This window comes from Cupressus sempervirens, chromosome 5, assembly GCF_028749045.1.
Source record: "Cupressus sempervirens isolate cs-2001-9-10 chromosome 5, ASM2874904v1, whole genome shotgun sequence".
Taxonomy (NCBI): Eukaryota; Viridiplantae; Streptophyta; class Pinopsida; order Cupressales; family Cupressaceae; genus Cupressus; species Cupressus sempervirens.
Genome location: NC_143122.1, coordinates 122433814 through 122577992, shown reverse-complemented (window position 1 = coordinate 122577992; position 144179 = coordinate 122433814). Strand labels below are relative to the sequence as shown.

Here is a 144179-nt window from a genome sequence, read left to right as displayed (position 1 = left end):
TATGTATATATATACATATACATGTATATATACATATATACATATATATATATATATACACATTTATATTTATATTTATATATATACATACATACATATATATGTATATATATGCATGTATATATATATATATATATATATATATATATATATATATATATATATATATATATATATAATAGGGACCAATTGAATTTTAATCAATGCTATTATTTTACATATATAATTATATAGTATCTAGGAAAGATGCACGTGGATGAAAAGGTGGAACCTTCAAGTACTATTTTATGGTTTCCTAATTTCACTTTAGCCTATGAGTTTTTAAACTAAGGAATATTCTAAAGGATTTTTAATTGAATATAATACTCTTTGTGGAGAACTTTTGACAAAGAGATTTATTTCAACTCTCTATACATTTTCCAGAGAGCGAAATGCATACTCCCGGCACTAATTTTTTTCTTTTGGCTCACTAAGCTATTTTGTCTTCCACTTTGTTTCTAACTGTTTTTTAATCTCCACTACTTTCTACTAATCTTTATGGATTGATTTTATGGCCTCACTCTTCCTAATAACTACTTTTACTAATATCATTTATGAACATGCATATAATTACATTGACCATGAATTCTATTGAGACAATAGAATTTAACTTAGGAAACAAATCATACTATTTAGTTGAAAGACTACTAATTCAATCTCGTAGATTGTCAATTAACAAGAATATTTATGAAATGAAATTGTTCATTTCTTCATAATTGCAATTGAACTAGGAGTACACACAAATAGTTTCAATCTAGATATTAAATCAACTCACTATTTCAAGGATATTTGAATGCAATTTCATTACATTTCAAAACCACTTTTGCAATAAACTCAAATACATTCTTATTTATCTTCAAGAACTATTTAATGCAATGAGCTAACTCTTTTGAAATCACATTATAACTCAACTTATTATATGAAAATAATGTTTTCTTTTCTTTGAAGTACAACTACATTTTAGCACAACAATGATACATTACATATTGAAACTAAAATGCTTTCTTCCACTACAATCTTCGCAACAACGAATTACAAAAAGATGAACAAGGTGGAGAATTCTCCATTACAATGTAACATTGTGCTATATCAAATTTTCTCTTCTTCACAAAGTACCAACATGGAAACCAACTCCAAGCTTTTTCCACTTTACCTTTATGCACACAACTTGCAATTACATATGAACAAAACTATGGAGAGCTCACCTCCCATCCTAGGTCTCCTTGAGATCGCCCCCAAGCTTGGAGAACCAAGGCTAAACATGATACACACACACCAAAACTCACAATGAATAAGCAACACACTTATAACATTTAACACCCTTAACCATGAGCTTCACAATGGATCACAAGTGGACCCATGAACAAAGGGTGAAGGTGGGCCAACCATGGAGGATATTCCAATGACAACATAATCAAATTCATGCCTTCACAAGGCTCGTACTGATCACAAATTTTCCATATAGACATTTCTTCTTATCGGCCCTAAAATGTCTCAAAACATCAATGGCAAGCATGGGCCCATACTCCATTTTTTTTTTCCATCTTCTCCATGAGAAGAGACTCTACAGTATAATTGTGGCACTAAGTAACCCCTTCACCCAAGGCCAAATTTTCCCTCCCAAAAGTGAACAATGTCTTTCACATCGAAGATCAAAACACCCTCAAAATACAAGAAAAAATAGTGAACCAAAATCTCCTGATGCAGGAGCATCTTGCATGGGAAAATTATTGAAAAAAAAAATTCTGGAAAAGAGAGAAAAGTGACGAAAATTAGAGGAGAAATAATTAAAAATTGAAAAAAAAAAAAAAAAAAAAAAAAGAAATTAGTTGTCATTCCATTAATCAAGGTGTGTAGGTGGCATCTTAGAAGCTTGTGGAAAGTTTCTTAAAACTTGCATTTAATATTTGTTGGGTGCTGAGTTGTATTTGGGTGGGAATTTAATATTTATTTAAAGGTAGTTGTATTTACCTTTTATCCCACATTGGTTGTGTTTGTAATGTCTTAGGTTAGAAGTGCCTATTTAAGCAAGGCTTATTATCATTTGTAATCAAGTTCAAGAAATAGAAGCTCAAGTGGAAGCTCAAGGGGAAGCTTGGAGAAGCTCAAAGAGAAGTTTGAAGAGTGGAAGCTCAAGGAGAAGCTTAAGAAGTGGAAGTTTGAGAAGGAGAAACTCGAAAATGAGTAGCTTGGGAAGTAGAAGCTTGGAAAGCTTGGAAAGTTTCAAGGTGTGAAAGAGAAGGAGGAAGTGAAGAGTGAGTTTTCTTGAGTCTGTAGACAGAGCGCCGAATGTGAGGCAGTTTACAGCAGGATTGTGATGGACTTGTGAGTGTGTAGACAGAGCGCTGAATGTGGAGCAGTTTACACTTGGATCTTGGATTATGTTTGTGAGAAGAGCTAGTGACTGCGATTTAGAAACAAAGAGGTTGCTTGGTGGCTTGCAAGCACAAGTTGAGATCTCTGAGGTTTCTACCAGAGTGTGGATCTGGACTAGCTTAGGGCGGTGTGTATCGTCATCAGTGGTATCAGAGCAGGAGTTCCTGAGTGTACAAGCAGATCGCCGAAGTGTGAGGAAGTTTGTACCAGGACTTTGGTTGGGTGAAGTTTATCAGAGCTTGTGGATTGCAAATTTGTTGTCCTAGACTTGTGATATGGTTCCTGATTGTTCGTGCAAGGTGGCAGGTTGTGATCTGACTTGCAAACAATTTGGTTGTCACAAGGAGCGTGGGAAGGATTTGTTGCAGAGGGTTTACGAAGATCTTAGAAGATGGCTCCAAGAGGATTGGACCCTAAGATGATTGTGAAAATCCATGATATAGTGGAGAGGAATTTTTCTAAGATGATTTCTCGGTTGGATGCTAGATTGGCTAATCAAGCTAAGAAGGTCAAGGTGGAAGAGGTTGGTTTTGCTGATCAGTTTGTGGAGCCTGATGCAGAACCTGCAGAGTAACTAGAGGTTGTTGCTAAAGATATTCCTAATGTTGTTGATGTTGGCACAAAGGTTGGTTTTCATGATCAAATGGTTGAGACTGACATGGATATTGTGGAGCACTCGGTTGTGGATGATCTAGTTGATGTTAGTGGTGACTTGAATGTTGCAGAGCCCTTGGTCATGGATGATCCGGTTGTTGGAGGTGAGTTATGTATTGTAGAGCATCTTGTTATGAGCAATGAGGTTTCTGGTGTTGAGAGTTTGGCATGTGTTGATGGAGATCTACATGTGGCTGCTGATGTGGAGTTTGTTATTGCTCATATGGACGCACTAGTTGTTGATGTGAAAGGGAGTTTGCTAATGAAGCATTACATACAGTTTGTTCTTGGGCATGAGCTTGTTGATTGGATGGTTGAGATGTTGGTGTGGCAGATTTGCATGGTGGTTTTGTTGTCCCTGTTGAGGTGGAAGCCTTTGGTGAAGATGAAGATGGTGGTAGATCTTTCTTTTGACGTCAAAGTGTGGGACACACTTTTCTATCTACCGGGGGAGTCTGATGCAGGAGCATCTTGCATGGGAAAATTATTGAAAAAAAAAATTCTGGAAGAGAGAGAAAAGTGACGAAAATTAGAGGAGAAATAATTAAAAATTGAAATAAATAAATAAATAAATAAATTTAAAAAAAAAAAATAAAAAATTAGTTGTCATTCCATTAATCAAGGTGTGTAGGTGGCATCTTAGAAGCTTGTGGAAAGTTTCTTAAAACTTGCATTTAATATTTGTTGGGTGCTGAGTTGTATTTGGGTGGGAATTTAATATTTATTTAAAGGTAGTTGTATTTACCTTTTATCCCACATTGGTTGTGTTTGTAATGTCTTAGGTTAGAAGTGCCTATTTAAGCAAGGCTTATTATCATTTGTAATCAAGTTCAAGAAATAGAAGCTCAAGTGGAAGCTCAAGGGGAAGCTTGGAGAAGCTCAAAGAGAAGTTTGAAGAGTGGAAGCTCAAGGAGAAGCTTAAGAAGTGGAAGTTTGAGAAGGAGAAACTCGAAAAGGAGTAGCTTGGGAAGTAGAAGCTTGGAAAGCTTGGAAAGTTTCAAGGTGTGAAAGAGAAGGAGGAAGTGAAGAGTGAGTTTTCTTGAGTCTATAGACAGAGCGCCGAATGTGAGGCAGTTTACAGCAGGATTGTGATGGACTTGTGAGTGTGTAGACAGAGCGCTGAATGTGGAGCAGTTTACACTTGGATCTTGGATTATGTTTGTGAGAAGAGCTAGTGACTGCGATTTAGAAACAAAGAGGTTGCTTGGTGGCTTGCGAGCACAAGTTGAGATCTCTGAGGTTTCTACCAGAGTGTGGATCTGGACTAGCTTAGGGCGGTGTGTATCGTCATCGTCTCCATACCCAAACCTTAACAAGAAAAAGAACAATATACAAGGAGCAATTCATACAACACATGTTCATAGTCCATTTACATACTAATCACAACAAAATGAAAAGAGTATTCTCTTGGCAAGAGTCACCAACCTTTCTCAAAACAATGGAAATGAATATTTGAGAAGAGTCCCTTTCCTTTCACTTCCAATCTCTGAAAAACCTAATGTCTCTAAAACTACCCACCATCTCAAAGTGGAAATGACATAAGCCCTTTCTCTTACACTATTATCCCCCTCCCATAATTGCAAGTGTGTGGGCAAGGATAAGGTCATATGACTTCTCCATTTTTGCAACTTTTGGAAAATGAGTTATTTTGAGGGACACTGAACTTATCTAGACCTTCTAATTGAGAAAAATAGGCCTCTAACTCATAGTACTACCATATGGGTTCTAAAATTGCACTTAAATGACACCTAGGACCACTTTTTTAGCCCACAAAAGTTACTAAGAAATTTGAATTCAAAATTCAACTTGATGAGAGTTCTCATAAAACTCTTAGAAAGTGGGGTTGACTTAGGCACTCTATTAGGTTTAGTTCAAGGTTAAGTGTCTCTTGCAAAACCCTAATTGACACACCACTTACTCATAAACATTGCAAGTGTCAAGTGGCACCATAAAAGAACATTACACATTACAAGAGACATATATCAAATTTAACACATAGTTTTTCCATTAGGATTTCCCTTTCTACTTCATTTGCCTATATTATATCCTATTGTAAGACCTCTCCTCACATGCACTTATTTAAATATGAATTTCTCTGGTAATTCTCTTTATAGGAGATTAGAATTGGTAGAAGAGTAGTCCCTTTTTCTCCAAGTTGTCCCTTCTTTATATTGTGTTTTCATGTATCTTTTTTTTAATCAATATTTATATCAACTTACATGATCTTATTCATTATCACCTATTCATCCAAATTCTCAAGTACTCCTGCATATCCTAATCTCCTAGTGTGTAATTATCCTACTTATTCATCCCTTTTAGGTTAGAAAATCAAACATATAGAACTATTTAGTACCCAATGCATATTTCGTCTCTTTTTCATGTTCCTACAAAATACCATCTTCTTGAGTGGAGTTGGTTGGTCTTCTTTGTGTTGAGGGAGCTTTGATAAACTTGTCATGCCCAAAAAATAGGGCAAAAACAAACCAACATTTTTTTAAGAAGGTTATAAATAAGTTGTCTACATACTAACATTGAATGAGTTATAGATATGTTAACAGTGTGATAGAGCTTACAAGTTTTCAAGTCTTGAGGTTGCACAATTAGGTTACAATGTGTTTAGGGTTTAAGTTTAAAATTTACATTATCAATCAAGGTGACAGTTGGAAGATAAAGTTAAAGTACATTTAAAGAGTTTCACTTTCATTTCTAGGTCCAAACATACTACTTAATTTCAACTAAACATTTCACTAAAATGCACAAGATGTTTGTGGAGACATAATTTAATAGGTTTGATAATCCATAGATGGCATTGTTATAGGAACATATGGTAGTTAGATTTAAAGTATCCATTTGTTTAAATTTCATAGTAGTTTAGTCATTGAATTTATTATGAAGGGCATGGTTCCACATAATTCTCCCTTGTGATTAAAATGGATTATCCCTGTGACATAATTAGCTTAAAGTATAAGGACACTAGTTTAGGGTTCAAGTGAAAAACATGTATAGGAACATCTATAAGGTTATCCATAAAATCATGATTTAAAAATACACAAATTAGATATCTTTTTGATTAAATAATAATATTAAGTAATGAAGTCCTATTAGAATATAAACGTAATTAGCTTTACTATGATTGCATAAATCAAATCTTAACCAGAAAATCAAATAGACTATATATATACTTATATATGTTAAACTTAATTCATACAACCAAATTCATAAATTTCACTACACTAATATACTTTATTCATTGTCTAAATTATTAACTAATAAAGTAAGAATCATGAACTAACTAACTAAATAACATTATATCTTACTAAATTAATCTACTAACAACCAATTTCAATTCTACTTACTAACCTTTAATGGCTAACTAATTAAACTACTTTATTAATACTTTACTCTAAATTACTAACTAACTAAGACATATTAAAAAAACAAGCCATACCAAATAATGATTCCCCTAACCATAAAATATAAATCTACTAAATTATAAGTACTTACCAAATAATCTAACCCATCATCGCTAACGATAATATTAACCTCCAACACTTACCTATTCACTTATTATTCAAGTCCCACTTTATTAACTATGAAAAATAAATATACTAACCTAAACAACTGACCCACATACAAACAAGTTATTTATGATTAATATAATCTACCCACTAAATATTTTAATTGACTTGTAAATAAATGTATTACTTACTAATTCTACCTATTTACTAACTTAATCCTACTTCTCTATCGTATTGTCTCCTACCAACCTACATGTCCAATTCCCACTTGGCAAGTGGGCTGCCCACTTGGTGGTGCACTTATCCAAGCAAAGGGTGTATACCCCCATGGTATGCAGGACCATGCCATCGTACTTGGAGGAGAGGTATGCATGGGAATGAGGGAGGTGGAGTGTGGGAGAAATTAGGAGTTAGGAAGGGGGGCCGCTAAATTTAAAGGTCTTTTTAACAATGTTGGTAATGTTTTAAATTGAATGTCATTTCAAATTTCACCAAATCAATGTGAGTTTTTCGATAGGATGGCGGGATGGGGTGTGCCCCACTTGGACCACATCTCCATCTCCCACTTGCCCTTTTTTTACTGTTATTTTTTAGTGGGTTTTGGAGGAATATTTGAAAACTTATGCATTTATGTTTCATTGCTTTTCTATGCTCTTATTATACATTTCTTAAACTCTCTATATTTTTTTTTGCGATGAATTAAATCTTATCCCATACATTTTCTAGAGAGATAATTTGTTGTCCCATAAATGTATGAGGTATGCATTTGTTTTTATCTAGTAGTTTCTAATGAGATTTATTTATTTATTATCTCATCATTCCTAATAGGTAGTTTATTAATTTTATCATCTAACAAGGTATTTGACCATTAGTTTTCTATACATATGATTTTGAGCAAACTGCATTAATCTAGTTGGTAAATCTATTTAGTCCATTTGATCTATTAGGAATAATTTCTAAGAATGAAACTTTGAAATGAGATGTTTGTTTCTTCAATAGTGCAAATGTAAATGGATTCAATAATATGATCAAATTACATCATAGATATGAGAATGATTTTAGCTACAACTTTGTATTGAAAGGATCTTCTATATGATATAAGCAATTTGACATAAGTCTATTTTCACTACATCCTTCAAACAACATATCAACTTAATTTTTCTTCCTATTGTGCATTCTATTTACAACCCAATTCACAATCAACTTATTCATTTCACGCATTAAGGAATACAATGGAATAGAAAATTTGGAACTTCATTGTATTATCAATAACTTTAATAATGAAAACAACTAAGCTTTCTTTCATTTCCAATAAAACACAGCAGAGAAATATACAAAAAAATCATAAAAAGCACTTCTATTTCCAACATTAAGATTCATACAAAGCTAGGAGGTTGACATATGGAGTGATATTTTTATCACTCAACTCATTACAATACATGGAAGAATAAAGACAATAAATCAAGAACTCTCATTATTCACAATGACACCAACAAGAGATCAACTTTCCAAGCTTTCTCCAATATTTGAATCCACAAAAAAACCTCCATATGAGAATGAACGATACCATGGAGAGCTCACCTCTGATCCTAGGCCTCAAGGAAGTCACCCACCAAGCTAGGAGAACTAATGCCAAATCGGTCACATTCAAACTCAAACTACAATGCATGAACATCACAAGAAACACCCAACCAAGGATTTCATAGTGGGTTACACCTATGAACCCATGACAAAGGGTGAAGGTGGAACATCCATGAAGGAGATACCACTGACAAACTTACAAAATTATGCCTCCACAAGGCTCAAAATAACACACATATTCCATAATCATGCTCTCCTTATCTCTCCCAAGTAACATCAAAATACATTGGTAAACAAGGGCCCATATACCTTGCCTTTTTCCCTCTTCTCCATGAGAAGAGACTTTACACTTCCATGGAATCAAAACTAACCCCTTCACCCCACAAGGCCACTTATTCTCTATCCAAGGGTGAGTAATACCTTTACACCCATAAACAATCCCTCAAGAAAATACAAGAAATAAGATTGAAATCACCATTTTCCCAACCCTCACAAATACAATACAATAATTTATACAATGCAAAAATGCAAGAACAATAACTTCAAACACAAGCTACTCTATTGCAAGCATGAAGAACATCCGTGGAAAATAAATCACCAACCTTACTCAAATGTGTTGTGGAATAGAAAGTTGAGAAGAGCCCTATCCCTTTGTTGCTCCAATTCTAAACTCTAGTGTCTCTAAAGATAGAGAGTGGGTGAACATCCACTAAGTTCTCCAAGGGCCTCTAAAAAAGCCTCCAAATCCCACCCACCTACAAGCAATAAATTCTTATTTGACCATAAGTCCTTTGGCCATCATACATGTCCCCTACCATTAATGCAAGTTTGGGCAAGACTATGGGTATCAGTAGTGTCATAAGACCACTCCATTTTCACAAATATTGGAAAACAAGAAGTTTGGAGAGTCCCTAAAGTTATTCGGGCTTTATAGTGGTGCTAATTAGGTCCCCAAATTATACCCCTACCACTTGGGCACTTAGATTCCACTTAATTTGGCTCCTATGACCACTTTTTGGCCTCTAAAAGTGACTTGAAATTTGAATTCAAAATTTCTATTTGGTGGAACTTCAAAAAATATCTCTAAATAAAGGGTGATTAAGTTAGGCTCCTAATTAAGTCCAATTTTAGATTAAGGGTTGCATTGCCAACCCTAATTGACATGTCATTTTACACATATACATGACAAATGTCAAGTGACACCATAAAATCATATTACATAACACAATTTACATGTCACTAATAATAGAATGAATTAAGTTCATACATAGAATTGATTATGAATTAAATTATATGACACCAAGGTTCAAATATCTCCATTAGATTCAACCTTGGTTTAAAAATTTGCACATAGGTTTGGTTCTTGGTTCTCTGATTAAATCCATGGTTATTTTTTTCCTACCCACTCAATTTGAATATCAGTAATTCAAGAAAAAATGCATATATATAAACTTAACTTGCATAATCAAATTTAACCCAAAATATTCTAAATTGGATTTTAGTAATCTTTTCTATTTCTACACATTGATTAAATCTAATGAATTTGCATAATTGGATTAACCATTCAACATCTATAATCTAATTTCAATGAGCTTATATTTTCTAAGTAGTATTCATATAAAACACTTATGTAATTCAAAAACTGTGATGAAATCCATTGACTTCAATCTTAAACTTTTAAAAAATAACTCATCAAATCATAATAAATATAATTCTGATTAATTTAGTATTATCAAAATGAACTATTTGAATGTGTATAAACATAATCACCAAGGTATCATATATAACATTTGTACACGATGGAATCGTGTATTCATGAGACCTTAGTGCAGAGTGTTATCAAAGTAACCTTGAACTATTCTAAACCCAAGAAATCACTGTTAAACAAAGACTCCACAAATATCTCATGTTTCTCTAACTACAACTGCTAAGCTTTCTCTCAAACCAACATCTCAGTGATAGTTTTAGAATGGGAGTATGTTATGAATGCAGATCTATCAAAGTATATGCTAGATATATATGAAAATGTAGATTATGTTAAGATAAAAACACTAGAATGTTGGAACCATGTGCATATGTAAGCCTAAATGATATTAAATAACATGAAACAAATACTAAATATCAAAATGACATGAATTCGCTATAATAAAAATGCTAAAAGAGATGATAACTCTAAATGTGCCTATAGTGTAGATTCCTAAAACTTGGGTCCTTTGCTCTTGAATTTCCCTCCTATTTATAGAATTTTAGAAGGGGTTGGGGTAAGGATCAAGATTTTACTTTTGGTTGGAGCATAATGGTGAAACTGTAAATATCTCATGAGGCACCAAGCGAAATAATCCAACAGACTTAGTTTGTGAGGATAAATGAAGATTTTTCAATCCTTTTAAATGTAAAAAGAGGATTTTCACTTTTGTGGTGATAAATGATTCTTATTGATTTATTAAATGTTCCATTTATTTCCAATTTTTGTCTTTTCCTTTTTCCTTTTTTTATTTCATTTTATGATTTTATGAATTGTTTTTCCTCTTTTTCAAGTGATTCAGGTACTTTTTTATTTGATAGGTGATTTGATTGATTAATGACTTGATGTAAAGATTGACTTGAAAGTTTGTTGTTTTCCTTTGATTTTATCCTTAATTTGCATTGTTTGATCAAAATTTGTGTTGTTTTAGGCCTTTTCCAATTTTTAGGTGTCTACAAATGCCCTTCTTTGAGCTAATATGCGAAGCATATTAGTTCAAAGACTATCTTGATTTTATGATTTTAGGTTAAATTATGATGACTAAATATCTTATTGATGGTATTTTTCTAACTCAAGGTTGATATGATTCCTGAATCTTAATAATTTGATGTCTGATTGCTGATGATTAAAGATCCTTTGTTTAAAATAATTTGCTTAGATGCCCAATTTGATTCGATTTTGAAATTTTGGCTCATGTAGAACATTTTTTATATTTGGAAAATTTTTGATGCCCCTATGTGATATGAGTATATTGCCTCCTCAAAAATGAAATTGGAAAATTGGATGTTGAAAAATATGGAGAGTCCAATTTTATTCCTGAAACACTTGATACAAAATTTGAGTGGATGTAGATTTCGTAGGCGATGTTTAAAGAATACTTAGTTCGCATAAATGGGTCAAAAGGTCTTAAAAAGGGCTCATAATGTTTGAACATGTCATAAAATGCCCTCAAGGAGGGTTAAATAGGTCAAAAAGTCCTTTTACCCATTCCATTTTTACACTCCCCCTTTACTTTTGGTGACTAGAGTTCTAAGCTAGCGAGGATGGTGGTCCCATTGGGAGAGCATAGATTCGAGAGGGGTCACAAATATGAGTGTTTGATAGACTACAGTGCCCCATTGAGTTATCTAGATCCTCTATCATTTAAGATTTGTGAAATGTACTTTTTATTTTTGCGCAGATTTGTTGAATGAATGAGTAAATTTAGCATTTTAGAACATTTAATGTTTGTTTTAGTGCTTTTAAATTATTTTAACACATCCAACCAATAGAATAACGCATCCACATAGTGAAATGGTGCATATGAAACCCTAGTTTGACAATGAAATAGTGCATAACTGAAAAGTGTAGTGCATTTGAAGGTTTTTATAGCACTTTTAAAGATTATAGCACATATGAGAAGTCTTGTAGCGCATGTACCGCATCAAGTAGCATATTTGTGAAATAGGGTTTGACGAGTCAAAATAATGGGTGTTTGTCCTATTGAATGTATGTTTTATAGTACATATGTCATTATTCCTAGTGCATTTGAATGTGGTAGTGCATTCGCTTGTTAGGATAGCGCCTATAATGAATGTAATCGCACTTTTGCCTTGTATAGCACATCCAATGATAATAGTAGCATGTTGGCCTAGTGGAAAGGTGCATATGACTATTGTAGCACTTTTTTAGGTAGTAATAGCACATCAAATAAATTTAATAGTGCATTTTCCTTTTGTACCGCAAATGTGTTATAGAAGAACACATATGATTGATAAAGTGGCACCATGGAATCTTGTAGTGTTTTTGATGGCTCAAATAGCGTATAAGGCTAGGTCTAGGTGTGTCAAATAACAAGATGACTGCATATCTAGATGCAAATGTGTGCAACATCCCTCAAAGTGTAAGATAAAACCCTAAGATGATTTTGAATTCACATAACAAGTTAAACAATAGGGATCTGTTGGTCACAGAGTGATGTATAAAATCAATCAGCCGATATTAAATAGGTAGAAAATAGTGTTCCCCTCAGGATATAGAGTAGGAAAAACTAACATGTTCATCGTAGGATATATAGGAGGACAAATGACTGGTCCAAGATAGAACCATTAGCTGAGTAGCTAGATGTTGATATTTGTTTGATGTAGGCTAATCACTTGTGATAAAAATTGATGTCATTTTCTTATTATTTGATGAAACAGGTATGTGGGCACAAAATCATGGTGTAGGGATTGTAGCCATGGCCATTAGAATTGATAGGTAGATTGTTTGCGGAAAAACATTAGGTGATCAACAGATGTGGCTTTACTTATCTGTTACAAATGCCTCAGTTCTAAGTGAACAGAGGTTTATTGACAACTGTGGTCAAGTGATGGCAATCAGACCACAACACCTTCCACATGCCCCTAGGGGAGATGACTATTACTCTTGAGGATGTATATTAGATTTTACAAATCCCTATAGTGGGAGATCTTGTTTATTGTGATCAGAGTGTGGACAAGATAATATTTAGAAATGTGTACGGGGATTATGATATCAATGATGACAATGTACCATGGTTTCAAATGCTACAGTATGAGCCTTTGCCTACAATTTTGGCTAGATTAATAGGAGGGTTTTTGTTACCAGATAGACAAGGACATGATGTCCTATTAGATGGGGCCACCTTATATAGGATATGATTGACCAGCTATGAAGGTTTGCATGGGGCAACTGCATATTGGCCCACTTATATCATGATTTGCACCAAGTTGTGTATTATGATGCCTCATCATTGTCACTAGGTGGTCTTATTACAAATATGGACATGGAAGCATCTTCCCATTACTTGACCAATATGTGTACAATGGCCTTAGGAGATATCGTATATATACCTATTCAAGTATGATCATTTAGTCCCATCTAGCCAAGACATAGAACTGGTAGTGGATGTTGGATGACATTGATGAAGTAGTATGGAGGTCATAAAGGTTTTTTGAGGCATGGGACAAAGATGATGATTAGTTGGTATACTTCTTTTGTCCATGATTTTTGCTTGGCCAAATTCCCTCAGTGATAGAGAGATTTTGCTTCAGGAGGGTAGTGAGACAGTTTGGTTGGCAGCAAGGCATGCCACAGTGATCAACACATTATGTGAAGGTGTAGTCAAAGAGGCTAGTATGGGTGTCGATCTTGGAGTATGAGACCTTTCAGGAAGCATTCATGTAGATGATTGTGACATTGCAGGTTTGAGCATTGAGAGATGGGGAGGTAGATGCTAGGATGGAGAGAGATTGTGCACGATGGTTCTATGAGCATCCATTCCTAAGGCATATAGATCCAACAGAGCCGATACTTAGAATTGAAGAGTAGTTGAGTGGAGGGGAGGATAGGGATCATGAGCAAGAACAAGGGAGAGGCAGAGGTCAATGCCGATCTAGAGGCAGAGTTAGAGGTGGAGCTAGGGTATGAGGAAGGCATGGAGGGTGAGGTTGAGCAGTAGTATCACCATAGTGGTAGATTGTTGTATAGGGCCTAGTGTAGAGATCGAGAGAGGTATGTGGCCAAGGTGGGGTGACGATGAGAGGAGGTATCGATAATGGTACAGGGTCTAGCCAATGGGTAGATGATGTGGATTAGAGTAGGACAGAGTAGACCAAGGCCAAATTGCCAAATGACGTGTAATGTATTAGATGACAGAGGCCTCAGATACAGATCTTGATCCTAGTTGCACAAGGTTTATAGCCATAGGGGCAGCACCAGGTACCACCAAAGAGACCAGTTGGGGCATCAGACATAGAGGCTCATATGAGTTCCATGGAGGCATGGATGAGAAAGTTAACAAGTATAGTACAAGTTTTTATAGTTGTGATGGCATCGAGACCTCCAGTGACACCACCGCTACTAAGGATAAATGGGGTTACTACAAGTCAGATGGTCATCGCTATTTTGATAACACTAGCTATAGAGGTGACAAAGTAGACTCCTTGAGATGGGAGTCAAATCAGACACGTACAGATGGTGCAGGTGGTGAAACATAGGGTTGATCTATGTATCATGTTGTATTGCACTGTTATTGGCTTGTCATATGTATCATTTATGATGACAACCTTTTGATGTTGATGTTGATGATTCAATCTTTTGATATATGACTATTCAAGCTTTTTGATGTTCAGACTTGTGCACTTGTTATATCATGAACTTTATATATCTTATGTTATGGATGGATGCATGTATGTGATGTTGTGATTTTATTTATATGATAGTTGTAGATGTTGATGTAATGTGAATTATTAATGTAATAATGTGATATGTAGATATTGAATGTAGAAATGAAGTAGATAAATGAATTGTACGAATGAAATGTGCTAATGAGATGTTTGAATGAAATGTTTAAAAGAAATAGAATGTAATGAAATGAGATGAAATGTGAGGAAATAAAATGTATAAATAAAAATGAATGTAATGAACTGTATGTAAATGAAATGGGATGTAATGAAATATATGTAAATGAAATGAGATGAAATATATATTAAGAAAATGTCTAAAATGAAATGTGATGAAATGAAAAGTATCAATGAAATGAAATGTGATGATGAAATGAAATATGATGTAATGATGTGATATGAAAAATAAAATAATGGAATAGACGATAATGAAATATGGTGAAATGAAATGCATAAATGAAAGGATATGTGATGAAAAGGCATAAATGAAATGAACGTAAAATGAAATGATAATAATGAAATGGAATCAAAACCAAAAAACAAAATTGAAAAGAGAAAAATGATACTAGTGAAAGGAAAGTGAAAAATGGAAGGAAATGATAAAAACAAAAAGCAAGTGTTTAATGTGTGATATGTGATGAAGATGGAATGTGATGAAAGAAGAAAGTGAAAATGAAAAATGAGAAATGAACTAATGAAGATAAAGATGAAAATGAATAAGAATGAATATGAAATGCAAATGAGGAATTATAATGGATTAAATGAGGATGCAGTGAGAAATGTCGTAAATTCTATTTTAAAAAATGAGGCTATGGGTGAAATGTTGTGAAGAGATGTAACTCAACTTTTGAGATTCGAAAGCCACAAAGGAAACTTGAGATCCCAGTGAGAATGGTGAAATATTGAATACATAGAATATGATGAATAATGGGAGAAAAAGAAGTGTGATAGAAGGGAAAAGTGATCGAAATTGTTTGAGAATCAAAGGTCACATAATACAATAGGTGCAGAGGACATAATGGGATAATGTATGGCGGTGTTGTTGCTATGAGACAAAGTCCAGAATAGTTGAGTGTTAAAAGCTCATGATGATCTTGATGTTATTCACCTTTTGATCTTTGTTTTTGAATTGTGTTGTTGAATAATGTGGTGTAGGCTTTCTTGTGTAATCCTAATTTATGTGCTAACTATTTGTTTTTAAGGTACCCAAGATGAAATGCAAACTAGATGAATGTCGCTAGCTATCACTTTTTGTAAAGAGATGCAAATTAAATGTCATCATTGAGTGCCTAAATAAAAAGTGACACAGTACAACCACCACCTGCTCATCTATGGTGATATGAATATTGTATCACACTAAGAATTACGACCAAAAAAATGTACATGAAAGATATGACAACCTTTAGGAATAAAATTTATGATCATGGTAAATGAAAACAAGCACGTGAACAGACACATGTCAGATAAAGAACCTTACCTAAGATATCATGCAAAACTAGTTGAGGTACACATGGCCTTCCAAATGAGAGGAGGCACTTACAAGTGGACAACAATAATGAGTAAAATTAAAGGATCATTGGAGCAGAGTAGTGAAAAACCAAGAACAAATAAGATATCATGGCTTCATCCTAGTACCTCTGGTTAAGTACATCATTGAGGTACTAAAAGCATGTAACAATAAAAAAAGTAGTATTTGCAAACCAAAATTGTTGATAGTTGTGTGCAATAGTGTCAAGTTTGTTCAATTCTCTGCGGATGCAACTGTTACAGGAGTCTGGTAACAAAGTGTGGCATATGTCAATGGGAATTCAGCAATAGGACCATAAAGACTGTGGTGGAAGATATTTGTCGATGGGGATTGGGATTTGAATGTCAAAGAAGAGTGGAAAATGTACTTGGTACTGATGCGACAGGATGTATAAAGTAAACACGTAACACGGCTAGTGAAGTGTAAGGCATGGTGAGTGACAACCATAAATAGATGATGAATGTGTACACAAAAGCACATTGAAGGAGATAGCGCAACTTCTTAGTTTGTTTGAAAGGTCAGGTAAGTGTGCATTTGAAATCATGTTGGGTTCACTAGATCAATCACAATAGGAGGGTGATGTTAGTGAGGGAGGATGGGTGAGGCAAGGATGAACAAAAAATGCATTTAGCAGACCTCTAGGGAATTGGTGTATCAACCTAAATTGCAAGTGTTAGTTCATGAATGTGACGAATCAAGTCATGTGGGGCTAGCACAAGCACAACCTGAGGGTTTGGGAGTTAGGGTAGAAGAAACTCCTTTGTTAGCATTGATGATATTTTCAAGGAGTGCAATACAATAGGCTTTGCAAGTGGTATTGGGTGATGCACCAATGATGCAGGTGGAGAATAGTCTGCCTGAGGTGACGAAGAGCATGTTTGAAGCAAGGATAGAGACAAGCGAGATGGATTCTCTAGAGAAGACCATGGGAAAATCTCAGAGAGTGGTAGAGGACATCAGTGTGGGTGAGGTGATGAGCACAACAAGCCAGTTGATTAGCCTCAAGATTTTGGGGAAAAAGTCGATGAAAGAGGAGGAGAGTGGATTTAGTGTGGTGGAGCCATAGCTAAAGGCATAGGACGGAGCACAAGCAACAAGTGAAGTGGAGGATTTATGAAAAATGTTGGCCGTAGAGAGAGTTCAGGCAAAAAATATGGAGCAAGAAGTCACATTTTTGTTGGGGTTGATGGGGAAAGCTCATGAGGATGGAGCACATATAGAAGTGACATGGCTCTAGGTGGTGGTAAATTTAGAATGGGCTCAAGTGTGATCGTTGGAAGCAAAACTACAAGTGGATCAGTCACGAGCAGGAGGAAATGATTCGGATCTGCAGGTAGAGCAAGCATGAGTGCAAAGACTATAGGAGTCACTAAGAATGGTGCAAGTGGGTTTGGAAAGTGTGTACAATGAACTAGTGTTATTACAAGCACATTCCAAGTCTTTAAGGGATGCAATTGAAAATTTGAACACCCTATCGTTGCAGTTGCAAGAGCAATTAGCGTTGAGCGAGTCAAAGGTGAGGCAATTACAACAATGATTAGATGAAGCAAATGAGGATGTGGAGCCTATTGGAATTAACAAGTGGGAAGATTTACTTCTGAGGGGGGGGGGGGGGGTGAATTAGAAGTAACTAACTTTAACTTTTTCAAATCCTTTTAATTGATATCATTTACATGCATCTAATATATCTAATAAACATGAAAGTAAAGACATGCATGAAAATAGACAACACACAAATTTGGTAACCCAGAAACCCTCCAAAATGAGAAGGTAAAACTGGGGTGGGGATGACACCCACAAAATATCACTGCAACAATGTGTAACTATTCAAGGTTATAATGTTTGACCACTTCCAATGGTTTGCCCTATGAAAGGCCTATCCTATTAAAGACTTTACACCCTGTAAAAAGTGACCTGGTTAAAGGATTTCACTACCCTACTAAAAGTAGGCCTGGTTAAAGGACTTTAGTACATTTACTTGGAATGCCACCCTATTAAAGGATTTTACAAATGGTTGCTAGGCCAACCTAAGTCCATAGGATTTCCATATCTAATACAATTGCTAGAGAGTATTATAAAGTCTTTGACCTAATAGTTTTGCAATCTTCAATTGCTGATTCCAAATCCTTGTTCTGCTCTTACTGATCTTATCCTTGCTTGATCTAATATGTCACTCTACGAAGTTCAGATTCTTTGTTCTTCAACAACTGGATTCTACTATGTTGCTCTGTTCTTCACTAAGTCTTTTGCCCTTCTGCACTTCACTATATTTCACCCATACATATCCTCTCCTATGTACACATAATGTGGTTTCATTCTCCTTTTAAATATTTTGAAGACTGAGGGTTAGGTATGAATCTATGATCAATATTAAATCTTTATCTCCCACTCATTTCTTGCACTGTTCCTATTGGTTGCATGCCTTCTGCATTTTTCTTATTGGTTGCATGTTGATTACATAGGTAATGCAAAAGATTTGATCTTATCTTCAAGATCCTTCGATATTCATCCCATGTCAGCTCCAAAAATGATTTACATCTGAGTTTGTGAAGGCACAAACTCATGTGTTGATTCTGTGTTACTCGACACGTACTAGTTGTTGATGCTCGACACATATAGAAAAATTGGATCACTCAGCTCCTATAGCACTTATGTTTCACTCGGCATCTATAGTGACTCAACATTTATACTTTGCTCAACATCTATACATCACTTGGCACTTGAACTTTTCTTGGCACCTGAAGTTCACTCGGCACCTATTGAATTTTCTGGCTCGACATACATTGTAGCTTAGCTTCTGTATTATACTCGACATCAACTGAAGAATTGGTTAAGTGTGTTGACACTCAAATGTCAAAACCAATCTAAGACTAACAATTTCCCCCTTGACATGAGTGGCAAAAACACTTAACTAAACATTATAAATCTAATCTCTATGAGTATACTACATATTATGTTCGACATATGTACAAGACTTCAAAAACTTATTCAAAATTTTGTATACCTAAAAATCTTGTGACTCCTTCTGAGTTGATGTGCCATTTCCATTCTCGTAACCAAAATTCTTGTACTGAATATGTCTCATGCTGATATATCTGATACTCTTTGCCTTATCTACCTTTATTTGTATCTGTGTACCCTGTTTCTGAATCTGTTCCTTGTCACATCTTCTTGCAGTTTTGCATCTTTTTGGCTTTATTACTTCCTCAAATGTGAATTTGAATATCTCCCCCTTTGGATATTTTGTATTGCTTCCATCAAAGAATGTATTATTATGTAACCATTCTTATTCACATATCCCCCAAAACATTATATATCCCCATGAGTATATTCTCCCCCTTTTTGACACTTATGTCAAAGGGTCCTAAGGAAAATAGAATATGTACAAGACTTCAAAAACTTATTCAAAATTTTGTATACCTCAAAATCTTGTGACTCCTCCTGAGTTGATGTGCCATTTCCATTCCTGTAACCAAAATTCTTGTGTTGAATATGTCTCATGTTGATATATCTTATACTCTTTGCCTTATCTACCTTTATTTGTATCTGTGTACCCTGTTTCTGAATTTGTTCCCTGTCACATATTCTTGCAATTTTGCATCTTTTTGGCTTTATTACTTCCTCAAATGTGAATTTGAATATCTCCCCCTTTGGATATTCTATATTTCTTCCATCAAAGAATGTATTATTATGTAACCATTATTATTCACATAACCCCCAAAACATTATATCTCCCCATGAGTATATTCTCCCCCTTTTTGACACTTATGTCAAAGGGTCCTAAGGATAAATAGAATATTTTGCCAAAAATGTTTTATTTACCTCCATAATCAAATCATCTTGAGAGAAGCATCCCAATTATCTAAAGCAATCTCCAATGACTTGTGCTAGATGGTTGTCTCTGCTGCAAGATGTACAAGGCCTTCTAGAGTAGAAAGATTAGGAGCTTTCTTTAGAACATTTTTTGCATAGGCCTATTCTTTATGGATTACTTCTAGATGTGGGGTAATGGAAGATTGAATCTGCATCAATTTGGCCATAATATTGGCCTCTTCTGCTATTAATATAGCTAATTCTTTTTGCGTGTGAAGTGTAGCTGCAAAATGCTTCTCACTTTGAGCTAGATCTTTGGGTAGCTGAGTGCTATAAATCTTTAGATTTTGTTCCAAGCTTAGTATCCTTAAGATGAATCACACAACTTAGTGTACAATGACAATACATTCTCAAGTACTTTCTTCACTTTTTCAATCTTCTTTGCCAATTCAACTTGTGAAAGTGTTATTTCACTTGATATTTTCTCATTTACTTTCATCTGAAACTTCTTTTCTAACCATTCTAATAGTTTAACATTAGTTTCTAGGTCCTCATTCTGTACCTGGTCCACAATGTTGGACAATTGCTCCATTATGGGCTGGGTTTCATCAGGTACTTGCAAGTTGAATGCATCAAGAAATATGTCCTTGATTTCCACTAGTGCTTGCTTCTACCTATACTCATTTATGAGTATCTCTTATCTCTTCCTCCTTTCTAGTGCCTCTTGCACTTCATTTATCTATTGTAGGTTCATGGTTCTTGAGTCATAACTGGGTATCATTATTTCTTCATCAAATGCAGGGTCTCCATAGTGAAGTACCCTTGTAACCTTGGTAGAGCTCAAGCCTAGTGATGAAATCTGCAATGGTATTGCATCAGTGCTTGGCTTCTTATTAGGAGTTCCCAAGGTAGGCAAGTTCACCAATGTTTGTATCGCCTCCTGCTCCTTAGGGGTTTTCTCTTCTTCTTTCTCCTCTTCTCTACTGCCTTGATCAATAATGATGATTTGAGGAGGTGCATCTTGACTTTGTGTAGTAGGAACATCTTTCCCTATTTGTTCCTTTGCTTGCTCCTCAGTAGTAGTTGTTGTTGCAACTGTACTATCAACCTTAGCAATTTTGTCTTGTTCTTCTTGCTCTTTGGGTTGATCTATTGTAGCTATGGGAGGTTGTGAAAATTGTTCTTGTGTGCTTTCTTTCTCCCTTGCTATCTTTGATATAGCTTTTTGTAACTCATCAACACTCACCAAAACTGAATTTGTACAAAGTTGTGCTTGCAATGTAGATTGGTGAAGGATCTTTTTGAGATCCTCTGCAGTTAAAGGATTGATGTTCTAACTTGAGGTGTCAGGAACATCCTTTACAATTACTATATCTGTAGATGTTGTGTGTGGAGGACTTGGTGGTGGTAGTTGGGTGCCTTGGACACTCTGTTCAGTCTACTACTCTTCAGTTTTTGCCTCTTCACCATGTGTCTTCTCCACTATCTATTTTTCTATCTCTTTCTCTCCTTCATCTTTGTCTTTCTCTCTTTCTTCCTCTTTCTCATTCTCTTATTCTTCTTCATCATTTTTACCCTCAAATGGGTCTTCCTACCCTTCTTTCATAGTTGTCAAACCATATATTAATTTCCACATCTGTGTGCACTTTTGGACAACATCTTTTATTTGGTTCTGCAAAATTTTGAAGGCTCTGTATTTGGGTGCAAATTTGATCCCATGCTTCTTACTAGCCTTTGTTATTTGACCTTTAGTAAGGTCTAGCATTACATGAGCCAATGTAGACTCTCTTATTTCTTTTTCCATTTTGAGATAGTAATGCCACTTATTCTCAACTAATGAGCTTAGCTCCTTAGGCATTGAGTTATCTAGTTCAAGTGGGGTAGTCTTGAACTTAGCCATCATAGTGTAGATGGATTCTTCCGCTATGTTTTGTTGTTCCTTTGAAAACTTATTGAAATATATGGTCTATAGAACAATTAAATCTGCATTATCTATAATATTATTGCAAATGTTTTCCAATTTAGATGTGGCAGAATGGCTTACCAGTCTAAATTGATCCTCATCAGACTCTATTCTTTCCTCGTCTGATCAGGGGGTGCAACATACCTTCTTCTTTTCTTTTTCTCTGTAGGCCCTTCTTGTTTTGTTGCCTTTTGTTTCCCCTGTTCTTTTGCCCCTTCTGTTGTAGCCCTAGTGTCAGCCCTTGTAGTTAGTTTAGCTGGGCTTGGCTTTGTAGCCTTCTTCTTTCACTTGGGCAGTGCCACTGGCTATTTTTGGGCTTTTCTCTTCTTTGGCTCAGCCTTTGGTGCTTCCTAGATGACACCTTCCTCCTTATCTGCATCTTCTCCCATACCTTGGGTTAAGGCAAGTGGCCCCTGATCTTGTTCTTCTTCATCTTCTTCTTTTACTTCTTCTGTAGCACCTTCCCCAAATTTTGATTTTAGCTTCTTAACAAGCTTATCTTGCTTTTTCAAAGTGGAGGCAGTCTTCAACTCCATATCCACTTTTGATCTCACCACATCATAAGTTCCAAAATGTGGTGCATCCTTGTCTATCTCCTCTGCAAGTAGTGTAGTTATTGCTATTGATGCCTCATCCATGTTTATTTCATACCCAAGAGGTCTTAGCCATCTCACTCTTGGTATGGCAACTTGTATGTATGTATAGTCTATATCTACCAAAAAACATACATCATTTACATGTTTCTCCACTAAGGAAACTAGAATTCTAAGCCTTTGCTTCATTGTCTTCTTAAAGTCCTCAAAATAACTAGTCATCAAGGTCTCAAAATTAGCTCCCATCTACTCTATGTATTCATTGACTTGAGTTATGATTGACCTATCATTTTTCCATGCAACTTTTCAAAAAGAAGGAAATTCATTCTGAACATAAAAGAAAATACATATCAAAATGGCACCAAATTTTCATTGGGCTCCCTTTGTTCTCTTGATTACTGCTAGATTTTCATTTATCTGTTGCAGTTGCAGCTCTGCAAGTTCATAAGTATGATCTTTCTTCACCAGTTTGTATCCTACATCTACTGCAATACAAGGCACACTCTTGAGTCTACTAGATTGGTAGAATTTGTAAGCAATGACCCTAATAGCAAAGTCAACTAGAGGGTCTTGGATAGTGTCAATTGTCATCCCTCTCTTATTCTATTTTGCACCTGTGTTTTTCTCAATTGCCTCCTTAGAATCACTCTTAAGGTTCTTCAACCAATCTAGGATTGGGTATCCTCTCACTCTATGTTCAATTCTCTTTGTGATTTTTATAGGGCCATCCTCCAACTATAAGCTTCCATCATGCATTATGCTCAATACTAGCCTAATTCATTAAGTCTTGAATACTGTAGGGAATTCTAGGGCTCGTGTTAAACCCTTCCTTCCAACAATTTTATACTCTTCCTTCAACACTCCATTTTCACACAATTTTTCATATTCCTCCCTCATTTTCATGTCACTTATGGCTCCAATCTTGCAATTATAGCATTTCCTTACATCTTGAACCATTACAACCTTAGGGGGTTTGATGGATAGGGCTCCAATCGGGTCGTTCTCGTATGCAACCTCTGGGATTGGATGAAAATCGAGTTGTTTGACCTCTTTGGATACTAGTTGGACTTCATATTGTTCCTTCTCCTGAGTTTTTCTAGAACTAGAAGCCATTTTACACAATCTAGGGTTTTAATACAAAGAAAACACAAAATTGCATAGCTCGACATAGTGGTAAATACCTTAAAATTGATGGAATCATGCTCGGAATGTTGTTGAAATCTTCTTATACACTGGATTCTCTGCTTTGGATTTGCTTTGCGCTCTTTCTCATCTTTGCTCTTTGTTCTCGATGAAGAAAAATGATTGAAAATATGATATTATACCCTATTTTCATTGCATTTAATGCTCAATGCGGTTATAATTGTCCACTTGGCTTCTAAAGGATTCTACATTACTCAGCTTCTATTATCTTTTCACCACTCAACTTCTATAGGAGTATTACTTACTTGGCTTCAACTAAATTTTCCTCTTTACTCGGCTTCCTTTATCAGCTCGGCTCTTACTATTTTGACAATCAACTTGGCTTGTACTAGATTTTTACTCGGCATATTAGGACAACTCGGCAACACTTGCAAACTTTTGAAATTTTAACTTTGCATCTTTTTTCATGCTGATCTATTATTTTCTAGGAACTAATGTATGATAAAACTTTAAAAATCAATCCCTTATGCCTTCTCTTGTTTAGTTTGATGAAGTGTGACCACTTGACTTGTTAGGCAAAGTGATCCCTTCATTTGATGTGCTACTCTCATCTTTCTTTTTCCATGTCTTGTTCATTTCTCCTTTGATGTGTTCAACATCTATCTTCTCTTTACCTTTGTCATTCTTCGAGTTGAATGCCTTTGACCTTGTTGGGCAATCCCTACTAATATGACCAGTCTTCAAGCAACTGAAACATGTGGTTTGGCTCAACCATCTACTATAGTTCCCTCTGAAATGTGTCCTTATGCAATTTTCAGGAATGTGTCCATATTCCTGATAGTAATGACAACTATACCTGGTGTTGTAGTCCCAATTGTAGTGATGATCATGGTTACCTTCCCTTTCTGCTTGATTTGATATCCACGTAGACTTTGATATAAACTCAAAAGCTCTATGTCCATACTTCTTGCAATTGTAGTAGTGACCTTCAAATCTTGATGTTCTGATAGTCCTAGTCCTGCAGTCATGTGCTTGATGTCCTTGTTTTTCACAATGATTTGCATTCTTAGGCTTATCATGCTGATGGGCATTTTTTCTCCTACATACATTACAGGTATGTCCCTTTTTACCATAGAAATGACAAGTAGGTTTAGTGTTCTTACCTTTGTTACTCCTTTCTTCTGCAGTCTTGGATGACTCTCCTTGTTCAATGCTAATTTAACCTAGTCCTGAAGTATCATTGCTAGCCCTTGGTGATTTCAATAGCTGCTCAAAGTACTTGATAGCCTCGTTAGATTTGTTGAAGCTTTTTGAAATCTCCTTCTCTCTTTTCAAGTTATTTTGCAGTTGTTCATTTTGCATCTTCAGTGTAGAGATCTCAATGTCCTTGACATTTAGTTCTTGATGTGCATTCATCATCTGACTCAAGGTGTCTAGCTGCATGTTTGAAATTCTTGCTAGCTCAATTGAATTTTCTTCTAGTACATTGGCAAGGTTTCTCTTGTCTTCTTCTAGCATAGCCTTGCCTTCAATGGCTCTTTTCTTCTGTTTTGTCACTTCACAAAGCATCATGGCTTGTGATTTTTGTTCAAGCTTGAGTATTCTGATTTCTTTTGCTTGAGCTCTATTCTTCTAGATCGGGTCTGCTATTGTTGCATCAAACTCTTTGGAATCTCCATTTGAAAATAGATTTGAGGTGTCAATCTCTTTGTACTATGTGTCATTCTCAGCTATGGCAATCTCTTTTCTTCTTTTTAAGGATTTATTTAGTTCTCCTCTAGCTTCTTCCAAAGCATGTAAAGCAAGTTATATGTCAATTGCCTAATTCTCTATGATCTTCCCAACTTTGTAGACTTCCATTTCTAGATCTTTTCTCCAACCTGTAAGGCTCCTTCTTGTGAGAACTTGGCTCTGATACCAATTGTTGGAATTAACAAGTGGGAACATTTCCTTCCGAGAGGAGGGGTGAATCATAAGTAACTAACTTTAACTTTTTCAAATCCTTTTAACTAATATCATTTACATGCATCTAATATATCTAATAAACATGAAAGTAAAGACATGCATGAAAATAGACAACACACAAATTTGGTAACCTAGAAACCCCCCAAAATGAGAAGGTAAAACTGGGGGTGGGGATGACACCCACAAAATATTATTGTAGCAATGTGTAATTGTTCAAGGTTACAATGTTTGACCACTTCCAATGGTCTGCCCTGTGAAAGGCTTGTCCTGTTAAAGACTTTACACCCTATAAAAAGTGACCTGGTTAAAGGATTTCACTACCCTGCTAAAAGTAGGCCTGGTTAAAGGACTTTAGTACATTCATTTGGAATGCCACCCTGTTAAAGGATTTGACAAATGGCTACTAGGCCAACCTAAGTCCATAGGATTTCCATATCTAATACAATTTCTAGAGAGTATTAGAAAGTCTCTGACCTGATAGTTTTGCAATCTTCAATTGCTGATTCCAGATCCTTGTTCTGCTCTTACTGATTTGATCCTTGCTTGATTTGATATGTCACTCTATGAAGTTCTGATACTCTGTTCTTCAACAACTGAATTATGCCATGTTGCTCTATTCTTCACTAAATCTTGTACTCTTCTGCACTTCGCTATATTTCACCCATACATATCCTCTCTTGTGCACACATAATGGTGTTTTGTTCTCCTTTAAAAGATTTCAAAGACTTAGGGTTAGGTATGAATCTACGATTAATATTAAATCTTCATTTCTCGCTCATTTCTTGCACTTTTCCTATTGGTTGCATGCCTTCTGCATTTTTTTTATTGGTTGCATGTTGATTACATAGGTAATGCAAAAGATTCAATCTTATCTTCAAGATCCTTCGAGATTCATCCCATGTTGACTCCAAAAATGGTTTACATCTGAGTTTGTGAAGGCACAAACTCATATGTTGATTCTATATTACTCGGTACATACTAGTTGTTGATGCTTGACACATATAGAAAAACTGGTTCACTCGGCTCCTATAGCAATTCTGTTTCACTCGGCATCTATAGTGACTCAGCATCTATACTTTGCTTGACATCTATACATCGCTCAGTTCTTGAACTTTACTCGACACCTGAAGATCACTCGACACCTATTGAATTTTCTAACTTGGCATACATTGTAGCTCGACTTCTGTATTATACTCGGCACCAACTAAAGAATTGGTTAAGTGTGTTGACACTCAAATGTCAAAACCAATCTGAGACTAACAAAGCCTTGAAGAATGACAACTAATCGGATGCAATAGGAGCGAGATATGGCCCAACGAGCAATCACTATACCGAGTATAAATAAGCTGGTGGAGAATGTGTTTGTGGATATGCAACAGACTGCGAAAGTACACCAAGAAGTCGCCTATTATATGCAGCTTTGTCAATCAATCCCCAATGAGAAGCGATGAGAAACTCAATTTGTAGATAGGGAATTTACACAACTATTAAACGCTAAATTGCACAGTGGGAGATTATTTATTCTAATGGATGTTGTGTGGGTGTGAGGAGGATTGATGCTAGGGGCCTCATCCTTTAGGACTGGCTCTAGGGAAATGCCCCTAACTAGACATCCTATCCTGCCACCTCCCTAGGGGAGGCTAAAATAAATGATATGCTAGATGTTATTTTGAATGTACTATTATCATTGTTGTCATAATAGAATAAAAAAGTGTGTTGTTTTTGTGGCAAGCAAAAAGGTAACTGGCGCTCATGTTAATGAACAATGTGATTGAAAATGTTGGATAAACATTGGCATTTCTATTTTTTTGTATTTTGTGGATATGTTTTGGATGTTTTTGGCATTTTGGGAATATGTGGATGTTTTTTATATTTTCATAAATATTTGAATTTTTTTGTAATTTTATAAATATTTGGATGATTTTGGGAATATTTGGAAGGTTGTTAATATCCATGAAAGTGGGAACAATGGGACATTTAGAGGAAGATTGACCTTCACTTATGTGTGGGAACTGAATGTCAATGTGGGCTCTTAACAAAGGATGAGTACAAACTTGTGTAACATTTGGAGAGTCATGGTGTTCAAGGTGGAAAAAGCAAGAAGTGCTAAACCATGAATTGCAAGGCATAATTTTGTATATATTGATAACTTTTTTAGACAAGCTTTTGAGCCAAAGGTCAGATTTTTCTCTAGGTGTGCTGAGATAGACACTCACAGGGCTTATAAAAAGGTGTTTCGGCCAATGGGAGGCTTTGATGGTTGAAAGAGGCACTAGAGAGGCCTTGAAAAAGTTGTTGGAGCCTGAAAAGGTGAAACAAGGCCTTGAGAAAGGCATTTGGGCCTGAAAAGGTGAAATAGGGCCTTGAAAAAGATGTTAGGGCCTAAAAAGGCACTATGGAGCCCTGAACAAAAGGTGTGTGGTTTTAAAAAGTACGAACAAGGCCTTGAAAAAGGCATGCTATGGGACCCTAAAAAAGGCATCTGGGCCTGAAAGGCGCTAATAAGGCCTTAAAAAGGCATTGGGGGCCGAAAAAAGGTGCTTGAGGACCTTGCGGTCTCTCAAACGTACACTTACTTATTATGAGCCCTTGTTAGATGACAATGAAAGAGTCAACGAATATCTGGGCTTTTTGGGATAGCATTGATATATTTGTTGAAAGGTTGTTGGATCAATTATGGTCTCTACAACATAAATAAGACTAGAAATTCATCGAGAGGTGTTGTTGCCAAAGGCAATAGGGTAATAAAATATGCCATAAAATATTTACATATTTTTCAATCTCGTGGGCCTCACCATTAATTTCATATAAAACCAGTCGAGGTATGCAAACCTGTCCCGAAGGAGCGACAATTATAGACGGACACCATCTCAACATGAAATCAATGGATCATCAGATTGAAAAATACAAAAATAATTTACTCAAATTTGAATAGCCTATTTGGGATGAGGTTGTTATTATTTGGTTAGAGTTGCGGGTTGTTGTTGATATTTTTGAGATGTTTTGACTGTTTTTGATGATTTTAGAATTTTAAAAATGTTTTTGACAAATTTTGACATTTTTCGAGTGTTTTTTTATGGTTTTTAATCATTTTTTAATGTTTTTGACAATTTTGTGATAATTTTTTACTGTTTTTTAATGTTTTTGACAATTTTTGAATTTGCTTGAAGGAAAAGGAGGACATGGGTGAGATTTGTTGGAATATGGAAATGAACGAGGCCTTTTGGAACATATCAAGAATCAAGGAGCCCAAAAGTAGGTTGCGAAGGCTAAAAGTGGACTCAGAGTGCTATATTTGAGACAATGGAGGCAAAAAGGATTTTTGGAGCCTCAAATGGATTTTATGAAAGCTAAAATGGATGTAGGGAACTATGGGCTATGAAAGATATTTGAGATGTGCACTAATTTTCCTGTAATTCATGCTTGTGATATCTTAGAACATAATCAAACTCCATGTTTCCTCTGAATTGCCTATATTCCCTTTGTTTTTGTTTTGCTAGTTGTCTTTGCTACTGTAAATTGTTTCTAATACCAAGAAACCACTAAACTATAACCCACAAGTGTTTCTCAATTGGATATGGGTGAAATTAACTCAATTGTGTTGGGTAGTGTGGTGATATGAAGTGAAAAGATCATAAACAATCAAATTTTGTTTTAGAGAGGGTCGTTTGAGCCATTTCCTTTTGTATTGTGACAATGAAGGACGTGTGTTGTTTAGGGAAGTCCAAAGGTGTTATCTCCCACTCCTTTTAAACCAAAGGTGGTATTTCTCATTCCTTTTATACTTGTTTTTCTTTTTTCTTTTTTGATGTTTTATGGTTTTTTTGGATTTTTTGGTTATTTGATTTTTTGGATTTTTTTTTTAAGTAATGAGGGGCTTCCTCAAAACCTTAGACATAGAACTGCTTGAGATGGATGTTGTTGATGGGTTCTGCTAGTTCTTCTCCATCACAATCTGAAAGTCTGTAAGTACCAGTCCCAAAGGATTTTGTGATAATGTAAGGACCAATCCAATTGGCCTCCCATTTTCCTTTCTTTCCCTAGATGTTTGATTCTTAGGGTTTTCCTAGAGGACTGTCTCTAATTTGAAAGACACAGGGTTTGACCTTTTTGTTGTAGTGTCTGGACAACCTATTCTAATGCACTTTGAGATGCTTGTGCATTGCAAGTTGATGTTCTTCTAAGAGTTCTAGCTGCTCTAAACAAGCCACTCTATAGTCCTCATTTGATAAGATATCACAGAGGGTAACTCTCAAAGATGGGATCTCAACCTCTAAAGGAAGAATGGCTTCACTACCATAGACCAAGGAGAAAGGAGTAACATCTATCTGGCATTTGAACACTTGTCCTATAGGCCCATAAGGTAGGGTTTAGTTATAAATGCTAATCTCTACCAATATCATTGGTAGTCCTCTTGAGAATATTGATGATGTTCTTATTGGTGGCCTCTACTTGGCCATTGCCTTGGGGATAGTAGACTAATGATGAATGGTGTATAATGTGGAATTTCTCACATAACTCATCAACTATTTGATTTTTAAAATACAAGGCATTATCCATTAGGATGGCATGAGGTATGCCAAACTGAAAAATGATATGGTTCAGTATGAATGAAGAGATTTTTTTTTGGTAGAATCTGCGAGTGGTGCTACTTCGACCCACTTGTTGAAATATTCAGTTGTAGTGATGATCCATTTATGTCCGCCAAAGGAAGGTGGGTGGATTGCACCAATCAAATCAAAACCCTATTGATAGAAAGGCCATGGTGTGGCCAAAGGGTTGAGTTCTTGTGCTAGTGTATGAATAAGATTGCCATGGATTTGACACTTTTTACAAGTTTTTACATAGTCAATAGAATCTTTTTCCATGGTTGGCCAGAAATAGCCAATTCTGATGATTTTCTTTTCTAATGTGAATCTACTAAAATGCAACCCACAAATACCTATGTGGACTTCTTGTAGAGTGACCCCAGACTCATCTTTTTCAAGACATCGAAATAAAGTATCATTGAGACCTTTCCTATATAACGTCTCATGCACCAAAGTGTAACACAAGGTTTGTTGGATGAAGTTGTATTTTTAGTTTTGTGAGAGGTTGGAAGGGATAATGTCATCATGGAGATAGGTGGCAATGGAGTCATACCAAGGGGAGTCTAGAGTGTTTAAATGGCAAATAATGTGGGTTTCAGGTCGAGTAAGAGCGGGTTGAACCACCTCTTCCACTAATAACTCATATCGCTCATGCTGATTTGGTAGCTAAAGTAAGGAGGCCAGGTTTGCCATGGCATTCACTACCCTGTTCTTGTCTCTATGATTTTTTTCAAAATCAATATGAATGAAGAAGGTCTTAAGTGTATCAACCTTGTGCTTGTAAGGTAACAATTTATCATCTTTGGTTTGGTACATGTTTGTAACTTGATTGATGACTAGTTGAGAATCCCATAGACTTCAATTGTTGTTAACTTCCATTCTAACAGTAGCTTGAGACCCAAAACCAATGCTTCATATTTTTCCATACTTTTTGTGCATAGGAAGAGTAGTTTATAAGACTTGGGGATGGTGACACCCAAAGGCATGACAAACAATATGCCGACACCTAAACCATGATGTGTTTAGGAACCATCAAAGTAAAACTTCCATGTGACTGATTTTGTCTGGAGATTGTGTGTGTCTAGAAAATCTACTAGGATAGGGTTTGAGATTTCAATGGGTGTGTTTGCTAATTAATTTGCAATAGCTTGTCCTTTTATAGCTTTCCTATCAATGTACTCAATGTCAAACTCACTCAAGATCATTACCCATTTGGCCAATCTACCTGTTAATATTGTCTTGTTGAGAAGATATTGAAGAGGGTCAATTTTAGATATGAGCTTAACTTTGTGTGTCAGAAGATAGTGGTGTAGCTTTTGTGAAGCAAAAACTATGACCAAGCAAGTTTTTTCAATAAAAGTGCAATTTAGCTCATAATTGACCAAGGTGTGAGTGATGTAATAAATAGCTCTTTCTTTGCCTTGTTCATTTTTTTGCGCCAAGAGGAATCCTATTGATTTTTTTGTCACTAAGATATAGAGCAACAAAGGTTTGTGCAGCATCGGAGGCACCATTATAGGTGGATTCATTAGGTAGTTTTGAAGAAGATCATAGGCTATCTGACGCTAACTATCCCATTTGAAAATTATATCCTTGTGGAGGAGATGAATGAAAGGCACACACTTTTATGCTAATTAGGATATGAAGTAGTGAATTAGCTAAAGTCTCCCCTAGAGGGAGCGTAACTAACTCAAGTACTTAAGAGGTGGCATGTTGACAATGGCCTATACCTTCTTGAGATCAACCTCAATTCCTTTAGCTGAGATAATATACCCTAAGAGCTTTTTGGATTTCATGCCAAAGACACATTTCTTAGTGTTTAGCCTAACTTTGAAGGTTTCTAAGAAAGTGAATATCTTATCTAAGATAGGAAGATGATCCTATTGGGTATGAGATTTGGCAAGAAGGTCATCTACATAATCTTCCATAAAAGTGTGCAACATGTCATGGAAAATGATGGTCATGACCCGCTAATAGGTAGCCCCTGCATTGTTGAGCCCAAAAGGCATGACATTCCAACATAATGTACCCCATCCACAAGTAAAGGCTATCTTTTCTTAGTCCTCTAGTATTGATTTGGTTGTATCCTAAAAAACTATTTGTAAGGGAGAACATAGAATGTCCCACTGTTAAGTCCATAATTGTGTCTATATTTGGAAAGGGGAAATCATCTTTAGGACATGCTTTATTGACAACACAAAAGTCAATACAGATCCATATACTGCCATCTTTCTTTGAGATAGGTACAATATTTGATATCCACGATGCATATGCCAATGGCCTAGTGAAGTTGGTACTAAGCAATTTCTCCAATTATGTTTTGACCAATAATGTATACGAGGATGCATTTTCCTAAGTTTTTGTTTAACGGCCTTAGCATTCGAGAAATGTTGAGATGGTGAAGGATTAGATTTGGATCTAACCCTTGCATGTCAATGTAGGACCATGCAAAAATTTTGTCTCTCTTTGAAGAAGCAAATGAATTCACTTCTTTCCTCTGTAGTTAAAGATTGTGCCAAATGAATTATCCTGAGGTCTTGTTCTGTTTCAATGTTAATTTTCTCTGTAGGTTCAATCAAAATGGATGACCTTTCCTTAAATGCTTGGGTAAGGTATGAATCATCTCATCCATGGGTGCCACAATTGGGTTTTCACCATTAGATGTATCATTTCATTTGTTTCAATTTTTTTCTCAAGACTGACCACTAGGCAGATTGGCTCATTGGTTCTTTTATGTGTTCGGCCCTTTCTTGTATGACTGAGATGATTGATATTAGACCTATCCACATGTATTTCTCCTATTCTTTGCAAATGATATGGCTCAACCATGTTAAGGTATACAAAAATATCTTGGTCAATGTCAAAATTTGGGATGTTATGAGGTTTGGTTGTGTCCTAGCTGATAAGCTCAGGATGGATTAAGGATAGTGACTCATAGTATGGATGGGATTCAGTGGGGTTCAAAGACATGACCTCGTTTGATGACTTGTATGTTGTGTCTAGTAAAGTAGAGCTTGTGAGTTGCTCATAATAGTCATCTTTGACCCCTAGAGGAAAGAAGACTGGAAATAAAATTTAAAACTAGAACCCATCATAGGTTCGTCATTCTCATGTGATGTAATGTCATGTGTTTATTTTGTGTTATCTTCTAAACCATTATGATGTGTGGTAACTCTTGATGGTGAAGTACGACCTGAATGAGAAGTGGATCCTTACACTATGGAATTGTTGGGTGCTAGAATGTGAACAAAATCATGCTCTTTATCATGAATAGATTCTTTAGATAATGAGTCAAATTCCCACTTGGTGAAATCATCATCGTCTTCATTATTAGGGGCATCCGTGGATGATTCTCTTGTATGATGTAAATTAGGGAAGGATAGATTCACATTCTTAGTATTGTCTACTTTTTGGTTGTTGACATCCTCTTCTTTGAGTACCTACACCAAGGTGGAGGAGGAGGAATCATCATGTTTGGAACAAGATCTAGAAATGGATTTTTCATTTTCTTGTTCTAGATATCCTACCCCTATTTTTAATTTGTTGGATTTGAACTACACTGCTAGGGGTTCAACAATACCTTTACCTTTCCCTAAAGGACCATCACTCGTATAACCCATCTTCTTCATTAGATCAAAACCTTTTCCAAAGAGGTGAGGGGAGATGTCAATATTTTGTATCCACACACTTGCTTCCTCTACGAAACTTGAAGATACATTACTTTCTTTGACTAAATGGTCATGATAAGGTCTAGCGGTTGAAGATGGTTTTCCATGAGATCTTGGAGATAGGTGGATCAAAAAATGAAACTAAATACTCGCCTGCCCCTCTTCATTGTAACTTACAATTATGATCAAACTCTTTCATCAAGCAATCCATTCTCTCATAATGTGATTGTTTAGATTCTTTTGATGATGATGGTGAAGGAGTGGAAGAACTGGAACAACTTACTTTCTCTTTGCCCTTAGTCGATGTGGATAAGAAGTTGTTGTCTTGACTTGTGGATGTTGAGGTGTCTGCCAATGTGGATTAACTAATGACCCCTGTTAGAATGTTAATCTCTTCTCTATTGTAAGGGATGAGGGAGTTACAGTAATGTGCATAGTTTTGATTACCTGGTATCGTTACCTCTTGGCCCATGTAAGGAAATTTCAAACATTGATGGTAGGTGGAGGGGATAGCTTGCATGTCATAAATCCATGGTCTTCCTAACAAGATATTGTATATCAACTTCAAATCTAGGACTTGACAGACAATTTCTTTTACTATAGGGCAAACCCTTATTGGTAGAATGACCATGCCTTTAGAGGATCTCTCCTTATCATCATATGCTTTAATCATGATTTTATTTTTGGGATCTTCAACATCCTCTATGTACCCTAAGGCTTTTACCAAATTTAGAGTGCAAATGTTTAGACCCGCTCTATCATTGACCAAAGCTCTTTTGACTCTTTTTCTATGAATAAAGACCTCAATGTGTAACAAAGAGTTTTGTGGATGTATGACAGAGATGTCATCTTGGGTTGAGAAGGATACAAAATGGGGGGTGACAAGGTTACTTACCATATTTTGAAATCTATTAAAATCAAGGTTGTTTGGCACTAAAGCTTTGGTGAGGATGTCTTTATGTTCTAGTGATATTTGCACTAGTTCAAAGATGGAAATGTGGGTGGGAGTCTTCAATAATTGGTTGACTAAACTATATTTGGGTATAGTGGAACTTGTGGTTACATGATTTGAACTAGTTATTGGCCCTGGTAGAATGACTTTAGAGGCTTGACCTAAGGTAATAGCATTTAACAACTGCTTCTTGTGTTTATCTTTAATCACAATGACATTTACGACATTGTTGAACCCGAGATCATATTGATCATATTATCATAATTATGAGCATAATTGACATTATCATTGGAATATGTGTTATGGTTGGTTATGGAGGATTCACCCTTTTTGTGGTTCATGAAAGGGTTTTTTAAGGTTGTGTGGTCTTCATTATTATGAAGATTGTTTACTTCGATAGTTCTATTATTAATCAATTTTTATATGGCTCCTATAAGGGCGTCACAGTTGTTGGTTAAATGCCACCTATTTCGGTGGTATTCACAAAAATGTTTGTCACTCCACCACTTAGGTTTAACTTTTGGTTCATAGGGCTTGACTTCTGGTAGGACAATAAGTTCATTTGCTAAAAGCATTTGCAGTGCGCTTTCGTCAGACACCCCGATGGGTGTGTATTCTTTGGGTATGTCATAACATTGGTATCCTCTCGGGGAGGAACGTTGTGTTTTGTCAATAGAATAGATGAGCATTGTCTTATTTGGGTAGGTTTTGTCTAGCATCAATTTTTTTATCGACTAAACAATCATATGAGTTATGTGTCTACGAGGAGTTATTCGAGAAACCTTTGCCATCTTTTGATAGCTTAATGATGTCATTATTTATCAAGGTTTCCTCTACTTTAGCAACATTTTCTAAAGTAGTCTTGAAGTCTTTGGGCCCTTGAAGTTGGGGCCAATAATTTATAGATTTTGAGAGGCTATTGATGAATATGTTTGTTTTCTCCTTGTCTAGGATGTCTCAATGGTATTTAGTGAAAATGTGTCTCCACCTTTGCAAGAAAGCTTTAAATGACTCTCTGGGGATTTTCTTTGTGTTGCACAAATTGATCATAGTAACATATCTTTCAATATTGTATGAATTCTGTGCAATAAAAATTGAGGCCAATTGATCAAAAGACTTAATGTTGGAGGGTAGCTTAGAGAACCACTCCATGGTTTTCACTCCTAAGCTTCTAGGAAAAAATTGCATCAGGTATGTGTATCATGGACAAATTCCATACCTAAAGTATAGAATTGTCTGAGGTGATCTTGAGGATCGGATGTGCCAAAATACTTACCATATTTTGGTAGTTGCACATTCTATGGAAAGGGCGTGAAGGTGATGCTTTCATCAAATGGGAGGGGACATACCTTTTCAAGGCTAAATTCGGCGAGTTGGATCTTCCCTCTTTTCATTCTTTCCATTTCTAGTTGCAAATCTTGGAGTTTTTGAATGACAACTTTCAAGGGTGATTCTTCTTTGTCCCACTTAAGGTTTGTTATGTTAAAGTTAGATGATAATTTGGCACCTTATTGTGCGAATGATAGTAGGTATCGTTCTTTATGGCATTCAAGTATTTTGTCCATTATATCGAAAAGCTCAAGATTTTGTTGGAAATCCTTGATTTTAGTTTCAAGACTTCTTTCATCCCATATGTTAGACGAACCCATTTTGTTAAAGGGCTTTGAGTTCTATTTAGACAAGGGTGATTCATTGGTAGTGGTATTTGATGAAAAGTCAATAGGTGTAAGGCTCAACGATGCTCGTAGATTTGATCTTCATTTTTTCTATTCTAGCACTTGCTCGTATGGGTGATCTTTTAGGCTCTTTCTATTTTGTAGCTACACTAATTTTATGTAGTGGCATGAGATGTGGATGAGACTCCCTTAACTCTTCTACATTTTAGCGGTATAAGGATTACTTTTAGAATGAAGTTCATGGGAATAACAAGCTATATTTTAGCAAGAAAGAGTTTGGTAATGTTGATGATGATAAACTCAATTTCGCAAAGTTGGGTAGGATATGAATGTGTGTGCCCTTTCATTATTGATTTGATATGCAAAGTTGAAGTAATGATAATTATTGGATAAAGATTTGATATCGGGTTGGAAAATGGCTTGCTTCAAAGGTGGTAGTCAATTGCAAAAATCCTTAGTTTCATAGAATGTTGACAAAGAAAATGGGTATTCAAATCTATTGTTAATTTATCTATATTGCGGGTATAAATAGCCTCTATTTTAATATTTCCCTCAAATGCATTGCAGAAAGCTTTAAATGCATTGTTTTAATGCTTGTATACGCTAATTTATGGGGTGTTAGGTGTTGTTCGACAGGATATATGCATTGTTTAAGTCTTCAAATGCATTGTAGTTTCAATCAAATGCACTATTAAAAGAGATAAATGCATCACAAAAAGGGTCAAATGCACTATTTCAAGTATTGAATGTGTTACTTCAATATATTCAACAATGTTTGTATTAGGTTTTGTACCAGTTTGCAGTTACATTTTACGGAAAGATTGTGATCTGAAATTTATTAATGTGTATTATAGCAAACAAATTCAAACACAAGTATAGTAAAAATGACAATGAAATAAATCCTCAGGCACCTAGAAAATGAAAGAAATGACTTCCTAACAAGGCTGGCTAAAGCTGGTGACTATTGGGTTTTAGTCTTTGACCAATAGTGCTCGAAGTTACCTCTTTGGTGACAGAGAGCTTCTCGCCAATGGCAAGGAGGTTTGGCACAATCTCTTGCAAGACTATTAGAGGAAGGCTATTTTTCGAACATGATCGACTTGCATTCAATTGGGAATGCAAGATGGAAAGCGATCCCTCTCACTAGCCCTGCTAAAGAAAATCTCGAGAGGTGGCCCTTTTATAGCTGAATAATCTACCTAGTAAAAAGTAGGAAAAGTAGAAATCAAAAGCATGTTTAGGAGTTTGATCACTCTAAAAGAGTGAGAGCATATCCCTACTACTTTGATCTCCCAAACACAATAGACAAAGATTGTTCAATTATGAGCCTTTACCTACGAAAGATAGGAGGCTCCTACTTAATTCTATGTGTTTTTTCATTCCTAACTTGATTGTTATTGGCCCTTATAGAAGGTTTGGCATTCTGATCAACTTGGTGAGTTGAGAGCATACGTCTACTTTTGAATAGATTAGCAAAATCAAAATTTCTACTTAAACTAGGTTATAAATTTGGAAATGTTGCAATCTAATTGAAAAGGGTCTAGGCCTACCTGATTCAATGCTAGTAAAGGCTAGGTGCATTTCTGAGTGTCTTCATTCTTTTCTCGCAAGTTTTCGTGATCTGTGAGTTCCTGTTAGCCCAGGAGAGATATTTAAATAACCCACAATCAAATTTGTAAGTTAGATATGGTGATTTACAATTTTGATAAGATGTGCTACAGAAAATGGCATATACATTATAGAAATGTGTAAATGTGCTATTTAAATTATCAAATACGCTATTTAAACATGCAAATGCACTACAGAATCTCATAGATACGTTGTGAAACAAAGAAGATGCATTACATTACACTTCAAATATGTTAAAAAACACTTTAAATGCATTAAAAGACTACACGAAAGCATTAAATCAGTGTTTAGAAGCGTAAAATTGTAAGAGGAGTCTCAGATCCGGTGTTCGTGGGCTTAGGAATGTCTTCAAAAGTTCATTTTTATTGTTACGGGTCTTCCTGAATGCTGTAGAACCTACAATAAGTCTGATCTACATGAGAAACTAGAGAAAACACAGATCTAGAAGAAAAATAGAAGATTAGAAAGAAAAATTGAAGAACAGAGAGGCTTTAAGATGAAGCCCCATGGTGGGCACCAATTTGTACATGGTGGAATCGCTTATTCATGAGACCTTAGTGTAGAGTGTTATCGAAGTAACTATAGACCATTCCAAACCCAAGAAATCACTATTAAACAAAGATTCCACAAACATCCCATGTTTCCCTAACTACAACCACTAAGATTGCTCTCAGACCAACATCTCAGTGATAGTTCTAGAATGGGAGTATGCTATGAATGAAAATCTATCAAAGTATATGCTAGATCTATATGAAAATGCAGATTATGTTAAGATAACAACACTATAATGCTAGAATCATGTGCATATGTAAGCCTAAATGATATTAAATAACATGAAATGAATGCTAAAATGATATCAAAATGACATGAATTCGCTATAATAACAATGCTAAAAGAGACGATAACTCTAAATGTGCCTATAGTGCAAATATCAAAAACTTGGGTCCTTTGCTCTTGAATTTCCCTCCTATTTATAGGATTTTAGAAGGGGTTAGGGTAAGGATCAAGATTCTACTTTTGACTGGGGGGTAATGGTGAAACTGTAAATATTTCATAAGGCACCAAGACGAAGAATCCAATAGACTTAGGTTGTGAGGATAAATGAAGATTTTTCAATTCTTTTAAATGTGAAAAGAGGATTTTCACTTTTGTGAGGATAAATGGTTCTTATTGATTTATTAAATGTTACATTTATTTCCAACCTTTGTCTTTGCCTTTTTCCTTTTTTATTTCATTTTATGATTTTATGAATTATTTTCCCTATTTTTAAAGTGATTTAGGTACCTTTTGATTTGATAGGTGATTTGATTGATTAATGAGTTGATGTAACAATTAATTTGAAAGCATGTTGTTTTCCTCTGATTTTATCCTTAATTTGCTAAAAGAGACGATAACTCTAAATGTGCCTATAGTGCAAATATCAAAAACTTGGGTCCTTTGCTCTTGAATTTCACTCCTATTTATAGGATTTTAGAAGGGGTTAGGGTAAGGATCAAGATTCTACTTTTGACTGGGGGATAATGGTGAAACTATAAATATCTCACAAGGCACCAAGAGGAAGAATCCAATAGACTTAGGTTGTGCGGATAAATGAATATTTTTCAATTCTTTTAAATGTGAAAAGAGGATTTTCACTTTTGTGAGGATAAATGGTTCTTATTGATTTATTAAATGTTACATTTATTTCCAACCTTTGTCTTTTCGTTTTTGCTTTTTTATTTCATTTTATGATTTTATGAATTATTTTCCCTATTTTTAAAGTGATTTAGGTACCTTTTGATTTGATAGGTGATTTGATTGATTAATGACTTGATGTAACAATTAATTTGAAAGCATGTTGTTTTCCTCTGATTTTATCCTTAATTTGCATCATTTGATCAAAATTTGAATTGTTTTAGGTCTTTGCCAATTTTCAGGTGTCTACAACATCATAAGGTAAAACACCACATAACATTAATAATACAAATCAATGTTTAAATAGTCAAATAATGTATCAAATCTCAAATCATAGGGTATCAAAACATGAATGTGTCAAATGATACCAATTTCCATTAAAAAACCTAAACCATAAAATCTTAATTCATTTCCATCATCATAATCATCCAAGTCCATTAGTTTTCTAACACCTAGGTATGTGGATGTATTCTATAGAACACATGCAATTTTTATGATTTAAACCATAATTTCGGATAACCAAAAACTCATCTCAATACAAAAGTAAATCGTATTATGCATAATACCCAAATAACCTTTACACACCATAATTTACTTTTGATATTTAATATTAAGTTACTCTAAGGGCACTTCCAACAGAGTTGATAATCTTTATCTTCGAATTTCTAATGATTCTTAAGGGGTAAGTATTAAATTATATTATCATAAAAACCATCAAATAAATATACATAAGATATCATGAATTTATCACAATGTCCTCAACATGGTTTCTAACAAGAACCATAACAATTCTCATACCATCACCTTGTCATTCTTTTACGTCCAATCAAATATCCTATATAGGGATTTACCAGAGAATTCCATATTTAACAAAATAATTACGATGGGCGGTTTTACAAAACTATCATTTGAAGAGGTATCTCGTAAATTTATAACTCAATCTATAGAAATAAATGAGACATAATCCCTCTTTTGGTGACTAGTTGAAGTTGAAAATATTCCTCCTCTTTAGTCTTGTATAGAAGCTCAATTATAGGTTCTATACTCGTTGTTCATTTCCCTAACATTTATATTTTCTCCCCTTCACCATAAAATACTTTCTTTTCTTTGGGATCTTGATAGTGAAAGCATTTAATTAAAGATCCTTTATTTTTCTTTAGTCTTGCTCAAAACTCTATGTTGACTTTAATTTCTATGCACAATTTACCATTTACCCAATTCAATTTCCCTCTCTTATTGTTGTAAACATTGAGGTAGGATTTAAAGTTAATATAACCTCATTTGTTTTTCCTTTCCTAACTTGTGTAAAAAATGAGGTAGGATCTAATTTATGTGCATCCTACTCTATTTCTTACTATAATCACTAGTTCACTCTTCCCCTAGGCCCTATCATGGGTAATTCAAGATTTGAATGCCTCTTGATCATTTTTATCACACTTTTTATTGAGTCACCCAAACCACACAAGACTTTATTGTTCCATGCACTATTATCTTGAATTTACTTCCCTCCTAGAATGGTTCACCTAGTAGAAACCTTTACTTTGAGAGACCCCTTTTGGGGGTTGCCACCCTAATGCAATATTTCTTTATCTTTTCTCACCTGGTGGAGTAGGCCCTTGTGGAAATTGACCTTCAATCACTACCAAAGGAGGATTCCTCTCTTAATTTTCACATCTATAATCCATATTTCACGAATAATTCCTACTAGAAATTTATTTTGTATTCAAGGGTTTAAAATAAGCAAGCATTCATTGAATTTATTTTTTCATCCATCGTTAAGCATTTATGCATTTCCTTTCATCGATATAGTTTCTTTCTTCATAGGAGACAAATGAGTTTTCCATCAAGGAAGGAGATCTACACCCATTCATCAAATATTTCTTTTCATATCCAATAACAAGGCAATATACAAGCATCTACAACACAAGGTTTTATCTTACATCATTTTCTTTCATTTTTAATGTCGAGTTGAACTTGTTGCATCAACATACTTAATCACATGTCTTGTCTATTGACATTTACAAGGTATGATATATTCCATTATTGTTTATTCCCTACCACATAATATAATTTACTCAGTTTCATGTATCATTTCAAGATTAATTCGCGAGGAGAGTCCTGACCAAGGCAAGTCCCTTCCCCCAACATATTTCCCCTTCTCTTCTATGAAAGTGTAGGTTCACAAAACTACATATCCAAAAAATGAAAATTAGAAGATGCAATTTAAATCACGGACGTGGGACCTTTGTTTCCTACCCTTTTAGGAGGTTTCCCAAAAGAGATATATTATTTTTTCTCTAAGATTACCACTGTTAGAAGTTGTAGGTCCAAGGATCCAGAATCTCAATTTATTCTTAGTTTTGACACAATTTGACAAGGTTAGTTCGTATATAAAAGCGTATCCTCTAGTATCTCTCAAGGTAAGTATTTCTTCATTTTGACACTTCCCTTTTTCATACTCGGTATTATATTCTTAGTCATACTTTTATTAGTTTATCCATCTTGTAAATTCTCTTTTATTCCTAATTACACAAGTAAGGAAGCACCCATTATCTTCTCCTTTGACTAGATCTTGCATTTGTATCCCTCTTGTCCCTTTGGTTTATATAAATCAAATTTGGGGCCTAAGGAAGATTTTGGGCCCCTTCCTAATATATATTTAATTTGGTCATCTACTATTGATCCTTATTCTATATACTACATTTTGGCGAGCTTGTTACTTTCATGCTTTGTACCTTTTGATTAAGTAGTTAGATCTTCTTAGTGTGATCTTCCTTTTCATCTTCACATTATCACTTCTATTTTTTCTGTTAGATCTCCTTTTGCATTTAGATCTACTTTGTATGCATGGTGTTAATCACTACTTTATAACATTGCATGCATTTGAATCCAGAGGTTCAATTTTATTTGGAAAAGAGCATACTTTTCTACTTCACATTCTTCTCCCAGATACATGAAACACTTGGTTCATTAAGGTCACTTAAAAGCATCCTTTTCCCAACTCATTTTTAATGATTAATCCAAAGTGTCTAGGTTTTTTATTCTCTTGGAAAGACAAGAACATAATCCCCTGCCAATGGAGAAAACCCTACTAATGAGCTTTTAATGCACCTAATAAAATGAAATGAAATCTAATAACAAGCATAATGTTTACTTGAACCTCATAGTCAATGTATAAAACAAATAACATTAGTAGTCTAGCTTTTCTAACTTTGACAAGCGAGCCAACAAGTAAGGGCATAAATCTCAAGAAAGAAAGAAAAAATCCCTACAAAATGGATTGATTTTGATAGCAAACAAAATGAAATCTAATAACAAGCATAATGTTTACTTGAACCTCATAGTCAACGTACAAAACAAATAACATTAGTAGTCTAGCTTTTCTAACTTTGACAAGCAAGCCGACAAGTTAGGGCATAAATCTCGAGAAAGAAAGAAAAAATCCCTGCAAAATGGATTGATTTTGATAGCAAAAAAAATATCTACATATTACTAAAAATGCAAAAATAAAAATATAAAAATATGGATTTGAAAATTGGTTTCGGCCCCACGGTGGCCATAAAAAATGTATACCAAGAATATGGATACTTCTATAAATATTTTCTCCAAGATATCCAATGAATTTGGAGTCTCAGAAGGCAACTTATACCTTCTAATTGATAATATGCAAGAATCATACATATAAAGATGGTGGTTCTCAAATGAACCCAATAAGCAAGATCTCTGCAAGGTTCACTATAGAATGGAAGATTTAAATATATATCAAGCAATGAGAGTGCAAGTATCCAAGATCTCCACAATGAATGGAAATGTAATGTAAACTAGATGATATGCAAAAATGCAAGATTGAGCTAAGCAAAGTAAATCTAAGCTAATATGGATGAAAAGATTACTACTCCATACTAATTAATCTAGATTATCTAAGCTAGACACAAGAATAAAAAGAACAACCTAATGCTAAATAATAATGCAAAAGCACAAAAGGGAGATAAGAACAAGCTAATGCGAGAATGAAAGAACAAAATATATATGTGTGTACAAAAGAGAGATGTAATAAAAAGCTAAAGAGAGATGTAAGAACAAAAGAGAGACATGTGATGAGAGATCACAAAAGAGAGATGTGTGTTGTGAGATGAAGAGAGGGCCTCCTTTTATAGACTTTTAGAAATGAGTGGATGGTAAAGATTTAAAGGCAAAAGAATGAGTAATGATAGAGATTGATTCGTGGTTGATCCATGTGCTTATGTCTTAAGAGGCAAAACTAAAGGCTAAGATTAAGAAGCAAAATAATAACTGGTTGAGACAAATAGGCAAAAGCTTTTTTGAAAAGTCAAAAGATTTCATTTCATTGGAAAGTGCACCCTGTGTATATGTGAAAATGCGGCCTATGCTAACACACACACTTCAACACGGTCTTTATTTGTGGATTCATCCTGGGATGAACATTGGATTGTTCATCCGAAAATCAACCGACAAGGTGACCTATTGCCTTTTATCTAAAGGGAATTGCTTGTTAGATATCCTCAGATTTGAGGTGTTAAGCAACCAGACCCTCTAAGAACAAAGGATTTAAGAAATGAAATTAATCTATATGATTATGCAGATTAATCTAGAATGAGAAATGCATTCTAATCTAAGAACATGTAAAAGAAAGCTATACTAAAATGTATGCATATTAAATCTATATGAGAATTAAACTAACAATGAAAATCTTATGAAAATAAGGAGCTCAAATGAATGCACAATCCAGTAGCAATTCGATGCAAATTCTCATTCAACCTCTCTCAAAATGAAGAGACTCTACTGACAGAGGTTATTTTTGCATTGATTTTCCTATTTTCTGGTTTTTCTGCTAACTGCTCACGATTCCTAGTTTTTTTGTGTTTTCTAATTTTTTTGGAACAGCATAACAGCGATTTGTAGGACAATTGGAAAAGCGTGATAAAGTTTCTAAAAATAGGTAAAATGTCTACTAAGCACGTTGCGAGGATTCTTAGGTAATTCTCTTTTACTGATAACCCTTCATTTGGAGCTAAAACAAACATCTCTCGTGTCAAGCTTGTGTGTGTTTCCTTCCATGTTTTCATTTTACAACACATGCATAATTTGATACTAGGGTGCGATCTCCGTTAGTATTCATTTAGCAGGCTTAGGTACCAGTGATAGATCTAATTAGCTATCTTGGGTTATTGGACTCGCTAATCCTCCGGCCCCTCATTTCACCCTATGGTTGCAAGATCAGCACCACGTTAAAGGGGAGGGGTCTACAGGAAAGAAGCATTAAATGCTCCATTAGGAAACCCTTTTGTGCTTTCTAGAACTCACTAGTTTCTGAGTTGTGGACTCGTTTTGGCTTATGTGAGGGGTTAAATGTTCCACATCTTTGGACTCACCTCATATTAGTTAAAGTGTTAAGTGTACCACCTTGTGCTCTTTGTTTGCTTTTGGATAGATTTGCTTTTGGGAATTAACATCTATACGCACGTAGTAATTAGACCCCCATGAACACTATTCGTGAATCTTGAGAGAGTGGGTTCCTAGTGAAACTCCTCTCTACGACAAATTCCTTGTAGGTGGAGAGGATACTTTGAGCATCTCACAGATAGATGAATCTTCAACTTGTTGATTGAGACATCCTTTCTTCGGAGAGGTTGATAGATCACTGGAAGTTGATATCATAGATCTTTAAGAGATATTCTTAGTTTAGCGTGTCAGATTAATCTGTCTGCTTTGATTGGGCTAAAAGTGAAAAGGTGTCAAAACCTTGAATTTGGAAGCTAAGCCCCCTTGTGGTACACTATTGTGAGTCGGTCACCTTTAGAGAGGGTTAACCGTAGCAGACAATCCCTCTACAGGGAAAACTCTGTTGACGGAACCTCGAGCAGTAATAGCCATTTTTGACGTGGTAGCGACAACCGCTATATAAATGTCCTTGTGGAAGAAATCTCCACGGGTGTGGTTCATTGTGGGTTGTCAAATCTCCCCAGCAGCTCTTGAAGATTAAGTTCTCAGACTGTGTTAAAACCTTGGTGCGCCGAGATTGGAGGTCACCCCTATGAGTCATAAAAGCTGCAGAGTCAAAACATTACTAAAAACCTTAGAGAGGCCAATTTTTTCATTTTCTAGGAATGTGTGCAATGATTGCAAAACTCTTTGAAAACATTAACAAATAGCTCTTCTAGGGATTAGCAAAAACTAAGTCACTTGGTTGTTCATGTGCAAGGTTGATTTTGCCCTTGCTCATTGTTTTCAGATGTGCTTGAAATCACTTGCTTGCTGTTCTACATGTCTATTTATCTGCCTGGTTACTGAAACAATCAAAAAATTTTGTCAAAATTAGTTGATGTTGTAAAATTGGTCTACCTTCTCGTGCGAAATCATTTTGGTCTCGTGCGAATTCATCTAGTCCTTGTGCGAAATCATTTTCTTCTCGGACGAAATTAAACTGATGTTATGAGTCTTCGTGTGACCCATTAACTTCTTCACGCGAAATTAAACTACTATTACTGACCTTCGCGTGAGATGAAAACTTCTTCGCACGGCTTGTAAAACTTCTTTGCACGACCTGTAAAGGTTTTTTGTGCGAGATCTTGTGTCAGCATTGCCAATTTGGGTCTGTTTAAGCTATTTGTGGCCTACACACTGTCCTTTTCTACGTCTGTTTATCACTCTCTGTTTGCAAATAGTCCTGAAATGGTGACACTTTGCTTAGCTGAAGACTTGTGTCTTACACCTTGACTAGTCTCGTCTCATAAATAATTTTTTTGGTCTTTGTCTTAATGCTTGTCATACTTTGTGTCACATTGGTCATAATCTCTGGCTATTCTAGCCTTTAAATCAAACCATTTGTGCCTTAGTGAACAACATTCTTACTATTATCTTGTCCTTTTTGAGACTCAGTCTTAGTGTAGTCCTTGTCCAGGTTCTAGCTTCTTGTCCTTGTCTATGACTGTCACAACTAGAAGCGGCAACGTGTTTTATCCCGATAACCTTAGACGTGGTCGTGCTAGGGGTCGTAATCGTGGCAGAGGTCGCTTACCTTTCGTTACGCAATCTGTATCCAGTTTGGCTAGTGAGGCATCTTCACGATCTTCCTCACTTGCCAGGTCCTCTCGAGTTCAATGAACATTTTCCAATTTGCAACAAATTAGGAATCCTTTTTACCAAGAGGATACTGAGACAGGTAGAGCTCCTGCATTTCCAAATATAATGTATGATCCTTTCTCCACAGACCCTTTTGAAACACAACATACAAAAACTAAACACATTCCTATAATGACTAATCGTGAACCTAAACATGGTAGTCATAGTCGATATCAAGAACCACCTAGGGATGACAAAGAGAAAGAGAAAGAATATGACACTGATGAGGAACAAGACGAGGTGGAAATCCTCCCTGAACACATAGCAAAATGTCGAAGAGACAAAAACTTTCAGAAGGTCATGGGAATCCTAATCAACGAAGAGAAAGAAAAATACTTTCTAAAACTTGCCCAGGAGGGAGCAAAGTTACCTTCTTATTTCAATGTAGAAACCATTGTCAAAATTGAAAAAGAAACTGAGACCTCCAAACTCCAAAAACAATCGAAAATTATGCAAGACCAGTTGGCTTAGATGATGCATGAGAAGGAGAAACCTACAAAGACATACACATTGGTCGCTCTTTGTTCATTTCCATTTGACAAAAGCATAAACATGCTGCCTTTCCCACGAGGCGTAGAACTACCCAAATATGACAAGTACTTTGGTACTAATGATCCCCAAGATCACTTGCGAGAATTTGGTGCTTTGTTTATGGAGTTTATACACAATCAAATGTACCTCATGCGTTTATTCCCTAGAAGCCTATGTGGTCAGGCTTTGGAGTGGTTCTCAAATTTACGTCCTGGTATCAAGACGTTTGACGAAATTGCCAATTCATTTGTTTAGCAATATTCTCATAATATTCAACACCCTATCAATATTCGAGATCTATGCAACCTTAAACAGAAGGTTGGTGAGCCTTTTCTCACTTTCCTCCAATAGTGGATACAACTATACACTGAGTATTCCTGTAAAATCCTAGAAACAGAGAAGCTTGACATTTTCACTGATAACCTCTTACCTAATTTTGAGTACAGAGTCCAACTACAAGGTCCACGTACCTTTAAAGACATGATTACACAGGCTATCTGTATCAAAGAATTATGGTCAAGAAAGGTGAGCTCACTCTTCAGAGAGACACAAAACAAGGTTCCACTTCCAACAGGGATAAAACCAAACATGTCAACAAGAACTGAGAAATTGTACATGATGGGGTTGTTAACAATGTCACACCCAAACCTGCTAAAATGACATTTAATCTCACAAACTGCCTCAAAGTGGCAAAAAATGCTGAGAAGCCTCCCCCTAACAATAAGGCATCTAGGAACAAACCGAGAAACTCATGGACAACACAACCCAAGTGAAGTATATGCCTTTGGGAGAACCTTTGAATGTGGTTTACAAAACATTGCTACAACACAAGCTTATCTCACCAATGGATAACCCTCGTCCCTATGATCCACAACCACGTCCACCATGGTGGAATGAGACCTCATTCTATGAGTATCACCAAAACAAGGGACACAAAACCAACAACTGTATAAACTTGCGTCATAAAGTCCAAGACATGATTGATGATGGTGATCTTATGGTAGATGGACATAACAAAAACTCGGACCACAAGGCGTTCAAAGAGCCTTTCCAAGCTTATGAAAAAGGAGAGACTTCGAAACCAGAACCCTACAATAAGGTCAACTATACATATTCCAATGATGACAATGTCATTCACATGGTTGAACCTATAGATTATGAATACTGCGACATTATTACCATAAAGGGCAAGCAAGATAACGACAAACCCAAGACACCATTTGTCTTGAGAGGCCCTACTTCCAATAAGATGGATAATGCGTCTTTGCAACACTGTGCTAACACTGTTACTCACTCTCATGCGAAGTTGGTGCTCAAAGGCCCTGCACCTCCTACTTCAAATCTTGAACAACATAAAGACAAAGCCCTTACTGGTCCATCTGGTAAAGGTACAAAACACACAACGAACTTGACTGTAGCCAGTTATAGTGTTCTCGATAAGTTGAAATGAACTAAGGCTCAGATTTCCATCTTTGAGTTGCTTAAAATCTCGCCTGCTCATAGGCAAATTCTGGACAAAGCCTTCATTGAGGCAAACATTCCTCAAGATCTTGATCTTGAGCGATTTCAATCCATGGTAGGTCACTTGACCTCACCTTATCTTATGACCTTCTCTGAGGAGGATGATAACTTGTTGAATCACCCACACAATCAGCCTCTACATATTGAGGTTATGATCCACCAGACACGTGTTCGTCGGGTACTTATTGACAATGGCGTTGGCCTAGATATTGTCTCTGCTGCTCTGCTTAGAAAATTGGATTATTCTGAGGACTCTGTTGATCCTCGACAAAAGATCACTATTAAAGCATACGATGAAGTGGAACGAAAGTCACTAGGTCTTGTGGTTTTACCAATTCGTGTCGGTCCTGTCGAAAGGGATGTCACCTGTCAGGTGCTTGACATTCCCTTAGCCTACAACATTCTGTTGGGATGGCCATGGATACACGAGATGCGCGCTGTGCCATCCACATACCACCAATGCATCAAATTCCCATTTCATGGTTCCGAAGTCACTATTCCTGCCACTACTAGCTACACCTGCAATATGCTCAAAGCTGTTGAAACTTTCGTCCCTGCTAACCGTGAGTCTACCGATTGTCATGACAATAAGCTGAAACAAATTGAGCAGTCATTCAAATTGAAAGAAATTAGTATAGGAGAGTACCACATTGAACCAGTGCTATCAGTAACGTCTCTCCCAGAGTCCTCTTGACATTTTGGGAGACCCTCAGAGGCAAAGAAGTCGTTCGTGCTAACACCTCAAACCAAGTATAATGGCACTTTCATTAAGACTATAGTTCCCTTAGAAGATGAAAGTGAAAACAGAGCCATTTCTGCATGGCTTTACAAAGAAGAGGTTCCAATCGACCTAACAAAATAAGCTCGAGAAATCACTCCTAAGAAATATGGACCTGGTCTTAGGCTTATGAAGTGTTTTGGTTACAAGGGAACTGGCCCTATTGGGTGCAATAACAATGGCCTAATTGATCCTATCAAAGCAAAAGCTTGAAGCAACAGTGATACAACTAGCCTAGGGTTTAAGAAGGTCCCTTTCCATCTGGGATCAAATCAATTCATCCCCAAACCTGAGAGTTCATCTGAAAATGAGTCACAAGCTGAGTCAAATACTCAAGAGGAAGAATCAGATGATGAGGATTCCTACCCTCATCCTATTCCTTATGATCTCGCTAAATTCTTTGCTGAGCCAGATGACTTTATGCCACGTGTTAGCACCGTGGATGATACTAGTGATTCTTCTGAGGACAATACTGAGCAACTCAAATGTCATTCAGAAAAGGGAGAATCTAATTAGTCATGTCATATTGAGTATTTGTGTAAGAATCCAGAGGCTGAAGGAGAGTATGTTCCTATCACTGTTGGGGAATTCTATAGTCTGTCACCATGTAGCACCGATTCTCATGAATATGAGTTTGACAATCTTTTAGAAGTGACTACTAATAAAGACATTGACCAAGTGCATGTATATGAAAATCGAATTGAAGTGGGTGAAACGTCTAGGGTTAGGTCACGGGGGTTTGATCCAACTAGTGTCCTAGAGTCATCAATTCCTGACGTTAGTATTTTGAGGCATTTGAATACACTTGTGGATGAGGTCGTCGTAGGTCTTGAATTGTTGATCCATGCACTTAATGACTATACTATGAACATAATCGAACCAGCCACTACTCTCTCACTCACACATCTTGAGCTTATAGACTGGAACCCTAATGCATCTAACGAAGTCCCCACGTTCCAGAACGACTATGCTCTCGCCTGTTACTTAAACGCTATCAAACCTATAACGTCTTCCACCAATGAGAAAAGTATCAACATGATTGAGGCTGACATCAAATATCTCAGTCACACAATTAAAAGAAAAAAATGCAAGAGGTGCGATGGTGAAAACCACATTGTGGCAGTGTCGAATCCCAAAAAAGTAAAAACAAAAGACGTATCCAAGGGTGAAAACCTCTCTGAGGTGCCCATGGATGAGATATTTGATGTCCTTCCCAATCACTTTCAGGAGAGATCATCAGTGTTAATAGAGTCGACGCAGCCAATTAACCTGGGCACAGAAGAACATCCTCATGTGATACATCTGGCGTAGTCACTGTCACTTGAAGAGAAAGAACAATTCATTGCCTTTTTCAAAGAAAAGAAAATAAATTTTGCTTGGACATATTTTGACATGCTAGGATTGGATCCTGATCTTATCATGCATCACTTGTCCTAAGCACTAGGCATCAAACCAGTTAAATAGAAGCTTCGAAAAATGCACCCTCACTTTGCATTGTTCGTCAAAGCCGAATTGGAGAAACTTCTGAAGGCTGGTTTCATCCATGCAATTGATTATGCTAAATGGATATCCATTATTGTTCCTATTTCCAAGCACGATAAATCTATTAGAGTTTGTACAGACTTCCATGATCTTAACTTGGCATGTCCTAAAGACAACTTTCTGCTCTCTAATATTGATATGATTGTAGACATGACGGCTGGCTATGAGATGTACTCACTTATGGATGGTTTTTCTAGATACAATTAGATAAAAATTGCGCCAGAAGACCAAGAGAAAATAGCTTTCACATGTGTATGGGGAACCTTTTGTTGGAATGTGATGCCATTTGGTTTAAAGAATGCTGGTACTACATATCAACGGGCTGTTACTACAATTTTCCATGATATGATGCATAGAACCATGGAGGACTACGTTGATGATACCTTGGTCAAAAGTGCTAAACGCAATACTCATCTACAAGATTTGGGTCTCATCCTAGATCGTATGGAAAATTCAGTCTTTGGCTCAATCCTAAGAAATGCGCATTTGGTGTCACATCGGGTAAATTGTTGGGATATATTGTTTCTGCAAAAGGAATCAAAGTAGATTCAAAAAAAGTACAAGCAATAAGGGACATGCCACCACCTCGGAACATCAGTCAGATGAGAGGACTACAGGGAAGGCTTCAATCTATTCACAGGTTCATTTCACAATTGGCGGATAAATCACAACCCTTCACAAAGACCTTACATAAGGGTGTGAAATTCAATTGGAGCCAGGATTGTGAGCAAAGCTTAACACAGATCAAACAATATCTTGTCAATCCACCAATCTTGATGCCTCCTATGCATGGGAAGCCTTTGCTTTTATACATTTCTGCCACTAAAACATCTTTGGGAATCCTGTTGGCTCAGGAAGACAATGATAACAAAGAAAGAGCTATTTATTACTTGAGCCGAACATTGGTCTCTTATGAGAAAAACTACAGTATTATTGAGAAAGCTTGCTTGGCAGTTGTCTTTGCTTCCCAGAAGTTGAGACACTGCATGCTTGCCCACACTACACGGCTTGTGGCTAAAATAGATCCATTAAAGTACTTGCTCAGTAAGGTAGCTCTAACAGGAAGATTGGCTAAATGGGTCATGATACTAAGTGAGTTTGACATCCAATATGTTGAATGCAAAGCTATAAAGGGACAGGCAATTGCAGACCAGTTGGCCGAGGCACCCATACAAAGTCTTCTACCAATGAACATTGATTTCCCAGATGAGTCAATTCTTACACTCACTCACCATACATGGGTTATGTTCTTCGATGGGTCCTTCACACAACAAGGATCAGGTGTTGGATTACTCTTCATTACACCATAGAGATACTCATTGCCCAAAGCGTACAAGATTATGTTTACTTGTACAAATAACATTGCTGAATATGAAGCTTTGATCAATGGTATGAAAATTGCAGTTGAATGGAGAGTAGATCAGTTAGACATCTTCGGTGACTCTTAGCTTGTTATCAACCAAGTAAATGATGTGTATCAAACAAAGGATGAGAAACTAATTCCTTACAAATGCATGGTTGATGACTCGATGAAGTATTTTGCACACATCACCTTCCAACAAGTTCCACGTGTAGATAATAAAGCAGTTGATGCCATGGCCACTCTAGCCTCCTTGCTACAAATGCCAAAAAATGATCTCCGACATGAGTTCTCAGTGGAAGCGTTACACTACCCAGCCTATGACACACCTAATTCAAGGATGATTTGTTCTATTATAGGGCAAGAATCATCCCGCTACCATCACATCTATTCCTACCTTTGTAATCAAACCATTTCGAAAGGTCTGACCCAAAATGAGAAATGTTACCTAATTCGTAATGCTTCACATTATGTCATTATTGCTGACGATTTGTATAGGAGAGGTCTCGATGGAACACTCCTTAGGTGTTTAGAATCTGATGAGTCCAAATGCGCATTAATTGACGTTCACGAAGGCATTTGGGGATCTCATTCCAATGGCCTAACAGTAGCTCACTAACTCCTTCGTGCTGGTTACTACTAGCCTAAAATGGAGCAAGAAGTTGTTAAGTATGCTAGGTCCTGCAAGCAGTGTCAGCTACACAGGAATCTCATTCATGCTCTAGCCAGAGAGTTGATTCCCTCTACTACAACATGGCCATTTCAACAATGGGCCTTCGACTTGGTGGGGCAGATTCACCCAACCTCTTCTAATGGACATAAGTTCATTATCACAGCTACAGATTATTTCACGAAATGGGTAGAGGCAGTCCCTCTCACAGTTGTTGATGGCAAAACTGTAGCACTTTTCATCACAAACTACATCATCTATAGATATGGTATACCATCCTCAATCATTACTGACAATGGAGGATAGTTCAAGAATAAAGACCTCAAGGAACTGTGCAAGAAATTCAAGATCACACAACATTGGTCTTCCATTTATTACCCCCACGGTAATGGCCAAGCTGAGGCATCCAATAAGGCGATCCTCAAAATTCTTCATCGCATAGTCAGTAAGTCAGGGAAGGGAGAGACTGGCATCTCTAGATCAACCCAGCCTTGTGGGCATATAGGACAAGCATTAGAACTCCAACGGGCACGACTCCTTTTGTGTTGGTGTATGGGGCGGATGCTATGCTTTTAATAGAGGTCAAGATTCCTACCTTGAGAATCTCCATGAAAGGCCTTATCACTGATGATGACTACAGGATAACTTGGCTTCAAGAGCTTGTGTTATTAGATGAATGATGACAAGTGGCATGTGATCATCTACGAGCATATCAACAAAGAATGGTATGAAGCTACAATCGGAGAATTAGGCCGCGTGACTTCCAGCTGGGTGATCTCGTCCTGAGAGAGAACCCTAAAAATCAACAACAACGAGTGCAAAAGGGAAAGTTAGAACCAAACTGGCTAGGTCCGTACATCATTAGTGCAGTATATGGATCTGGCACTTATTAGCTTTCCATGACCGAAGGAGAAGTGCTTAAAGAGCCTATCAACACTCTCCACCTGAAGCGGTTTTACAGTTGATTTAATCTCAACAAGCTCTCTGTACATATCTAAAAAGTCTTGAAAAAACAAATAATAATAAAATTTGCCAAGAAGGTGAAAACTTGGTAAACAGGTGCCTCTTGTTCCCAATGCCTCATCTTGTAGCGTACCTTCAGGCTTTTTGTATAGTTGCTTTTTGCTTTCCTGCTTTCTACTCATGTATCCATGGATTGAGTCTTGTCACAGCTCGGGGGCATTCCCCCTTAGTGTCACTATTTTTGAGATTCTCCTCATAGAATCTCTTTTGCAACAGTCACCAGTTGTTTCAGCTGTGTCTGCCTACTATTGCTAGTGTCACTAATTTTGAGATTCTCCTCATAGAATCTCTTTCGCGACAGTCACCAGTGGTCCTCACTACGTCTGCCTACTGTCGCTAGTGTCACTCTTTTTGAGATTCTCCTCATAGAATCTCCTTCACAACAGTCACCAGTGGTCCTCGCTGGGTCTGCCTACTGTCGTCAGTGTCACTCATTTCGAGATCTTTCGCATAGAATCTCTTTTGCAACAGTCACTAGTTGTTTCAGCTGTGTCTGCCTATTGTTGCTAAGGTCATGTCTCCTGATTCCTTTTGGAAAATCTCTCTTGCATCGATCACCAGTCATCCTGGTTGTGTCTATCTACTGTCACTTAGTCCTCTTTAGGTTCTTCATCGTGAAGTTTCCTCTTTGACCTCAGTCACCAGTTGTTTTGGTTGCGTCTGCCTATTGTCATCACCCTACTGAAGAGATTTCTTTCAAGCATGTTCTGGACATTGACATTTGACATCAATCCCAAAACATTGAACTCAAAAAAAAAAGATATACTTGTTTGGATATGCTGAGCATTTTCTTTGTTTACTTTGTTTTTCTTTATCATATCCCCTCGAGCAACTCGATGATGTCATCTTCGACTAGAGAGGTAACGACTGGGGGCATGATCTTTTCTTTGCTTTCAGTTTGCGGTTTAGTTCCAATAAGTTGATATATTCCTATAAGAGGGGTGTCCACTATAAGAGCCTCCATCTCGTATTGGATGGCTGTGTGTACCTCGACTCCTTTTATATGAATACGCGAATAACGTTGGTTCTTCTCCTTGTTTGTTGGAGTAAACTCTTCATGCTACAGTAAATACTAATACTTGTCCTGCTAAGTGAACGTACGGGTCACTGCGAGTATATCTAGCACACTTCTGTCTCAGGTTACGAACGTAAGGGTCATTGCGGACAAAAAAAATACTAAATACTTAGCATAAGAGGGATCTCCCGTGTGTTTGGTGTGCCTGTCATGCAAGCAACATTTAGGTCATCCTAGCATTTATGCTCTGATGCTTATGTTAACTTGCTACATTAAAAGGGACAAATGTTCTGGTCATTCTGGCTTCTTGTGCCTCGAATGCTTACATTTAATCTCGACAAACCAATAACGTATGTTATATTCATATTTCCATGATTGCAATGTCAGTGGGAATTGTATAACATATGAGCTTTATTTTATATCTGGTGATGATTAAATATTGAGGCTTGGTAACCAGACCTAGGGTTGCATTTAACAGTCTTGCATTATATACTTCATTTGCATAAAGCACGCAATTTGATGGTCATTCTGTTCATACTCTAAATGTATTAGATTCGTCCACGGCTGTACAAGCATTTGGTTCGTCAATTCACGATCCTCAATGGAATACTTATGACTATCAAGCAAAAATAGGCAACACTACGTGAGATATCAGTTTATACATATGCATTCTATCTAAGTGCAACATACATCTCATGTACATCAAAGTAAAACAAAACAGACAATGACATGTACACGGGAATATTCGGCTCAAACTCTTGTATATATATATATATATATATATATATATATATATATATATATATATATATATCAAAAGAATGGGTCAGTACAAAAAAATGGGTGCTACTCGAGCGCAATCGATAAAAAATGATACATGTGGTGCTAGCACACTAATCGATACATAGCCAAAGATCAAAAAAATAGGCACAGAGCGTCTAACTCTGTCTTAAACCCTTGCCTCTAGGAGGAGCAGGGGCAGCAGGTGCTGGAGGCGGTGGTGGCATATCTGGCCTGATAGGAAGTTGTGCGCCCCCAGACTCTCGTGCGTACTGAGAGAAGCGCTGCACTTGCAATGTCTCATCCGGTACTGCGTTGGTATATGCAGCATAATAATAGGCGACCCTAGCTGACTGAAAGCAGATCTCATCTTGTGCCAGCTCCAACCTCCGCTCTACAGTCTCCGCGCGCTCCCTCTGTCGATTTGTCTCCCACTGTCTCTCCACCAGCTGCGCATCCCAGACTACTACTACAATCTGCAACTCTCCCAACTGTTGGGAGGCCGCACGAACCCGCTCCCGGTACCGTCGTACAACCTCCTACACCCCAACTGCTGGTTGATCTGACATATCCTCATCAAGCATCTCTAGTGCCTACCGCTGTGGTGGTGCCTCCGGTTGTGATGGTGCCTACTGCTGTGGTATCTCTTGCTCAGGGGCTTGCTCCTCTATCCTCTGCCTCCTCTGTCGACTGTGTCCTGTCCCACTGCCCCCGGCACCTGGGTCTGATCCCATCTTATGAGGGGGAATAGGCATCTGCTATACCCGGTGCTGGACCTATGGCGAAATCTGTGGCTGACCTGGTGGCTGTGGCTGTGCCTGCTGCTGTTGGGGCACCTGTCTCTATACCTGCCTTGCCATCCCTAGTGGAACTGTGAAACGTGGGAACATATGGTCGATCAAAAATGTCTGATATGCAGGTGTCATCCTTGCATCTACTACCTCTGGCAGGTAGTCCCACTGAACTGCAGCTAGACTGCAGATATCTATCATGGATCGCGCTGGATCCATCCATGGTGGCCATCCCCGCTCAATATCCTTCTGCACCCTGGCATAGGCACAATACTCATGTGAAATGTCCTGGGGACGGCCATACTGCCGCCACACTTGTGAGATAACAAATCTCTCGATCATTGATGTCATCCTGCCCGCCAGAGGTCAAGAACTAAACATCCATGGTAGCTCTTTGGGGGCATCATCCTAGTCCTCTGTCTCTCTCCAAGGTCGCCATACAACGGACACCAGGTCATCAAGATGCGTCCACCAGTGCTCAGTCTTACCCAGTGGGCCTGGGTAATATGCCCTCGATATTTGCACATGTATGGCTCCATGGGCTCTCTAGCATCCTCAAAAATTGGCCGACATAGGGGAAGATGCTCTTAGGCCCAGATCTGTAAAACATATACCCTTGTTGCCATGGTCTTCTTCTTGTGGAAGACGACCTCGTGCATCTCATGGAAAAGGTGGGCCAACATGCATTGACCCCACTCGAAGATCTCTGGTGCCTCCAGCATCCTACGAAGCATGGCACCCCATCCGCACTCCAACCCATGCTGTCCTCTGTTAGGACATAAGAAGCAGCTCAGAAATATACCCAGCACGGATGCCAGCCTGTGTGTCGGTCCATAGGTATGCATCAACTCATCCCAGCTGATGGCTCTGCCCCTCGGTAACTCTCTCCCGAACACAATAAATAATGCCTCTATCCCTGCTCGGGGCACTGTATCATAGATGATTTGGGCACCGTGAAAAGGAATCCTCAGAATCCTCCAGATGTCCTCCGGAGTGATGGTCATCTTACCTATCAAAAAGTGGAAGGTGTTCATCTCTGGATGGAAACGCTCCACCAAAGTTATGAGTAAGCTGTGATTCACCATCACGGTTGGAATCTGGCATAGAGAGGACAAACCCAATCGGGCAATGTGAGCCCGATCTGCATCATCAAGACTCCACAATAACTCTCCATATGGCAGATAGTGTGATCTGAATGAAACGTCACCAAAGACCTCCTACATGCACCAACAACAAACAACAAACGAAACGATCAGTATCAAGTCAAAACAATGCACCAAAACCAATTAAAAATCAAAATTTGAGTACGAAAATAAAAAATTTAAACAAAATTGTCATGAAATTTCACGCGAGATTTGTGAAGTCTCGTGCAAAGCTCTCCAATTTCGCGAGAAATCATTCTTTCTTCACGCGAAGAATCTCGCCATCGCGCGAAAAAAGAGCTGCTCGCGCGAAAAAAGATTTGTTCGCATAAGAAATGAATTGCCTCGCGCAAAGAATCTAAATCTTCGCACGAAACCTCTTGCGTCTTGCGTGAAGATCCTCTGCCCGTGTGTGAAGAAACAACGCACCCTGTTTCTTCGCGCGGAGACCTAATTGACAATCTTAAAATATGCTAAAACATGCAATAAATGACCTCAAAATGCGTGAAAACATAAGTATGAAGGGAGTCGCTGACTCACCAGTGATCCGTAGTCTATTGGGCGGCCATGAAGTCTGGAGCGCTCGAATCAATGATGTCTCACACTGACTGCCATGTCTCTCTCAAAGCTCAAATCAATAAAAGACAATAAGCAAAAATGAATTGAAAATGACCCTTCGAGCCCTTATATAGCTATTGACCCAAATTTTTCGAAGTGCTTGAATTTGTGCGAAAATCACACCCCTGGCTATTTGGACCGTTCTGGATCCATTTTTGGGATCAAATTCTAAATCTAACACACCTAAGAGCCTCAAAAATGCATTAAAAAATTTTAGGGACCGACACGATCGAACGCTTGTGCAGCCCAAATCTTTCTGATACTTTGTTATTCTTGGAATCCTTTCAACTTTACATTCTCCATATTTTCAAAATTCATTTTGAAAATAGTCAACTCAAGTCAACTGTGGCTAAATCTGGTCAGCATTTGGTCAAACTTGGTCTTTGCGACTTCACAATCATTTCAAATCAACCCAGAATGTTCTTTCGATCGTTTTGGTCTCTTCTATATTTTGCTGAATCTCATATTTTTTCTATATCTCATGATATACTGCTTCAAATCATGTTTTTGGTGTGTCATCTTTCGATTTCGCTCCCAAGGGGGCAGGATGGTTAAACATCATTAAATACCTATTGCTTGGGGCATCTGGTTCCCATCTTATGTCCTTATCACTTGGGGCATCTCATCACTCGGGGCATCTTGTTCCCTTCTATCTGGCATCTTTGCTACCTATCTTTTCTTTTCATCAATTGATCAACCTTATAATATCTCTTCTCAGAGTTTGATGGACAGGTATTGGGACAGTCTAAACCCCGACTCCTAAGGATTAAGCCTCGTTCTGGGGATGATTCTATGACTCATGATTGGACCTTGTTATCTTTTTTTTCAATCTTAGGTATCTAGGTGTTCTATCTAGATCCTTGAAGGTTAAGCTCTGTTCTAGAGATAGTCTTCTAAATGCTTTCAATTTCAGGTATCTAGGTGTTCTATTTGGATCCTTGAAGATTAAACTCCGTTCTGGAGATAATCTTCTAAATGCTTATCAGTTTTAGGTATCTAGGTGTTCTATCTGGATCCTTGAAGATTAAACTCCGTTCTGGAGATAATCTTCTAAATGCTTATCAATTTCAGGTATCTAGACGTTCTGTCTGGATCCTTAAAGATTACGCTTCGTTCTGGAGATAGTCTTTTAAATGCTATCAATCTTAGGTATCTAAGTGCTCTACTTGGATTCCTTGGGATTAAGCTTCGTTCTAGAGATAATCCTTAAAAGCTTATCAATTGGTCTCCATGTAATTAACTTCGAAACCAATCTCATGTTCGCACCATGCTTTTTGATTATCTTTGAATTGAACATGCTGCCTTACACATTCATTCAAAGAGGGGCTATACTTTCCTAGAATCCATCAACGGTTGAGATCGATTTCAATAAACGGTCAAGATTAAAGGTGAAGTTCAGTCATAAAGGGAGATTCCCAAATTAAAGGGAGTTAACTTTTTTAATTTGAGTAAAATAAGGAGTTAATTGATTTAATTTGAGTAGAATAAGGAGTTAACTGATTTAATTCCTTTTTGATCAATAGTGAACTGGAAATTTCCCTTTTTGAACTGAAGAGAGATTGATTTAATTCCTTTTTAATCAATAGTGAACTGGAAATTTCCCTTTTTGAACTGAAGAGAGATTTTGGTGAGATATTTAATTTAATAAAATGAGATATGCTCTCATAATTACCTTTTCTATTTAATTAAATAATCTTTTAATTAATTAGAGACACTTTTCTTATTTAATTAAATAACTCCATTTAATTAATTAGGAATGGCTTCCCATTTAATTAAATAATTTTGTTTAATTAATTAGAAGTAAGTTCTCCATTTAATTAAATAAATTCATTTAATTAATTAAAATAGGCACATTTATTAAATTAAATTAATTTAATTCCATAGTACATTAGCCTTAAGATATAATTTAATTTAATTAAAGTATAAATACTTAGTAATTAAATTAAATATTAATCAATAGGTTTAATGTGACTAATATGAGTAAATACTATAGGAATTAAATAATAAGCATGATGAATGCAGATTAGGATTTTCTGCATTTGACAATTAAGTCAAGTAGCGACTAGCTGAATAAGAATTTGCCTAGTGGAATAGGACTTTAGGATTGGTCAGAAATAGACCAGAATTGGTTGAGATGGCAATGAGCCAATTTTGGGGTATTACACACCCAAGTGGTGGGATTTCGTATTATTTTATTCTTTTATTTTAAAATTCATTTTCATATGCTCTTAGGATAAAGGGATTTGTTTAATTTAATAAAAAGGGACATGTTCTTTTAATAAATAAACTTAGGATAAAGTGGTTAACTTTACGATATACTCAAATAAATGATTATGTGATGACTTGATCAAGGATTTCTCATCAAATAATTATACAAAATTAATTTAGTGCATAATAGTGTTCTAGTATTTGAATTTAAATTTATAGAAAGGGGGCTTACAATTTGTTAGACCAAAAATGAGTGATTACAGTTAGAATAATGTATAAACAAGACTTATGGTTTGGGAGTTTAATTAGCTACACATGCAATAAAGTTACTTCTCCATACAAATGATTTCATTTTAATTGCTAAAATGAATCATAAAGTGAGGGAACACTTGAAGGTACTTGAAATTTTTTGTCACAAGGGTTTGAGTGCAAGTGAACACTAGCAAAACGAGAGTGATAATCTTCTCTTTGAAAAGAATCAAGAAGACACAAATCCACATTTACGTTCGATTACAATCCTTTAGAGTTAGTGAATCATTACAAATATCTTGGGATTAGTTTTTAATAAACTCAATTAAGAAATGTGTACATAGAAAATAATTTAGGGAGACTGAAAAACATTATATATCTTACAAATTCTATGAAGGAATGAAGGGTTATGACATTATAAAAAGAAGAAAATGCTTTTTTTTTTTGTTGGTCACCCTAGAATGTGAAATTAGGGGTAACAACATGTTATATTAGAAATGGAGGCAAGTAGAAAGAATTTATAAACATCTAGTCATAATTAGCAATCTCAAAATCAAAATTGATATTCCATACGAGGACTTATCAGTAGAAACATGTACATTCCCTTTAGAAATTTTCACAATGGCTTGCTTATTGAGCCACCTGAAGAAAGCTCAAAATATGGAAAACATTGTTGGCTTAAGATGATTGTGGAAGAGAAATTAGATAGAAAAAAGGAAATATGGATTGAGAAAAATGAGAAATGAATGACAATTTGGGATAATAAACAAGAGTGTCTATATATCAATGAAGAAATACATAGTTTACTAGGGAGAAATTTAGGAATATCATATGGTCAAAACGAAATTGGTCTTAAAAAGTCTACTAAATCAAAGAACTTTATCCTATAGTAGGAAGGGAGGAAAAAACATATATATATTTAAGTATTAAATGGAGACCCAAAAAAAGAAAAATGGTAATACCATGCTTGGTTCTTATTGTTTGAGGTGTGAGACACTTCAATGGATGATGCTTAATAAAAAATGACAAAAGAGAATGCGTCCCATAGGCTACTTCGGTTCATTCCTTCGTTCCATTAAAACATGGAAACGTCATTTCCGTCTATGATAGCCTCGTTTTTTTTTCCATTTTATCGAAATTGGAGAGGAGATTGGAATTCCATTTTCCCGCCCTTTTGTGCTTTGAAATTTCAATCTGATCCGTCTTATTACTGGTTCGCTTGGTCGCGGTCGCGGGCACGGGTCTCGCTGTTTTTGAAGGTGAAAAAACCCTACTCTTTTTTTTTTTTCCCAGATCAGTTACTCACTTCTTGAGCTCTGAATGTCTGTCTTACGTGTTTTTTCACTGGAGGAATTTTAGTCTTTCTCCTGTTCCGATGACAAATTTTAAGCTTCGTTTCAAATTTTTGCTTTCTCTTCTGTTTAATTTTTGTTACGATTTCATTTTCTCAATTTTTGAAATCCCTGCAAACGAATATTTGTCAGCTCTAGGTAAGTCCAATGTAATACATTCTCATTCTTGTTACTTTCCGCGGCCCTATTTTAAAGTTTATCTGTGAATTCGAGAGAGGGTAATGAATGTTTGGTAACTATTTCGGTTCTAGGCAGGTTTAAAGCTATTTCCCTATATAAAATGACTGCTAGCATCATTATAATCCTCGGATCGTGTATGTTTAAAACGTTTAAACCCTCTTATGTCTATTATAGCGAGCCTTCCATTTTATAAGGTCAAAGCGTCTTTTTACTTCACTGTGCCACCCTCAGCAGCAATAAATAAATGTATTATCCATAGGTTGACATAGAGAAGAAGAATTCTGGCTGAAACATTACTTGAGATCTTGTTTTCTGTTAGTTGACGAATAATTATTCTTCGAGATTTGAAAACATTGTAGTTTTTAACATTACAGTGCATGCTTTTAATTCTTTGAAGAATTTGGTCGACGAAAAAACTTTTGTTCCACGATCAACTCTTCATTTTTGATAAAATATTGTTATCTTGCCCTGCTCTGAAACCCCTTGTTATTTTTACAGTTATAAACAAGCAAGCCATGCGTACTTTTTGGGTTACAGTTTGTCTTCATATCAAGTAGATTATGGACATGATGTGGTATGTTACATGTTATCTGTAACTTTTTTGGGCAAGGAACAAGGACCTATTAATCTCATCTTGTGGTGCCAAAAGAAGTGAAATAAAATGGTTTGACATAGTTGTTGTTGAGGATATAGCTGTGATAGAGATCTGATATCTATGGTTGTTTAGTCTATGATGATCTTTTCCTTTCCAAGATACTGTTGGCTGTGCTACTCAATTTTGGTTTTATTATTGCTATGGTTGTGATTATGTTTCTATTCCTATTCGGCTCTTGCGTCTCCTACCAGTACATATTTGTTTGTTGGTCATAGTGTTCACCGTCAATATGTTAAGTCTACTCAATAGATGGCATGACATTCATGTTGGTGTCTCCCTCCAACTCATCATTTTCTTATCCTAGCTGTGCCAGTTTTCTCATCTTCTCTCATGACACTTTCTATCATGCGTCATTTGAAATTTTTTGACGAGGTGCATGTTTTGTATTGTAATGCTCGAAGATTTGTTTCATCTCCTTCTTTGTTTTGGCAGAAGAATGCATATTATTATGCATACATTAAAATAAGTGAGTATGAATGAAGTTTGTAGGCATGATAATGAAACGAGGCATCTCATTGAAGGCGAAAATTTCATGTGTACTACAGTTTGTCTCAAAACAACATTTTCTCTGAGAAGTTGGTGACTATTCTCATTAATGTCTATTAGTGTGTATAAGTTAGGTGTGTGTGCATGTGAAGAGATTAATAGAAACCTTCTTCAGTTCATCTCTATTTCTATTTTAGAACCTTTAAAGTTGCTTCAGCATACAACTCATTTGTAGATTAGAGAGATTTTTTTTAGATGATAATTTATTTGGTTAATATTGAGAACTTCAATTATAATCTGAAAAACATTGTAATTGTTCTCTGAGATTTGAAATAAAGGTGCTATTTTGGTGGGCTGGGTTGTTTCCCTCGTCTCATTGAAGAGGGTTTTACCCAAGGTAATCTCTGATGTATTTCTCATTGTTATATAATTTATTGTATTTCTAGTTCAAAATTTAACATGGTATTAAAGCATGTTTGAAGCACTTCGATCTTGAACCAGAAGTTATATCATGTTGTTTATTCTTCTTGATTAGTTTTCTTCATTGACAATTTGTGAAGATGGTGAATGGTTTGAAAGTTGAGGACAAGTTAGAGGGATCTTCAAACTTTGCTTCTTAGAAGCCAAGAGTTCTGATTGTTCTTGAGAAAAATGATATTTTACACTATATAATTAGTGACGTGACAGAGCCATTCGATGATGTTGGCAATGTATGTCAAAAATGTGGACACACTTCTATAGACCTTTATACTTGAGAATACCCATGATTAAGAGCATCTCAAGAGGTGGCCTATAGCTTCCTATCTATGACGTGCAAGAGCTATGAGATTGTGGCTCTCAAATGAACCAAGAGTGAACAACCCTTGCAAGGTGCACCATAGAATGGAAAATTCAAAGAGTAAAGACAAGAGTGCCAATATCTAAGAATCAAGAGAGTGCAATGCAAATGCATGTAAGCTAGAATGAGATGCAAAATGCAAGATTAAGCTAACAAGTATGAAAAGTTACAAAACCACCTTGTTAAGCTATGCGAGCTAAGCTATGCATAAAAGGGAAGACTAAGCAAAATACAAGTGAGAGAATGTCAATGCAAAATGAGTGCAAAGTGAGTGCTCCAAGTACTCCAAAAGCTTTAAGAAAACTTGCAGCATAACTTTAGCATAAACTAGAATCCATCTTAGAGTGAGGAGAGAACCTTCCTTTTAAAGATGATTGGATGGTAGAGAATATAATCCATGTGGACAAGAATCTTACCTAAGCAAGATCAATAGCTATGTTTGAAAGACAAAAGATGTGCAGAGGAGAATAAGGATTCCACTCACCTTTAAAAGTGTTTACCTCATGTGAGACAAAAATGCTTTTTTACAAAAATGCCTTTTTCCTTTTATTTTTAAAATAAGAAAATGCCTTTTCATGTGCACACTTAGGATAAGTGGGACTTTGGTGATATTATTTAATTAAAAGGGGACATGATCTTTCAATTAAATAAGAGAGTTAGGATAAGGTGGTCAAACCATAGGTTATAATTGAATAAATAGCAAAGTGATGATTTGGTCAAAGATAAGTGATGGATAAATTATGCTAAATTGCTAGAAAGGGGGCTCATAGTCTAGAGGACCATTTTTGGGTGATTATGTTTGCCCCTCTTTGACTAACGTGTGATTGATTCGAGAATGCATTACATCAAAGAATGGAGATGTCAAGATAGCATTTGATAGAGCTCCAAGGAACAAAGCACAAAGAAATAGATGATCCTAAACGCACAGTTAATAAGTAGTGAGATTGAACATTTAGGAGAGATAATTAAGGCAATATCAATACTCAAGATGAGCACTAACATGTCCAACCAAAAGCGAGTAGATAAGCCAAGTCAAGACAAATTAGAATTCAAGATGAGTATTCACAAGCCCAAAGCAGATAAGCAAATGTGGAATTGCAAATAAAGTATTCTTGCCCCCTCGGGATTGAAATCAAAATGAGGTAGAGGAGATGCAAAAATGAGGTAGAGTTGATCAAATCAAGATAAGACAAGGTCCATGATGACAGATAAAAGATTAAGACCAAAGGTTGACCTTCAAGCAGTGAAGATATGCCCCCATGTGACTAAGTTTGACTAGAAAGATAGAGCATTAGAATTAGGTCAAGACGAGGAAAAATGTGAAATGTAATGAAGATAGAGCAGACTAAGTTTGACTAGAAAGATAGAGCATTAGAATTAGGTCAAGACGAGGAAAAATGTGAAATGTAATGAAGAAAAGTAGAAATGATCAAGAAGAGGAAAAATGTGAAATGTAATGAAGAAAAGTAGAAATGATCAAGAAATGAAGAAAGGAGGAATGTCTCAGAAAGATCGAAGGATTAAGCCTTAGAAAGGTTAGCCAACTATGTAGAAGGGAAGAATTTTAAAATGCGATTTGGACCATCAAGATGAATCAATTCCACAAATGGATCTAGGACGTCGAAATTAGGTAAGGGTGCAATTTTGCGAAAATCTAGAGAGTTCACAAATTAGGTAAAAAAAGAGAGGTGAAAATGGTATATAAGGGGGCCAAAAAGGTAGATGTGATGATAAGATTAGCCCTTTGAAAGAGATTCGCAAAGAAGGAATCTTAACCTCTAAAGGTAGAACAACCTCAGATCCATATACTAGAGCGAAAGGTGTAACCCCAGTGGGTGTGCGTATGCCAGTCCTATAAACCCAGAGCGTAGGATTAATTTGCAAATGTCAATCCCTTCTAGATTTGTGCACAGTCCTATGCAAGATCTTCAATAATGTCTTATTAGAGGCTTCAACTTGACCATTCCCTTGAGGATAGTATATTGGGGACCAATGTTGTTTGATCTTGAATTTCTTGTAAAGTTGTCTAAGATCCTTATTTTGAAATTACTCTCCATTAACAGTGACAATGGATGAAGGGACACCATAGTGACAAAGTATATGATTCAATATGAAAAGGGACACATGCTTTCCAATAGCAGCAAAAAGAGGAACAACTTCGACCTATCTAGTAAAGTACTCAGTAGCTGTGATAATAAACTTGTGTTCGCTACAAGAGCTAGGATGTATCTTGCCAACTAAGTCAAAGGCCCACTACTGAAAAGGCCAATGTGTGATATAGGGTATCAACTCACATCCAAGAGCTTGAATTAAGTTGCCATGGAGTTGACATTTCTTGCAGGATTTAGCATATTGCACGACATCAGCTTGCATCGTAGGCTAAAGTAACCAACCCTAAGCAGTTTTCAAGCAAGTGCAATGCCATTAGAGTGAGACCCACAAATGCTGTCATGAACTTTATTTAACGCTCGTTTAGACTCATCCTTTTCTAAGCACCTAAGAAAATGTGAGCACACAAAATGTGGACACACTTCTATAGACCCTTATACTTGAGGATACCCATTATGAAGAGCATCTCAAAAGGTAGCCTATAGCTTCCTATTTATGCTGTGCAAGAGCTATGAGATTGTGACTCTCAAATAAACCTAGATTAAGCAACCCTTGCAAGGTGCACCATAGAATGGAAGATTCAAAGAGTAGAGGCAAGGGTTCCAATATCTAAGAATCAAGAGAGTGCAATGCAAATGCAAGCTAGCTAGAATGAGATGCAAGATGCAAGATTAAGCTAACAAGTATGAAAGGTTACAAAATCATTTAGTTAAGCTATGTGAGCTAAGCTATGCATAAAAGGAAAGACTAAGCTAAATGCAAATGCAAAATGAGTGCAAAGTGAGTGCTCCAAGTGCTCCAAAAGCTCCAAGAAAACCTGCAACATAATGTTAGCATAAATGAAAATCCACTTATAGTAAGGAGAGAGCCTCCCTTTTAAAGATAACTGGATGATAGAGAAATAAGAGGCAAAATCAAGGGTGGAGAATGAACTTTGAGTGATCCACATGCACAAGAATCTTACCTAAGCAAGACCAATGGATATGTTTAAAAGGCAAAAGATGTGTGGAGGAGAATAAGGATTCTACTCACCTTTGAAAGTGTGCACCTCATGTGAGACAAAAATGCCTATTATTATTATTTAAAAAAATAGTAAAATACCTTTTCATGTGCACACTTAGGATAAGTGGGACTTTGATGGTTTTATTTAATTAAAGGGGGCATGTTCTTTCAATTAAATAAGAACTTAGGATAAGGTGGTCAAACCATAGGTTATAATCGAATAAATAGCGAAGTGATGATTTGATCAAAGATAAGTGATAAATAAATTATGCAAAATTGCTAGAAAAGGGGCTCATAGTCTAGAGGATCATTTTTGGGTGATTACAGGTAAAGCTCATGGAAGAAGAATAAATGATGGCCAAAAAGATCGTGATTGACTCTGTTAAAGATCATTTGATTCCAGCTTTTTCAAAATTGGAATCACTAGAGAAATGTTCAATACTCTGAAGGATCTATACAAATTTAACAACACTAATAGAGCTCTTGCTGTAATGCGTCAATTACTGCACATAAAAATGTCAAAAGCAGAATTTGTGGTCTCTTCATGAAAATTATAGGACTGAAAGATCAACTTGCTGCTATTGGTGACAAAAATCTGGTTATGCTGGCAATGAATGGTCTTCCTCATTCCTTGGAGCCATTCATTCAAGGCATCAGTCAAATAGATGAACTTCTAAAGTTTGATCAGTTAAGGGCAGATTGCATTCAAGAAGAATGTAGCCTCGAAGCAAGAGAAAAAAATTGAAGAAGCCTTTATGAAAATGTTAACGTTCTTGTTTCTCATACTTCAAAAGGCTAGGGAGGAAAAAAATCTTCAAAAGATTTAGAGATCAGAGTTTTGGATATGCTCTTGAATTCAAGAAAAAGGACAGAGATCTCTCTCGAGTTTAGTGCTTTAGGTGTGATAAATCTGGTCATTTTTCAAGAGATTGCATTATGAGACCAAAACTCCATCATCGAGCTGTTGTTGTAGATGTGAAAAATTCTTCTCCTCAAAAGGAGTCTAGTATTAGTTCTGAAGGTTGTCTTTTTATTTCTACACTTTCTAGTAATATTCCTACAAACAATGATGCATGGTTGATAGACAGTGGTGCATCTTATCGCATTATAGGATTCAAAGACCATCTTTTTGATTTAAAAGAAAAAGGACTCTCACTTACACATTACCATTGGTGATGATGCTAGTTATTCAACAAAAGGTGTTGGCTCTACAACTTTTAAATTAGACTTTGGTATTTCTCTTGATTTAAGTAATGTTTTATTTTTTTTGGGTATAAAAAGAAATCTGATTTCTATACCAGCTTTAGAGGATAAAGGAAATCATGTGGCTTTCATTGATGGTAAAGTTTTGGCATGGAAAATGAATTATGATTTGAAATCAACACGTGAAATTGGAGTTCGTCATGGCAACTTCTACAAATTTTTAGCTCGTCCACTTCATGCTCTTGCTCTAAATTCTTTCAAATCAAGTGAATTATGGCACAAGAGATTTGGGCATTTAAATTTCAAAACTTTAGCCTCTATGGAAATAGCTATTGTTGGTCTTCCTAAACCAAATCAGGATCATGAAGGAGTTTGCGAACAATGCGCTATAGGTAAGAATATTAAGAGCACATTTTTGTAGTAGTGAAACTAGAACTATAGAAATTCTAGAGCTTCGACATTCAAATTTATGTGGCCCAATGCCTATTGCTTCTCTTAGTGGATATTGGTATTATATTTCCTTCATTGGTGATTTCTCTCGTAAGTGTTGGATCCATTTTCTTGAGTCTAAGGAATGTGACGAAGTGTTGTTTTGTTTCGAAGAATTCAAAGACTTGGTTGAAAATCTATCTAACAAAAGAATTAAGATTCTAAGATCTGATAATGGTATGTATCCGAAATTTTTCATAATTTTTGCATTGAAGCTGGGATTAAGAGGGAGTTCTGTGTTCCCTATAATCCTCAACAAAATAGTGTGGTTGAAAGAAAGAACATAACAATTGATGAAGCAACAAAGGTGATGATTCACGATCAAATTCTTCCTACTTTTCTTGGGGCTGATGCTTGTAGGACAACGAAACACTTTTAAAATTGTTGTCCTCATTAGATCCTTGACAACATGACACTAAAAGAAGCTTTCTCATGTATTAAACCAAACATTAGTTATTTCATAATTTTTGGTTTTCCAATATTTATGCACATTCCTAAAGAGAATAGAATGAGTTTGGATCCTTCAAAAAAGAAAGGGGTATTTGTCAGCTATAGTAATTCTTCAAAAGCATATAGAATTTATGTTCCAGGATAGAAACAAATTGAAATCAGCAAGGATGTCACATCTGATGAATTTGTAGCTTGTAAATTATCCTGAGATTCTAATTCTAAAACTGATGGATAAAATGTCGAGGATTCTCAAGATTGTGCTATGGCTGATCCAAAATCACCTTCAGAGATTCAAAGGAGATTGTAGATTTAGATTTTCACACTGGTCCGTAAAATGTTTGATCCCATTGATTTTTAGAAGGTCCTAGTCCTACTTTTGCTAATAAGAAAAGACCTTTATGGGCTAGAAACATTATGGAAGAAGCTGAAAATTATGTAGCTCCTCGTGGTACTTTTAGAGGAAGTAAAAGATCTCAAAAAGTTTGTTGGTTACATTGCTAAAATGATCCACATAATTACATCAGAGCCTTCTAGAGTTGAAAAAGCTTCTAATCAACATTTATGGAAGGATGTGATGAAGGTGCTCAAGGGTGCTCCCTTAAATGCCACAAACACATACCAAAAAATAAAGGAACAACAACAATTTCTCAAGAATTGGAAATGGGCTTTTTATTATCTCTAAAAGTATGGAATTACATAATTCAGGAAATACAATATGCAAAGCCATATAGGTGCCTTACAATACTTAGCAAGACAAAGTTGCTAATCACCACTCAGAATTGTCCTAGACAACCTACGAGCCTTCCTTATATAGGCATTTTCCACTGCCTGGGAAGGTTTTAGATACATAACCCTAACTCTTGAGACCGACTGACCAATCTAAAATAATATTATTTAATTACACTTTATTACATAGAATTGACTCGAGACAATACAAATTACATTTTTCGAGTAGTCAAACTTTTGGAGATCATAACCTACAATTTGTTGACCTGATTGACTATTATAATCCATTTTGGAAATGGCAACTTTTGTTCTCCAGTAGCTGATGGTGCAAGTGTCTATCAACAAAGGTTTGACCTTGTTTCAGAGTCATATAAGCCTTCAAAATTGAGCTGGAAGTTTTTATACCAAAAATTCATACCGAAAAACTGCAATAACTTCATCAGTACAGATGATATGACAATGAAACTCCTTTAGCAGGCTAATATATCTCATATGAACTTCCACCTATGAATTTAGAACATTTTGAGCTGATGTGACCAACTTACTAAAAATAGGAAGCTTCCACAAATAACAACTTTGTAAGTTTGTAGTGAAACAACCCTTATTGAAAAGACAAAAATATAAATATTTTTCGGTGATGCAAGATTCCCCTTAGACCCAGGATGCTATTGCATCAGGAAGAGTACCACTCTATTCTTAAAATTGGTGTTTGGGATATTGTTCCTAGACCAAAAGGTAAATCTGTGGTTTCTTCTAAATGGTTCTCTAAATTAAAGATGTTGCTGATGGTAGTGTAGAGAAACATAAGGTTAGATTTGTTGCTAGAGGTTTTTAACAAAAGGAAGGCATAGATTATGAGAAAACCTTTGCACTTGTTGCTCGCTATTCTTCTATTAGAACAATCATAGCTATTGCAAGTGTAAAGGGCTAGAAACTTCATCAAATGAATATTAAAACAACATTTTTAAATAAAATCATTGAAGAAGAATTCTACATAGAATAGTTTGAAGGATTTGTAATCCGTGATAAAGAATCTCATGTGTGCAAGTTGAAAAAGGCCTTTTATGGTCTCAAGCAAACTTCTCGAGCATGATATGAGAGAATTGATAATTGTCTTCTAATTTTGGGTTTTGGAAAGAATAATGCAGATCCAAACTTTTATTTTCAAGTAAATAGTAATAAAGTGCCAATCCTTGTGCTCTATTTTGATGATTTATATCTAATTGGTAATGATGATCTTATTGATAAGTGTAAGAGTGAACTTACTTTCAAATTTGATATGAAACATCTTGGATTATTGCATTATTTACTTGGGTTTGAGGTATGGCAAAGTTCAAATGGAATTATTTTAAGTCAAGGTAAATATGCTATAGATATATATTGAAAAGATTTGGAATGCTGGATTGTAAATCCAGTCACTCCAATGGAAGCAAATCTGAAAAAATTACATGAGGATGCAACTGTTTTTGATTTGGTCGATCCTACTATGTATAGACATAAGTGGTTCCTTAATGTATTTAGTTAACACAAGATCTGATATTTGTTATGTTGTAAATACATTGAGTCAATTATTTGTGAATTAAGGCAGATTCATCTTGTAGGTGGCATATTGGGACATGGATTAAAATTTTCATCAGATGTTGAGCTATTGCTACAAGGCTTCTTTTATTCAGATTGGGCAAGTTGTGTGCCTAACAGGAAGAGTATTTCAGGTTGTTTTAACATGGGATCCACAATGGTTTCCTAGTGCAACAAGAAATAATCATGTGTGGCTTAGAGCACTGGTGAAACAAGATATGTTGCAGCAGTATGGCTGCAAAAGAAGCTGGGTGGCATTGAAAATTACTTGCTAGTTTATTTGGACAACTTATTGAGATTAGTATGATTATGTGTGACAATTAAAGTTGTGTACAAGTTTCAAATAATCTAGTTTTTTATGACAGAGAAACCATGCAGAAATTAAATACCATTATCTGAGGGATATGGTTAAGAGAAGGGCTATTGAGCTTAAATATATTTCTACAGAAGAGCAGGTTGCACACATTGTAACCAAGCCACTTCCAAGAGTAAAATAATGTAGACATTGCAAACATTGCCACGTTCTCTTCCAATGATTGTACTTTCCCTTTCCCTTTATTGTGATGTAGAGTAGATTAACTAATTGAAATGCAAGTAATGTAAAAACATGTATGATAACTAAACACATTAAGAGACTTGATCTAATATGTCGAAGTACTTGCTATGAAATGACAATGGAGTCAAACTCACCTTGAGGGCTAGTAGAGGATGCTAATTCAGATATGAAAATAGATTGCCAAACTGTAGAAGAAACTGGAACTGAGTGAGGTCTAGAATTAGGAAGTTGGAATCTATGAATCCTGAAAATCTAGAAGCCTCAGGTCAAGATCGACTTCTAAGGTAGAGGACGATTTGGGAGATTGAGGTCGACTTGGTAGAGGTCAACTTGGGATGTAGAGGTTGAAATTAACCTGTACCCAAGCTATACAAAATACGGCAAATCCGAAGCTCTGAAAGAAATAGAAAACCCTAGATTTGCAATCCTAGATTTGACGATCCATAAACTCACAAATTTACTCCTACATACAAGAAAAATGGAAATTGTTGGGGGGAAGAGGCTTGGCTCGGTCAAACCCCCATTTAGGAATTAACCTTGAAATGAGAAAACATGTAAAAGTAAGACAAATGTAAATATTCACCTTACTTGCCAAACCTCTATGGATGGATTCAAATCCGCTATCCACAAAGATGTATGGATGCTTGTATGTGAATGTATGCATGATGTAGGTTGTTTTCACAAATACAATAGGTCTATAAGTGCCAAATCATAGATTCATGGATGTAAATATTCTCCAATGCTTGAAGGGATGAATGTTTAAATGGTTGTGCAATATTGATGAATGTAGATCTCCTTCCTTGATGGCCAACTCTGCTATCTCCAATGAAGAAAGAAGGTAGATCTATAGAATGAAATGCATGATTGATGACATGAAATGAGGGCCTTCAATGAATCCTTGCTTGCCTAGCTTGAACTCCTTGAATGCATCTTTAAACATGCTTGCAATTGTATGCTTGATTGTGAAATTGTGTGTGAAATAATAGGTGGGATGGATTGCTTACATAAATAATGGATGATCAAATGAAGTGAGAAGACTCCCTTTTATATTGATTTTAGGATCAAAATAAAAAAGGCCCACTTCACTGGGTGGGAAAGAAATGAAAAACCACGAAATTGGCTCGAGATGTTAAGGCAAAACACCTTGGATAGAGGTCCACCTTGACTTCTACCTAATAGGTATCTTGAATTATGATATCCTCCAAGATCTCAGGGGTAGAGAAGAAATGGTCGGAAATGGACAAGTATTCGAGGAAAAAGCGGTAATTCAAGCATAAATTCATCCATGTTCTAGAAGATCGTTGAAATGGGGCCTTAGAAGTCTGTAGAGCTCCCAAATTAATGGATGCTAACTCTTAATACAATACATTTAGCAGCCTTTTAGTGGGAGTATGAGTCGAACTCACTCACAGTAAAATAGATCAAATGCATAAGACGATCTTATCAAGACTAAGGAGACAAATAAACAATCAATCCCTCAACAGACTTGTTTCTTTGCCCAATCCAAAATTATGACAATAGAAACATCACTAATAAAATAGAAAAATAGAAAACAGGAAATAGAAATCAAAAAACAAAAAAGAGGTGTGATTACCTCGGTCCAGTAAGAAGGCTTGTCTTTCTGAAAGTCATATGAAAAGATATGTTGCAAAAAAGAAATGACATTGGTAGTTTAGTGGATTTGTGTGGCATGCTAGTCAACCCATCAAGGATTCATCATTAATGATTTGTGTCTTTGAAAGGGGAATCTAACAAAAGGTGATCTAGTTATTAGGATTTATGTGTCCTTAAGGGATCAAAGATGCAAATGCAAGGATCTGGCTTTAAGGATTGTTAGTAATCCAAGAAGGGATCCAAAATGCAGGGGTTAGGCCTTAAAGCATTGCTAGTAATCCAAAATGCATAATGTCGTCAAACATAGTGCGTGTGCGCAAAATGTGAGCAGAGTGTATGCCCTCACATTAGAGCAATTGCAAATGCCTTAGCGAGTACAATAACTTTAATGTAGTATACATGCATCCGCTAGAGATGTTTCAGCTTTGAAATGCCCCTAAGAAAAGACACATCAAGTGAAATGAGCACATGAGGGATCTACCAACTCTAGGGTCAATATGATCAAATGATAATATACGAAATATTATGTCCAAATGAGATGCTATTATTCTACAAAGGAATTAGAACTACAACATAATGAAAATAAGATACGTAAGAGTTAGAAAAAGGGGCTTTTGGGTTGGCATCATGGAGATAAAAAAGAATTAGGTGCTACCATGTTGCATCATATAGCGGACTACATAAAGCACATTTTATGAACAATGACACATGTACAACGCAACATGCAACAACATATAGAAGAAATAAGGTACAAATAAAAAAATGATTATGAGATGTTCGATTCCTTTATCACCTTGCGCCAATGGAGCAACAAGGGTCGTTGAAAGAAATCACCCCAGGGGAAGCACATTACAACTGGCAAACGCAAAATCCACTCCACAAGAGGATGCCCCCCAATCTTGGCCCATCGTGTTTAGGGAATGTGGGCAAGATGAAGCACAAGAGGAGAACATGAAGCATGGTAGAAGGAGCAATAGCTGGTTCCAAACAAGGACCATAGTGTGAAGATAGGCCACTGTGTTCACTACTAGAAGTGATTGATAATTGTTTAGAAAGCATAATTGGAAAATCATGATCAAGATCAATAGTTTCATATAAATCATTAGAATCACTAGCATGCATATCATAGTTAGTATCATGATTGAGAGTATCTTCTTCATGTAGATTAATCATAATAGAATCCAAGATACAAATAATGTTATCGTGTTTGTTCATTTTATCCTTGTTCAAATTTACTTTTTCAATAGGTTCGATAATGGGATGGTCGAAGGGAAGTGAACTAGGAGGTGTATGAGGTGATGAAACAGTTTGAGAGGCATGAGTGTGGGCTCTAGCTTGACGTTTGTGACGACGATGACAAGCATGTTTATTATGTTTGGTCTTGCTAGATATTTGAGGTGGGGTAGGATCAATCAACCACAAGTTTTTTTCTCCTTGTAAAGGAAGAATTGAAGGAGCCACACTAGGTTGAGAGATAGCAACAAGAGGATACATAATAGGAGGTGGAGAAATTGATAAAGGAGGAATAGGAAGAAAACTGTGACTAGGATCAAGCTTGGGTTTATTAAGTTCACAAATCATTGGATCTTGAAAGCTTGATATGATCAAAAGGGATAATCGAGATGAGTTGGAGTAGATTGAGGTATAGAAGGCCAAAAGAAATCAAGGTCAACATAGTCTCGTGGCCTAGAAGGGTGATAAGACTATGATTAATGGTCTCGATCTCACCATCGTGATGAAACTTAAGACATTTGTGAATAAGGGAAGCTATGGCTTACATGGAAGAGAGTCAAGGAAGACCGAGCTCAACTTGAAATTGATTTGAAGTAGGGATAATAATGTAAGTAGTATCCACAATTTTAGCACAAAGTTCTACAAGAAAAGAGATAGAACCACAGAGATGATAAGAAAAACCATTGCAATTTTGAATCAAAGCATCAAACATTATAGAAATTTTTAGCAAGTGTTTACTAAAAAGATGCTCTTTGGTTATGACATTCACCATGGAAGTAGGATAAACTAGAATACCATGAGAAGGAATACCAATGACTCTAGCAGTAATATAAAGACGACCATTAGGTGCTTTAATTGTCTCAACGTGACCAAAGGTAATGCAAAGGTGAGCTTGATGTTGAGGTGTAGGTTGAGGTTGGATATGCTTAACACGGTTGGCTTCTTGACCTTTATCACTGTAAATAATGTGTAACGAAAGAAGGTTATGCAACAATATTAGTGGAAAGAGATGGTAAACGATCATTGTAAATTTGCAAATTCTGATAGGAGGTGCAACAAATTTGTTTCCATGATTAATATTAGCATCAATAGATATAACATTAGAATAAATGAGATCTTGGATAACATTCTTCAATGACCAACACTTTTCAGTGTCATGACTTGATTGGTGATGGTTTTTGCGAAAGGCGTTGGAATCAAAGGATTTGGAAAGAGGTTTGTTTAGGTCAATTGGTTTGATAAGAGGAAGCTAAATGATATTAGCATTGATTAACTTTGTCATCACCATATGCAAAGATTCAGATAATGGAGTAAAACGATGTTTAGGTCTAAAAATAGAGGACAAAGGAGCCACACCTTTAGATGCTGTTGCCACTTGATCATCTAATGTGTTGGATGGTTTGTTGATCTTGATGGAATTGTTAGACTTATGATACTTATTAGGATCAGATGTGGGATCACTCTTTTCAACAACAACAAGAGCCATTGGAGTGTTACTCTAAAATTGACTCACTTGTAGTTGATAATGATGAAGCACTGCGCATATTTGTGAAAAAGAAGTAAGCTTGGTAAGGGGAATCTTATCTTTTTTGTCTTTTTGCAAATTAGAAATAAATATCCATTCTATATCAACATCTTGCACATGATAAGAAACTTGAGCATACAAATGGTTAAATCTACCAATAAAGTCACTAATGTTTTGTATAACTCCTTGTTTACAATGCATAAAATCAGGGAAACAAACTTGAGGACTAATATTGTTTTAAATTTTTCAATGAAAACATTGGCAAGCTTTTGAAAGGGTTCAATGGAATAAGAAGGTAAGAGATTATACCATTGCAAAACTTTGTTTCAAAAGGTTCTTGTGAACAACACAGTCATGATTATAGTCGTGAGCAAAATCACTACACAAGGTTTGAAAAGTTTTAACACGAGTTAAAGGATCACCCTTACCTTTATAATTCTCAAGACGAGATATCTCAACATGTTGAGGGATATCGGTTTGGATAATGTCTAAGGAGAAAGGATTAGCAATGCCACATGTGGGAATGTTGAATTTGGATTGAGTCAGGGAAGCAATTTGTTGCTACAAGGAAGAGATGAGTTGAGCGAGGCTATTAATGGTGTAATTGGTAGAAGAAATTATAGGAGGAGATACATTGGATATGTTAGGAAAGTTATTGGAACTGGAGGTAATGTTGGAAGAAGCAATAGTGGTAGGAAGATGATTGGGAAATGTAAAAGGAACATACGTAAAAAGGCATAAATAAAGGCGATGAAACACGTGGAACACTTGTAGGAAGAGTAGGATTAGAAAGACTCACATGGGTAGGATTGGAAACTTGCATTGAAGTGGTAATGAGAGTTGGCACATAAGTGGAAATGCTTAGAATGTAAGTGGAATTCGGTAAAGGACTCTCAATACTCGTAAGAGGTGGGACATAGGCTAATTCTTGAGCTCTATTTGCAAAAGTTTTAACATTGGAACCAATGATATGAGACATTCTACACAAGAGGGTAATAACATGTTCATCATTATGAATGAGTTTCCTTAAGTCTTCTCGGTGGAAACAGTATTCAGATTGTGATGTTTTGGACTTGGCCAATTTTCTAATTTCTTAAATTCACGAGTGCGCTTTTGAACTTGGAAAGGAGGAACTCTTAACACTTCATCTTCATCATGAGATGAATGCGAAGAGTTATTTTCCATGATAGGATTAGATTCATGAGGGAGCCTGTTGGTTTCATACAAATTCCTAGGAAAGGAGGAGGGTGCGGGATCAAAATAACACATGGGTTTATGACTTCTAACCAGAATACTCTAGGTGGGACTCAAAGTGATAAAACTCATGCACAAAGATATGGAAGAAGTGAAAGAAACTATGTTGCAAATTCATTATGCATACAAGGTAGATCTAGATACAAAAGTATGAAATCTAACTCTAAGATAAGATCCAACTACCAAATAAGGAAGGTGTAAAGGACAATAACGCGTAGAATGTGAAGATGCAAAGAAAAATCACACAAGGAAGATCTAACTACCCAATCAAAAGGTATAAAGCATGAAAGCGTTGAGTTCACCAAAATGTATGGTGAAGGTGAACCAAGCATATAATTCAAAGAAGATCCAACTATGCAATCAAAAAATATAAAGTGTAAGAGCAGTGGGTTCACCAAAATGTATCAGGTGAATCGATAAGAAGAGAGATCTAGAGAAGTAGCGAAATCTAACAGCAAAATCAAAAGAGGAAATTTTATGAGTCAGGTTCACCAAAATGTAAGTGAACCTAGGCATGCAATGAATATCTAACTACCCAATCAAAAGATATGAAGCATGAAAGCGTCAAGTTCACCAAAATGTATGGTGAAGGTGAACCAAGCATATAATTCAAAGAAGATCCAACTATGCAATCAAAAAATATAAAGTGTAAGAGCGGTGAGTTCACCAAAATGTATCGGGTGAACCGATAAGAAGACAAATCTAGAGAAGTAGCGAAATCTAACACCAAAATCAAAAGAGGAAATGTTAATGAGTTAGTGTTAATGTTTGGTAGCTTTTGTTGGATTATATATATATATATATATATATATATATATATATATATATATAACAATAATTAAGTTTATATAAATCAATTATTTAATAATTGAATAGACATGTCTATTCAATTACCTATGCTCTATATAAATATGAGAGGATGTTGCATATGGAAAACATATACCTTATTATAGGCAATGCTTAGTACATTTGCAACAATGATCTGGGAAACTTAACATGGTATCAAAGCAAGGTTGGGAAGAGATTTATCATTCCTCATAAATTGATAAATAAAATAGTAGGAGAATAACTTTGACAGAATCCATGAAGATATATATATATATCGATCTTTGCTTATGAATGACCATCTTTTGTAGGTTTAACATTTTGTAAATTTGTTATATGCCAAGTTGGCACTATGCTTATTGCATATCATGAAAGCCAAATGCTATCACATTTCATGGAATTTGGTGTAACATCTTTGTACATTCAAGTATTCTCTTGCATTCTTTTATTGCATCATTGATGAAGCATCTCTCTTATGTCCATAAACTGCACACCTATGGAGACCAGTTCATTCTATTTTGCCGACCATATCAATGTCCACATCATTGCTACATACATGGACTGTGTGTCATTTTTTGCATAACATCTTCCTCCTTGGGTCATTACCTTCTTTTCATAGCCCATTTGCCTACGTAGAGATTTACATGGCTTCGATTCACCTCCTCCCTTTCTCTTCACTTCGGCTAGGCCCAACTCAAAGCCGTGCACAGTCATAGCGTGGGAAAAGAATGAGCGCCTCCATTTCTATTCATCTCAGTGTCTTGCAGGCCATCACTAGAAAAAAAATGGGCACCCTCGGGTCGGAGGCATAGTCAAAGGCAGCAGTGGAAGGACAAATAGAGAAATGTGAGGAATGCAGTACCGCAAATTAGAAAAACACATAGTTAAGTGGTGTGTTGCCATTATCGATGGATGGGAAAATACATAGAAATTATATAGATATTTAAAGGAGGGTGGCTTTTTATTGACCTGAAAAATCAAGGGGCGGTCCTTATTGTTCAACATCGGCAACAAGCTTGAGGCGCGAAATAAAGTATGTACCTGAAGCATAGTTGTATTGACAGGCCTGTCACCTCTACTAAGGGGTATGTGTGGATAACTAAGTCAAATATATCTAGTGCGGATTATATGGAAAACTACTATGTGAATCGAAGAATTATGCGAACCTGTCATAGTTACTCTCCTTATTGCCGACGAGGGTGACATAAATGAAAGCATTCCACCATGGCCCATCATGCATTAAGTTGGAAATTGAGTGACACGTAAAGTTAAAGAGAATTTCAGCCCAATAACCATCACTTGATATAAAGGTGGATGATACAAGCATCAAATGGAGTGAAAACACATTAAAACCGCACGAGGCTTCTAAACCACAATATGGAGTTTATGAGTATTGTCATGGGTTAGTGGATCAAGAGGTTGATCAGTTCAGATATATATGTTAAATACTTGAGATGGAAGGATAGAAGAATATAGAACAAAAGGTGAAGATATGGGAATATAAACTTTGATCTTTTGTAAAGATATTCATATTTATGTAAAGAATTTGAAGCAAAGTCTCTATGAGAAAACAAAGTATGAGTAATACAAGTGCATCATGAAGAGGGGCCATTTCTAGAGATAAGTATTTTATGATTATTAAATTTTGAGAGCTACTATTATTTACCTTTTTTAGTCTCTCTCTTGTTTTTTTCTTTATGTACTATTAGAAGTATTTGCCTTGATTTTTTCCTCTAAGAATGTTCTTGTAGGAAAAAGAAGGGGATTAAGATTCAAAGGGAGAAGACCGAGGATACTATTTTGGTTAACCTTCAGTGAACCCGATCTTATCAAGAGGGAGTAAACCATGTTGAAATGGTTTCTCGAATGATCTATAAGTTGTCACAGTCAAGAGGACTGTGACTACGTGACTTTTATATGGGCCTATCCCCAATGTATATCATAGGAAGTGACGACTTTCAAATGATCATCGCTTGTATTTCAGAGAAGTTGTTGTAAGGTGACGATCTTACAATCAACTTGTATTATGAGATCTAATAAATTGTGTAAATGGTGAATGTCTTGTATCTCAACATTCTGGGAGGCCATTACTCTTAGAGTACTTACTTGGTGAATATCATTGATATTCTGGGAGGCCAATACTCTTGATGTGAAATGTGATATCTAAACGTTTTAAGTAAGTGGTGAATATCATTGATATTCTGGGAGGCCAATACTCTTGATATCAAATGTGATATCTAAACGTTTTGAGTAAGTGGTGAATATCATTAATATTCTGGGAGGCCAATACTCTTGATATCAAATGTGATATCTAAATGATTTTGGAGGACTTGGTAAATATCGGATGTCAATATTCTGGGAAACCAATACTCTTGATATCAAATGTGATATCATACCTTGTTTTTTTTTTGAATACTTGATGAATATCAGATGTAGATATTTTGGGAGATCAAGACTATTGATATCAAATGTGATATCTTACCCTAGTTTGAGTAATTGATGAATATCATATGTTGATATTCTGGAGATCAATACTCTTGATATTGTATGTGACATTAATTGTGGAAAACTTTTGAGATGTCCTTATATTACCAATGGTTTAATATTTGTCTTGTGTTTATCCTCCCTTGCTAAGAGGGAGTGTTAATGTTTGGTAGCTTCTGTCGGATTATATATATAAAACAATAATTAAGTTTATATAAATCAATTATTTAATAATTGAATAGACATGTCTATTCAATTACATATGCTTTATATAAATATGAGAGGATGTTGCATATGGAAAACATATACCTTATTACAGGCAATGCTTAGTACATTTGCAACAATGATCCGGGAAACTTAATAGTTAGGTTCAGCAAAATGTGAGTGAATGGTGCGACTCAAAGTGATAGAGCTCATGCACAAAGATATGGAAGAAGTGGAAGAAACTAACAATGTAGCAAATTCATTATGCATACAAGGTAGATCTAGATATGAAAATATGAAATCTAACTCTAAGATGAGATCCAACTACCAAATAAGGAAGGTGTAAAGGACAATAGCGCATACAATGTGAAGATGCAAAGAAAGATCACACAAGGAAGATCTAACTACCCAATCAAAAGGTATAAAGGATGAAAGCATTGAGTTCACCAAAATGTACGGTGAAGGTGAACCAAGCATATAATTCAAAGAAGATCCAACTATGCAATCAAAAAATATAAAGTGTAAGAGCGATGGGTTCACCAAAATGTATTAGGTGAATCGATAAGAAGGCAGATCTAGAGAAGTAGTGAAATCTAACACCAATTTCAAAAGAGGAAATGTTATGAGTCAGGTTCACCAAAATGTAAGTGAACCTAGGCATGTAATGAATATCTAACTACCCAATCAAAAGGTATGAAGCATGAAAGTGTTGGGTTCACCAAAATGTATGGTGAACGTGAACCAAACATATAATCCAAAGAAGATCCAACTATGCAATCAAAAGGTATAAAGTGTAAGAGCGGTAGGTTCACCAAAATGTATCGTAAAAGATTGAAGATGTATAAGATTGGAGGTGTCATTGAACCTTTTATGGACATTAGGGGAAGAGAAAGATGAACCCAAATTAGATTAACACAATCCAAAATGGATGTAGGGATGCCAAGACTAAACCCAAGTCCTTTAAAATGTGTATACTAAAGGATCTCATTGATTGAACTTTCCCTTTATTGTAATGTAGATTAATTGATTGTGTTTAATGAATTGATGCAAGTAATTTGACTAATTGAAATGCAAACGATGGAAAAGGATTTATGATAACTAAATACATGAAGAGATTTGATCCAATATCTCAAAGGAACTGATATGAAATGACAGAAGGAATCAAACTCCCCTTGAGGGCTAGTAGAGGATGCCAATTTAGATGTGAAAACGGATTGTCAAATAGTAGAAGAAACCAGAACAAGATCTCAAATGAGGAAGCTGGAAGTAGCGAGTACTGAAAATCTAGAAGCCTCAGGTCAATGTCGACTTGGGAGGTAGGGGTCAAGGTGGATTTTAACTAGTTTGCACAAAATTCTACAAATTCGAAACTCCAACAAAAACATAGAACCCTAGTTCTACAATCTTGAGTTTGTCGATCTCGAAATATGCAAATGTGCTCCCACACAAGAAAAATGAAAATTATTGGGAGGAAGGAGCTTGCCTTAGTCAAGGTCTCGATTAGGAATTAACCACTAAATGAGAAAGCATGTAAAAGTAAGACAAATGTAAATATTCACCTTACTTGCCAAACCTCTATAGATGGATTTGAATCTGTTATCCACAAAGATGTATGAATTCATGTATGTATGATGTAGGATGTCTTCACAAGTGCAATAGATTCATAAGTGCCAAGTCATAAATTGATGGATGTAAGTATGCCCCAATGCTTGAATGCTTGTGCATTATTGATGGATGCATATCTCCTTCCTTGATGGCCAACTTCACTGTTTCCAATGAAGAAAGAAGCTAGTTCTACAGAAGGAAATGCATGATTGATGACATGAAATGAGGACCTTTAATGAATCCTTGCTCGCTTGGCTTGAACTTCTTGAATGCACCTTGAAAACTTGCTTGCAATTGTATGCTTGCTCATGAACTATTGTGTGAAATAATGGCCAGAATGGATTAAATGGATCATTAAATGAATTGAGAAGATTCCCAATTATATTGATTTCGGGATCAAAATCAAAAGGGCCAATTGCATTGTATGGGGAAGAAATGAAAAATCCCGAAATGGGCCCCGAGATCTTGAGGCAAAACACCTTGGGTAGAGGTCTACCTTGACCTTTATCTAGGAGGTTTCTTGCGTTGGGATGGCCTCTAAGATCTCAGAGGTAGAGAAGGAACAACCAAAAGCAAACATATTCAAGGAAGAAGCAACAATTCGAGTATAAATGCATCCATGTTCTAGGAGTTTGCTGAAATGGGGTCTAAGAAGTCTTTAGAGCTTCCAAATTAATGTGTGCTAGCTTTTAAGACGATACACTTGTGATGTGTTGAGAAGCTCAACCAATAATTAGCCAAGTGTCACTATCCGTAGGAGCACTACTTGATTGGGCATATATGAAGAGGAATCCATTAGAGTGTCTCACGTTTCCCTTGGCACTTCATTAATGTTTGCTGCTTGTTGCTTAGGCCCTGAAAACCGATCTCTTGCATAGTCACCAAACTTGTCATATCTGAAGCACTGAATACCTTGGATATAAGGTTTGCAAGTTTGAGGGAGACCATTATGTGCTAGCATGACAAGGTCTCTATTCATAACTTGATCTCCAATGACACTTGATCCCTCAATTCTGAGATCTTTATGAAGAACGATAAGACTGATTCTCCTTTTGCCATTTTGATTTGACGAAGTTCTTGCCTCAATGTAATAGCCTCACTTGTGTTGTTGATCTCATATACAGTTTCCAAAGTTTTGAACATGTACCTTGCATTTGTCATTTTGGAAATGATGGGTTCTAAATGTCTAGGTGATCCTTTACAAAGTTAATCAAGAGCTTCTTTTCATTAATCATATTCTTCTTGAATTGTAGTTTCTCTTTTTGATCATCCAGCTCAGATAAATTTTCCTCTACAAACTGAAGAAGATCATTATCTTCAATTGTAATAAGAACTCTAGACTTCCATGAAGGGAAGTTTTAAGCACCTTCAACTCTATCTTTGACTTTGAGACCGAACGTCATTTTAGAATCTTGATATTGCACCTTGAGTACGAGAGAATAGCTTCAGTGCTAAAGGAGTAAATCTGATCAGGATCTATTTCAAACCTGCTTGATGACATGTTGTTTTCATGATCAGATTAATAAAGAATGCATATTTTAAATTAATTAATGCACATTATGTACCTTGGGAAAACCTTCCAACTTGTGAAGGTGAAAATCCCAACAAGAATTGACTGATTACAATATAGCCAAATAATAAGGCCTCTTCACAAGATCAATCTGCAACTTTAATGATAATGTAATATATATCACTGTATGTGTGTGTTTGTGTATCACTGTAGAGATATAAAACCTCGTCTGTGTGCTCGATCTGCTTTATATAAGTGATTGCTGAAGATATTTATCAATGTGCTGGAATACAATGGATGTCCCGTGTGTGTGTATATGCTATATATATATATATATATATAATTGCAGCAACAGGACCACACACACACACACACACACACATATATTTATCTTCTCTATAGATCTGTATCTTGTCTATCTGCTATGCTCTTTAATATATATGTCTCCATCTATGTATATCTTGATCTGCATGCGTATATGTGTATTTAAATTTTATATTGATCTACCTGAGATAGAATATCGATCCACCTTAACTGTATACACCTTCGTGTATATATATATATATTGATCAGTATATTATTATTGTGGTATATGAAATATTGTGGACTGCCTTATTGATCTCCTTTCACGTCTTGAAGAGGATGTCAAATGGAGATCATACCCTTTGCCATTATTTTGACTCTTAGCTTTTTTCTCCCACCTCTTCGATACGGAATCACTGCCGATAGGTATTTATAATTATATTAGTTATTAAGATTGTGTCCTTCTTAGTAGATATTAGACTGATATTGCTGAAGATAAACTAACACAGTAATTATTGAGTCGTCCTCCAGAAGCTAATAATCAACAGGCCCCGGACTGATGTCACCTGATGCTGCTGTATGTACTGTCAAATCAGACTGAAAAGCTTGTTAGTAATTATTAGGAAAATGAATGCATGATTCACAATCAAACTGCCAACAACTGTAAGGACACATAAATGTCCCAAAACTCTTCACATATTCACTGGAATGACCTCATACGAATTTGGTGAGCAGCATAAAGTGAGTGTGGGGTTGAGATGAATAATTAGCAGTCACAACATCAAGTACGAAGGGCTGGATGACCCCTTCAAACTGATGAAAACACCCAAAGTACAACTCACATTTGAAAGAATTATTCTCTAACAGGATGGACTCCTTTAATCAACATTAAATCCCTTCAAAAACATCAGTGCTTAATCATAGGATTCCCACACCTTCCTCCCAAGGACCTCCAGTATATGGTAAAACCAGTTAGCCAAATCTGCAATCTTAGAGATGTACAGCTTGCATATCTGCTTTAATGAGCATCTCAAACTGATAGAGAAATAAGTTTCATTAGCAAATATGAATATACCTATCTAGATGGTACAGCCACAAGAGTAGGTTAGCAGCCGCAAGCTTTCTTCCTTCTTTTTCTAAAACCCTTTGAGCCCTTTGGCTAGTTTGCATCAACTACCTTCAACAGGATGATAGGAAAGATGCTCTTATACCAATTGTAATGTCCCCTTGCTGGGTCACACTATATTGTGCCCTAAGTTCACAAAACCAGATAAAAGAAAGCATATAATATATAGTTGGGGATATGTTGCTAACTTAAAGTAAGAGGAGCTAGGCCTGCTCATGGAAACCTGGAATCAAGTTAGAAACATTACAATGTATTATTAGAATGGGGAAAATCAGGTATTCATCAATAATTGTCAAATCTGATTTGTAAGTTTACCTCTGTGATAGGCTGACTTAAGAAAACAATTCTTCATCCATGCATCCCCCCTCTGTTCTGACATGGTTAGAGATCTTTGGGTTTGTCAACAGTCCCTCAACATAGGGGTTGGAAGCAATAGGGCGCTGCCAGCCATTTTCTCCCTTCCATAGTGCAATAGGGTGCCCTAATAGCTGTTCTCCCTTAATGCCGATTCCTTCCTTAACCAATTTTTAATGGACTGTTGCAATGCTATTATGTATGTTTAGTATACAACAAAGATGTGAATATATACATATATAAAGCTAAGGAATAATCTCTACATTGCTACTGGAAACTGGGATATTAACTAGTGAGTGTCTGATCCGAATATGAACAAGTTGGAATATATTTGTCCTCTGCTGTTCCATTATTTTATTTATCTCTTATTCAATGGATTGAATTGTTGATGATGGTTCTTTTTGCAGATCATTGAGGATCTTAGATATATCTATACCTTGGAATAGGAGAGATGTGTCTTTTCCCACAGGCAACCCTTTATAACCACACCTCTTCTAAATTGATTTCTTTATTGCTTTTGACTCAATTGCATCCTTTGGTAAATAACTACTAACACATTGCTGGAAGATAATCATTGTTTTAATAGATTATATCTTATTTCTAGATTGCATCCTTTAGAAGATAATCACTGCCCTACATATTCCTTTTAAATATTCCTTTTAACTGTAATGCCCCCACTAATAGGGTTAGTTTGGGACAAGTAATACTTGCAAAATAAATGTTAGAATCACAATAATAATAAAAGTAACTATATTATTCTACCCTCTAAGTTAACCCCAATCTTAAAGACGTCTCCAGATCGGGCTTCTTAGCTCATGGCTACCTCGCTGTCATCCCAAGAGCGCACCCCTTAAGATTCTTCTTGGACGGGTATCCTCTATTCAAGGCCAATGACATATGCATATGTTTGACAACATCAGAATATTTTGGCAACACGGAGAATTCTCGGCCATGGTGGTCGATTCAAGGTGTTAATACCTTGCTACCTCCATGCTTTGAGTCTTATAATTCTCCTAATAGATTAATGTATTATTACTTGATCATCGGCCATGGCGGATAATGGTGATCTTAATATCTCCATGCTCCATGCTTCAATATCGAATTTCGGCCATGGCAAACGATGTAGATATTAATATCTCACATGCTCCACGCTTTGAGTTCATATTGATTCTCGGTCATGGCGGACAATGGAGATCTTAATATCTCACATGCTCCATACTTCGAGTATCATTAATATCCATGGTATTAACCCCATGAACTAACACAATATTATCCACAATTATGGTTCATTAATATAAATATATTCATAAACATAATTAAACAACTATAATTCATAAACATACCTTTCTTATCTTCTTCTTTTCCAAGAGTCACGCCCTTTCATAATACAAATCCTTTGGAAAGTCACAACACTTCATAGTTATAATACTTTCGAAAAGTCACAACCCTTCATAACTAAGATCCTTTGAAAACATCCCAATATTTCAAAATTAAAATATTTTTGAAGAGTCACAATTGTTCATAATTATGACTCTTTCAAAGGTTCGCATCCTTTCAATATCATTGATAGCTTTTCAGAAAGTCACTTTATTATTTTCTTCATATTACTTTCCTCTTCCATTTTTCCTTTTGAATTCCTCTCCTCTTGTCTTCCTTTTCTACCCTCTCTAAAATAAACTCTCCTGCCCTTTATATCTTAATTTTAAGGAGTCATGTCTATTTGTTAAACATCTCTTGAATTTTCATTAGATTTAGTTAATTTATATTATTCTATGTTATATAATTTATTTACTTATGTGTTTATTTTATTTATTATTGAATTCTATTTAGAAAGTTAACATACTTTCTACAATATTGTCTCTTGTATTTAATTTTATTTATTTCTTTCTTATTCATTGAAATTTTGTTATTTTTTAATTATTTAAAATATCATATTAAATATTATTTTATTAATAATATAGATTAAATAATTATTATTTTTTTGGTTTGTAGTTTAATATTATTTTTAATATAACTTCATTATTTATTTAATATTATTGTATTATCTAATTATTATTAAAATTCTATTCTAAAATGGGGATATGACAGTCCACCCTTCCTCAAATTGCTTGTCCTAAGCAATTAGATAATTTTTTTTTGAGTTGAAATATATATTTCTTTTAGTCCAAATTTTTAGGTTGCTATAAAGGATATGTTTAGATCCTTTCTAATATTCATTAACTTTCTACATTAGTCTTTCATATAAATTATTTTTTTAGATCCTCTTTAACCCTACAGGATAGCAAGATTATGCTCTGATACTAGTGTAATGTGCCCACTAATAGGGTTTGTTAGGGACAAGTTATACGTGCAAAACAAATGCTAGAATCACAATAATAATAAAACTATATTATTCTACCTCTAAGTTGACCCCAATCTTAAGGACGTCTCCAGATCGAGTTCCATAGCTCATAGTTACTTCACCGTCATCCTGAGAGTGCAGCCCTTAAAATTCTAATTAGACGAGCATCCTCTATCCAAGGTCAACAACATATGCATATGTTTGACAACATCAGAATATTTTGGCAACACGGAGAATTCTCGGCCATGGTGGTCAGTTCAAGGTGTTAATACCTTGCTACCCTCATGCTTTGAGTTTTATGATTCTTCTAATAGATTAATGTATTATTACTCGATTATTGACCATGGCGGACAATGTAGATCTTAATATCTACATGCTCCATGCTTCGATATCGAATTTTGGCCATGGCGGACAATGTAGATATTAATATCTCACATGCTCCATGCTTGAGTTCACATTGATATCCATGGTGTTAACCCATGAGCTAACACAATATTATCCACAAGTTGTGTTCATAAATAAACATAATTAAACAAATATAATTCATAAACATACCTTTCTTACCTTTTTTTTCTCCAAGAGTCGCACCCTTACATAATACAAATCCTTTGGAAAGTCACAACACTTCATAGTTATAATCCTTTCGAAAAGTCGCAACCCTTCATAACTAAAATCTTTTGGAAAATTCCCAATACTTTATAATTAAAATATTTTTGAAGAGTCAGAACTGTTCATAATTATGACCCTTTCAAAAGTGTGCATCCTTTCAATATCATTGATACCTTTTCAGAAAGTCACTTCCTTATTTTCTTCATATTACTTTCCTCTTCCATTTTCCCTTTTAAACTCCTCTCCTCCTCTTCTTTTTCTCCCATCTCTAAAATAAACTCTCCTTCCTTTTATATCTTAATTTTAAGGAGTCATGTCTATTTGTTAAACATCTCTTGAATTTTCATTAGATTTAGTTAAGTTATATTATTCTATGTTATATTATTTATTTACTTACTTATATGCATTTGTTTTATTAATTATTAAATTCTTTTTAGAAAATTAACATATTTTCTACAATATTGTCTCTTGTATTTAATTTAATTTCTTTCTTTCTTACTCAATGAAATTTTATTATTTAAAATATCATACTAAATATTATTTTATTAATAATTATAGATAAAATAATAATTATTTCCTTGGTTTATAGTTTAGTATTATTTTTAAATAAACTTTATTATATATTTAATAACAATGTATTACCTAATTTTTATTAAAATTCTATCTTAAAATTGGGATATGACAATATCCCTCGATACTCAACTTTACCAACCCTTCAATTATATTGGTTCGTATTCCCCGTTTGCTTCATCTTTGTGATATCCCTGTAAAATATATCTATATAATTAAATAAAAAATACGTAAAATATTAATAATGTTAAATTTGCTATATTCATTGCATAATATATTAATATTAAATATGAGAACTAAATATTATTATTTATAATATATAAATTAAATATATTATGTAATAGTATTGAAATAATAATAATAATAATAATAATATATTAATAAGAAATATACTTTATATTATTCTTAATATAATATGTATAATTAATATAACTGATATAATTAAATCATTAATATAATATAATATATATGAAAAAACATGACTCTTAATAAAAAAACTATATGTATAGAGTTCTAACATTGAGAGATAAGGATTCAGATATGAAGAAATAAAGATCTTTGGACTGTAAAATCTAAATAAATAAATTTAATCGCACGAGACATTACAAATGGTATCAGAGTTGGTTCTCCTTCCAGCCTGTAAAATTTAATAGAAGATTTATCAAAATGATTTAAACAGTAATAATTATGTGAAACATATCGATGAAAAATGAAGATTAAAAACTATATGTATAGAGTTCTAAGAGAGATCAGGATTTAAATATGAAGAAATAAAATTCTTTAGACTATAAAATCTAAAATAAATAATTTAATGGCAAGGGACATTACAAATGGTATTAGAGCTGGTTCTCCTTCCAGCCTGTAAAATTTATTAGAAGATTTATCAAAATGATTTAAACATTAATAATTATGTGAAATATATCGATGGAAAATGAAGATTATTTAATTCCGACATCATGGTGTATTGGATATCAGTTCAGAATTATTCTACAGAACTTCTTGGATATGAAGGGGAAATAGTTTCAAAAATATTTGAAGTTTTTGTATAAAGGAGGCCTAGCTTCATTTTACAGCAACATACTGGATGTTGAACATGGCCTTCCACTCTACTGACAAAATATGTATATGTCAATGAGTATGTTGATTGTGGATTGTGTTCTTCCAATATTTAGGTCTTTATTTATAGCAACTTGGTAAGAATCTTGTCTTAATGAATCATCCTTAATTTTGATTTGGCTAGTTTCTAGCTCCTATTGATACTAATATGGAACATATTTGTTATTTGACCCAATAGTTACTGTTGATTTCCTTACTACCATGCCAAGGCAGTTATATCCATTGGACTATTTTCTTCATACTTTTGACTTGAAAGCAAGCTTAACAAGAACATAGTATTGCTCCCGTATATTGATGATAATAGCTATTTAATAGATACCTCTGGTGCGATGATCATACCTATATTTTATTGCAGATTGAGTTGGTAATCAGTATCGTATGAGCAAGGTTTCAACTTCTATACTCCGCATTCCACTCCAAGTTAATATTCACATATTTCAGAACTGAAATGGAACATTTAACATATGATGTTGTTAGCAGACAACATCAACAGAATACCAGACGCAGACATTGCAAAGGAAGTTTAAGTAACATTTTCCCGTGAGCCATCTCATGTGCCACAAGAGTAAGGAGAATCAACCCTAACATGGACCTCAAAAGAGTATGTTTAAATTTATATTTTTATAACGACAACTTCCCATTGACTGACCCATTATTATACTCCAATCAGGACTTGTGTATGCCCTATGTACCATCAAGGAGGTGGATGATTAAAGTTATACTATGAATCAAACTTCATGTGAAGAGCAAATTGAAATAAAGAATAAGAGGCACACGTAGTTGTTGTAAGAAAAAGCAAATATTTTCTTAAAAAAATATAACTCTCAGAAGTTATTTGTATGCCACGTGAAAATGGTGGAGTCCACCACTGATGCAAGCAGATTATTAAATGAAGTGATAAAGGAGCTAGTTGTAGCATGCCTATTGTCGTCCTAAGACACCTTGTGGAAAAAAAGACTTTTCAACAGAGTCAAAGTAGAGAAGATTCATTACCATAATTATCAGAGGATCTCACAGTTACAAACTCTGCAAATAAATATTTTGAAATCAAATTAATGTATTCTCAGATTTGAAAACCGTGTGAATTGCACTTGGGAAAAGTGCTTGACAGAATGTCTTGTAGCGGAGCTAGAAATGGTCAATGCATAGATTTGGTCACCACAGAATCACTTTGTGGGAAAGATAAGTTTAGTGGCAGAGTTAGAACTCACAACCGTGTTACCATCAGAAAGTAACTCTACAACAGTGTGAAGGGAATATAAAGAAATAAAGTTTGTACATAGGATCTACAAATATATCAGATACAATTAGATCAATCACATAATCATTATTATCAAGCAAGTAAGCAAGATGTTCTGATCATAGGGCAGAATTTCATCTCTCTAAGACTGGTATGTACCATGTTGTCTATTTTAAGTATATTATCCATCATATTTAATGCACTCAAATAATATTCATGCTTAGTCTTATTGTATGTCTATGATAGAGGGACTAGGTAGGATACAATATGGAAAAGTCTATATAAATCCAACAGATCATTCCGAGATGGGTAGGACCAATGTCCCTATGGGTGCCTTGAGGTCATTCCAAGATGGGATCGTGGGCTTGGATCCATAGAAACCTTAAAGAAGATCGTTGAGTTTGAGCGACCTATTATATCTTAGCATTCTTTCTAGACTTCCTTCAAGACTAGAGTTATAATTAGAATAACAAGACATTTTAAATTCACATATAGTTAATTGGTTACCTATAAAGGTAGCCTCAGGAGAGAGAACAAAGGTGTATCCAAGCTAGTCCATCCAATCGGTTATTCCAAGATGGGTAGGATCAGTGTTCCTATTGTTGCCTTGAGGTTTCACCAAGATGGGATCAAGTGGCCTTGACGTCATTCCAAGATGGGATGGTGGGCTTGGATCCACAAAAACCTTGAGGAAGACTGTAGAGTTTGGTGCCTAAGCAAACTGCTTACATCCTAAATGTTCTTTAACACTAAAGAATGATAATAAGTGCAAAACAAAACAAGAATCCCCCTAAGTATGCCACCTTGTGTGGGAGTATGGGACTTGCTTGGAATAAATTATCTCCACTCACATTTTTTTTGAAACTTATATATACGTACGTGTACTAATGATTAGTTGTCGCCACAAGATTCTATCAAAGAAGTAAATTTTGTAGATCATCTTCTTATTAATTATATTAATTATATATATATATATATATATATATATTTTTAAAGATTGCAAGAATCGGTGCAACACAACTCCCCTATAAACTGCAGTGCGCTTGGTAAACTTTTTAACGTGACTGGTAGCGCTGGCGCGACACGCTCACCGGTACCACGAGGACGGGGGAGACTAGAACTCGTGACCAACCCCCTGCAACAGGGAAGATTTAGCCAACCGAGCTAAGGCCCCCGCCCTAAAAGGGTTTGTGGTAAACCTAGTGTGACTCGAATCGGAGTTGATGCGTAGCACCGGGATCATTAGCCTAACACTACGCCTCACGACTCGCCTTCACACCAACTCGGCTACTCACTCACCCTTAAAAGGGTTTGTGGTAACCTAGTGTGACTCGAACCGGAGTTGATGCATAGCACCGAGATCATTAGCCTAACACTACGCCTCACGACTCGCCTTCACACCAACTCGGCTATACACTCACCCTTAAAAGGGTTTGTGGTAACCTAATGTGACTCGAACCGGAGTTGATGCGTAGCACCGGGATCATTAGCCTAACACTACGCCTCACGACTCGCCTTCACACCAACTCGGCTATTCACTCACCCTTAAAAGGGTTTGTGGTAAACCTAGTGTGACTCGAACCGGAGTTGATGCGTAGCACCGAGATCATTAGCCTAACACTACGCCTCACGACTCGCCTTCACACCAACTCGGCTACTCACTCACCCTTTAGATCATCTTCTTGACTCTAGTCAATTGTTAGGCATTAATCAAGAATGCATGTATTACGTGTATACATTGTGTTTTCATGCATTCGTGTGTCTGCTTCATGTTTACATGTGTTTGCTTCGTGTTTGCATGCATCCATATGTCTACTTTGTGTATGCTTTGTGTTTTTATGCATTATAATGTATACTAAATCTTCTTGCATCCAAGTATATGCTTCATATGATGGTTCTACAAAAAGTCATTTTTGCTTGAGGACAAGCAAAATTTGAACAGGGAGGATTGTGATATCCTTGTTAAAACGTATCTATATAATTAAATAAAAAATACATAAAATATTAATAATGTTAAATTTGCTATATTCATTGCATAATATATTAATATTAAATATGAGAACTAAATATTATTAGTTATAATATATAAAGTCAATATATTTTGCAATAGTATTAAAATGATATTATTAATATTAATAATAATAAATATAATTTATATTGCTATTAATATAATATATGTTATGTTATTAATATAATATGTATAATTAAAATAACTGATATAATTAAATCATTAATATAATATAATATTTATCATAGTTACAATGGCCTGGAGGCCGGGGTAACAAGGTGGTGCAGGGGCCCAAGGTCCTAAACAAGATGGTCAAACATCAATTTTGGATTAGATTAGGTGGTTAATAAGTGTTCAAGTTGACACAAAGCAATAAGTCAATCTCAAGCATCCTAGAATGCATTTTTAGGCAAATTCCATGCATGTTGTAATAAGGCCTATGGGCAAGTGATAAGTCAGCCAATGTTGGTCAATGTTATGAGTTGACCAAAAATCTTCAATTTTAAGTTTTTTAGTATTCTTGTTTGATTTAGCAATTTTTGGTAGGCATTTGAAGTCATTTGTTTGGAAATATTGCAAAGTTGCAAAAATTGTCAAAAAGTTGTCATGCAACTTTTCTTGCAAACTTGGTAGGTCAATGGTTAGAGTTATATTTTGATCGAGCATGAAGGAATGAATATGTAAGGTCAAGAGGCTTGGCCTATAAATAAATGCTCTTCAACCTAGGAAAGGGTTGGATTTGTTATGTATGGATTTTGTATCAATAAAGCAACTTTTAGTGGGAAAAAATGTGCAGGTAACAAGTACAATTTTGAGATCTCCTTGCAGCATTACAGTATGTACATGTGTTTATGGTGAAAAGTTGTATTTTTGATCCTTTGTAAGAATACTATTTAGTTTGTGTCGAATAGGATTAGTTTGTAGTTGATTTTATTTTATTTCTGTTTGCTAGTTACCCTAATTTGTGCTTAGGGTTCTAATTGAAATGGAGTCTCCTTCCTAATCCCCAGGGTGGAAAACCCTAGTTTTTGGTGTATAAAAGGGGTATAGGATGGAGGTGATTGTCTTACTTTTTGTTTTGCCACCACCCACTTGCTTGGGGTATTCTGACAACATTTGAGCTAAGTGTCTTCATGTGCTTATCATGTAGATAGTCAATAATCATGCTGTAGGAGGCATAAGGAAGGTCATGGGTGCTTGAGGGTTGGTATGCGATAATGTGGAAGGATGCCCTAAGTGTTGATGTAGGTATTTTTGGTGTGGGTTTTAGTTTTGAAGGTCTGTTAACACAAACACTGGTATTAGCCCTATTTAGTCCTAAACTAGGGCTCGAGAGTTAAGGGGTAAGGAGAGTCAACCCAAAACCCATTTGTGGAGTTTGTTAGGTTTTCATATGTCATTAGAGATTCTGTAATTGGTTTGCTGAGTCTTTGGAAGTTTGGTGAATAAAATGGTTGGACAGGGCTACTAGGAGAGAGTCCCTATTAGGCCTCCTAGAGCAACATGCAGTTTTGGCTTAGGAAGAAGCCCAAAACCTATTAGATGGTTGTGAAACTTGGTGAAATGATGGAAAAGAGTATAAAGAGGTGTAGTAAGGTCTGAGATCCTGGAGGGTGCAAGGGACTGACGTGTGGAGAAGATTTGGTTGCCTTTTTTAAGGCTTGAGCATAATTTGAAGATAGAGATGGTATTGGGAGGTGAAGTGGGAATGTTGAGGAAGCCATTCACCACCACTCTAGTCTTGAGTAGGTCCTAAGGAAGGGATTAGGTATTGGTTGAACTTAGGAGAAGTTCAAGGAAGGATATTGGGGATAATCTAGTGATTAACACCCATTACTTGCATCACAGGTGGACAAATTTTCGAGATGGGGGGACAGAGGGGCCTCAATTTGGGGACGACAACATGGAACGTGAGGGGGGGATGGGGTTTATATTGTATATACTATACATATGATACTTAAGATGCTAATTATGAAAAGATGTGTAACAATATAAGACATAAATATTAAGTATAAGTTCATTAAGACCACTATTGCTAGTTTAGTTTTAGACTTTTAGTATTACCATTCACATTGCATTGAATATTGAAAAATGAATCTATCAAATAACTTAAATTAAAATAATTGAAGATTGAAGATTCAAATGGCATCAAATTATGAGTATCATTATCTCATCAATCATTCAATGACATCATAAACTTAATTACATCAAATAACAACAACCATGATATGATCACAATGTTCAATGTTCAATGTTTCAAACTTCAAATGACAAATATGATAATCATAATATCTGTCTCAAGTACAAACTACAAAATCAAAAGACAAAATGTCAAGTACTAAAGACCCAAGGGCCGCCAAAATGCAGTAGAGGCTGCCTAGAGGCCTCTAATCATCCATGTCAACCCAAGGCTCAGACTCAACAAACTCATCGTCTGAACTCTCGGCCTCTTCAAGGGTAAGAGCCGCAAGAGGAATACCAACCAGCTCCGCATCAGAATAATTTGCATCCTTATGAACTTGTGTGGGCTCCTCTGGCTCTACATCCCATCGTGTTGCAGGGCTCTCCTTGTACACGTGTCCTGCCATCTTTAATATGCAAGCCACAATGTACAACCACTAGCTTTTTTGCTTTCTCAGAGGTAAGTCTGTTCCTCTTAAGAGAGTGGATGAAGCTATAAGTAGACCAGTTCCTCTTAGAATCTGAAGAACTAGATACCTAAGATAACATCATAACAATCAAATGACTAGTATGAAAATCAAAAAATTGAAATTGAAATTCATGACTAAAAGGCTAAATTAAAAGTGAAATTGGAATTTGAAAGTGAAATGTAAAAGTTTTAATGTAGGAGAACATGGAACCTGAGATAGGAAACAAATGTCTAGTGTGGTAGTTGTTTATTTGGGTCCATGACAATTCCACCACAAAATAGGATCCTCTTGTGCCAATGTTTTTATGTCGGCCTTCGCTCTAGCTGGATAGCCCCTAAGAGTAGCAAATTTGGTCCACTCAGTGTGAACCTTACCTGTTGTCTCAATGTCAGACATCTTATCAATGCACTTGAAGAATCCTTCGTTCACTTGAAATTTAAATTTTAAAATCAGTAAATTAAAAAGTTATATATTCGTAAGTGCAAATGTATTAAATTCGAAATTAATAATAGATTACTTCATCATCATTCAGTGGTGCAACTCTCCCAAGCCTAGGCATGTGCCTCTTTGGATTCAATGCATAAGAAGCCATATGTAAGGGAGTGTTGAGGCTGTCCCATCTACGCTGAATAATAGGCTGAATATGCTCAGTGTAAAATGCTAGACTCAGGTCCCTCTCTCGCACAATTGCCCTTATCTGGCCAAGCATACCATCAATGCATTCATACACCTCTCCAAGAGTAGTTGCACCCGCATCCCCATATTTAAAGACCAAGAAAACTGGAGTGATGAAAGAGACAATGTATTTTGCATCACTCCAAAATACATCACTCTTTATTATCTCCTTCACCTTCAACCCCTGCTCCGTCTTGGACCCATCCCACCTATTCCACTCATTTGTCATAACCATGAGTTGCAATGGCTCCTGCAACTCAATCATTCTCTCCAAAAGAATGGAGTAGGATGCATATTGGGTCTCAACTGGTTTCAGGAACTCCTTTTTTGCGAAGCTCCTGAAAAGGGCATGTGATGTGTGGTGATTGCAAATAAACATCTCCACATCTCTAGCATCACTCACAACTCCCTTAATCTAGGGAATCTTTCCCATGTCCTTTAGTGCATTGTTTATGGCATTCACACAACATGGAGTCCATCAAATATGTCTGTAAGCTATCTCAACAAGTCTCCCTACATCTCTACACACAGGTCGCACATCTGTCCTTACTTGGACCACATTTTGTGGCCCAACCTCTTCAACAACATCTCAAAGTATGTGAAATTGAAAATCAACATCCTTTCGACGCCCTGAACAATCAATAGCCCTGAGAAAAAATGGCCCCTTTGTGCATGTAATGATGATATTGATGAGTGGATGGTTCCTAATGTCCATCCACCCATCCATGATGATGCTGTAACCATACTCCTCCCAAATAGGCCTCAAGTTCTCCTTCTCTAAAGTAATCTTGGTGTACTATTTATCCAAGATTGTAGTCTACAATTTGTGCTCACTTGGTGGCACAAATGACAGTCCTCCTCCCCTTGTCACCAACTTCATCATCTCCTTCAATAAGGAGATTGAAAGATCCCTGATGGATGCCCTTGCTGATCTGCTGTAGTTTTTAAATTAATAAACTATATCTTCCTATGATTTCTTTGATGGTCTTTGAGAATAGATAGAAGTTGCAGAAGGTTTTTTTTTTTTTTTCGTTTTGTGTTTTTTGATAGTTTTCACAATAGTAATGAATAATGAACAATAAACATGAGAGGAGATTGAAAATAAATAAGAGCATAGAGCCAAATCAGAATTGCTATAAATTGTACTAGGCAGATTTCTGATTTATAAAGCCAAATAATAAATCCAATGCAGTTCCAAGGAGCTTACATCCAACAATGATGCCAAATTGCTGCAAATGGCGGCCCTAAGACTGCAAGGAATCACGTCCCGGCTGAAAGAATCAATCTGCAACACTGAAACCATAAATCTGCAACCTGAATCCACAATAAAGAATGGCGTACTCTATCCCTGATAGCAACGCACACTGTCTAAAGAATCCAATGCCAATAATTGCTGAGGGCTATGTCCCAGCGAATTCAGAACCTGGGGTTTGCGTCCCAGATGAAGAATTGCTCTCTTAGAGCCAATTCACAAAAACAAGTTTTCCAATATGCAAAAGATGATCTTAGAATGAAGCTTCCATCTCCTTATAACCCCGTCTCAATTGCAAATCGAACCCTAAGTGTCTCCAAATGGTGTTGTGTAGTGAAAATGTTATAATTTCTTATTTTAAAGTGGTCATGTTACTAGAAAATGACCTTTTTCCTCATAGATAGAATTCCATTCACTGAAATGCCTTGAGACCAAAGAGAAAGATTTAGAGAATTTTGAGACCTTTCCAATGAGCTATCACACCATAGGATGCGCATCTAGATGAGGCCAAAAAAGCCCTTATTACTCCAAAATGGCTAAAACTTAACCTTATTTAATTTATTTAATCACCAACTTAGGAAATCTTTAAATATATTAAAATATTTCCCAAATGGTCCCAAAAGGCCCAAAATGACCAATTGAACATGAATCTGACCTTGTCACCTGTTTGTGATTGATGCCGAACAAGATGGGTCAACTGGCAGTCCATCCCTAAAATCTAGGGATGCTCCTAAAAAGTAGGAGACAGCCCCAATCAACCAAAATTGAGTCCCAATGACTCTCCCCTACTGTGTGCACCTCTGAGAGAACTGACACTGAACTGGGAGTTCCTCCTAAAAAATAGGAATGCCTCCTAAAAAATAGGAGATGCACTCTAAGTTTCCAAAACATTCGCCGAGGTCTCCAAATGCTTCCTAGACCACTCCTAGTCAATCCCTACAAATTAGGAATCCGTCCTAAATTGTAGGAAACTATTGTCTACTGCTCCAAACTACTTGGGAAGCTCATGCATGACTCTGAAAGCCCTTGGGTTGGTTCCCTCTATGCTCTGTTGGCCTATGGGAACCAGATAATAGATCAACCCTGCTAGAAATGTTGTCACTAAGGAAGGGCAGAAATTGGGGACATGACAGAGACCGTGTCACATGAAGAGGTATGCCATTGACAAAAATAAATCTACCAATGCTCTCATCTTTCAAGCGAGCAATAAATAAATCAGCAATAAGGTTACCTTCAGATGACACCTTTCTTTTCCCCTTGTTGGACTGTGCTTCAGGCATAGCACTAGATGTAGAAGGACGCGAGGCTGCCCCTGCAAATGATGTAGCTGTAGGTCTCTGCTGTGGTCTACCCCTAGAACTAGGAGTAGAATAACGTGGCTGCCCTTGCTCATAAACTTGCTGAAGACTCTAAACCTATTGCCTACCACTCAAAGTGGTAGGTACCTCAACTCCCAAGTCATCTGGAACACCCCAAAGATTGGTGAACTTAATTCTCTAATGCAATTTTTTTGATTTTGTCAAAAACTTGCATGGACACACACCTTTTCCTATCCAATAGAGGAAATGTGCATTCACTCTAGTGATGCTCCCAAACCATTCTGTCTTACAAATGTTACATTTCTACTTCCTCGTACCACCACTTGGAGATGTCTGTGCAGTTATCCTTGTTGCAAACTGTCTGAGAGGAGATTTAGGGTCATAACTACCCCTAGCTCACTTTGCCAAAAGAGTGGAGGGGCAATCTGCAACTGGGGGACTAGGTGGCCAATTATTTGTTGATTCTGAATCTGTTTCTTCATTCTCTTCATCATGCTCAACTTTAGGGTTATAATCTTCTTGGCTGCTATCACTATGAGAATGAGCCTCTAAATCCTTCTCATCATCACTATGATTTGACCCACTTGAGTCATGACTGTGGGAGTTCCTTTTGACATTGGATTTCACAAAATGAAAAATTTTATAAAATAAATACATGCTTTCAGCTTATGCCCTTATTCAAAATCATAATTTGTTGAAGTAAAATTAAAGCAACATAAATTTGGAAATGAAACAAGAAACATTTGAAATCTAGACATGAAATTCAACTAAGAACTAAAAGCTACAAATTGGAAACAAAAAAAATGATCTTGACTTGCACAATAAAAAATAATTAAAAAACCAAGAAAAGCCCTACCTTTTGCTTCACAAATCTCTTAAACAAGCTGAAATTTTTTGCTTCTCCTCTTCTTCTTGCTCCTTACTCCTCTTTGCATTCTACATTCTCTCTTCACTCAAATAATCACCGTACTATGAGTTCCACTCTTTTTCTTGTTGCTGTTGCCAGAATCTAGAAAACCATGAAATGAATAGAAATGAGAAAACATATAGATTTAATGGGGGTTTCAACCTCTAAATGGGCCCCACATGCCCTAGGGTTAGCAACAACAAATAACAAAATATAAAATCCTTTTAAAAGCTTTTTTTTTGTTGCATGTTTTAAAGTGTCGTAAAGGGGGACGATTGGTCGTCCTCTGCTTGGTCGAGGGACGCATCCCTGTCTCGAAGTTCCTAAATGGGGATGCGGGGACATCCCCCTCCTGGCGGCAAGTTGGTGGCGTCGCTGGGGACGTGAGAATGCCATCCCCCTGTCTTGGGTGGGTCCCTATCAGAGGTGCAGCGCCCAAAAACAACGGGGATGTGTCCCCCTTTTACTATGATATTTATGAAAAGACACGACTCTTAATAAAAAAAATTGTATATGTAGAGTTCTAACATTGAGAGATCAGGATTCAGATATGAAGAAATAAAGATCTTTGGACTGTAAAATCTAAAATAAATAATAAAATGGCACGAAACATTACAATATTCATCAACTTTCTCCATCCTTTCTCATCTTTGCTTCTTGACCTTAATGTTTTGAAAGTTTCATATAATTGGATTATTCCACTTGGTTCAATTGAACTTGGATTCAAAGGGATTTCAAGTAAATTATAATTCCTCTTTACTTGTAGGCTTGTCCATTCTCCGTTCTCCATTTTGTTTTTTAGATTCCACTTGCCGCTTGAATTTCAGACTTGTATTTGTATCCTCACTTTGACTTGAAATGCAAGTTATGAAATGATGTTTCCTGTATAATATATCAAATTGAAATGCTTGAACATAGCAAAATTGCAACACGAACGAAAACAATTGAACATTCAACCTAGTAACATAGTACATACCCAATAGTTACATTAAAAAATAGAAATGCAAATAGAAATTCAAGTGCTCATCTTGGCGGCAACATGGTTGTAGAATGGTGCAAGTGGGGTCACGTAGGTATTCCATGTACTCGATGCGGGGACATCGTGGGGACGGGTACTACAAGGTTTTGGGGGGGGGGGGGGGTGTGCGAGTCCTCGGGTTTCACTGAAAATAGCAAAATTGAACACTCTAATCCATGTATCTATTTGCTCTTGTTTGCTAAGATAATGATTCCAAGTGAATTCCTTGCTTAGAAGGTTTATAAAGCTACATTTTTCATGAATCTAACTGCTTTCTATGTCAAAATCACTATCAAAATTTCTTGTCTTTCTGATTGCCTAAAATTTCTGAGTTTAAAGCTCACATTTGTATATTTTTATCCTTTTTGCACTTTGATTTTCTCTCCAAGGAATTCAAGCAAATTTTTTCATTGATTTTAGAGGCAAAATTCTATAGCGGCAAGGTTGAGTTTCCTAGCCCAAAGGGAGGTAGTGGAAATCTAAGGCCCTTCATCCCATAATGGGCATGATGGAGTCGGATTTCAACACCTTCATGTCCACTCATCACTCTTCTTGACATTGAGTGCCCTTTCTCATTCACTTCTAGTTTTCTTGCAAGTTTGCTTCAAATTTCTATCTTATTTCAACAAATTCACTTCAAATTCTTTCCCTTGGTCAACAATTTTTCTTCAATTTGCAAATCTTAATCACAAATTTCCCCATCAGTGATCTCATTTATGTCTGTTATTGGGAAGGTGATCTCATCGGCCTCTTAAATTGGGCTTGACTTAGGAGGAAAAGCTGATTTACAACCCAAATTCCACATGTTTTTGTACAACAAAGTCCATGAAGCTGAAAATCCTTCTCAATTTGATGGCGGAGATTCTTAAGTTTTTGTCCATATGCAGACATAAGGGGGTCAGAAACCCCTCTATGTCCAAGTTTGGACATGAGAGGGTCAGATTTTGACCTCTCCATGTCCACACCTCATGGAAAAGTTTACTTCCCCTTGCAACTTGGTGAATTCCTCTTCTCTTATCATGCCTTATTTCTCATTTCTTCTTCATTTGTGCTTCACTAAAACCTCCAAAACTTCATGTTTTTCTTATCCAGACTCATCTCATAGTTGCATCAAGTTGACTTCTCCTTTGACAATCATCTCAATTCATCTTTTCTTTATCTCAAACCACTAAGTGTTCCTCTCTTTGCCATGCTTTTCCTGATCTCATCTCCAAATTCTTCCAATTGGACTTCTACCAACTCTTGGTGAGGGAAACTTAAACAGTTAAAACTCCATTTTGGGCTATCTAATCATACCTTGGACCTCTAGTTCAACCTTCCTAGGACTTGTCTAAATACTGGATTTCTCACAACTCCACTCTCATCTTCCCAGTCGGCCTGACCCTTAAGTGGGTGATAGTTGTTTAAATTCATCTCACTGCTTGGGAGATTTTGAAATCACTACCAAGGCCAACTAAGACATGCTTGTCTACGCAGCTCCAAGAACGTGCCATTTATTGTAATTAGTAATTAATGACTTATTATATTCATGTATTACAATTATTAATTAATTAATAATTGCAATCTATGGTACACTACTGCTAAAGCAAGGAGAGGGTGTCCCCATATACAATGGGGCGATGGTGTGAAAAAAGTCACAACAAGACCCTTGGAAGGATTTGCCAAGTGTATTAGTATTTAATGTCAAGGACCTATTAATGGTCCCTCGGCCTTGAATAATAGGGCCTTGAATTTGGTTCAAGGGTGTCAATTAAGTGAGGGTTCTTTCAATCTTCTTGTGAAAAAGAATGATAATTGGCTCTCTGACATATCAAACAACACTATTGTAATCCTGAAAAATTTCTACATATGAATGGGCTTAGCCTTGAAGTTGTAACTAAGCCAACTCTCTAAAGTGCTCCTTTGGGTCTTTTCTATAAAAAATCTTGATCAGCCTCTTGCAAAACTACTTGTAGGTAGTCATGAGGTTTTGCCCTTGAATTACTAGTGTGTGATATGGCCAGTCATGTGCAATCCTCTTCAAGTGAAGGATCACGAATTCGATTACTACGCTGTTGTACATAAGGCTCAGTGAGGAGTGAGTGTTCAGTTTTACGATCCAAGTTTGGGCTGGGGTTTTATTGGATTGACTGATTGATGGGATTGTCAATATTTCTAACCTACCTTGGAAATCTTTTGCAAGGCCTGTTTGTGATGAATTTAAATCTGTTCTTGGTTCTGGTTGCTGACTCAAGCATACGAAAATTCATGAAAGGAATATTTATCCTCTTTGCCCCACATATTGTGTGAAGAGTAAGGTTGGACGGGTACGTGTACCTAGATCCCCGGTATGCGTACCACGTCCTGGTATGTGTATCCTGTACAGGATACTTGCTTGGGTACATACCCTGCAGCTAGAAATACCATATCAGCTCACAAAATTTTGCCTTTTTCAAGAGGTTAAAAAACTGCATGTAGATTAAGATATGTGATTTTTGTTTCAGTTTTTCATTTGCATATGAGCTTGCTGTTTACCAAGATTAATTCAATATGTAAGCAGTTTGAAACTTTGATACAATATTGATTGACAGTAAACTGTTAATTTTTTCCTGGTTTATACTGTTGAAGTTAGAACTAGAAGTTTGTCATTTGCAATATGTTGTTATATGATTTATGATCTTCTTGTTCATATCTAAAGTTTGCCTTCTTTTTGATGCATCTAAAGTTTAAACATTCAGCATATAATGACTCATGATTCATATTTTAAGATTTCTTGTTTTTAAAACTCATTTCATGACTCATATTTTCAAATTTTCTATAAAATATCAAATTATTAAAATAAAATAAATAGGCATACTCATGTACCCCCGTCACCGGTTTTGAAAAATAGCCGTACCTATACCCATGCCCAAAGCACCCCGTACCCGTGCAACCTTGGTGAAGAACATCGAGATCCTCCTCCTGTTGAATGTCTGTATCTTTGTCTTGCAACAATACTTCCTTATAAAAGAATGTGACTCCTGGTGATGCTGTATGATAACTTGTTTTGTTGGGGTGTTCCTAGTTTATTGCTGAAGATAATGGCTCTTGTTGTGCACCATTTCCCAGAGACAAAGTATCCTGATTTGTGTCCTTGGTTTTCTTTCTTTGCATCCTCTGAATGGAGGTTTTGATAAGCTTTTGCTGCCCATCCTTTAATGATTTCATCACCTCTTAAATTCCTGTTGTTTGTCGTCATGACATTTTCCCCCCCTGTTCCGTATGCTGATGCGTCCTTTTCTGTCACTTTCTAACATGTGGTACAGATGTCTAATTGTTTTGATTTGTGTTTGTTTATATATATGTATATATATTCATGTTTTCATTGATTGGCAAGATCAAAGCACCAATACCCCGATAATAATCTCATATATAACACAGAAAATATACCTAGAATTTGAACAACAACAATACATTGTGATTTCTTTTTTCCCCTAATATAAATATATAAATTCAATACAAATAAATATGAATCATAGGCTACTTACTGGTTGTACCCATTTTACACCTTGAAGCTTCCAATCTCTGTGAAGATGCCAATTGAATGCCTGCAGATCTCAACCCCTTGTTCTACCGTTCCATTGCCCTGCAGTAATGCTAGTTGCTGAGGGTTTTTGTCCCAGGCGCAAATTACTGTAGCTGTGTTGCTTTCCTAATAAAATTTTCAGTTTGTAATTTCCACCATCACTTTTCCTTCCTCTCCAGCACTTCTATGCTTTCCAACATATGTGATCCTCAGACAGTGGAATTAAATTTTCCACATTCAGCGGAGTCCATCTGACAAACAACACTCTACAATTTCTGGCAACAAATTGGCCAAACACTTTCTCATTTCCTGATGAAGACTACAGGTGTCTCCAGCTGTGGGATTAAACAAATGCAGCATCCTTTATTTTAAATGGCAACTAGTTAACTGACATACTAACCTGCTTCAACAAGAAGATTCAGTTTACAACCTCTAACTGAAAAGATTATATTGTCGTAATTTCTGACAAGGTTGCAGTCAAAAACTCCGCCCTGGTTAGCTGCCAACCAATTCAGCATTTGTAGATCAAAAAAGGGGACATCACAAAAAGTTTCCTTTTGATATTTGCTTTCTTGAATGTATGAGATTAGGATAGACCAGACTGAAGGTTACTTGTATTCTGTGATGTTGCATAACAATTACCTTATAGAAACCATTTTTGAGATATTATATATATTTGAGGGTCATTGAAGAGTTTTCAGCAGTTAGTGCTATATATGCTACTTAGATGACTTGAATATACATCCCGCAGGTGTGACACCCTGATTTCACTCCGTAAGGCAACTTTCTTCAGAATACCCTCCATGGACTCTATCAAACCTGATGCTGTGCAGAGTCTAGACATAGAGGGTATACTGTTGCTCGGCAATGACCTCTGCCATGTTCTTGAAACTGCTAGAGATTTTTCCGTGTTAGATGAAGTAGAAGAAGAAATAAGTGGGTGCAAATCTGCTGTTGAGAAGGATTTGTCAGAAATCCAAATGATCTTGGAAGGTAATTAGCATGCATTACTTTATTTGATCATTTGTTTTCGAGTGCATGTTTTGGGATTTTTTTTTTCCTTACAGGGAAGTGTTTGGAATAAGTTCAATTGTCATTGGAACTTTTTGCTGGTTGATTTGGTGTTTCGTTTCATACACTTGGCTTCTATTTTCCTAGGTTTTGGAATTGCTTCTAATACATATGGGACAAATGATTTTAGTGAGTTTCAATTAGGTGGCTGTGTTTAATGTAGCTTTCAAAATGATCTTTAGTTTCTTTTCCTTAGAATTTCTGATCTCTTGTGGTGTTTCTGTAATCACAAATGTATTGGCAGATCTTTCCTTTTTCCAGTTCTATATATTGGCTTACATTTTTTATTTATTGGTAATAATCTATATTTTATTAATAATAAAGTCTGCTTTACATATCAACAGTGTCAAATACTTTCTGAACAAGTGCACTTATAGCATTCAATCTACTCCCAGTCTTCTGAGAAAGTTACCAGATTACTATTCCTACATACATTGCTCTGAACAGAAATTACATGTCTACATGTACAAAAAGGTCCATAAGAACAAAATTTGGACCAAGCTAAACTGATATGTCAAAAATTTCATCCCAAGACCCCTAACATCAAGATATTCAGACACCCGTTCCTGCAAACAGAAACCCCTTACACAAATCCTCCTTCCTCTGTTGGCTGTGCCCGCAACCTCTTAGACTTATTGATCTCTGCCGCCAGTGTTGACCCTTCTGGAACAAACATCCCCTCCTTTGCCTTCCGCTTTTGAGATGCTTTTGGTACTGTTTGTGTCCCCATCACTTTCCTCACAGTCCGCTTCCCCATTGCCCTTCTTATGGATCCTCTCTGCCTCCTGCTCTTTTCCTCTTACAAATTCCTTCAACAGAAACCATGCATGCCGTGCCTCTGCAATGTGCTTCTCCTTCAGCATCGACATTCTCCACACCAAGAATGGTTGGAAGGTGTCAGTTGAGTGAATAAGATGGTGCCAACCCTCCTCAGTCAACTCAAAAACCAACCCCTGGCTCTGCATAGTAAAGCATTGGAACACACCCTCCCATCCGTTCAGCTTTGACGATTGCCCTCATAACACAGTGTCTCCTCCCTTATCTTCAATTGCAGTGCCCATGCCATAACAGCTGAAGAGATATCCATGTTCACCCTATGCCAATAATCAGCTTCCATATGTTCTTTATCCAATAATGCCTCTACAATCTGCAGAAATTTGGTCTCTTGATACCAAAAAATGTCTTTAATTCTTCGACGCAAGACAGTTACACAGAAAGGCTTCTGAACTCTCAGCGTCTTGAGAGAGAACTCCATTTTGCCCTAAATCCCAGCTCTCCAGTTTCTTCTCTCAAGCAAATGAATTTTGGCAATTAATGCTTCTCTTGTGTGCCTCCAGATTGTTCTGCCTCCGTATACACCATTTACTGGCCTCGGAAGTCTCATGTTCTTCACACACTTGGCTTCTCATCACTCCACTTTCTTCCACCTGCTACCTCATTAATACACACATCATTTATAGAACATCATAGAGGGAAGAATAATGACCTCATACCAGCATGGGGAAAATTTGAATTCAAATTTGACTCCTGGGTGTTCTTGCTAACTAGTCTTTTACGACAAATTTTGAAGGCTATATTCAATCCCTTTTCTAATTCCTCTCACCTGCAATCACACCAATCATTTGACCATTTACCCTCTATAGCTCTGAAATCTTCTACCACACTGGCTTACAGTTTTACAGTTTACTGACATGCTGTTTTTGCCATTTTATTGCTAATTCAATCAACATCATGACTGCAGAAATTCAGGCCAATGTACTTGTACATGAGAGGAAAGTGAAGGCTACAGAGAAGGAGGGAGTTTTGGCAGATGAGAAATTGCAAGCCTTACACACTGAATTGGAAAGAGAGCTGCAATATGAGCATCAATTTATGCAAGAGCTTAGATAAGTTTTGTAAACCTAAGGTACGAAAAACCTTTCTGAAGGTGTTTAATCTTAGCACAGTTTAATTCTAACACAATTGATCTCTCACAGTCATTGAAGATGAGATGGATAGGTTGGAAGTAGAGCGATCTCGCATAGAAAGCATCAAGAAAACAGTGAACAATGCCAGAAAAGAAGAAATACAAGCACAGTAAGACTGTTGTTTCACTTTCCAAGTTTCTATCACAAGTATTATGACAACGATGAAATATTTGAATGATTCTTTTGATCACAATGCTTTTTCAGCTTGCACCTAAAATGACATTGCCTTTCTAAATTTCTTCATGATTTTAGAGGATGACAATTCTCAGAATTCTTAGTATTTAAGAAACAGAAAAGAGGATTACTATGCTTTTTTTATTTGGCTGAGGAAGTAAAAAATTATGAACTATTTAATTGCTGGAGTTTTACTGTAGACACACTGATCTTTTCTCTATAACCAGCTTGATGTCACAAAAATGGTGTTTGAGGGGAATTCATCCTCAAGGAGTCAGTGCTCATCAACATTGTATTTCGGTTGAATGGGGCATATCAGTGTTTTTATATTTGTGATGAGGCTAGTAATGTCTGCATTTTCATAAGTCTTGTATTGCTTTCATGCCTAAATTAGCAGATCCTGTCTATCAACTAGGTTGCATTTGCACAGATTCCATGAGATAGCTATACTTCATTTTTGGAATAATTCTGTGGTAAAATAAACTAGCATGCTTATGTTTAGAATAATTTATATAAAAGATGTTGATAGGTATCATTATCAAGGTGCCTATTTTTGATTGAACTTGTGATTTAGGCAGAATAGGCATTCAAAGAATGATAGCTTTCGGCATCTAATAGATGTTTCTGTAGATAGGCATGACAGTAATGTCCTACTCATTGATGAAGCCTACTTAGAACGTATCTCTGGAGAAAAAACATTATTCTGAAAGTTACATTGTTCTAGTCATTCAGAGTTTCAAGAAGATACTATATTGTATTCGGAAAGTTGTCAAGAAGGTATCTTGCACATTTATATATCTCATATCTTAATTATGCCTTACTGCCCTGACCACAATCTTGAAAAAAATAGATAAAGGCAACCAACAGATAACCCAAGGGACCATGGTTGAGTTCATAGTGTTAATATTAGAAGGTTAATTGTGATAGGGTTGCCATTTTTAGTCTAGTTCCAAGCATAGGTTGAGAACATGCTGAGTTGATTTTCCCAGAACTTGCTTGCCAAGTCCTGGTAAGTCTAGTTGAATCTTGGGCAAAAACTTGTTGTCTCAGGCTTGAACTCGTTAGACTTGTGCTTGGACTGGGCTATGCAGGAATAAAAGGGCAATGGGCCAAAAAAAGTGGAAAAAACAGATCAATCAAGTCATAATTTTGCTGTATAGATGCAGTTTTTTAAAATTCTTGCTTCATCTTTTCAGCCAACCAAAAACAAATTGTTCCCTTGCATACCCTCAATCATTGGGGTTTTCTCAACTCCAACACCTTGTGCAGCTTATTAGTGCTGCCCCTCAAATCCATTAGGGTCTGCACTCCCAAATCTTTACTAGTTATTGGGGTCACCTCATATTAAAACAATTGATGATGATGAGGGTGTCTGGGAGGGTACTAGGATCGAGAACTTAGACATCACATTTTATCACTACCATAATGTCATACTTCAATGATGAAGTATCATACTATCAATATCAAAGATTCAAATGCGCTTATTAGAATCTCTCAAGTTTTCACTAGATTAGGGAAGAGGAAGATGTAAAATGTTGTAATATGCATTTATTTTTGTTGTCCTCAATTTTGACATCTCACAAAATTGGGGCAACTTTACGTAATTTTCTCATGGATTCATAGGTGTATCCTCAATGTTTTGAATGTATTGGATGATGTGTCGTGAGGGCAATTCGTCATCCTTGAATTGTTCTTTATTTAGCTTTTTTCATGCATCCTTTTTGAGGGTCCGTCAAGTCAATCACCTCGTTGCTTGTTAGGAGGAGTTTTACTTCTTTGACTGCAAGCACTTGATTTTTTGGCAACTTTCAATTTTTTTCTTTGTTTTGAGCTATCTTAGGTCTCAATCGAAGTTGTCTAGCTCAAGTTATTAAGGTTTTAAGCATGCTGTAGGTGGGGTTTTTTGGTTTGATTGCATGTCTTTATTAAAAATCCTTTATATAGTGGGCTTTTTTGTAATGTCCCCTTTTTCTGGGACATTATAATTTAGTGTTGTTGGCTCACTTCGCCTAGGTTTCGGGGGGCAAGAAAGTTCTTTACGGGGTTCAGTTCGAGATTTGGCCTAGACATTTCCAGTTTTAGACCCATCAGAGCAGTTTTGGCAGGTGGTCCGGATGCCTACTATTGTTAGTAAGTAAACTGAGCTCAGTATTCTTGATATCTCAGTGTTGGTTTGGAAACATCTCTCCGAGAGCTTTCCAACGAGCTAGTGCACATGCTTATCTGAGTTCATTTGGTCAGTTATTTTAGTGATTGACAATTATATGGTTTACTAGCTAAGTGACTTTTAAAGTTCATTTGACTTGTCACTTTATTTTAAAAAGGTACTATGTTCACTTAAGTGACTAAAGGACAAAAAGGTGCTTTATCCCACATTGCTTAAAAGAGCGTGCATCACATTGGGAAAAGTGATAAAGGTACAACAGACTCCATTTGGGATGATATGAAGATTATAATATTCAAAACAAATATTAATCTGAGAGCTGGAAACAATTAATGGTTATCTCTTCGAGGATGCAAACCCTTGAAGAAGCTTTTGGAGGTTGGACACAAACCTGGTCTTCTTACAGGTTTTATCCACATTTGCCAATCTGACTGTTTTTACTGTTTATAAGATTGGATCATTTGGATAGTTGCATGTTATTGTATTGTTGTTGTATAATACAATAACGCATTTGATGGTTATGTGAGTTAAGTCCTGGTTTATATATGTACTTTCTGAATATTGGAGGAATAAAACAAGCTTTTTTGAGTTTTCTTATTTGTAAATCTGCTGGTTAGAAATCAATTTAAGTTCTGGAATTTATATTGAATATTGATTTTTTGTTCGGGTTTGAATCTGCACTTTTATATCATGGGTTTTCGGTATAATATCCGGAAAGGGATATTACATTTTTATTGATAATCACACAAAATAAAAATGTCATTTATATGCAAAGTAGGTTTAAAACCGCATTTTCAAATTTCACATTATTCTAAGAAAAATTTGAATAAAACTTATAATGTTTTAATGCAAAGGTGGGTTTTTCTAGTCTCTTTGCATACTATATCATTAAAACTATAGTTACATATAAATATAATATTATGATACACTTTCAATGCAATTAAGTGGGGTTCTTTTAGAACTCCACTATCAATATACTCTAAGTCCCAAATGTATAGAGGCGGGCTTTTAAAATGTAAATACACATATTAAGTTAAAAATATATGCAAAAACATATAACTTACCATGTGTAAGTGGGGTTTTAGGATGTGTTTGTATTTAAGAAGGCTGCTATTATAAACTTTAAAACTTGAATTCTTTATAGTGGCAAAGTCCAATCCTTTTACACATGTTTACCTATAAGAAGCCCATTTTTACTAACTTTAAGTTAAAGACAAGGTGGCAATTTTTGGCTCATTTGCATGTGGTTTTTGATTTAAAAAGCCCGCCTTTATTGACTTTAAGAGCAATGCGTTGGTTTTCTCCTCATTTACATATTGCCTTGACATGTAATCTCATTCAAAAAGGTTGTTATTATGCATTTATGTATGTGTTTTTTCCTATTAAGAGCTGGGTGGTGATTTTGAGTGCATATGCACATGCAAACTCTTTCAAAAATCTTGACATTATGCATTCTATACTTGTGTTTTTGACATAAAGACTTGGTGGGCTATTTTTGGCCCTAATGCATGTGTTTTGAATGAGTTTTATATCTCCAAAGGGCTGGTTAGAGCTGGGCAGCGCTTTCCAGCCCATTTGCATATGATTTTTATGTACATATTGTCTTGACATGTAATCTCATTCAAAAAACCTATTATTATGCATTTATAGTTATACATGTGTTTTTGCCTATTAAGAGCTGGCTGGCGATTTTGAGTGCATATGCACATGCAAACTCTTTCAAAAAACCCGACATTATGCATTCTACACTTGTGTTTTTGACATAAAGAATTGGTGGGCAATTTTCGGCCCTAATGCTCGTGTTTTGAATGAGTTTTATATCTCCAAAGGGCTGGTTAGAGCTGGGCAGCGATTTCCAGCCCATTTGCATATCATTTTTATGTACATATTGTCTTGACATGTAATCTCATTCAAAAAGTTCGTTATTATGCATTTATAGTTATACATGAGTTTTTGCCTATTAAGAGCTGGTGGCAATTTTGAGTGCATATGCACTTGAAAGCTCTTTCAAAAAACTCGACATTATGCATTCTACACTTGCATTTTTAACATAAAAACTTGGGCGGTGATTTTTGGCCCTATTGCATGTGTTTTGAATGCGTTTACATCCAAAAGGCTGGTTAGAACTGGGCAGCCATTTCGAGCCCATTTGTATATCATTTTTATGTGCAAACAATATTGGAAAGCCCATTTTTATCCATTCAAGCTGTGTTTTGCTTCTCCAAGCTAGGGTGTCGGTTTTGAAGGCTTTTACACGTGCTTACCACTTTGAAAAGCACGCTTTCATGCATGCTTTCAACCAAATAGACCCGGGCGGCCATTCTTGGAGCCAATGCATGTGTTTTTAACATCAAAAAACATGTTTCTTGCTTGGCGTCCATTTGGAGGTTGAAATCATATGCTTTAGGATTTTAAAATCCAGTTTTTACTTACTCTTCCAAGCGTTTTACTCTCTCTCTATTATTGGTGAAGATTTTCCATGCATTTGCATGTTTTCAAGCACATGCAAGCACTCAAAAACAACCCCGACCAAAGGCCTTTCTTGCTAAAAAATAGCTCATTGAGGGAAGATTTATGCATTTAATCCCAACCTTTTGCATCAAGGGAGGATTCTAAGGTAAGATTCTTCATTTCTATCTTATTCCTCATCCATTTCAAGTAGCATTTAATGCTTTAGGCACCGTTTTTGGTTGCCATTACACATGGTTTTGATTTGGTCAATATACTGCTATACTTGTTCATTTTGTTTCTCTATCATTGAACATTTGGCAAGCAACAAATCTGGACTCCAAAATGCATTCATTTCAAAAAGATTGAGTCAAGATTCAAAGTCTATATAATCCTCTTGTTGCAATCTTTTAACTTATATCATTTGTTGTTGTTGATGGTTACAAATCTTTCATTTCATTTTTCGATTTTCATATGTTTTAGTTTATGTATTGTCACTTCTGTCTTCAGTCTCAATTTCTGTAAGTTGCATATGCAAGTACCTATTCTTGCTTGCATATGCCGTCGGGATTAAAAACCCCATTCTATGATGGAGTATACAAGAAAAGCATGCTCTTTGTCACACCATGCAAATGCATTTCATGAACCCACTTTCATGCATTCCATGTTCCTTATTTGTACTTATTCGATTGTTGCCACATAACTTAAACTTCATGTTGGTAGTTTTCCCGTTCATTTATAATGGAAATCCAAACTTCATTATAAGTAGACGCCATGCCATAGATCTTTCATGCATTCTTCCATTAATAAAGCATGCTGTCCACTCATTTGCAATGTTCCCAGAAAGTCCTATTTTTGAGTTTTTCCCTCATTTGAAGAGCTGGTTTTGCATAAAAATCTTCTCCCTTTGTTGCTCAAAGGCCTTCTAATCATATCCACCATACATAACTCTAGATAGGCGAAGAAGAAAGAGGGAAATGAAGCAGGAATGATCACATAATGAAGCCCACAAGGAGGTGAAAGAATGATCACATGCATATAATGCTTTCAACACAAAAATGGTCAATGAACACTCAACAAGACAATCAAGGATTGATATTCATATTCAAATTCAAAATGCTATCACCAAATTCAAATACTTCAAACTTCGAGCATTCCGTAGCAACACACAAACCAGAAAAGGATGGTGAAATAGGGGTTGTGTATCAATGTACACTTGGAATATTTTCATCATGTATTTTTAATTTGTATTTGACAGATAAAATGTTTTGTAAAAACAAAATGTAATTGCATGTGATAGTATCACGTGCAAAGCTGTAACATGTAATCATGTTGCAAGCACTTTAAGTCTTGTAGCATAGAACAAGTCAAAGTTAGATAGTTAGTTAGAGAATAAAGTCGAGGTGGTTAAGGGTTTTCCCCTTCTTCCTCCACTTTTCACTCCACTCTTTTTCTATATAAAGAAGGGAGCTCATTGTAAATAATCATCTTTTGGCAAGGTAATTTTTTTTTGCGAGTTTGTATACACACTTTAAGGGCCTGTTTGGTTGCTGGAATACAATCAGAATAGGAATAGAAAATTAGAATTCATTTTTAATTCTCTGTTTGGTGTGCCAAATTGGAATTGGGAATAGGAATACCTATTCCCATTTTGCCCCAAAAAGAGCATTTGTCCATTCTCCAAAATACTTGTAATTGGAATTGCTATTCCCATTCCCATTTTGATTTTTTTTGCTATGCTCCATGGGGACACGTCCCCTGGGTTTGTACCCTCGTACCCATACCAGGTATGAAACAGGGATGCGGGTAATGATTTTGGCCGTACCCTGCGACTTCTCGGTTGGAGTGAAAAGGGGACCGTCCTTGAAACTCCCAAAAAAATTTGCTTCGAAATGGGGGTACGGATTTTCGTACCGGGGACACCGTTCCCGTCCCTCGCCTGTACCCTTTGGCCCATGCTGTACCTGATTTTCCAGCTGGCTGCGGGTGACTTAAGAGTTAAAAAAGAAAGTTTTTTTTAATCTTTTCTATTCCGCTCGGGGCCCACATGGATGTTAGAAGTTTCTAAACTAGGGGAACCCTAATGTGTCTTCTTAAATAGTTAAAGTTGGAGTTCATTGCTCATTTGGAGTTGTTTGCAAGTTGGGAAGAGGAAGAGGAAAATAGCAACAACAAAAGAGGAGTGTGTTTTGGAGGTGCAAGAGGAGGTTTTGCCTTCATTTCTACTTCATTCCAGGTATGTTTTTTATTTTCTTTTTGTTTGATTCAAACTTCATTGTTGTTTGTTGTCATTTTTCAATTTTTTCAATGACATAGAGAGGGCATGTTGAATGGAATATTGAAATGTTTTTTTTCTATAACTTGCATTAGTATACTATAAATCATTGTAAAATCCAAAGGCAAAAACATGAGCAGCAGTGAGAGTGAGGGAAGTAGTGATAGCATGGAAGTTGCCATGCAAGAAACTCAAGTGTCACATTTAGAAAGACCAAGAAAAAGACCTCGGGTAGCCATGGATGATGACATTGATGAGCCTAATGCAGATGTCCCTATGGAAGATGCAATGTGTAATCCATTTGAGTGCCCTTCCAAAGCCCTAAAACAATATGCCAAAGGCCCATTCAACCCTAAGAAACCTCTCCTACAATTTGCCACAAAAGTAGACAAAAATAAGAAGAAAAATTCGGGGGGTAGTAGGGAATGGGAGTGTCATATATGTAAGAAGCATTATTTTGGAAGCTACACAAGAGTGTATTGCCATCTTTTATGGATAGGTGGGCAAGGGGTGAAAGGTTGCAAAAAAATTACAGATGAAGAAAAACTTGAGGCCAATAGGTTGTATGTGGAGGGGGAGTTATTGAAATCCGGGGGTCTTATGAGTAGCACATCTACACCTTCATTGACTCCCACTAGCATTGCTAGTAAAGGGAAGAAAAGGCCAAGACTAAGATAGATACCAATGTGGCTGATTTATTTAACATACCAGCAAAAGAGAGAGCTAAAGAGTCCATTGGCAGATTTTTTGTTGCTCGTGGCATACCATACCATGTTTCTCGTTCCTCATTCTATAAACAAATGTGCAAGGATATTTATGTTGCTGGTCCCTCATTTATATCACTAGGAGAGACTAAATTACGCACCACTATCCTTGACAAAGAGTACTCAAAAGTAAATATTTTGCTGGAGGATATGAGACAAACATGGATGACTGATGGATGTTCTATCATCATGGATGGTTGGACCGATATCAAACATCGACCACTCATCAATCTTATTGTTACTAGTACAGTAGTGGCCTATTTTCTTAGAGCCATTGATTGTTCGGGAAAAAAAAAGGATGCATCCTTCCAATTTTAGATTTTGAAGGATGCTATAGAAGAGGTAGGGGCTTCAAATGTTGTGCAAGTAGTCACTGATTTAGCCCGGGTGTGTAAATCAGCTGAATTGATAGTAGAGAGCACCTATAGACACATTTTTTGGACCCCATGTTGTGTACATGCATTGAATAACACCTTGGAGGACTTTGGGAAAATTGATTGGATAAAGACTATGGTGTTTGAGGCTAGAGACATGCAAATGTTTATTTGCAATCATCACACATCTCTTGCATTATTTAGGACATTTTCCAAAAAAGAATTCCTCAAGCCTGTGGAGACTCGATATGCTACCTACTTCATTTTGTTGGAGAGGATGCTTGAGGTCCAAGAGGCCTTACAATCCATGGTGGTCAATGTAGAGTGGAATAGATGGCATGAATCAAGCACCTCAGATGGAAGACTTGCCAGACGAAGAATCTTGGATGAGAATTGGTGGACCGCAATGAGGTAAGAAACTAAAATAATTGACATCATAATTGTTATTGCTGATTTAATAAAAACATTTCTGATTTAAGCACTTGCTGATTTTTTTTAACATATGATGTTTCTCACTTGTAATTTTCTTTCATTTGCAGATACATTTGCTCCTTCATTGACCTTATTGTGTAGGTAATTAGATATGCTGATACTGACTCTCCTAGCCTTGGAGAGATTTATGAGACCTTTGATAGCATGCTTGGGCAGATCAAGCAAGCTGTTAAAGATAAGGAACCTACTCTGGAGTTCTATGAGGAGCATCTTAAGCCCATTGTAACGAAAAGGTGAAACACTATGAACACCCCACTTCATATGGCAGCCTATGCAATCAATTCAAAATGGTATGCACCAAGGCCTGGGAGAGTGCCTCCATCTAGTGATGAGGAGGTGAGGTTAATTTATGTTAAAGAATTTTGATTTTATTTTTATAGTTTGTTTTTTAAAATTTTTATTTTATTTGTAAAGTTTATAAACTCTAAGTTCTAACTTCTCACTTCTTAATTTTTGTTTGTTCAATATAAGTGAAGGAGGGCTTCTTCAAAGCCCTTTCAAAAATGTATAATGCAGAGTATGCTGCAAAAATTCGAGGGCAATGGCTTGACTTTGCTAGTCTTCGTGGGCCAACATTTGGTAGACCAGATGCAGGGACTTATAGAGCTACATTAGCTCAAAAGGACCCGATTGGATGGTGGACATGGCATGGTAGAGACGCACCTGAGCTGAAAGGCCTTGCCATCCGTATTCTCTAACAGGTTGCGAGTTCCTCTATTGCAAAGAGGAATTGGTCTACATATAGCTTCATTCAATCAGTCGAGAGGAACAACCTTATTTCTAGACGATTGGAGAAGCTTGCGGCTGTTCATAGTGTATTGCGACTATAGGAGCGACAAAGTCTTGAGTATCGACAGACTCTAGCACTACGTTGGGATGTTAATCCTGAGGATGCATTGCAGATTGATGAGGATAACACACCCCTAGGGCTGCTTGGTGTTCCATTGGATGAGGACTCTCTGCCTACCCCTACTAGTGATTCAGAGGAAGAGACTGATGATGATCTTGATTTAGATAGAGATTTAGATTCCTAGAGGACAGCCATATATTTGGCTTTCTGCTTTGCAGATACTCAGATACATTATTGCTTTTGATTATTATGGAGTTGGACATCTCATTTACACTTCTAGTATTTACTTTCATTATGTCATTTTGATTTCATGCACGATGATGATAGGTTGATACTTGGAGCCTTTGGGCATTTTTGCTAATTGTATGTGATATTTGGATATATCATATTATTATATCATCATATCATATTCTCATTTTGATTTTAATCTTGATAGTTTTCAATTTCCATGTATTCTATGGTGAATGGTTTATCAATGTTATCATTGTTATGATATGCATATTTGAAATATATCTCTAAAGAAGTCTAATTCTCCATATATAAAAAATTTAAAATCCCCATATTTTATAGCCGTCCCTTGAGGTCTCGTCCTTTAAATTTTGGCTTTGACCCGTACCCATATTGGAAACACGTTCCCGTCCCCTAAAATGTCCCTGTCTCGAAAACTCCGTGAAGCATAGATTTTTTTATATTTGAAAATGTTTTCAGATCCGCTTCATTATAACTTTTTGTTGGAGCTCCCTAAAATGAAAAATCATGGCCATTTTCAAATTGATGGCACTGAAAAAATATATATATTCCTCGGATTCTACTTACGGAAGACCAGCGCACAGTGGCCAACGAATCGCTTAGCAATGCAATTCGATCGCTTGATGTGGGGATTTGGATTCACCCGCTTTACTAGTTTTTGGTTTAGATTCTTTACTGGTTTTTGCGTGTGAGAAGATGAAACCTTCTATAAATTATGTTTTTTCTTTTTCATTCATAAAGTTTGATGGGGTTTGAACCTTCAATCTTCAATTCAAGTTTGTGCAACCAAACAAGAGATAAATGGGATTGGATTGTAATTTCCTATTCTCATCCCCCATTTCCATTCTCATTCAAATTTTCTCTTTTGATTCCCAATTCTTGTGCCTGCAACCAAACGGGCCCCAAGAGTTTGAGCTTAGATGTAAATCTAAATTGCTTTCAATAAAAGAGGTAGGTTATTTTGTGACTTTGTGCCAATCGAACCTGTTATGTGACGATATTTTCTTGATTTGATTGTGAGCTTTAATGCTTTGGTCAAGAGAGTTTTGAATCCAATTGTGCAAAATTTGATCTGCCTATTGCATTTTGAGCCAATTTGCACTTTTGAAAACTTTGTGCTGCAGGAGGACAAATTGTTATAGTTGGCAGTGGCTGCAATTACTTAGAGTTGAAGACTTTGAGCTTTCATTGTAGGTATTTTTATTAATTCTAAGAGTGTCTGGTAAGAGACTCTGTGCTTTACTAGGTTGGTGAAACATCTTGACTCGGAATATGAATTTACATCTTTCATGGTTCGTGCTGTAGTCGTCGTGTTTCCTGCCACGGCCGAGGTGTTTCAGTCGATCTTTTTGTTGATTGCAGATTGTGTGATTGCGGGTTATCGTTCTCTTCTCTTGCCGTGGACGACTACCATTTTCGAGCTTCTTCATTTGTGACGACTGTTGCAGACGTAACATTGGTTCTTCTGTGATTTTTCTCCATTTCACCTTTCGTGGCCGTGGGTTTTCCTGCTTGTTGTGCCTCTTGGTGGTGGATTTTTGTCACCAATGTTTACTGTGAATTCAACTGCTCCTGCTGGTGGGTTTTTGTTGTGAATACAGCTGGCCTTAGGGTTTTCTTACAGCTTCAAACCTTGGTCTATACTGGCGGTTACAATGACTATAGGCGATAATCAAACCATCGCATGCTAGTGTTTATCCGATCGTGTTTCGAAGCTGGAGAATGATAACAGCTTGCTGAAAGAATGAGTTTTGAATTGACAGAAGAAATTGCGAACCTCAAACAATCCACGAAATCAAACACCTTGAATATTCAACATTTTTCAGATACTTTCATCTCTGAAATAGTTGGGTTAAAATCCAGCATAGAGGTTGTCATTGAACAACTGGACGGGCTAGACAAAATCAAAGAATGACATACTGAAATGGCAACAATACACTCTTCTCTGATTGCGGAAATGGAACAGAATGTGAAATCATGGGCTTTGCTTTGCACCAATACAGATACTACTACCTTGAGGCTGAGTGTAGACATGATTGTCCAAGGAACGATTGATGACAAGCGGGTGTGGTGTGCACTTGAGGTCAACTTGCGTGTTTGTGGTCTTACACCCACTTTCGACCCTGCTGCTGTTGGACATTCCTTCCTCTCTGATCAACTTGGTATCTCAGATATTACCTTAGATAGATGCTGGTTTGGTATGGGGGACACCCTATTCAGCAAATTCTTCTCTTTTCCAGATAGGCTTCGTGCCCTTAGAGCGAAGAGAAAGCTGTTTTCTCTATTTATTTGGATGAAGATCTTACTAAGGCATAGGTTACAGAACTCAAACATGCTTGGGGAATTGTGGTAGATGCTAGGCGTGTTGGGAAATGGGCTGTTATTAGGAATCTTAGAGCAGTGGTTCGTGATTCTCCTCCTACTGGTTGGGTAGAGAGGACAACCTCCAAATCGGCATGACAATTTTGACAGCAGTCTGACAAGAGGAAGCCCCCTTCTCTTCTTGTCAACTGTTGGAATGGTAATGGCTCTTTATGGTCATTACCCGATCTTTTCCAGGATGCGGTGGGGTACTTAGATATTTTGGCTGTTACCGAGACTCATGAGAGCCCCATGCACCCTCTTTCAGGTTATCCTAGTTATCAATTGCTGTCAGTTTGTAGAGATGAGGTTCAGACTTCTGGTGGAGTTCGTGGGTCTGGGGGTGTTGCTTGCTTGGTTTGTGACGATATTTATAGTTTTGCTTTAGTTGTTCACTTTGACGCCTATGCCAGATTTATGTGGGTCTGGATTGGTCGGCGGAAATACCAACAGAGATATTTTTATTGTTGTTTGTTATTTTCCTCCGACCTCCTCTTCTTATGCTATTTATGTCTCGGAGAATGAAGATCCCTTTTGTGACCTTCAGGAGAGCATTTCACAATTTGAGGCTTTGGGTGATATTATTATTCTTGGAGACTTCAACGCTCAAACCAGGGATCTTCAGATTCCTTTGCATGATCGTGGTTCTGATTTGAACTGCATTTTTGAGTTAGATTCAACTACTATGAGCCTGCAGTGCACCTCAGAGGATGTTTTTGGGCCGCTTTCAGGTTATGGCTATCACCTCCTTTAGCTTTGTGAGTCTTCTGGGTTGTTGATTATGAACGGTTTATCCTTCCTTTCCGGATCGGACCTCTTTACTTGTTGGCCGCACTGTGGAGGTGCAAGTGTTGTTGACTATGTCATTTTCTCTCATTCCTTAATTTCTTCCATTCACAGTTTCACCATTTCGCGTCTCCCCTTGGCTGATCATGCTCTTCTTAACATTTCTATTTGTGTTTTATCCCACCGGTTGCACTCCTTCCAGTGTTCTCACTGCCCAGTTGATATCGTCTCCTTTCCTACTCGCTTTCATTACCCTGAGAGCGATGGTGTGCTTTTTACTTACCACCTTAGGAGACGTCTAATTCTTGCTAGCTTTAATGAGTTGCTTGTTGCCTTTGACATGTTTGATTCAGTTGCCTCTGCCATCTTGGATTCTGCTCTCCTTTCTATTCCTCATTGTTCCCCTCCCTCTCTTAGAGCTAAGCGTCGGAATACTTGTCCTATGAATAAATGGATTGATACTAATTGCAAAGCTTTCCATCGCTCTGTTTGCATCGCCTTTGAGACTCAGTCTCTTGCCTTCATCCATCTGCGCCATTTGTACCTCCATTTTCTTTGCCACAAGAAATGTTTTTTTGCTTCTTTTCAGTGCAGAACCCTTTGCTCCACGCTTATTCAGAATCCTTAAATCTTTTGGTGCACCTTTTTCCCTCGATGCTCCCCTCGTCCTCCACTCTCAACTACTACTCTCTGACCTCCCATTTCATTACACTTTACGACATTCTTGGGTAGCCACCTTTCCACTCCACTCCACCTTCTTATTGCCTCTTGTTCACCTACTCCAATATTATTGAAGCCATTAGATCTTTGAGATGCAGCAAAGCAGTTGATGAAGAGGGTTTCCAGGCATAACTTTTCAAACTTGGTGCTTCGGTTCTTGGATCTTACCTTCCTACACTGTTTAATAGAGTGGTTTGCACTGGATTTCTTTAATCCGGGTCTAGACATGTGGTTTACCCTATTCACAAGTTCGGACCTGCTTCCGATCCAGGTAACTATATAACTATTGCGATCAGACATACTTTTGCCAAACTTTTGTGCCACTGCTTTGAACACCATGTTATTTAGTGAGCTTGATAGAAGAGGCTGTAGAGCTACAGGGTAGGCTAGTTTTTGGGCAAACTATCAAACTATGGATCATGTTTTCACGCTGCGGGTTATCATTGAGGAGGCCAGACACCGCTCTCAGAAGGTCTATTGTTGTTTTGTGGACTTCCGTAAGGCTTTTGATTCTGTTGCTTGGTTGGCCTATTTCAGAGACTTCATAAGATTGGGATCTCAGATATGTTGCAGACTGCTATTATGAGGCTTTATGAGAGGGTAACTAGTAGGCTCAAGACTCCGGAGGGCTTTTTGAATTTGATTCAGAGCACCATTGGGGTGAAGCAAGGCTCTCCTCTTTCTCCAACTCTGTTTGGTTTGTATATTGATGAGTTGGAGGATTTCCTTGTGAACTCCTCTCAATCGGGTGATCAATGCTATTTGCATTAGGTTTTGATCTCCATTCTCCTTTTTACTAATGATGTGGTTCTCTTGTCCTCTTCTCCCGAAAGCTTACAGAGACTCTGGATGGTTTGGCTTCTTTTTGTGATTAACGACAACTTGTTAATTTGTCTAAGACTTGGGTTATGGTCTTTAACTGTTTAAAGACTTGTCTTCTTCATTTCTTCTTTCAGGGTCAGGAGGTTGAGATTACTTCCTCTTATATGTACCTCAGTGTGAAGTTCTTGGGGCCGTGCTTTAGTTTGAGGCCAGCTATTCAATCCAAATTTAGTAAAGGCATGGGTTCTCGGGCTTTGTTGGAAAGACAGGGCTTTAAGCATTATTTCCAGGATATTTCATCCAAGTTGTCCCTTTTGGACTCCTTGGTTTGTTCGACAGTTCTCTATGGTTCAGTGGTTTGGGGGCCTTCTCTTATTGCTTCTGATTGGGCTTCTATAGAGATGGTTCAGATGTTGATGTTATGACGTATCATAACATGTCATAGACTCAACCCTCACAACGTTGTCTTAGCTGAGTTTGGAGCTGATCCTCTCAAAGTTGCTGCCATTTTTGACTTAATTTGGTTTCTTCATCGGCTTCATGGTTTTATGGAGTTGGGTGTAGACCAACACAGATACTCTCATCTGGCATACTGTTCTTCTGTTGAGATTTTGAGATATGATACCTCCACTAAGTCTCATTGTTGGTACCTCTTGTCCACCTCATTGTTGGTTCGATTGGTATTGAGATAGATTGTCTTCCTCCTTATTAGTTTTCACTTGATGCTCCCGCTCAACTTCTCCCCTCATGTCAGAAGCTGAACGAGCATGTCAAACAAGATATTTACAGACATGACATTACCACTACTTGGAGTAATCCCTCGGGAGGTCTACGACCTAGGATGGCCTTCTATGCTGAGCATTTTCTTTAGATCTAGGATGGTATTATTGTTCGCCTTGCTTATCTCTACCGACACTGGAATCATGACTTAGATTTTCTTTAGGCTCATTTAGAGTTGGTTCTCACTGCCTCAGGGCTTGGGCCGACCACCATATGAATTGGGTTGATCAGATATGTCAGTTGTGTACTTTGGCAGAGGTTGAGACTGAGGTTCACTTCATATTTTGATGTCCTCTTTAGTATGAGATCAAAGGGAGATTTTACTGCCTTTTTAGAGATTGTTCTTCTCTTTCGATGTTCTTTAGCTATATTGATTAGCAACTTCTTGCACTTTATTTTCAAGAGGCCATTGATCTTCGAGAGATTACGCTGTAGTCTTTTATACCTTAATGGCGTACTTTAGACCAGCTCATTACTGCCTTTATCTCTCCCTTGTCTCCTCCATGAGGTTTGAAAGGGCCTTCTAGTACTTCTCATTCCAGATCGGTCAGACACTGTAGTTGTGAGGTTTTCACACCATTGCCCCAAAATTTTTGGGGACCCCCTTTTTTGGGCAAGCCTTGGCAAGTTTTTCGGAGTTGTCCAAAAGTTTTTGATTTCAAAATTTTACACTTTGGATGCCTTTGAACTAGGAGGGATGTAGTTGGATTTCTTTTTCACCTGGTCTTAACTTGATTTTCCGAAACATGTAATTTTATCCTTAGGCCAAACAAATTTTAAAGACAATTTTTGATGGTTAGAACAATATTCAGCAGGATAAAATGACAAAATTTGGACTTAGACAAATTTTGAAAATTGGATATAATTGTATAAAACATTTTCAAAATGAATTTTTTTAAAGATTTAATTGTTTTGGAAAACTTGAATCTTTTTTGGTGAAGAGAGGAAAATTTTGATAGTGAAATTAAAATTGGAAAATCAATTTTGGATGCTAGAAAAATGATTTATTTTGGTGAAAAATTAAAATTGCGTTGCAAAATTGAAAGTGGATTAATTGCAAAATCTCATTAAATTGGTTGAAAGATTGCCTAGAAGATTTTTAAATGTTGAAAGAAGTTGGTAAATTGGAATTGAAAATCGATTGTGGCTTGCTAGAGTTGATTTTAATGATATTTGAATTGCCAAAACGTGGTTAAATTAAAAATTTGGCATCTCTTAGGCTTTCATTGTTTTATTTTGCAATTTTTGATCACAATCGAAAATTAAATGGGTTAATTTCACTTTGAGCTAAGTAATTTTAGCGTGGCATTTAAATCTAGGCCATTAATAAAGGCACTAATTTAATTTTGTTCTCCTCCAGGGCAAGTCGGCTAGCTTGGAAGGACAAGGAAACTTTGGTATAAGAGGGGCTCCTCCCCTTCTTATCTCTTCATTCCATCTTCCTCCTCATGAGTTGGGCGAATTTTCAGGAAGAAGCAATTTCCAGCCTAGGCGATTTTCTTGTTGGAGCAGATTTTCCTTGATTGGCATCATTTTTTTCCTTCCTCTTGGGCAAATTTCTACCCTAGGTGATTTTGGGAGCAGATTTGGAATTTTTCTTTTGCTTGGGCGATTTCTTGGAGTTTGTTTTTCTTGCTAGAGGTTGCGAATTTCTGCCCTATATTTGGGCGATTTTATGTGGTAAAGGAGATACATGATCCAAGGTTTAATTTTTGGCAAATATATGGGCAATTTCAAGGAGACAAAATTCTGATTTTTGCTAGGGCATCATTATTTGCAAGGAGGCTTGAAATTTCTGAGATCTGATCCGAACTTGAAGAGGGCCCGATTATTGGTAAAGGCAAAATTAATTTAAATTCTACTCATTTTAGAGGTGAAGATTGTTAAAGGCGGATTCAACTTCTTGTTCTTGCTTGGTTTTATTTCCCTTGTATTCTTCTTGCATTCATCATCCCGTTGATAGGTTGAAGTTTGGAGAGATAAGTGTAGATTTCATGATAGGACACTTGGCAAGGTAGAAATAAGCTAGACCACCTTAGGTTGAAGTTGGGAGATATAAGTGTAGTCCATCCTAAGGTAATGAAGAGGTAGAAATAAGTGGTCCCACCCCTAGGTTGAAGGTTGGAGATTGATAAGTGTAGAGATAGGACGTAGCGAGGCAGAAATAAGTTAGATTCCATTGATAGAAGAAGGTTGGAGATCGACAAGTGTAGTCCATATCATTTAGAACGAAGGGGCAAAAATAAGTGTTTAGGATGGTAGATGTCAGTGCAAGCAAGAACCCAAAAGGGAACGAACACCAAAAAAGACAAGGAAGTCATGATTCCTAAGACCACCTTCTTTTCGAAAGTGAGGTGAATAAGTGACACCAATATCGATACAGTGAACATGATCTAGTTAAAGGACAGATTGAAGGAAGGACAGTTCTCAATGGCAAAGAAAATCTACAAAAGCAGAATTGTACATGCAATGGCCTTCTCTCCTACCTTGCCTTGTCCAGAATTGGTAATGGAGTGTGCATCTTGGTTTGATATTGTTACTAAGTCCATCATTTTTGATGAAGGGAAGAGAGTGTTGGCCAACATCGGTGGACAAGTGGTCGAAGAAGCATTTAATATCCCCTCGTACAAAAGCATGACAGTGGTAATGATGGATCAGGCAGCTAAGTCATTTCAAGATATTCAGGAAGCTTTCTTCATTCACCTAAAGCAAAATTGGTTACATGAAGGCAAGAAGGCAATTACCAGATCATCAAGGCTCATCGTGTCAGATTTCAAATCAGAGTATGGTGATCTCATTGTGTTTCTCAGCCGGATCATGGGCTTAGCTCAAAGTATGCAATTCGAAAACTGGATGTATTATTTTATTGATGAAATTAAAAATGGAAAGAGAAGATTTTATTGGGCTAGGATTATAAGCGAGAATTTAAAATTACAACTTAGGACCATACAAAATCAAAAGCAATTCTATATGGGGTCCTACCTTTTCTATTTGATTGCGAGATTGTATGAAAATCTTGGACTTAAGGCCTTAGGAGTAATTGGCAATGGGCCAGGACAATGTTTGGTGCATGAGTGCTATCCACAACTTCATTTGCACAACACAAAAGATTATAAGATGTTTTGTGATGCCTTTTCCATGAAAACGGTAAGGATATTGCAAGGGGCACTTGCTAAAAGACTCTTATCAGAAGCAAAAGCAAAAATTAAGAAGTATGGTAGTTGGTTCATCCAATTTTCACAATTCATTTATATTAGAGTAGCAGGAAGTATAGTTTGTCCCAAGAGACTTCCAAGGTAGCCACCCAACAAGTGAGTTTTGATGGAATTGGCTAAGCAATTGGAGCACTATGACAAAATGATGAAACTTAAAGGTGAGACAGGGATTACCTTCTCATTTGGAATTGGCAATGATCGTTGCCCCAATCTTAGTGCCTTTGCAACTACGGAGAAAGAATTAGAATGGTATCATCTTGCATGGTATACTTATCAAGGCATCTCATGGAGATACATTCAAACATGTTCCTACTATAGAGGATTTTTGGGTCAATGCATGAGATGACTTTCATGTGAGAAATCTAGCTTTCTCAAGATTGTTAGTGAACATGATGAGGGCAATCAGATGGAGAGGTCTTGATATTCTCGATCAACTAGAAGATGATGAAAATGTACTAAGAGAAGACTATGATACAGTGGATGGAACGAAGTGGAATCCAGTGGATTGGGATGATCATTAGGACCCTTCCTTGGAGGCAGTTACAAGGACAGTGGATCTACACACTGAGTCGTGGTATAATGAGAACTTAAGGAAATTACAAAGTTAGGGAGTACACCTTACTTATAAGAAGATGAAACCAAGGGAAGGTCCAACAAAATTAGTTGGATAGAAAGGTGAGGGCACTAGCTAGCAGCAAAAAATAGTTAAGAACAGGAAGAGAGGTTTGGATGTCGAGAAAAGTAAAGAACATCGGGAACCTCCAGCAAAGAAACAAAATGCATCACCATCAAGAGAGAGCATAATTGAGGCTAGAAGCCAAGAAGATAATACAAGTGGACAAGGGGCTGCGGTAGAGGTGAGCTTTAATTTAGATTCAAGTGGTTACAGTGATAGCTCCGAGTACTCTCCTCTCTCGGAGAACCAACATGGAGAAGATGTGACGGTCACTAGTGAAGAAGAGGATAGGCCAATTGATATTGAGGAAATGAGCCAGGCGCTCAAGGTCATTGGCGATGCTTTGCTAATCGAACCAAATCCAGATTTGGGGAGATGCACTGCACCACTGCGGTTAAGGCAAATGCTTATGCCAAGAGGTGAGGCAGTGATTGCTCAAACAATTGAAGATATCCAAGGATTAATCGAAAAGGGTGATAGCGAGAACCAAAAACAAATTGCAAAAATGGTGGCAAAGGTAATCAGGAGCGACAATGATGTCACCGAAAAGTTTAGATTGCTATACCAACGGTTAACAAGGCATTGAATAAGATTGTAGCTTAGGAATATGAGATAGTAGAGCATAACTTGGGAAGAATAATAGATGACATGGAATGTGAGGAGATCCAGGAAGACATCGTTTCAATCAGAGAAAGGTTGAGGAAGGCAAACGAAAGGATTGTAAAGTTGGAGGTCGAGAACAAGTATTAGAGAGATTGCCAATCTATCCTACAGTTGCACTAGACAACCCTTCCTTAAGACAGCGGGAGCAACATAGAAGAGATATTGACTCAGTTGCATGAAGTCATGGATTGGATCCATGATACCATCCAAAGTGGACGAAATTTCTTGCCTTCCTTTGTCTTGACATTCAGGTCATTGGTTGCTATCAGAGACAAATTTAGAATATTTGAAGGGGAGTGGAAGGATTTCCTTCCAGTCAAGGACTTAGCCATTCCCAAGCTATAGGTGTTCATTGAGCTACCAGAGAAATATTTGGAAAGAGCTAAGTTGATAGATGGAGGAGGATTGAGTACGATGGAGTCTTGGTTTGTTGCCTTGACTATCAAACTGAAAATACTTGAAGAGGTACAGAACGAGATTGCACAACACAGCCCAGGCGTTGACACTTCCATTTCAACCATGATATGCGATGTTGGGGCTGTGCTTGATTTTGAAGATATCAAAGAGGTGAACATCATTGAGACAGAATTTGGATCAAGATTGGATGAATTTGGGAAGGTTGCCATGAAGAAGAAACATTTGGGCACCCTTGCCTCCCTCAATGCCTTTATCAGATATGCGAAAGAACATGAGAAGGATCATTAGAAAACATTCCATGGAGCGAACAACATGATGAATTCAGTTGAGCTCAAGATGAAACATACACCTTGCCCTCCCATGAAGGAAGTCAACAACAAGCTAGCCAAGTTCATTACTTTGGCTTAAAAGATGAAAGAAAAGGGTAGAACTATATTAGAAGATCATTTGATGTAAGCCCAAGTGGCAAATTCTCCTTCTTCTTGGGTAGGATAGGTGTTTGATTTTGATTGGCTACCATTTTGGTGCCTTCTCCTTGGTTGCCACTTTTCTTTTTTTTCATTGGTCCATTGATGAGGTGGCATCTTTTCATTGGTTGATGGGATGGCAACTCTAATTAGGGTTTCTAGGATGCAATTTGGATTGTTGGTTTTGCCTCTTTATCTCTTCGATTGGTTGTAATTTTGGGCCTCTATATAAGGCCATTTGCTCTCATTTGTAAAGGGTCGGAGAAAATTGTTGCTAAGATAATACCAAATTTGCCTCTCTTTATCATTGTTGTGACTTGCATGGTGATCAAGAACATTTGGTGTTATTGCATGGTTTCTACTTCCAATAGTTAGAATCACATTTCCTTTAAAGTTAAAGTAGATTTTATTTCAAGAAAGTTAGTAAGAGTAAGAGTAGATGAATAGTTGCATGGTGATATTAGTGGATGTTTGATAGGGATCTATAACTAGGCCACTAGCATCCTAGCGGCTTGTTAGGAAGCCTTGTGTGGTAAACTAGTCCTTTTCCCTTGAATCATTGCATCTATGGAGGTAGAGCTGCCGGTTAGCTTTTATTAAATTCGATCCCCGTCCATTTGCTAATCTTTCCATTCATAGGAGTAAGAGTAGAGCAGTGAGTAGTCTAGTATTTGGAGCTTTGAGGAAGGAAGGAGAAGCATCATTGGTAGACACACACCCATCATCACCACCATCAACATTATCTGGCACTCGTATATTTTACAAACCCATCATCATCACCATCATTCCAAAACTCAAGTCATCCTTGAATGAACCACGTAACGCTGCCTATGTGCTTACCAGCAAATCACATCGATAATTGAGTCAGTATTCATAGGTGTAAGGAACATTGGAGTTATTCTCATGCCTTAATGAGTATTAACTTTTCAAGAGAGGAATTGAGTGTTTGATATCTAATATCAAGTGTTCAATTGCTATATGTTATGTAGTGGTACAAACTTGACATCAACAACTGCACCAGTCTCTCCAGGCAGCGATAGTCCTACTATGATTCTACACGACATTTTAAGACTATGGATCATTCATGGGTTTACCCCTCTATTACTGATTTCTTTGTGGCAAGGAAGGACCCTTAGTCCTTACCTAGTCTTCTTTCTTGTTTTGTTTCTTCTCAATTGCCGTTTGGTGCTTCTGCTTTAGTCGGCTCTTTTGTTTGTGTGCTCAGTCTCAAAAACCGTGTTGGTTTTTCGTGGACATTAATATTATTATCTATCTTATCTACTTAAATCCTAATTTAGGATAATTGCAGGAGACTCTGGGTCCTGTACTTAGTCCACAAATATAAAAAATAAACTGCTGCTCTTGGTGTTTTTCTTACATCAATTCCAAGGTCACTGGTTTATTGTAGCAATAAAACACTTTTTTAAAGATAGAAAGTAGTAGTTGTCTGCAAATCATTTCTGAAAAAAGAGGAATTGATTAAGAGAACCACCCCTTTTTGTAATTTTAGTTAAGTTACTATTAAAGCCACCTACGGTAAGAAGTGAGCCGGTAAGAAGTGAGCCTCCCTTATTGTTGAGAGGAGAGAGAAATCTCATGAGACATTGCTTGAAGTCACAATTGTGTAAGTTGTGGTCAAAGTGATGTACAAGATTTATAGCCAACAAGTTTGTTTTTGTTTTTGGTGTAATGGTCGAGTCTGTGTGAGTCTCGTGTCCAAGTCCGAGGGATCAAACTTTGATATACATTTAACTTTATAGTATCTCTTGTCTTTTTGCATTGAAAAGCTCTAGTCACAAGTATTGCATGCATGTGATCCATTATCAAGAAGCATGTTTCCAAATGCAGCTTGCATTTGGCATTAGATATAAATGAATAGTAGATTTGTTGTTAGTAAACCAAGTATCCACCAACTTACTAGTTGTAGCATGCAAATGGTTTTGATGTAGGTGTATTAAAGCAACTATATTAAGCCAAGAGAACTCTATATCAAAAGCATGAAAATTACCAATGAGCATGGCTGCTAATATTTCTTGTGTTTCAACTTATTGTAGAGACTCTAGTACATGAAATGATATATGTCATTTTGATACATAATTTTGAAATATAATTTTGCATGTCTTCAAGTGTTATTATTAACTTCCCAATTTCTCAATTAATTGCTGGTTGCCACTGCCATGTAATGGAGTGGCAGTTCTTGAAGAAAAGTATATATTAAATGCTTTTTTCATGAAAGCTTTTGGAATGGATTGTGTACAACTTTTTTGATCATCAAAGTTTCAGATCACACTACGGATCCATCATTAGGATGCAAGCGAGCAAGGAGAAGAAAATCGGTATGTAAGCTTTCATGTAAGTTACCATCTAGCATCAGTGTGGGAATTAATTTTTCAATTTTCAATAGCATTGAATGATTTTTGCCATCAAATATTAATTTATCCAGTCTAATTCATTATAATGCCTTTCATGGCCCTGATAGTACAGATAAAACAAGATAAACTATAATAAGAATTTAAGCTTGTAAATATGTGGTGCAAATATAACTCTTTGATCAATTTCCCACTTAGAAAACCCTTTCTTTCACAAAAGTTAATAGATTATGAGAGATCAGGTTGTTGAGGTTTAAAGATTGCTTTCTGGAAATGTAATAACACTACCATTGTTATTGTTCTGTTCCAAATGCAAATTTGAAGACTTATTAATATGAGAGGAGGAGACATGTCTCATGAAGAGACATGTCTCTACGGTTAATCATCATTAAATAATAATAATATATTAATAATATCAATAACCATATATATATATATATAAGAATATTTGTCCAAATGATGATTTACCATCAATCATGTATCTCATGATCAAATCAATCCGATTGAAGCTACAAACTTAACACTCCCTTTCAGCTAGGGAGGATTGTTATAGAACACATTATGCTCTCAAATATATGAAGAGATATCATCTCAGTACGATATTCCTGGATTGACATATTTAAAGATAGCAACATATCCATCAACTTAGATGTTATCATTCAATATAATCCGAAGTTTGATTCAACAAGAAATATCAATCATATGATATTCATCATACTTATATTCTTTTGGTATGTGCACCCACATCAAATCCGCGATGCCTACCAAAAGAATATGTTATATTATAGTAGGATATGAGTTCTTTGATTTCCAACACTCGGGACAACAACTTAATGTAATGTATTAGATAACAAGAAATCACAATGTCATGGTCTCTATCATGCCAAGTATCATGATCTTTGGCACTCCGGGACAACAACTTAATGAAGTTTGATCATGATACATTTGTTATCATGACTTTTGGCACTTTGGGACAATAAATTAATGAAATCTGTCATGACAATAGGTCAAACTATTGATAAGATCGTCACCTTACAATAGCTACCTTATATATATCAATGAAAGGTTGCCACTTTCTTGACAGAATCCACATATGCAAAATAGTAACCACCATGAACCAAGTCAGAGGGTTGAACAAGGGCTTTCACCTTAACTTCTCTCTCACAGAGAAGATATCATTCACAAAGGATTGCACCTCGAAATTCTCCCTCTGAACAATGATCCTAGGAAGTCAAGTTCTGTAGTTACTCCCTTAGAGGCTCTCTTCCCCCAAAGATGCCTGTCAGACTCCCTCTAAATCTGATATTGAGCTTCTGACTTTTTGGTGATAAGTCATTACTTCCTGATGATGTACGCATGAGTAGGCCCATCAAAATCATGCAGTCACACATGTATTTCTAGACTCTCTCTGAATATCAATCTTCTAAGCTCCTACGTTGCCTTCGAAGAAGTGTGAGACTCCCTCTTAATATAGAAGGATACTCATAATCTCAATCATTAAGGATATTCGCTTCAAGAGCCTTAATTTATTTAGCCTGATCATCAGATGACTAATGAATTCTAGATCACTGTCTCTTTAGAGCTACTAACATAAGATTGAGTCTGCTCAATATTTGGTAGCCTGTGTAAAGTACCAACCTTCTTTTCCTGCAAGAACATCCTCAAACATAAAGGAAAAGATCAAGGCAAATAACTCTTATAGTATGTATAGCACTACAAATAGGAGAGAGACTACAATGAGTAGATAATATAAAAAATAAGAATACTTATCTGCACATGAGGGTCTATGGATATTTGTGAGTGGAACATCTCTTTTCTAAAGATGATTCAAGTGGAAATGAAACATTTGTTATTATTTCCCACAATATAAAATTCCCACTCTTATATTTTTGAACAACATTATGTTCTTTTTTTTCTTTGCAACAAATTATCCCTCAAGATGCTCATTAACATCCTTCCCAATGCAATTTGCTTCTTTGTCCAAGCAATCCAAGTACTTCTCGTTTGAAGTACCACTTGGTATCGATACTGATGCAGGAGCATCTTGGGTTTTCTCGGTGACTACTTTGGAGTTCATGGGAGGAGGCTCAGTAGTTGCTTTCGAGGGTGCTTGGATTGGTACTCGATCGAAGAAGGATTGGTGCTCGGCATGCTTTGGGAGCTCAACATGTATCGGGAGTTCGGCGATGCTTGGGAGTTTGTTGTCACTTGGCAGTTTGTTGGTGCCGATTGGAGTTCTTGGTGCATTTTGTGCATGTAGCGTATGATCGTGTCGTGGATCAATTGAAGAGTTTGTGTGGACCTATTTGTGGTCTTGGTTATCTCTCTTATGTGCATTTAAATTTGTATTGTAAACTTGGGGCTTGTCCTAAGTATTTATGTGTAATTATCGTGTGTTAACTGCAGGTTAATGTGAGGGATAACGTTTTTGTATTTAATGTTTGTTGCAAGCCGACTTGTGGCATTAAATATGTATTTAATGCAAGGGGTTTATTTAATTTGTAATTGCTAGGCCGACTTGTGGCTTAGTTGGGTATAAGTAGGGGGTCTTGTGGAGTCTTTTAGTCATTCATTCATGGAGTGATTCATTCATTCGGAGGAGCGAGTCTAGAGAGTAGCTGAAGGGTGAGTTTTCCTGAGTTTGTGGATAGAGCGCTGAATGTGAGGTAGTTTATAGTAGGATTGTGGTGGAGTTGCGAGTTTGGATTAAGGACCTAGTGGTTGTGGTTTAGAAACAAGGAGGTTGCTTGGTGGCTTCTGAGCACAAGTTGAGTTCTTGGAGGTTTCTACTAGATTGATGTTATGTTACAGATTTGGGCTAGTTGGGATACGATTGAGTTGAATCTTGAGGGATCTTGCAAAACTGTTTTTGTAATTGTTGTTGTAGTTGGCCCTAACCCGGAAGGCCTTACAACTGGGCATATTGCATGTAAACAATTATTTTATAAATAAAGAGTTGTGATTTGGTATCATATCTTGCATTGTTGTTATCTTGTGTTGTGTTTCTGCTGTGTGGTTATTGTTGAGGGCTAGGAAATCTCCTTTGGGGATTCTCTTGCCTTGCACTACGTCAGATACCCTTCATTGTATGCATCACCTTGCTTAAAAATCTTGAGGATAGATCTCACATAGTTTGGAGACAAGCTTGATGTATCTCTTATGGACCCTTGTATGAGTAAGGATATGAAATGGCAAGTTTCTTTGAAGGTCAAAGTATTTGTACTCATGTCATACAAAACTCCTCCAGTTTGAAGCCACACTTTTGTTCTCAGTAGATGTGGAATGCTGGTGAAGCATGACCATCCTAGATTTGTTCCCTTGTGTCTAATGCTCTATCAAGTCTGAAACCTCAACCATTTACAATTGTATTCTCCATTAATACTTGAAGGAGTTCCAAGTATATCATGGACCATTGTCTTCTCAATGTCTTGTATATACTAGTGGCTCCTTTGTAAGCCACCTCTTCAGATTTCTTAGTGGAAGTATATTAATTCACTGTAATTTGATTTTCAGACTATTTTCACCTCTTTAATAATCATAGTTCTTAATATGTTTATGATCAATGTTATCATTGTAATGTCCCATGTTGGGACTAAGAGACATGCTTATCAAATTATAATCATTTTGATGTCACTTGTAGTTTCTCTTTATTTGAATTGTTAAATTTATGGGATTATACACTTGTAACTTAATCACAATGAAGTATTACTCTCTATAATGTCATTGAATGTATGATTGGAGATTATTTTTTCACCTATTAGCTCTTTCCTAGACAATAGATCATTGACCATAATGATAGTCTTATCAATAATTTGTTCTTAAATAGGCTATGTACTGATCCTAATCTTGTCACATTTGGGTGACAAATCTCCTTAATACACATCTTAACAATAATATCATTCTATAACTGAATTGGTGTGACTGTAAGATCACCACTGCTGTAATGAGTATTTAGATGATATGTCACTGACCTCAGATCGGTTTATCCTTGACTATGTGAAATTCTATTCATGAAATGATCTTCGTACGACACAATGCTTCCAATTACGAGAGTGATCTGTATAGGACTCATAAGAATGATCGAAAGAAGGGATGGAATTAGACCACCTGTGATCAACCATCATAGGAACCATCTCCAAGAAGATTACATTGATTCCTTTATTCCTTTTAACAACCTGATCATTATTTAATTTACAGGCACAAAATCCCAATCTCCATCGTGTTACATATTGTCACGAAGATGAACATGACAAGTTACATAGTGATGTCTCTTCATAAATTCCAAAATAATGTCCTAACTCTCTCAAGGTGAAATGCTACTTGTATTAACATCCTGCAAGTATAATCTATCTTAGGCTTTAGTAGTAAGAGAAAAAACAACGATGTTTTATATCTACACAGATCTGAAAATGGGGTTGAGAATTCTGCAATTATTGGATTGAATGCCTGACATCTTTCACCTACATGTAAAGGTGGCATTTTTATAAAATTTCCCATTTAAGCCAGTTCAACACACAGATGGCTCTTTTCCACATAATCTTGCTTCGCACCATTGCTTATGTGATGGTCATCCTTCCTCCATACTATATCCCGACTGGAATTCGTTTGTATGTCCTGTGGGACATTTTCCTGTAATCTATTATTCTTGTTCTCTTAAGTTCTTTTGATATTTCTGTTCGGTATTTTCCACGATGACTGTGTATTCCTTCACACGAGGTGTATATATGCCCTCTGCATAGATGGTTCTTTGAGCAGTGGTCCCCTAAATATATTTATTGTAATGAAGGTACATTATTATTCATCTCTTCACTGCAATATATGTTAGTTCCCACTGATGTCTTCTTCCTTCTTAGTTGATACCTAATGAAGATTCTATATCCTTGTCAATATACTGCACGTGTTGACTGAAGTGGATTGGCAAGTCGTCTCCGCATATCTAGGTAAGGATAGTGTTTGTCGTAGATGTATTGAAAATGGATAATAGGCTATTCCAGTGCGAATTTTATCTTCTCTACCTTCCTTGCATATATTCCAACCTCCATCTTGTTCTCCGTCTATGCTTTTTTTTTTCCCCCTATTGCTCACTGACTGTATATATAATTATTCATTCTCATCTTCCCTGCTTACTCATGAGCTCTCTGCAATCCTCAAGGGTTGGGTGTTTGATGTTACAATGTTCTAATCAATGGCTCAATGAAGTCCCTGTTGTGTACTGCTTCACTTCTTGACTGTCTTATATATCCCCCTGTACGTTGGGACACCATATCAAAACCAATATATATATTTAATCATGTTCGACAACTCCAGAATTGGAATATCGTCTTGGGCGGCCTGCTTCCTATATTGATCCCTGTATTTAATCCCAAAGCATGTATCATTGGATTGTAATTGTCTCTTCCCTGTATCTGTCGATGAATATATGTGTATCCCTCCCAATTGGTATAGAATTTGTTTTTTCCTTGTATGTTTTCATCTGTCGTTACTTTCGTTCCTCTCCTATTATATATTTAATTTTATCCCTATATATTCTTTCTGCAATAATCCTCTGCACCGTTTGGTCACAAGGAGACAAGTGCTGATAATAGAATTGTTGAATCTCATATATGAAAGTTATCCAAGCACTCATTCTTTCTTACATTTGCGGTTTGGCTCTGATACCATGTTGAGGTTTAAATATCGTTTTCTGCAAATGTAATAACACTGCCATTATTATTCGTGTGTTCCAAATGCAGATTTGAAGACTTTTTAATATGAGAGCAGACATGTCTCATGAAGAGACAATGTCTCTACAGTTAATCATCATTAGATAAGAATAATATATTAATAATATATATATATATATTTTATATAAGAATATTTGTCTAAATGATGATTTACCATCAACCATGTATCTCATGATCGAATCAATCCGACTGAAGCTACAAACTTAACACAGGTATTGACTGTACACCAGAGAATAGGGACCAATACTGTAGAATAAATTTGATTGCTTGGAAACATCGTTGTAGCAAGTACTGTGGATTTGTAGAATGTTTTGAATTGATAGAATTTAAGATGCATATTTGCACGCTTGTCTTAGAGCATCAAATATGAATTTTCCCTTATATCAGCTCAAAAAAGAAGAAATCGTCCCTTATACTAAATTCACAAGATTTCATTACGGTGGAATTCTCATTCTAATCCTTGATCTTTTTTATTTGCCTTTCTGGGCACTGCCATTCTGGTACTTATTGTGTAAATTGCCTGTTGGTCAAACTGTAGACATGTATACACCCTTATCATGGATATGCGGTACTGAACTGTGAAACTTTGGAATATGTAAGGTTGATCTCAAGCTCATTTATCTAAGCATTCATATTATCACTTGATTTTTATTGACACACAAGCACGTTTCCTTCATTTTTTATACTAACACATATCAATCTTAATATAGATCGGATATTGTACATAGTGACATGTAAGAGTCTCTTGGTGCGTATCAGATTCTTGTTAAGATTAATTTTTTCTAGGTTTTAAGAGTCAGGAATATGTATAAAAACAGTGGCTTTCAATGTTACTCACCAATACACCCACACAAGAAATCCAAGGTAATGTGTGTAGGATACTCTTCTGAAATCAAATTATAAATATTTGAAGTCCTTTAATGCAATGAAAAACAAGGAGGTTGACATTCTGTCCTCCGCTTGCCTATGCCATTAAGTAATTGGTTACCTTGTTGGGAAACGTTTGGTCTCTTTGTGGTAAAACTCTGGATAATGAAAAACTATCCATCTCCCATGCAAATAATAATAGTAAATACTAATCAAGGTGTAAATGTAGGATGCCATTGTATGTCAGGCTTCTGTTTAAAATAACTTCATTTCTTTTGGTTGATTGGTCTTGCTCAACAAATTGCTCATATACTGTTAACGTTAACAATTGCAGGTATGAACTTTCTTTGTTTGCGTCTATTTCAAGAATCATTCCAGATTTAAGTGTAACAGATGAGTACATGGGTCGTATCCTTTTAACAATTGCATATTTAGGAGGAATTTGTGGCTTATTTGGTTATTTGATTTATTCCTTTGAAACTATTACATATGGATATTTTTCTTTAATTTGAATTGTGTATGAATTAGTTGCTCCATTAGTTTCAGTCTGATTGTTCTGTCACTCTCCTTTAGTTGGTTTTAATGCAAAAAAGTTTTTGTCCCAACTCTTGTATATCACATACAATTTGAGCTGAAATTATCTGTCCAATCTTAGAATATCTTTTAAAATAAGGTGAGACATATTTTAGGAGTGTATTTAAATGATAGCAAGGAGTAGAACTTTGAACGTAAGTCTCTTTTTAGAACTTGTAAAAATATAGCAGTCACGGAAAATAGCTATGCGATGTATTCATGGCATTTTTTTACCATTAATTTAATACAATAAATTGCTGCATGTATTATGTTTCCTTCAACAATTCTCAGATATTGTAGACAGGGAGAGGCAAAAAATAGAGAAGTTCGAGTTTGATAAGACTAAGATGTCTGGCGTTGAGATATGTAACAGACTCTGGCAGATGGCCGACTCTTAAAACTGAATATGGTTAGCTGTGTAGGTTGGAAAAGCAAAAAATTTCAGGGGTTGTAAGCCGGGAAGAACATTATTATCTGTAGCGCTCATTTCTTGTATACGAGGTACTGTACTAAGAAGCATAATAACAGCATTGAGAAATTCATATTTGTTTTAAACTTATTTTCGTATTGATATCTTTGTGGAGATTTTCTCCCCTTTTGTTGGTTTCTGTAACCCCTATGGAATCTGTTGGCCTTTCTTAGAGAATTTCCCTATAGTCATGCAATCTTTTGCTCTCATGATGATATGTAAGAGTGATGCGAAACACCATGGAAAAAAAAGGCTTACAGTTTTTACAGAAGCTCCTCATCTATCTAATTGACAAATCTCATGTAAATTGATTTTCTTCTTTACGTAATCAATGCCACGTGGTCTTATTTAAATATATATTTTAAAAAGATAGTCGGATATATGACAATGTCATACACAACTACGATAAATGAGGCTTTTTAGTAGTATAGTGCCACTAGTTAGCCATTTTAAAACCTGCTTTCAAACATTATATGTGGCAATAGTTTCTTAGGTCCATCTGCTGGCCAATTTAAAACCAGCTTTCAAACATTAAATGTGGCAATAGTTTCCATGGGAAATATTTTCAAGTTTTCATGAGCACTTTATACTGTAGAGTTTTATATCCTTCAAAACGAACACGTGATTCTAACTTATAATCCAGCTAACATTGCTTTCAAATTGTTCAATTAATTATGGAAAACACAAATAGAGTACAGGCATTTAAATCTTTGAGCGGAGGCAAAGGTAGATTCTGACTACATATCACAAGGTATGTCCGATACTGTGCTAAAAAATATGTACGGCTAAAATACTTAAGAGTTGGAACAGTTCTCTACGATAACAAAATTTTCACCTGGATGATTAAAGCTCCAATAGTCTCTTCAAACTATAATAAAATAAAGTAGTTCCAAATTGATGTCTCTTAGTATTTTTTAATGATGTATTTAAGATTGTATACCAGTAATTTAATATTGCATGGTGACACAATACTAGTATATAGATTAAAAATAATACAATAATTCCTTATTAATTTGACAACATAGGAAAAAAGATTTAATAAACCAGCATGATTTACTTGTGATGGATTTCTTGAGCATGCAATGAAAGACAACTTTGTTCATATAGGAGTGGGTGTGCTTATTATAGCTTTCAAGATTCTTTGTCGATGGTAGTTATTTCTTCATTGGTTCCAAATTTAAAAAATGAGAGGAAACGTTAGCGCTCCTTGAAGATTTGAAACTCATTTCATCTTTGAAGAGCAAGGTTTTAGAGGTAGAAGGGCATTCCCAACCCATTATACTTGGTTATGTGATATATAGTTCATATGATTGGAATCTTATACAATGTTATTGAGAAGTGAGATTGACTAGTAGTGGAAGGCAAATGAAAAGCAATTGAATCTAGCTTTTGTTTTTTAATTTTGTTTTTAGTTTATTGTGTGTTTTATGTTAGTTTACTTTAAATTGTTATTGGAGGATGTACTTTTTTTCCTTTAGCATGTGTTTATTATTATTATTTAAAATTAATTTGTGATTTGTGGTAATGAATATTTTTTATGTTCTATTTTTTGTTTTACGTTGTTAAAGGACATTCTTATATTGTTACAATCATGAACCAAGTTGCTAGATGGTGTTTGATGTTTGAATTCCTATTAAAAGATGTTGTAGGAGTTAAATGTGTTTTACAATAGAGACTATGTAGTGTGTTCTAATAAGACTTTGTGTTTTGAGTATTGCCTTGTTTACATTTTTCATATCTTACTACCATATAGTGAATTTTCATGCCTTATAGCATGTGGTTGTGATATTCTCTGAGACATGGTATTATGGGAAGCATTGCTTGGCGGTGGCTAAGTGGCACTTGGGGTTTGACCCTTACACAAAACATTGCAAGCTTGCTCCTATTTGGGTAAGACTTCCTAGATTTCGTTTAGAATTTTAGGATGAAAAGATCCTTAGGTGTATTGGGAACTCTTTTGGGCATTGTGTTTTTGTTGATACTATCACCCTACAAAAGTCTAGACTTGTGTATGCTAGATGTTGTGTGAATGTTATGATTAATAGAGCTTTTCCTACCCATGTCGCCCTCAACACTAAGTGGTGGAAAAAACAACATGCCATAGGATATGAGAATGCTAGAATATATTGCCAAAGCTGCTCTAAGTTTGGTCATGTTATCTTGGATTGTAAAGCTCCTAAGCTTAAGGAAAAGGAAAAAGTGGGCTTGCCTGAGATTGTAAAAGAAAGTGTTGAATGGGAATCATCTTCCCTACCAGCTATAGTTTCCACTCAGAGGGAGGTGGAACTTGTTGAGGACAATGATGTCCCTCTTTCTAGTAGTATGATTCCTCAAGGAAACGAGGATAACAAGACAAACGACTACCCTTTCTTGGAAGGAATTGAAGATCTTAAGACTCTGAATTGTGAAGAAGAGAGTAAAACTAGGCACGAGGAGGGTCCTCTCGAGTAAGGTGAATTTAGGATTCTAATAGAAGTACGGATGCCTATTGATGGTGCTAGTGGTGTTGTTGTCTTTGATGGTTTGGGTGTTGTGAAAATGGCCAAAAAGTTGAATTGGGGTGAGGATCAATGCCGCTCCTCTCCTAAAATGGAGCTTTTGTCATCCTCTTCTCGGGTCCTCCCTCTTAAAAAGATGACCAATTTGGTGGGAGGTGATGAGTTGGTTATTCGGTAGACCCCTTCCTCTCCTCAGTGTAGCGAAGTTGGTGATTGGTAAGTTCAAAAGAGAAAGATTCGAGGATGAAAGAAATCAAATGTTTGGTAGTGTTGTCGAACAAGGAAGGCCAAATAGCAAGAGCGCAAGGACAAATAAATTGGAAGGGAAGTTTCTACTGGTAGATAGTTAACCTTGGAAATCGCCTTGAAAGGTAAGAAATGAAGTTTCTTCCTTATAATATGCATGGGTTGAATAACCCCCCAAAACAGTATGCCTTGATGCAATCTTTAATTTCTCTAAAGATTGACGTTCTTCTCATCTAAGAGGTGAAAATGTCTAGTTATAACTTTTTCAAGGTGGTGGAGAAACTTTGTCTAGGGGCCAGTTTCAGCTATAGTGAAGCAGAGGTTGCTTTAGGTGGTATTGCTACCCTTTGGAATCCCAATGTTGTTTTGGGAAAGACACTACTGAATAATACAAGCTTTGTTGTTAGTAAAAATGCCTTTGGTAACTGTATTGTAGAACATTGTGAATGTCCATGCTCCTAATACTTTGGTAGGGACAGTGGTGCTATGTCAGGATATTTTGTTTTAAGTTAACAATGTTGATAAAATGGTTATGTGCATGGGGGCCTTAAACACTCCACTCTACCCTTTTGAGAAACGTGGAAGGGTAAATGGTTTCATAGATAGTATGCAAGATCTAATGGAGTTCATTAACATGAATGACTTAATGGATGCAGACCTTCAAGGTACTTCCCTTTCTTGGTCTAATAACAGAGAAGGAGAGGATCTGATCCAGGTGAAGTTGGATAGGCTTCTTGTCTCAACGGATTGGCAATGGTTGACAACTTATCTCTCTGCTCTTCCTAGAACAGTCTCAGACGATTCCCCAATCTTTTTAAACTAGTTTGATGGCCTCTTTTTTTTTGGCCAAAGCCTTTCAGGTATGACATCATGTGGCAATCCAACCTTGATTTTGGAGGTTGTGTTGAGGAGTGGTGTAACATTTATGTTGAATGGATTGCAATGTATAGATTGGTTCCTAGGCTGTATAATGTCAGGATAATGCAATCATTTGGGGGAAACGATCCTTTGGGGATATATTTAAGAAAAAAAGGATGAAATATAGAAAAAATTAGATCTCCTTCAGAAGGCTATGGCTCATGGAGATGGTTCAGAAAGCACATTACCAGAAGAAGAGGCTTGTAGGAGTCAATGGAAGGATATCCTTGTGAAGGAGGACGTCTTTTAGAAGCAAAGATCGAGAATCCAATCACTTACTGAGGGGGATAGGAACACAACCTTCTTCCATCAATCAACTTCCAAACACAATAAGATAAATACTATTCTCTCTATTGAGGACAATAATCATAACCCTTTGACTGAACTAGAGGATATTGGTAGATGGGCGGCTAACTTCTTTTTGGAGACCTATACTAGTAAGAATAGATAGTTTAACCCTGAGACTAGGAGGAGATTGATTTTCTCAAATTCGAGGGTTCTTACAGTGTTTTCCATGAAAGCTTACAAAGCCCCTAGTTCAAATGGCTTTCCCCTAATCTTTTTTCGACACTTTTGGGAAGTTTTGAAAAAAGGATCTTTCAAGGACCATCAAAGACTTCTTTAGGACTAGAAAGTTGCTTAGAAGGCTCAACAACACGTTTATTGCTCTCGTTCCCAAGATTATTGACCCAAAGACTCTAGTTGACTA

At 36.4% G+C, this 144179-nt stretch overlaps 1 protein-coding gene across 3 annotated transcripts; it reads left to right on the top strand.

The window, feature by feature from the left end:
- Positions 1-62165: 62165 nt before the first annotated feature.
- LOC149554813 (kinetochore protein SPC24 homolog) lies at positions 62166-140163 on the top strand. 3 transcript variants are annotated; one of them, XM_089828827.1, is made up of 7 exons: positions 62166-62420; positions 87230-87291; positions 106824-107065; positions 108885-109030; positions 109119-109219; positions 139101-139174; positions 139631-140163. In XM_089828827.1, the coding sequence occupies exons 3-7, from the start codon at positions 106876-106878 to the stop codon at positions 139735-139737; spliced, it is 618 nt and encodes a 205-aa protein (XP_089684953.1). In that variant the 5' UTR covers positions 62166-62420; positions 87230-87291; positions 106824-106875; the 3' UTR covers positions 139738-140163. The 3 variants fall into 3 exon arrangements, with proteins under 3 accessions (XP_089684953.1, XP_089684950.1, XP_089684952.1); XM_089828824.1 differs by lacking the exon at positions 87230-87291 and adding an exon at positions 63192-63267; XM_089828826.1 differs by lacking the exon at positions 87230-87291 and having other exon boundaries at positions 62168-62420.
- The last annotated feature ends 4016 nt before the right edge of the window (positions 140164-144179 follow it).

What these genes read in the sequence shown, in the direction of transcription:
- LOC149554813 (XM_089828824.1), top strand. An exon ending in AAAGAAGAAATACAAGCACA is followed by an intron (nt 109,220 to 139,100) that starts GTAAGACTGTTG and finishes TAACAATTGCAG; the next exon opens with GTATGAACTTTCTTTGTTTG. An exon ending in AACAGATGAGTACATGGGTC is followed by an intron (nt 139,175 to 139,630) that starts GTATCCTTTTAA and finishes AACAATTCTCAG; the next exon opens with ATATTGTAGACAGGGAGAGG.